At 36.1% G+C, this 144179-nt stretch overlaps 1 protein-coding gene and 1 pseudogene across 1 annotated transcript; both read left to right on the top strand.

Annotated features, from left to right (window-relative positions):
• The first annotated feature begins 37916 nt into the window (after window positions 1-37916).
• On the top strand, window positions 37917-55168 carry LOC137404804 (caspase-1-like). Its single transcript, XM_068091035.1, has 4 exons — window positions 37917-38133; window positions 38801-38965; window positions 45760-45872; window positions 55016-55168. Exons 1-4 carry the CDS (start codon window positions 37917-37919, stop codon window positions 55166-55168), a joined length of 648 nt encoding a protein of 215 aa, XP_067947136.1.
• An 8020-nt stretch (window positions 55169-63188) lies between these two features.
• On the top strand, window positions 63189-114749 carry LOC137404803 (fumarate hydratase class I, aerobic-like; annotated as a pseudogene).
• Window positions 114750-144179: the final 29430 nt, after the last annotated feature.

Genomic DNA, 144179 nt, shown 5'->3' with positions numbered 1-144179 from the left:
TTGAATTAACTTGGTTAACTGAGTAAAAGTTAGTAAGGGAATTTAAATTTTCTGTTCGGTTTGAATTGTCAGAAATGCTTTAATTGTTCATAAAGTATATGACTAATATTATTATAAAATTTGGATTCCATTATTATTGTTATATTCATGCTACCATTATTAATATAGGCTTTACAGATCACTTGAAGCGATTAGCCCACATGATTATATTTGTAGTATTTGCGTTGTTTTGTAATGCTGTTTCATCAACAGAAAACATAATTTTTACAATCTAATTATATAATAATAAATTGCAGATTTAAATTAGGCCTCAGTTTGTTATTGTTTGTGTTGGCATTTATTTTTTCCTCTGTAATTTTAGCAATCATCCCATCCATGCAAGTATACAAACCATGTCGCTAATATTCACAGGAGTTTTCCAGGACACGACAAGTTCATCCAGTGCTCTCATGAACCAATTGATCCGTAAGTGATGAAAAAATATATTATTTATACCCAATGTTGGCATGAAAGCTGTATGTTGAATCTAATAATTTATTCAGAAATATCAAAGCACAGGGAGATGTGTAATATATTTTATACATCACTTAGAATGCCTTTGGTTTGTGATATAAGAATATGTAGGCATTTGTTGCATAATAGTAAACAGAAATTGTACAAATGGTTAAATATTCTGCAGCTGGTTGACATTTGAATAAACAAAAACTTTACAGATTTATAATATCTTGAAAAATAACAACGAATAATTTGATGTTCACAGAGAAATGGAAAGAAAGGTGAAATGGTTAATTCCAGGAAGTGCAGGCTACAAAGTCCTTTGTGATGCGTTAGGACAAGCGAGACTGCTAAACACATTGCGTCTGTTGAACCATAGTCAACACACGGGTGCTTTAGAAAACCTCCACAGCCTCATATTAAGTTATGCACCAAAGCAAATAGACTTTGATCCCCCAGGATATTTTACAAGAATTAAACTAGCAGTGATAGATCACAACATGAATGGGGAAAGAGAAGTTCTGACTGGTAAGCTGTATCTGCAATAAAATTATACATGAATTATACTACTCTTCAGCAAGGATACAACTTTTACAGCTTGTACAACATTAAAGATAAATTTATGCAGAGATTGTAATAACACAATTGATAACTTGCTTTAAATTTTAATTGTTATAAAATTATTATGTGATTAGTTTTATGTGAGATATTTTTTGATAAAATTAATATACCAGGCTATTCAAATTATAAATATTGTGCAGTTTTTTGTATAACACGATTTAGATATATGTAACATAACCTGTTAAATGTGGTGTTTTTATGTCATGCCGCAAGTCAAATTATTGAAATATAATTATTTCTCAAACCATACATTATTCATTTATTCACTGTACAAGTCATGAAAATCAGCTAAGTAGCGTTGCTGTCAGATTCAGTTAAAAGATTTATAAAAACCATATTTTGCTCTACTGAACTTACATTAATTTCTTTCATCCATAATAAAAAGCTCCACTTCATCTGCGTCATTCTGATCTTCATCTTCCGATTCCAAATTTTTGAAGCTTACATAACTCCCATTTGGATCAGGCCACATTGTGCCTATGTAGGCAACAACGCATGAAGGAATAACTTTAAGGTTTCTTCTTCCAAGGTACCCGTAGACGAAATCTATATAGTTTCTATCAGCACGGTGTCTGTAGTTTAAATTAATCATGTTAGTAAACAAGAGCATCCCCTCTGAAGCCAAGATAAGATACCTTTGATGCTTGAACCATGAGAGTTGTATGGCAACTTTCCCCAATATCTAATGTATTAGTAAATTAGACTGCAGGATGCAGCTATTTATACTGGGAATATACTGATCATCCTGAAAGTTTGTATTAGCCAAATTTTCTGTGTAGCAACATACTTTTGCGCTACATGCGCTCATCGAATAGTTCACCACTGATATATTTATATCTTTGCCCATCTTCAACTTCGTCATCAATTGAGTAGCTTCTATAAGGAGTGGTTGTATTAGCTGTGAGTCTTTTAGCCATTGTATTGTGAACGTAATAGAACAACGACAGAAATAAATTTAAGTTGAAATATTTTAGCCATACACGTATGTGTATTAGCAACTACGATCAAAGACGTGTTCTAAATGTGCACTTGTTTCCGGATTGTACCAATTGCGGGAGATGTGCATTGTCCCTCACATTAGATCACGATTCAAGTCAAACGCTATGTGTCTCGTGATTGGATGGTTGATTAAGAGTCAGTGTTCCCAGTGGTGGTTCCGTTTCACACTCATTTTCGCAATAGCGTTATCTAGCCTATTTTTGCAAAATTTGCAATTGAAAAAGACTGTACTCAGTTATATGTGAATGCACAGGCATTTTTTGTTTTTAAAATATTATTCTGAGTATTTATCTGTTGTGAAAATAATTTTTATTTTGCTAAACGCAGTAAATTACACAAAACAAATAGGGCAAAAGTTGGCCTTCATCAGTAAATTGTGTTTATTTTCCCTTTAAGCAGTGCGCATCTCACGAGAAAAACGTGCTCATTTTACCAGTCTATGGCATTGTTTAATTGCCCAAGGTTTCTAATATTTTTTCGTTTTTAATATCTTGCAAAAATATTTAATTATAAGAATAATTATTTGGTTTTAAAAAAATTAATATAAGATTTAATTATAAGAATAATTATTCGAATTTATTCGAAGGTTTCTGTAATAAACGTAGACCGTTTGAGGCGTAGACCGAATTACAGGTACGAAATTATGGTACACAGTTTATCAGCCTATGTTTTTTTTGTCCAATTACCGAAGGATTCATTAAATTATTTAAAACGTTAGGCAAAATTCTTTACATCTTATGTACAAGCTAGGGCCGAACTACAATGCCCCATTATGACAGGAACATTTTTTTATTTTGCTCCAGTTTGCAGAAAACCTCCAGACGCGTCAACGCTTATACAGTCAAACATGGATAACTCGCCCACGGATAGCTCGAACACATGGTTAATTCGAACGGTTTCTTTGGTCCGTTCCCACGTAATGATAAATTGCTATAGATAACTCGAACTCAACACTGTTAATTCGAACTGTTTTTTTGCCCAACGGCTACCGAAACGGTTGTTATCGCTTTAGAAAATCACTTTATTCAAAGCCATAGAACTAAACCTCATCTTTTCGTAATTCATAATCGTCGTTATTACCACCATCGGCAAAATATTTCTGTCAACGACTTTTCTAAAGGTTTGGTGAAATTTGATTTATACTGCGATACGATGAGTAGCACGGGCTAGCCGGGTCACGCGCGCAAGGATTTTCGCCACGCACATACAAAACAAAAACAGCATGTTGTTTTGTATGTGCGTGGCGAAAATCCTTGAGTGCGTGACCCGGCTAGCCCGTGACGAATAGTTTTCCGACGTTGATTCCGTGTTCAATCAACGTCGGAATGTTGAATGTTTAAAACGTCCTAAAAATTGTGGTAATTAAACGTATACGTTGTCTTAGCTAAAAAAAACTATTCATCGTTTGAACTAAACACAGAATACGTGTGTACATTCAATAAGTATCCATTCAAAAAGCCTGAGTGATATACAATGTACCGTAAAACCTCGTAAAACTTTTAATTGAACTGCCTCGGAGTGTTGCTCTTAACGAATCCCAGGTAAAGTAAAGTTATCTTTGCATAAACTTCAAGGAAAATCGACAAAAGTGATCGTGGGTAAAACGCTCAAAAGAAAAATATGTCTTTTCTTTTGAGCATTTCAACAACGATCAAGTTTTGCCAATGTCAATCTGAAAAACGTCCTGGCAATAACATCATCTCAAACAACAAACCAATCTCAAGTGATAGAAAAATCTCTATACTTTTTGATAAAAACGTTTTAAACTTTACATTAGAAGCATTTAATTTGAAACAAGCCATTTGTGCTTTTGATTTATATTATAGTTTGTATATGTACATGTATCTACTAATAAATAAGTAAATACATGGACTTGGGACAGTGCTCTGATAACTTGAACGCTCTGATAATTCGAACACTTTTGCTCGGTCCCGTGAAGTTCGAGTTATCCATGTTTGACTGTACTTGCTTTCTGTTAAAGATCGTTATCAAAACCCTTCTACATTCAACACAACCAACTTTCAAACTGTGTATATTACACAGCAGCTTGCCATTTTACTTTGTTAGCCTACAGCTTTAATTAATATTTATTTTATTGTTGTAAAACACAGGTTTGAGATAATAGTAGATTAGATGTGATTTTTTACAACCTCTTGTTTTGCATAATTGACTTTTAGAACTTAGTTTCAAGACAACTTGACAACTACCATGGACATACAACTTCCCGACGCAGTGGCCGTCCACGCGTCTTTCAATTATTACAGCTCAATAGGAGGATAAATTGAAGGTCCTCACAGCGACCATCAACATCAAATGCTAATGTTCAACAACACGCTATTCAAATTAATAACAACAACTCATCTGATTCAGAGAATTCTTTGATAGATGTTGTAGGCGATGTAAATGACATGGACTTGGCAGCCCCTTTGTTTCCAGATTATGATCATGATTTTAGGGACATCATTGACCATGAAAATATTGCACAAATCAATATTGCTCCTCCCAATGCTGTCCCCTTCATCACATTCCTCATTTTCAATCTTTAGATGGTCCTGATTTTCAAGAACTGCGTAACAACTTTCTAGGCAGACTTGACAACAACATATCACAGCTCACATGTACTGGATGTAATGAGAAACATTTCATTACATATAATGCTCAAATACAACTATGTCATTCATGCCAACAAGTTAGACCTGACACTGTTAATAAATTCAGTGCAGCCAACGATATGGACCCAGGTCCGTCTGTTGAATTTTTATCTTCTCTTACACTTATAGAACAGTTACTCATTGCTCAGGTTAATCCTACAATGTCAATATTCCGTTTTCCGCCGTGGTGGCCAGTTTGGGTTCAGAGGTCATGTCAGAAAATGTCATGTCAGACAGAGGACATGTTCAGAGGTCATGTCAGGTCGTGGACTGTATGACAGGGGAATTTCTAGTCAGTAGAAGTGTCCACAAAATAGTACTAATAATGACTTGGATACATTAATAACAATTAACTCTTTGGTATGCTGCCACAAAGTCTGACTTGCTGTGACTGATTACACTGCTGACGCTAAGGGTCATCGTATAAATAATTATGATCAAAGGTTATTGGCTGATTTCTCATGAGAGAACTCTATGAAAAGGATGTCTATGCTTTATCTTCAAACTATAAAATCTCTCAGAAACATTTAGTAATTATCAACCATTGGTACAGAACAATAGAGATGAGGGTTGTGTTTTATTTTATTTTAGTCAAGAGCTTACTGCTGTTGGTTTGTCAAAAAAATGTTTGTAATTAATAAAAGAGGTTTATTATATTCTCACAACTTATTTTATAGGCTACAGAGTTTCCTACAGACTGTCTACACAGGAGTCTGATGGCTGGCTCATTGGATCACTGCAAGATAAAACAGTAGATGAGGTATTTGATGACTTTATTGGTGAAGACTTTATTACACACTTTAGATGCAGAGGAAATATTCCTCCACTGAATATACTTTGTCCTATGGTGAAGGAGCTGTGTTTACAGAACATTCCAGAGAACTGCCAGTTGGAAAGGTAAAACTCTACAGAGTTACCTTCACTTATACTACCAGAGTAGTGATTCTCCTTCCAACTGTAATAAACTATGTGAATAAATAACATACCATACCTTAGTATAGGAATATCCTGCTATATAATCAGTCTGTAGTTCATACCAAGTTATAACCCTTACATTTCCTTCATCCACTCTTAATGTTATCATATATCTAACTGAATTGGTCCAGTAACTTGTATAATGCAACGGAATATACTTTAGTGAAACTTTTGTGATTTCACTAAAGTACACTTGTGAAAACCTTAGCATTTCCTTCATCCACCAGAAATGTTATAATATTAGTAATTGATAAGTTACAGCAACATGTACTTTAGTGAAACACTTGTGACAAAAAGGTAATAAAGTACCTTGTATGCTGTATTATGTAATCTATCAAAACCATTATGGTAAATCATCAAGTATTCTATGTGTATCTACAGTAGTGGTACAAATTATTCGTACTTGTTCCTTTTACTACTTGACTATATCTACATACTTATGCATGTATGTACTACTGTTTATCCTGTCGAGGTAGGCATCACTTCATCTAAGTCAATCACAGATAGTTTGATATCTTACATTTTTGAATAGTTTGAATACTTACACATATTCTGATACATGATAGTATATTACTCAGTAATAAATCAACACAAAGTATCATCAAACAACTTTTACTATCAGTGAGTGGCTTCAACTGAAGAGTTCTTATCTTTAATAACTTCATCAACACATGAACAATAATAAATCATAGATTGTTTCCTTATCAGTACATGTGATAGTTTGGTTTATTTTAATAATTCATACAGATTATTATGTTAACTGAACATTCAGTTTAGCTGCCCATCTGTTCTGTAGCTCTTCATTTAATAGTAGAACAAATTCATTTTATGTACTGAGATACTTTATCATAGCCTGTGAACTTATACTATTATACCTTTAATTTATCACATGTATACATTACAGTCTGTCCTCTCTGACTCAACTGGAGGTGCTATGGCTGAGAGACGACAACTTCAAAGAAGGCCTCCCTGAGATCTTTTGCGCTCTTAATACTCTCACCGCGATATACTTGGAGGGCTGCCAACTTCAGGACCTCCCTGAATCGTGAGTATAACTCAGTCTCTCTGTAGGAAGTTTCTGAGCAAAAGAAGTATATTCACTACCATTGCATTTCAGGATCTTTTTTTCTTTTGCTACCACATGCAAAGATTTATTTAAATTTTTAAAATTACATTAGTATTTTATGTTATGTATTAATTTTTTTTCAGTAGAGATTCTGTACTCTACAGATTTTAATTAATTTACGCAGTAGTTGTGTATTAGGTGTCATATATTTAACTAAATTGTTTCATTACAAATTTAATACTATAAAAATATTGATGGATTAATCAATACATTACATATATAATAATAAATCATGGAATAGTAATCATGGTAGTGGATAATAATGGAACAAAATCATTTTCATGTCTACAAACTTTGGTTGTGATGCATTAGAACTGCACTGAGTCATTGCAGTACATTTTAGTGCATTACATCTCTCTAATGCACAGTAGACATTTACTGCAACTGCACTCCAACTGGAAATTACCCACTACGGTCTACTGCACATTTATTTCCATGATGTATTACCTGAAACCCAGCATTTCATGCATACTGTGAATATGCATTCTTCAAAACTTTAAACTGCATACATACTGCAACTATGCATTAGTATGAAGTTGATACTGTGGATAACCTGACACTGCTGGATTTCCATGTGTCTGTTCAGCATTGTCACTGTTACTACACATTGCACACAATCGATGGTGTTTGAAATTTGGAAACGAAACCAGCTTCAGTGTAAACAGCTTCAGCTTTGATTGTCTCCAGTCTGTCAACCAATCTGATCACTCATGTGTGGTCTCAGCAGATTGAGTCTGTTCCTACTATTAGCTGTCAAAGGAATCCACTGCAACCTTGTCTGTGTGAGAAATTCTGGCTGCTGAGATCAGCCTAAGTATGCTAAGTTCATGTGAGAAACTAATTCCAAACACACATGTACATATAACCAAGGCATAGACATCGGTCTATATCACATAAAAATCTCTACCGTAAGTCCTTATGCCGCGCGGCTTGTCGAAAGTCTAATGTTGTCGAAATGTTGGGCTAAAGGCCAAACATTTAAAACTTGTGTAGGGCTTCTCGATAAATGTGGTCTCTGCTATAACCATAGAATCGCGTTCATTATACACTTTTATGTCCGGGGGTTTTGGCGACCTACTCGTTTATTTTCAAGGTCATGTTTATGGAATACTTTAGGCTGAAGAAGAATTTATCGCTCTAAGTCAAGATGACTTCGTGACACACGAGTGAGAGACAAGTGGTTGGGAGCGTGTTAATACCTGCTGACATCGAAGCAGAAACTATGAACCAAACTGGGTGCAAAACTCACCACATAAAACAAATTGCAGCAAGCCACAGGCGTTCAGTTATTTCACATCGTTAGCAACAGCAAGAATGAACTCATTAACTTGATACAACCATGTCCACTAGTGCTAAACGTTCACGAAAAACCTACAGTGTAGCCTATCAGCCCTCGAACAGCTCAATAAAAATCTAGCTGAGACATGGCAAGTAAGTTATTGATGCAAGGGTTCAGGAATTTTAATTCGAGCTTGGAAGTAAAAGAAAATTCTTTTCACGCCTACTGATGTAGCCTGTTTACTTATTCAAGAGGACGGGGGTATAGCGAAACCCGTCTCGACACTCTCACTCACAAAGGGGTCAAGGATGACAAAACCTCAGTCCTTAGCCGTGGGCGGTGGGCATATGCGGCTTGTTGGTAAGGGTGGCTAGATACCACAGGCGGCTTGTTGGAGGATTATTTTTTCCTACGTGAGTCATCCATTTGCGAGCACAAGCCTTGCGAGCACGGCTTGTGCATGAGGACTTACGGTATACATAGTCATGGGATGTCTATCTGATATAAATATGTCACATATACATGTGTCAGATTGTCTAATAGATCTATAGTGTAGTGTAAAGTTATTAATGGACCTAGCACTGTGAAATGCACACTAGCAACACTGCAACTACATCCAGCACTGCTTACTGTGCAGTAGGTAATACCTCCATTACACCAATACTGCGTATTAGATAATAATTGTAATCACCGTGATTATCATGCTCTTAATTTCTGTTATTTCATTGTGTAAACACATTTATTGTGATCATAAAATATGATTTGAAAATTGAAAAATTAAACTATTCTAAATTTATAAAAACTTGTAATATAAAATTTAAGGTATTTTTTATTTCAGATCTGCAAATAAAGTTGATTGATCGGGCTTGTGTCTGGCTTCAATACTTGCTGGCCTGGGTCGGGTTGGGCTGGATTTTTCTTAGATCTGATCTAACCTCCATGTGGATTATTTATACTCTAATAAACTCAAAAGCTAATTTTACAATATGTCATATCTAAATTATCACTCACAGGTTTTATGAAGTTTCTGTTTTAAAAATTCAAATGTTACCATCTGTTCAGCAGTTTTTGTAGATGAATTTTAAAGATACAATCACCTAATGTGATGTGGCAATTTTACTTCATTGTAGCCACACATTCATTCCTCATAGCTTTTGGTCTCTGTACATCCATGTTCACTGTCTTGTGGTAGAGACCACCCAACACATTATGTGCTACTAATAATCATCCTAAAATAGGATCATAAACATTAGAAGGCTGAGACTACAAACTGTTCAATTCTTCTTAATATGCAGATTTAGTTGTAAAAAGGTTGATATCAGTGAGTAAAATCACAATTAAGGTTTTACTTGTTATAAATATATTTAAAGGCTGCAAATTATCTATCTAGTAATATCTGACTTAATTCCAACAGCTGCACCTTGAACCATGCTAAGTATGCAGCTGTTACATGCTTTATAGCCTTGTCACTACTACAGTAGGTAACAAGTTGAGTATGTTTTGAGTCAGATGAGTCACTATTACTATAACTTATGACATTTTAGTCACACCTACATATGAGCTTAAAAATTGACTTGCAACAAAATTCACATCACAGTTATTTGGTATCAAAAGATTCACCATGTCTTACTCTGTCGTACTCTTAAAAGCTCAAAAACAAAAAGCCGCCGTAGATTTGAATCTATTTATTTCTCTGACGTAGCCATGAAATTTGGTTATTGTTTGGTCACGTGATGTTCTCGCGTGAGTTGCAAGGCCAATAAAAAGCTCAATATAAACTTATCGTAGCACTGGTTTATGACAAACACTTTGGGGTTTTACAGAAGACCCCGTATCAAATATAGATGCTCGCTATTTTACAGTTTTGTTTCGGCCTGGTCTAAGCGGCAAGTCGTAATCTGATCATGTGACCCAATACTTCGCAGATAATTTTTGCAGCACTTTTGGATTATCACAGGTGACCATCAGGCTCGTCATGATTATCAGACGATGATATGTACTCCTTCGAGGTAAAGCTAAAAAATTAACTGAATTTTTACGGTAAGTTATAAGATATCACTGTTAAAAGTGACAGTATTACAATGACGATAAAACAGACGCGTAAGAACAATAGACATAGTTTTATTGAACGTGTGAAGTATATTTGTGAAAATATTTCGACGAATAAGGTTATACCCCCTACATGAAAGTGTAAACCGAAACCATCTCTCACAACAACGTCACATTTGAGCCGTTTTGGAAAGAGAATCCAAACTACGGCGGTCTCGTGTGGCTGCAATTAACTGTTCATTTTTTAGCTTTTAAGAGCTTGTAATCACATTCCCACATATTTGGCACCTACAACACAACAGAGTAAGACATGGTGAATCTTTTAATATCAAATAACTGTAATGTGAATTTTGTTGCAAGTCGACCTTTAAAATGACACCACCCTTTTTTTATTTCCCATTTCAATAGCAAATTCTATTAAATGTATTAAACAAATCATTATACAGTAAAATCCCAACATAAGATCAGCTCTACATACAATTATTTGCACTCCCAACATAAAATATGAGCAACTTTTTGTGACAAGTTACGAAGTAGCTATAATATCCAAAATCCAACATTCAACTTTTACTAAAACATGACAGTCTGTTAAATCAAATGGGTCCAAACTATAAATAAATCATCCAAACAATGAAAATATATAAATCAGGTTGGTTTATAATGTTTAGAATATGTTAGAGTATATTGTACCCTTTATTTGTATTACTCATCACTAAACCTATGCATTGCTGATTCTAGACTCAATTCACATGGATTTTAGACAATGTAACAATAAAAATCTCTTTATTGGTTATTACTCAACATTTTCACTGGTAAATATTCAGTCATAATTTTTATACAGTGTTAGATGAGATTCACCAGCATCCTATTTTACTAGATATTAAATTATTAGAGGTAGAATATACACAGTTAAAATAACATAAAAATAAAATAACCAAATAATAAAAAGAGAAAATTCTTACAGATAAGAATGCAAATCTATTACATTTTTGCTGCTTCTTTTCTGTATCATGTATTATTTTAACATTCACACATCATATTCAGGATATAAGAGGAATAAATACTGATCAAATATGTATTTCCATACTAATTTTTCAGGAAGTTACCCTCCAGCTAATCTCTTCTATCCTCCCATATAATAACTGTTCACCGTACTTTATATATTTAACTGTTTAGTTTTATTATATTTACAGTTGGAAAACAATAAAATAGATTAATTAATCAATATATTACATATACAATAATAAGTCATAGGATGATTCCTTATCAGTACATGTGATAGTTTGGTTTATTTTAGTAATTCTTACAGACTATTATGATAACTGAAGTTACAATTTAGGTGCCCATCTGCTCTGTAGTTCTTCATTTAATAGCAGAACAAATTCATTTTATGTACTGAGATACTTTATCATAGCCTGTGAACCTATACTATTATACCTTTAATTTATCACATGTATATATTACAGTCTATCCTCTCTGACTCAACTGAAGGTGCTAGTGCTGAGTGACAACAACTTCAAAGGAGGCCTCCCTGAGGTCGTTGGAGCTCTTACTTCTCTCACTAAGCTAGACTTGACCAGCTGCCAATTTCAGGACCTCCCTGAATCGTGAGTATAACTCAGTCTCTCTGTAGGAAGTTTTTGAGCAAAAGGAGTATATGCATTTCCTTTCCATTTCAGGATATTTTTCGCTCTTGCTACCACATGCAAATATTTATTTAAATTTTTAAAGTTACATAACATTATGTAACTTTTTTTTCAGAAGACTTGCTCTAAAAATTAAAACTAATATATGCAGTATTGTGTATCAGGTGTCATATATTTAACTAAAAATTTTGTTTAGAGTTTAAAAATACAAAAAAGATGTTGATCAAATAATCAATACATGAACAATAGTGAATCATGGAATAATAATCATAGCAGTAAACAATCAGAAAAAAAATCATCTTCATGTCTACAAACTATGGTTGTCATTAGAGTTGCCCCGATTTTAATATCGGAATCGGTATCGGCGCCGATGTGGGTGTTAAGTATCTGAATCGGTATCGGTCGACCTTTTCTCAAAAATTCGGAAACTTCAGATACTTTTCACATATAAATTATTTAGCAGAAAACTGTATTTTAGCCTGATACTTTAATAAAAAGAAATCATCAGCTACAAGTTCCTTATACTTTTACTTAATGAATTCCGGGCCTGTCACACATTCTATTTCATGTCTATAGCCTAATTAACATCCACACAGCTGAGCAATCTTTTGGCTTTAGTCAGGACGTAATCACAAAGTGCGGTATTTCCCAATTACAGCGATATGATTTATTGCAGCCAATCACGAACAATAGAACCATAATGAGAAACAAGAATGCGGTGTGATGTTTCTATTTACTAGCATTGCGAAAGTAACTTGAGCAGTCGATGCATAAAGTTATCTATCTCGCTCTTGATCCTGACGATATGATGTATAGTTTTTATCGCATAAAATAACCTCAGTGGCTTGTCTGTGTTTAGCCTGTCCTCCATTATGTGTGGCAAGCGAATCCTTCTTCAGTACGACTAGCTACATCGATAGTGATAGAAGAAAAAGACGTCTGAGATAATTGAATCACTAATGGTAATTAAAAGACGCATTTTTTTGCTCTAGACTTGTGCAGGCGCAGCACTTCGTTCAGCAGTAGAAGGGAGACTTCATTATCACAGAGAAAGCTGTACCACTAACAGTGATTACCATTATTAATAACATATTTCAAGAAACATTGACTGTTTTGTTATTAGATGCACGGTATGTCAATATATGAATATATAAACATGCATATCTTTTTTCATAAATACAAACAATTAAATACATCGATAATTATATTTTATTTGCATTATATTTATATTTGCATAATAAAATTACCAATAATCTATGCAACACAAAAGAATCTGAATCGGATTATTTTTCAATAAGAATCGGTATATCGAATCGGTATCTGAATCGGCTGGTGAAATTAGAATCGGGGCATCTCTAGTTGTGATGCATTGGAACTGCACTGCGTCATTGTAGTACATTTTAGTGCATTACATCTCTCTAATTCACAGTAGATATTTACTGCAACTGTACTCCAACTGGCAATTACCCACTACGGTCTACTGCACATTTATTTCCATGATGTATTACCTGAAACCCAGCATTTCATGCATACTGTGAATATGCATTCTTCAAAACTTTAAACTGCATACATACTGCAACTATACATTAGTATGAAGTTGATACTATGGATAACCTGACACTGCTGGATTTCCATGTGTCTGTTCAGCATTGTCACTGTTACTACACATTGCACACAATCAATGGTGTTTGAAAGTTGGAAACGAAACCAGCTTCAGCGTAAACAGCTTCAGCTTTGATTGTCTCCAGTCTGTCAATCAATCTGATCACTCATGTGTGGTCTCAGCAGATTGAGTCTGTTCCTACTATTAGCTGTCAAAGAAATCCACCGCAACCTGGTCTGTGTGAGAAATTCTGGCTGCTGAGATCAGCATAAGTATGCTAAGTTCATGTGAGAAACTAATTCCAAACACACATGTACATACATGTATAACCAAGGCACAGACATCGGTCTATATCGCATGGACATTTCCATACATAGACATGGGGATGTATATGTGATATAGGTATGTCACATATACACATGTCAGATTGTCTAATAGATCTATAGTGTAGTGTAAAAGTTATTCATGGACCCAGCGCTGTGAAATGCGCACTAGCAACACTGTAACTACATCCAACACTGCTTATTGTGCAGTAGGTACCTCCATTACACCATTGTACTGTGTATTAGATAATAATTGTAATGACCGTGATTATTATGCTGTGAATTCTGTTATTTCATTGTGTAAACACATTTACTGTGATCATAAAAATATGTAGATTATTTTTATTTAAAAAACTTGCGACATAAAATTTCAGGTTTTTGTGAGTTCAGACCTGCAAATAAAGATTAATGATTGGGCTAAGTCTGGCTTCAATACTTGCTGGCCTGGGTCGGGTTGGGCTGGATTTTTCTTAGATCTGATGTAACCTTCGTGTGGAGCATTTATACTTTAATAAACTCAAAAGCTAATCTTACTATATGTCATATCTAAGTTATCACTTAACAGGGTTTATGAAGTTTCCATTTTAAACGTTTCATTATTGATATTACTAGTTGTTCAAATTTGACTTTTATTTAAAAGTTGATCTGCTCTAGCTGAGTGGCAGCACTTGATTGGCTTTCATTCATCGCGTTCAATACTCCTGATTGGCTTAAGGAATCCTGTGTTGACCACTTAGTAACTAGTAGAAGAGATCAAAGGAAAAACATAGCTGGTTTCTAACTTAGTACAGTAAAACCTTGACATACCAAGTTGATCATTTTCAATATTTTTGGTATGTCGAAATTCAAATGTTATCATCTGCTCAGCAGTTTTTGAAGATGAAATTTAAAGACACAATCACTTAATGTGATGTGCCAATTTTACTTCATTGTAGCCACACATTCATTCCTCATAGCTTTTGATCTCTGTACATCCATGTTCACTGTCTTGTGGTAGAGACCACCCAACACATTATGTACTACTAATAATCATCCTAAAATATGATCATAAACATTAGAAGGCTGAGACTACAAACTGTTCAAATCTTCTTAATATGCAGATTTATTTGTAAAAAGGTTGATATCAGTGAGTAAAATCACAACTAAGGTTTTACTTGTTATAAATATACAGTCAAACATGGATAACTCGTCCACGGATAGCTCGAACACATGGTTAATTCGAACATTTCCTTTGGTCCGTTCCCACGTAATGATAAATTGCTATAGATAACTCGAACTCAACACTGTTAATTCGAACTGTTTTTTTGCCCAACAGCTACCGAAACGGTTGTTTTCGCTTTAGAAAATCACTTTATTCAAAGCCATAGAGGTAAACTTCATCTTTTCGTAATTCATAAGCGTCGTTATTACCACCATCGGCAAAATATTTTTGTCAACGACTTTTCTAAAAGTTTGGTGAAATTTGATTTATACTGCGATACGATGAATAGCACGGGCTAGCCGGGTCACGGGCGCAAGAATTTTCGCCACGCACATACAAAACAAAAATCGCATGTTGTTCTGTATGTGCGTGGCGAAAATCCTTGAGTGCGTGACTCGGCTAGCCCGTGATGAATAGTTTTCCGACGTTGATTCCGTGTTGAATCAACGTCGGAATGTTGAATGTTTAAAACGTCTTAAAAAATGCTGTAATTAAACGTATACGTTGTCTGAGCTACAAAAAACTATTCATCGTTTGACCTAAACACAGAATACGTGTGTACATTCAATAAGTATCTATTAAAAAAGCGTGAGTGATATAGAAAGTACCATAAAACCTCGTAAAACTTCTAATTGAACTGCCTCGGAGTGTTGCTCTTAACGAATCCCAGGTAAAGTAAGGTAATCTGCATAAACTTCAAGAAAAAACGGCAAAATTGATCGTGGGCAAAACCCTAAAAGAAAAAAATGTCTTTTCTTTTGAGCATTTCAACAACGATCAAGTTTTGCCAATGTCAATCTGAAAAACGTCCTGGCAATAACATCACCTCAAACAACAAACCAATCTCAAGTGATAGAAAAATCTCTATACTTTTTCATGAAAACGTTTTACACTTTACATTAGAAGCATTTAATTTGAAACAAGCCATTTGTGCTTTTGATTTATATTATAGTTTGTATATGTACATGTATCTACTAATAAATAAGTGAATATATGGACTTGTAACAGTGCTCTGATAACCTGAATGCTCTGATAATTCGAACACTTTTGCTCGGTCCCTTGAAGTTCGAGTTATCCATGTTTGACTGTATTTGTCATTGCAGTCAGGGCTGTATTCCCTGGTTGCAAGTTGGGGCGGCAAATGATAGGCGACTAGTTATGAACACCTGGGGGTTTGGAGGGGGCGGTGTAAACATCCAACAGGTTTTTCTTATGTAGGGCCTCAACCAGGCTTCTCATGTAAAGTTTTAAAATCTTTTATCGGAAAGTATAAAATTTTTTCTATTATTTGAGATTTGTTTGTTTTAGATGATGTGACTGCCAGGACGTTTTAAGATTAAAATAGGCACAACCTGACCGAAGTTAACCCTTTGGCTGGGGAAATAACAAAATGTCGTTTATCGGTTGCGTCGGTAAACGACATTTATGTCGCTTTCGGTAGACGTTTATAAAACAGTCGCCTAGTAACATTAAACAAAGGATATGAACGCTAGTAAGTTTTAAATATCATCAACAAGATATTAGTCGATGAATTACGATATGAAACGATTATCTGAGAGGCGTTGCTTTGTGGTAAAAGCTAAAGAAATCGCTCCTTCTTGAATAAGAATAAAAATTGGAAAAACCAGTCAACATCGACTCAACGTTCAAAACGGTAAAATAAAAATTTATTTGATCCTGCGATCGTTAGTGATTTTTTGTCTGATCAGAATAAAAATAATTCAGATGATAGAAGTGATGTAAACTTTTTGGACTTTGCATATACATTGTACTTGGAATATACAGAGAAAAACGATCGTTATGGCAGCTCGCACGGCTTTGTTGATGATATTTAGAACGGCTTTTATTATCTTCCAAAGATAATAGAAGGATCTTTTATTCTTATTCAAGGAGGAGCGATTTATTTAGCTTTTAGCACAAAGCAACGCCTCTCAGATAATCGTTTCATATTGTAAATCATCGACTGATATCTTGTTGATGATATTTAAAATTTACTAGCGTTCATATCCTTTGTTTAACGTTACTAGGCGACAGCTTTATAAACGTCTATCGAAAGCGACATAAATGTCGTTTCCCCACGCAACCGATAAATGACATTTTTGTCATTTCCCCAGCCAAAGGGTTATCTGCGGTCAAGTTGTTCCTATTTTGATCCGAAAATGTCCTGGCAGTCACATCATCTAAAACAATCAAATCTCAAATAATAGAAAAAATTTTATACTTTCCGATAAAAATTTTTAAAACTTTGCTGGAAAGGCCTTGTTGAGGGCCTACACGAGAGAAACCTGTTAGAGCGTTGGACTCTGCCGAAAGAATTGCTTCTAAGTATTTCATACAGGCACAATTGTACATGGTTGTAGTTTTTTGGTAGTAGTAGATATGTAAATGAATTTTTGTGTACAAAAGATTTTGTTCATAGAAATAAATTTAAGTTTGAGCTATGCATGTTCATAAAATACCGATTTTATTGAATTTTAAAAAATAAATTGCATGACATTCGGGTGGTTTTGCGGGGCTTTAACCCAGCCAAAGAGTTAAAACTCTCAGAAAAAATACATCTTTTTCTTTTGAGCGTTTTAACAAAGATAAATTTTGCCGATTTTATTTTAAGTTCATCCGGAGCTTTCCACGCTTTCGATGGCCATTGCCAAGCGGATGTTTGGTAAAACTGGACCTTTTGCAAACCTTTATAAAAGTCGTTAACAAGAATATTTTGCCTCTGATGATGATAATAATGATGCCTAAGAACTACTAAAAGTTGATGTTTGTCTCTATGGCTTGGAATAAAGTGATATTCTATAGCTTTAAAAACCGTGTCCATGGCTGTTGGGCAAATAACTGTTCGAGTTAATGACATCGAGGTCGAGTTATCTGAAGCAATTTATAATTGCGTGGGAAGGGACCAAACAAATTCATTCGAGTTAACCAAGTGTTTGAGATGAAACGTTACATTTTATCCGAGGGCGAGTTATCCGAGTTGGACTGTACTTACCGTAAAAAATTCCCAAAAAGTTGGGGCGGCTCAGGCGGCCAGCCGCCCCAGAGAAAACGGGCCTGTTGATAGTCCAAGAAACAAATGGCAGTAAGCGATCAAATTGCATTATCAACCTTGCCCAAACCATTCTACCTGCGGTTCACAATTACAAACTAGTCGCAAATAGAAATTTTTTTTATCGGTGAACTGAACCTGAGGAATCTAATTATGTTTGTTCCACTGTATTTATTTTCACATCACTATATTTTCGCACTCATCAGAGCTGCAAAATTAAGTTGCTGCGAAATTTTACTCTGTGAGCTACTCACGAAACTGAATACTAGCGAAATTTAAGTGTCCTAGGGTACATGTAGGAAGGCAGTGACAGTGAGTTGACCAGCACCTAGTAAACTGATAAAGCCATCGCAAGCACATTATCAAAAAAATTGCATTCTAAAGGTGACTGGGGTGACAGCTTCAAAACTTAACCAACTAATAGGTTAAAGTGATTAAATACTTACCTGAAGTAGGTAAGTTATCAAAGTACTTCAATGAGGCCAATTTAACACATTTTAAATTCATTTCGGCGGAATTTCCTCCAATAAGAAAAGCTAAATAGTAAGGTGGACAAGCAGCCGTCCCGATAGTCTACAATAGTGACTTGAACAGTTAAGCTAAACAACATCATCCTATTGCAACTCAGGCTATGTCGGCGTAAACACTAACATTCGAAAAACAACAACTTTGAATGAAAAAGTTCAAGTTCATGTGTTTGACTGTACTTAGACGCCGACAATTCTTAGAAAAGTTGGGGCGGCTCAGCTGGCCAGCCGCGCCAGGGAAAATGGGCCTGATCGCAGTACTTTTTTTTGTTTTCCAACTTTATAGCAAATTCTATAAAATCTATAAAAGAAATCAGTGTACAGTCAAATACCAACTTGAGATCATCTCTACATACAATTATTTGCACTCACGACATAAAATATGTGCAAATCATTGTGACAAGTTATGAAGTAGCTATAATATCCAAAATACAACATTCAACTTTTACTAAAACATGACAGTCTGTTAAATCAAATGGGTCCAAACTATAAATAAATCATCCAAACAATAAAAATATATAAATCAGGTTGGTTTATAATGTTTAGAATATGTTAGAGTATATTGTACCCTTTATTTGTATTACTCACTATCACTAAACCTATGCATTGCTGATTCTAGACTCAATTCACATGGATTTTGGGCAACAAAACAATAAATATCTCTTTATTGGTTAATACTCAACATTTTCACTGTTAAATATTCGGTCATAATTTCTATACAGTGTTAGATGAGGTTTATCAGCTATGGCTTTCAGAAGCGTTTTATTTTACTAAATATTAAATTGTTAGCGGTAGAATATACACAGTTGAAATAACATAAAACCTAAAATAAAATAACCAAACAATAAAAAGAGAAAATTCTTACAGATAAAAATGCAAATTTATTACATTTTTGCTGCTTCTTTTTTGTATCATGTATTATCTTAACATTCACACATCATATTCAGGATATAAGAGGAATAAATACTGATCAAATATGTATTTCCATACTAATTTCTCAGGAAGTGACCCTCCAGCTAATCTCTTCTATCCTCCCATATAATAACTGTTCACCGTACTTTATATATTTAACTGTTTAGTTTTAGTATATTTACATTTGGAAAACAATAAAATAGATTAATTGATCAATATATTACATGTACAGTGATAAATCATAGATTGGTTCCTTATCAGTAAATGTGATAGTTTGGTTTATTTTAATAATTCATACAGATTATTATGATAACTGAACATTCAATTTAGGTGCCCATCTGCTCTGTAGTTCTTCATTTAATAGTAGAACAAATTCATTTTATGTACTGAGATACTTTATCGTAGCCTGTGAACCTATACTATTATACCTTTAATTTATCAATTGTATATATTACAGTCTATCCTCTCTGACTCAACTGAAGGAGCTATCACTGAATGACAACAACTTCAAAGGAGGCCTCCCTAAGGTCGTTGGTGCTATTGCATCACTCACTGAGCTACACTTGAACAGCTGCCAATTTCAGGACCTCCCTGAATCGTGAGTATAACTCAGTCTCTCTGTAGGAAGTTTCTGAGCAAAAGGAGTATATTCACTTCCATTCCATTTCAGGATATTTTTCGCTCTTGCTATCCCATGCAATAATTTTTTTAAATTGTTAAAATAACGTGAGTTCTCTGAAGGTTTTGATTGATTTACCCATAGATATATATATACCTATATATACCTATATATATATATATATATATATATATATATATATATATATATATATATATATATATCTATGGATTTACCCATTATTAGTGTATTGAGTTAAAAGTCATTTTCATGTCCACAAACTATGGTTGTGATGCATTAGAACTGCACTGCGTCATTGCAGTACATTTTAGTGCATTACATCCCTGTGAATATGCCTTCTTCAAAACTTTAAACTGCATACATACTGCAACTATGCATTAGTATGAAGTTGATACTGTGGATAACCTGACACTGCTGGATTTCCATGTGTCTGTTCAGCATTGTCACTGTTACTACACATTGCACACAATCGATGGTGTTTGAAAGTTGGAAACGAAACCAGCTTCAGCGTAAACAGCTTCAGCTTTGATTGTCTCCAGTCTGTCAACCAATCTGATCACTCATGTGTGGTCTCAGCAGATTGAGTCTGTTCCTACTATTAGCTGTCAAAGGAATCCACTGTAACCTGGTCTGTGTGAGAAATTCTGGCTGCTGAGATCAGCCTAAGTAAGCTAAGTTCATGTGAGAAACTAATTCCAAACACACATGTACATATAACCAAGGTACAGACATCGGTCTATATCACATGGACATCTTCATACATAGACATGAGATATCTATGTGACATAGATATGTCACATATACATTTGTATGTCAGATTGTCTAATAGATCTACACTGTAGTGCTAAAGCTATTAATGGATCCGGCACTGTGAAATGCGCACTAGCAACACTGCAACTACATCCAACACTGCTTATTGTGCCGTAGGTAATACCTCCATTACACCAATACTGTGTATTAGATAATAATAGTAATGGCCGTGATTATTATGCTGGGAATTCTATTATTTCATTGTGTAAATGCATTTATTGTGATCATAAAATATGATTTGAAAATTGAAAAATTAAATTATTCTAAATTTATAAAAACTTGTAATATAAAATTTAAGGTATTTTTTATCTGCAAATAAAGTTGATTGATCGGGCTTGAGTCTGGCTTCAATACTTGCTGGCCTGGGTCGGGTTGGGCTGGATTTCTCTTATAATATTTTAATATCAAAGAATCATTTTCAAAATCGCTGGTATGTTGAAACCATCAAATGTTATCATTTTATCATCTGTTCAGCAGTTTCTGAAGATGAAATTTAAAGATACAATCACCTAATATGTCCCAATTTTACTTCATTGTAACCACACATTCATTCCTCATAGCTTTTGATCTCTGTACATCCATGTTCACTGTCTTGTGGTAGAGACCACCCAACATATTATGTACTACTAATAATCATCCTAAAATATGATCATAAACATTAGAAGGCTGAGACTACAAACTGTTCAAATCTTCTTAATATGCAGATTTAGTTGTAAAAAGGTTGATATCAGTGAGTAAAATCATAAGTAAGGTTTTATTTGTCTCACGACTAAACGAGCTGAGCGAATGTTTAAGAGTTTTATGATAAAAACGTGCACACAACTCACAAAAATTATTCATCAACAACGTCGCAAACCCTTGTACCGAAATCTCATCAACAAATTTAACCATTTTTGTGTAGAGTCGTTTAAGTATAACAACGATACAAAACACATAAAAACATATTTAAATATGCTACCAAGTCTTTGAAAATTGTCGACATATTCCTAAACCTTACCCATCTGATCGGGTTATACACAAATAGACAGATTAATTTGGCCGAAAATCGTTATTAAAACTTGCCATGCCTTGCTTTTATCAAAATTAAGACAGGCAAACGAACCGCCGAGTGACAGAGATTAGAACCATTAAGTCGTGCGCATTTCACGAAAGAATAACGTGCACATTTCACAAGTCCATAGCATTGGTGAATTGCCGAAGGTTTCTGTAATTAAAGATGTGGTTGCGTCAAAAAATTTGATTTAATGAAATTAAGACCCATAAAAGGCTAAAACATCAGCTACAATTTGATGCCATTTTTGTCTTTGTAGACCAACCCTGTCCAGAGATATATGCGTTTGAATGAGGCCCTCTTTTAAAAAGCTCACGTTCCAGCGGGTGCTTCTTTCGTGACGTCACAAGCAATAATATCTGAAAAGAAACCATGAGCGATAAATATGAGGTCGCTTCCTTAGCCAATCATGAGCGCGAAATTTTTATATAGGCCGTAATAAATGTTATCACTCGTAAAACGCGTTGTCTGTGATCTCAAATTTAGGGATTTTACTCTATTATTAACTAGCATGGACATCGCTATTTACTAAATTAATTAACAGTTACTTTAATGAATTACTCGATCGACACTTTTTATTGGCAAACAACATACATGTAATTGTAAAAATTGCTGTAAAGTTACTGCGAAGGTGACTCCGAGTTTTCTTGGCATCTGGTAGTTCTACGGAGGAAGATCGGAGAATGGAGGTAAATTTATCTTTTACTTTGAGCCTCCTATAGAGTTTCCTGTTGAGTTTACATTCAGATTATATTTCCCTGTTTGAGGCTAAAATATAATTTCCTGCATGTGCGAGATACGTATGTACAGTGAGTTCTTGATAGCTTCTCTTTAACCCATAGCATCTAGCTATACAATGGCTTAGATTGATGAATATGCTAAAGGTAATACTTTGAGTACTTATTAATACTTAGTACTTATTAATACATGTACTAATTAATAAAATTATAACTTTTTGCTATCACTAATCATCGTTTAATAATTTTTTATCGTTTTACTTGGCTATATTTGCTTCAAATTTTCTGCGGCAGTTTTATCTAGTAAATTAAATTTATGATTTACTTTAGATGTTCGCTAGTAGAAAGTGAAGAAAATTGATTGATCAATGCAAATCTTTAACTTCAAGAACCAAAGCTTCGAATCGTTGGCTTGGCGTACTTATGTTTTTGTTAAACGTTTATTCGTTTTTAAAATTACACTCGCAATCTATTTAACTCCCAATTTGGAAGCCTTCAATAGATACGCTTAAGAATCACATATCTATGAACGACATATATTTATTTCATTTGTTTTACTGATTACAGAATGTTTATGTCGTCCCACCAGCCGAAGCAGCTTTGTCATAGTGGAAACTGCCATAAAGGGGAAAGAGAGACTTGAATGTGTGCTGCATAAACCATGATGTTTTGTTTGAGTTTGCTGCAGTAGATGAATTTGTCTTTTTGTATCAGCTAAAACTACGTGAGTGGCCATGACTTGTTGAACATTTTTAATAAAAGCTTTATGCCGAGATGAAAATCTTTTTGCTTGTAAAATTTATATAATAAAATTATATTGTTGAAGATAATGCAAAACATGATTTGCAGAATATTGTAGTGAATTGGATACAGTATATGTATGTCCGCAGAACTGGAGAATGTGAGTTCAAATCCAGTTTGCAGCAGACTTATCCTTAAAACTCTATCTCTATGTATATTCTTTTCAAAGACGCGGCTTGCTTATTTTACTTCGGTAGTATTAGGTAAGAATACTACTAGTAAGAAACTAGTCGTAAAAAACTAGTAGTCGGTGTAGGCAATGATATACAGCCCCGCCCCAAGGATAGGCGACGGACATAATGTGGGCGGGACTTGTGGGAGGCTGTATATTGTTAGTATGGGTAGCGGCGGAACTGTGCTGATACAAAGACCTTGTAATACATAGTTAGCTTGACAGAATTGCCGTAGACCGTTAGAATTGGTAGTCGGTACTCAAATGTTTACACAGTATTTGGAGAAAGTGAGTAAGACAAATTTTCACTTTTCGTTATTTGAGGCCTTTGAAACATTCATAATAATGTATCTGTAGCGGGGTTTAAAATTTTATTCTAACCAACATGAGCAAATACAAAATAAAATATTTGCCAGTAGAGCCGCGTAGGACTAGACTTTTATCGCAAATAGCTGATGTGAATACGAGATATATTGACAGATAAATCACGCGTGACATCATTTTGGGCAAGTCTGGGCATGTTTTTTTGGCCTGAGCGTTTTTACCGCGATCAGATTTTTTCGATTTTAATCTTCAAATATCTTGACAATGAGATCGCCTAACACGACAAACAACATATCAACTGATAGAGAAAAAAAATGCTTTTTTTAAAAATCAACTCAAGTTTGACGCAGCCACATATTTTACGTAGAAGTACTGAAATCGTATTTTTTTCCCGATTTCAAAGTAACTGACATCTTAGACACTTTTGAGTACTTTGGTATTCTAACTGATGTCCAAAGCAGTGAAAGTAAAGGAAATGACGATGATATTTTTTTCTAACGATTTTAATGAGATTATTACAATATTTAATTATAAGTTTGGATGACTATTGAAATGTTATAGTCACATTAATAACATCGATTATGGGAAATATGTTACTGTTATTATTTTTTCTAAATAGTTTTGTTAAATAGATTTTCTAAAAATCTATATAAATATAACAACTTCTTGATATTGGTTACTATGACGTTTTGAAATGTAAACAAAATTGTGCATTGGTTTTCTATTATTACCGTATTACTATATTAATAATATTGGTTATTCTAATAATATCAGTGCATTTTACTTCTCATATTGCGTTTCTCCTATTGCAGGGGAGAGATATAAACATATAATCCTTCCCTTTCATTATTGCTGTTTGTTGTATATAATAACCCCCACACCCAGTACATTACAGCTACCATTGCAGTTATCCTATTGCACTGCAGTGCCATTTGACTGCTAATATTGCATTTCTCAACCATCAGCACCTTTTCTTTTTTCCAATATCACTTTGGTCGTTTGCTGTATGACATTGGAATTTCTAGTTATAAATATATTTGTCAAGGCACTAATTTTTTTATATCCCAATTTTATAGCAAATTATATAAAATCTATAAAAGAAATCATTATACAGTCAAGTACCAACTTAAGATCAGCTCTACATGCAATTATTTTCACTCGCAACATGAAATGTGAGCAAATTTTTGTCACAAGTTATGAAGTAGCTATAATATCCAAAATACAGCATTCAACTGTTACTAAAACGTGACAGTCTGTTAAATCAAATGGTGTCCAAAAAATAAACAAATCATCCAAACAATGAAAATATATAAAAAAGGTTGGTTTATATATAATGTTTAGAATATGTTAGAGTATATTGTACCCTTTATTTGTATTACTCATCACTAAACCTATGCATTGCTGATTCTAGACTCAATTCACATGGATTTTGGACAATGTAACAATAAATATCTCTTTATTGGTTGTTACTCAACATTTTCACTGGTAAATATTCAGTCATAGTTTTTATACAATGCTAAATGAGATTCACTAGCTATGCCTTTCAGAAGCATTTTATTTTACTAAATATCAAATTATTAGAGGTAGAATATACTGTAAAGGATTTTGGTCAGCCTTTACTCAGACACGATCTCGCTTGTGATAAATGTTGTATAAATGTAAGAAAATGAGTGCGGTTTTTTTCGCTTTATTACGAAGGAAATTCCATTAGCCGTGGAGCTTGCGACTACTGCTCTGCTCTACCATCGAGAGCGCTCTCTATATATACATTCACTTTACTCGTTCCTGCCGATGGAACCGAGTGGGAAATCATGTAAAAGTAAGAATAATACATTGCTAACACCATTGCTAACAATAGAATTGCTAACACGTTGGCATAGTTATAATAAACAGAATTATTAGCGATAGGCTAAAAGAAGCAAACACAACATGCAAGATATAGAGGAGTAGTTATAAGAATAATGCTTCTTTTCTGTAGCATTAATCATTAATATATTATCTTAACATTCACACACCAGATTCAGGATATAAGAGGAATAAATACTGATCAAATATGTATTTCCATACTAATTTCTCAGGAAGTGACCCTCTAGCTAATCTCTTCTATCCTCCCATATAATAACTGTTCACCGTACTTTATATATTTAACTGTTTATTTTTAGTATATTTACATTTGGAAAACAATAAAATAGATTAATTAATCAATATATTACCTGTAAAATAATAAATCATAGATAGATTTCTTATCAGTGCATGGGATAGTTTGATTTATTTTAATAATTCATACAGATTATTATGATAACTGAACATTCAATTTAGCTGCCCATCTGCTCTGTAGTTCTTCATTTAATAGTAGAACAAATTCATTTTATGTACTGAGATACTTTATCATAGCCTGTGATCCTATACTATTATACATTTAATTTATCATATATATATATATCACAGTTTATCCTCTCTGACTCAACTGAAGGAGCTATGGCTGAGTTACAACAACTTCAAAGAAGGCCTCCCTGAGGCTGTTGGAGCTCTCACTACCCTCACTGTGCTATACTTGAACAGCTGCCAACTTGAGGACCTCCCTGAATCGTGAGTATAACTCAGTCTCTCTGTAGGAAGTTTCTGAGCAAAAGGAGTATATTAATTTCCATTCCATTTCAGTATATTTTTCGCTCTTGTTACCACATGCAAATATTTGTTGTAAATTTTTAAATTTGCATTAATACTTCATGTTATGTAATAATTTTTTGTCAGTAGAGTTTCTATAGTCTAAAGACTTTAATTAATTTACGCAGTAGTTGTGTATCAGCTGTCATATTGTTAACTAAGAGTTTTATTTCAAATTTAAAAATACAAAAATATTGATGAAATAATCAATACATTACATGTACAATAATAAATCATGGAATAATAATCATGGTAGTGGATAATAATGAAACAAAATCATTTTTCTGTCCACAAACTATGGTTGTGATGCATTAGAGCTGCACCGCGTCATTGCAGTACATTTTAGTGCATTACATCTCTCTAATACACAGTAGACATTTACTGCAACTGCACTCCAACTGGCAATTGCCCACTTCGGTCTACTGCACATTTATTTCCATGATGTATTACCTGAAACCCAGCATTTCATGCATACTGTGAATATGCATTCTTCAAAACTTTAAACTGCATACATACTGTAACTATGCATTAGTATGAAGTTGATACTGTGGATAACCTGACACTGCTGGATTTCCATGTGTCTGTTCAGCATTGTCACTGTTACTACACATTGCACACAATCAATGGTGTTTGAAAGTTGGAAACGAAACCAGCTTCAGTGTAAACAGCTTCAGCTTTGATTGTCTCCAGTCTGTCAACCATCCTGATCACTCATGTGTGGTCTCAGCAGATTAAGTCTGTTCCTACTATTAGCTGTCAAAGGAATCCGCTGCAACCTGGTCTGTGTGTGAAATTCTGGCTGCTGAGATCAGCCTAAGTATGCTAAGTTCATGTGAGAAACTAATTCCAAACACATATGTACATATAACCAAGGCACAGACATCGGTCTATATCACTTGGACATCTCTATACATAGACATGGGGATGTATATACGATATGGATATGTCACATACACATACGTCAGAATGTCTTATATATCTACAGTGTAGTGCAAAAGCTATTAATGGATCCGGCACTGTGAAACGTGCACTAGCAACACTGTAACTACATCCAACACTGCTTATTGTGCAGTAGGTACCTCCATTACACCATTGTACTGTGTATTAGATAATAATTGTAATGACCGTGATTATTATGCTGTGAATTCTGTTATTTCATTGTGTAAACACATTTATTGTGATCATAAAAATGTAGATATGTAAAATATATGTACAACTATGTAGATTATTTTAATTTAAAAAACTTGCGACATAAAATTTCAGGTTTTTTGAGTTCAGACCTGCAAATAAAGTTGGATGATTGGGCTTGTGTCTGGCTTCAATACTTGTTGGCCTGGGTCGAGTTGGGCTGGATTTTTCTTAGATCTGATCCTCCATGTGGAGTATTTATACTCGAATAAACTCAAAAGCTAATCTTACAATATGTCATATCTAAATTATCACTTACAGGTTTTATGAAGTTTGCTGTTTTAAAAATTCAAATGTTACCATCTGTTCAGCAGTTTTTGAAGATGAAATTTAAAGATACAATCACCTAATATGTTGTGCCAATTTTACTTCATTGTAGCCACACATTCATTCCTCATAGCTTTTGATCTCTGTACATCCATGTTCACTGTCTTGTGGTAGAAACCACCCAACATATTATGTACTACTAATAATCATCCTAAAATATGATCATAAACATTAGAAGGCTGAGACTACAAACTGTTCAAATCTTCTTAATATGCAGATTTAGTTGTAAAAAGGTTGATATCAGTGAGTAAAATCACAACTAAGGTTTTACTTGTTATAAATATATTTGTCATGGCAATACTTCTATTTCATTTCCCAATTTTATAGCAAAAGGTTGATATCAGTGAGTAAAATCATCTTACGTATAGCTGTACATTCCTTCAGTAAGCCAACTTACACAATCATCATCGTCTCGTCAACGTCACCTACAGTGATAAATGGTCGTCTCGTCTGTCGCTTTTCAAACATCCTTGTCATCGGGTCGTCAAAATCGTCACAAAACATGGGAGGTTAAAAGTTAAAATGTTGAGTAACAACCAATAAAGAGATATTTATTGTTACATTGTCTAAAATCCATGTGAATTGAGTCTAGAATCAGCAATGCATAGGTTTAGTGATGAGTAATACAAATAAAGGGTACAATATACTCTAACATATTCTAAACATTATAAACCAACCTGATTTATATATTTTTATTGTTTGGATGATTTATTTATATTTTGGACACCATTTGATTTTACAGACTGTCATGTTTTAGTAAAAGTTGAATGTGGTATTTTGGATATTATAGCTACTTCGTAACTTGTGACAAAAATTTGCTTTTCACACTTTATGTTAGGAGTGCAAATAATTGTATGTAGAGCTGATTTTAAGTTGGGATTTGACTGTATAATGATTTCTTTTATAGATTTTATATAATTTGCTATAAAATTGGGATATAAAAAAATTAGTGCCATGACAAATATATTTATAACTAGAAATTCCACTGTCATACAGCCCACGACCAAAGTGATATTGGAAAAAAGAAAGGGTACTGATGGTTGAGAAATGCAATACTATTAACAGTCAAATAGGATAACTGCAATGCAATAGGATAACTGCAATGGTAGCTTTAATGTACTGGTTGTGGGTGTTATTATATACAACAAACAGCAATAATGAAAGGAAAAGATTATATGTTTATATCTCTCCCCTTCAATAGGCGAAATGCAATATGAGAAGTAAAATGCACTGATATTATTAGAATAACCAATATTATTAATATAGTAATACAGTAACAATAGAAAACCAATGCACAATTTTGTTTACATTTCAAAATGTCATAGCAACCAATATCAAGAAGTTGTTATATTTATGTAGATTTTTAGAAAATCTATTTAACAAAACTATTTAGAAAAAATAATAACAGTAACATATTGCCCATCATACACCTCAAAGTATAACTATATTCACTAAGATACTGTTTAGCAAAAGGTGAAAAATAATTAATGAGAGTTAGTGACACTATTGTACAGGGTTGGCTAGGTTTAAACCAGCCGGAAAAAAAAGTTTTTTATGGTTTTTTCATTATTTTTTGTGAAAACATAAAATTTTAAGCTCCTAGTGGTTCCTGTGTGGTAGAAATGCAATTATATGTAATTATAAGCTGTGGAAGTTCATTTTGGACACAATAGTAATTTGATGGCAGAGCTCAAGTTGAAACTACATGAAATCCTAGCACAACAATGAATTAGTGAATTTCATTTTTAATTGGTTTTATCAAGTGATATGATGATCCCTTTACTGATGAAATATAAAAAGCATGTGAAATATACTAATCCCATCATCGTCTCTATTAATGACTGAATACTTTCTCAAGTCTGGCCAGTGAGAAAGGATTACTTATAATTAGAAATTGAAACAATAAAATCCTTTTGGGAAAAAGCTTCAAGTTTGTAAATTAATATTTCATTTATTGGGCACAAGCCAAAGTAGTTGGATTGTTAGAATTCAGTTTATCAAGTTTTTTGTGTTTTGAAAAGTTAAAGTTGTGCCTCATACTTCCAACATGCATCGCAAACAGGATCCCGTCTGGCAGCTTTTCACTCGAACTGCAAAAGGCAAAGGTTTTTAGGCCAAACGTAATCGGTGTGCTGTCGTAACGCGAGGTCACACAGATAGTCTTAAAGCTCACATAGCAAAATGTCAAACTGAAAACACCAATTTAGACAGTGATGCTAATATTCAGATGATAGAAGTTGAGTCATCTGCCACTGCTCCAAACACTAGTTATGCATCTGCATTATGCTCTGCTCTACACTACCACATGACTAATCACTTGGATTGAAGTTCCTACTTATACATAGAGCTGTATGTAAAATATTCACTTTATGTGATAAGATTTCTGCTCTGTATCTCATCGATCATGTTTGATTTAAGACTCATTCTGAAAGTTTCATATGTTTTCTCTCTATTTTTCCCATAACAACTCCCACAGTACCATCTTTAACAGATGATTCCACATATGTATGTTCAATACTCAATCATGCAGCTATAGTAAGTGATGTTAATTAGACTTAAAATTGCAAAAACCTTGGTAAAACTGTAAAAACCATAAAAACCGGTTTAAACCATAAAAACCAGTTTAAACCATAAAAACCGGTTTAAACAAAAGAAAATGGTTTTTTTCGTTTTTTTTAAACCGTGGTTTTTTCCAACAATAGTGCAATCTAAGCAGTTGCATCGTGTGTACTTTGTTGAATTGTACTGATACTTTTATTGTGTGTCATTATACATGTTTTGGACTATACTAATTGCAGAAGCCGCTAGGATCGTGCTCGCTAGCACGATCCTAGCAGCACAGAATAATTCCGTGTGTTTCGTTCATTTCGTGATTTCAGTCAGAACCAACGAACGAACTTGTTATGTGTGGCCGTACCTTCACTAACTTATTATTTGTCCATAAATCAACACGATCAAACAAAACTTGACTAGTTTTGGTTTGAAGCATCTGGCCCAGCATTTATAGACTGACAGGTAATTTAAGTAAACAGCAATGAAATGCCACGACACACTGACAGAAAATCCGTTTCCAAGTCTGTGACTGACAGTGATTATTAAAGACAATCTCGGTCTATTTTCAGTTGAAGATGTGTAGCCCTAAAAACCTAAAACGCCTGTCACTCTTCGCGGAGTGACCAGCAACATTCCCAAACATCACTAATAAATTTGTGAAGGTCGCTGGTTGAACCATGCTTTTTATTAGCAGAAGTTCAAGCTGAGCAAGTTTCAGGTTTTCAACGCAACCCAGTGCTACCAGAATGGATATTTGTATTAAAGTAACGTATGTGAAGAAAGAGGTTGTTTTGGTTACCAACTTGAAAAAGGTGGCGACAGTGATTTTAAAAGTGACGACAGTGATTTTGAAAGTGACTATTCTGATGACAACTTTGTGTGGTAGGACCCCCACCGGTAAATATTCAGTGAAAATATTAAACAATGTTAGATGAGATTCACCGGCTATGGCTTTCAGAAGCATTTTATTTTACTAAATATCAAATTGTTAGAGGTAGAATATACTCACAGTTGAAATAACATAAAACTAACAATAAAATAACCAAACAATAAAAAAAGAAAATTCTTACAGACAAGAATGCAAATCTATTACATTTTTGCAGCTTCCTTTCTGTATCATGTATTATCTTAACATTCACACATCACATTCAGGATATAAGAGGAATAAATACTGATCAAATATGTATTTCCATACTAATTTCTCAGGAAGTGACCCTCCAGCTAATCTCTTCTATCCTCCCATATAATAACTGTTCACCGTACTTTATATATTTAACTGTTTAGTTTTAGTATATTTACATTTGGAAAACAATAAAATAGATTATATAATCAATTTATTACACATTCAATAATAAATCATAGCTTGATTCCTTATCAGTACATGTGATAGTTTGGTTTATTTTAATAATTCATATAGATTCTTATGATAACTGAACATTCAATTTAGCTGCCCATCTGTTCTGTAGTTCTTCATTTAATAGTAGAACAGGTTCATTTTATATACTGAGATACTTTACCATAGCCTGTGAACCTGTACTATTATACCTTTAATTTATCACATGTATATATTACAGTCTGTCCTCTCTGACTCAACTGAAGGTGCTAGTGCTGAGTAACAGCAACTTCAAAAAAGGCCTCCCGGAGGCTTTTGGCGCTCTTACTTCCCTCACTGACCTATACTTGAACAGCTGCCAACTTGAGGACCTCCCTGAATCGTGAGTATAACTCAGTCTCTCTGTAGGAAGTTTCTGAGCAAAAGAAGTATATTCACTACCATTGCATTTCAGGATATTTATTGCTTTTGTTACCACATGCAAAAAAAAATTTAAATTTTGAAATTAGCCTACATGAATATTTTATGTTATGTAATAATTTTTTGTCAGTGGAGTTTCTATACTCCAAAGGTTTTAATTTATTTACGCGGTAGTTGTGTATCAGGTGCCGTATAATTAACTAAGTGTTTCATTACAAATTTAACGATACAAAAGTATTGATGAAATAATCAATACATTACATATACAATAATAAATCATGGAATAATAATCATGGTAGTGGATAATAATGAAACAAAATCATTTTTCTGTCCACAAACTATGGTTGTGATGCATTAGAACTTTACTGCGTCATTGCAGTACATTTTAGTTCATTACATCTCTCTAATGCACAGTAGACATTTACTGTAACTGCACTCCAACTGGCAATTACCCACTACGTTCTACTGCACATTTATTTCCATGATGTATTACCTGAAATCCAGCATTTCATGCATACTGTGAATATGCATTCTTCAAAACTTTAAACTGCATACATACTGCAACTATGCATTAGTATGAAGTTGATACTGTGGATAACCTGACACTGCTGGATTTCCATGTGTCTGTTCAGCATTGTCACTGTTACTACACATTGCACACAATCGATGGTGTTTGAAAGTTGGAAACGAAACCAGCTTCAGTGTAAACAGCTTCAGCTTTGATTGTCTCCAGTCCGTCAACCAATCTGATCACTCATGTGTGGTCTCAGCAGATTGAGTCTGTTCCTACTATTAGCTGTCAAAGGAGTCCACTGCAACCTGATCTGTGTGAGAAATTCTGGCTGCTGAGATCAGCCTAAGTATGCTAAGTTCATGTGAGAAACTAATTCCAAACACACATGTACATATAACCAAGGCATAGACATCGGTCTATATCACATGGACATTTCTATACATAGACATGGGGGGTCTATATGATATAAATATGTCACATATACATGTGTCAGATTATGTTATAGATTTATAGTGTAAAAAATGTTATTAATGGATCCAGCACTGTGAAATGCACACTAGCAACACTGCAACTGCATCCAGCACTGCTTATTGTGCCGTAGGTAATACCTCCATTACACCAAGACTGTGTATTGGAAAATAATAGTAATGGCCGGGATTATTATGCTGTGAATTCTGTTATTTCATTGTGTAAATGCATTTATTGTGATCATAAAAATATGTAGATTATTTTAACTTAAAAAACTTGCGATATAAAATTTCAGGTTTTTCTACGTAGGCCTATGTCAGATTGTCTAATAGATCTACAGTGTAGTGCTAAAGCTATTGGTGGGTCCAGCACTGTGAAATGCACACTAATAATTAGACTATTATGCTGTGAATTCTGTTATTTCATTGTGTAAACACATTTATTCTGATCATAAAAATATGTAGATTATTTGAATTTTAAAAAAATGTTTCTCATGAAATGTCAGGTTTTTTCTATTTCAGACTTGCAAATTAAGTTAAATAATCGGGCTCAAGTCTGGCTTCAATACTTGCTGGCCTGGGTTGGGTTGGATTTTTCTTAGATCTGATCTAACTTCCATGTGGAGTATTTATACTCTAATAAACTCAAAAGCTAATCTTAAAATATGTCATATCTAAGTTATCACTTACAGGTTTTATGAAGTTTCTGTTTGAATGTTCCTTTATCAATATTACTAGTTCTTCAAATTTTTATACAATGCTAAATGAGATTCACCATCTATAGCTTTCAGAAGCATTTCATTTTACTAAATATCAAACAATTTACTGCTCCAAACTAATTAATGTTTATCTTGCAGTTTTATTTATTCAACATAATTTATAAATACATACTTGTTTATTAATCATGTTGAATGATAATTTACCCTCAGGGTAATTGATTATCACACCAATGACTCTATTAAATACATGTTTTGTGAGTTATCTGTGAAAATTGACAATAACTGGGAAGGAAATTATCTAGCCCTAAATTCTTGTTTTTTCATAACTGCTACAGAAACACCTGTTATGATTAAAGAAAGGTTTATATCTACTGTCTAGTCTCTTTGACATGTTCAGCAGGTGTGATAAGGTTAATTATTAGTACTGCATTGTTAGAGGTAGAATATAGACTCAGTTAAAATAAGATGGAATATTATGGTTGTGATGCTAGTTTGTGTTACTGTTAAGATTTCCTAGTAAAGAAATATAATTATAAATAACATTAAAATAAGACTAATATGCTTCAGTTGTTCTGTAGGCTGAGCAAGTTGAGTCAGTTGGAGGATCTTGACATCAGCTATAACTATGAACTTACAAAGATAGACAAAAAAGTTATGTCTCTCAACAAACTTCAAAAGCTGAACTGTCGAGGCTGTTCAAAACTAATATCTCCTCCATACGCTGTATGTCAGGATGGAATTCACGCGATTCGGGAATATTTCAAAGCACTTAGCCAGGGAAGAGAAATAGAAGTCTGTAATGCACCAGTCGCCATCGTTGGCAATTCCCTTGCTGGAAAAACTAGTATCGTTAAAAGTCTCCGGCAAGGGAGACGGGTTTTGACAAAGCGATCTGAGTCAGACGTGTCCCTCAAAGATGAAGCGACAAAAGGCTTTGAAGTTCACGATTTGAAGCTACCAGATTCTACTGCCAACCTTATCGATCACGGAGGCCAAGATGTTTACCATATTGCTTACCAATATGCGCTAAAAGAAAATAACATTTCATTGTTTGTTGTGAGTTTCAAGCAATTTCTGGAAATTTCACGCGAAAAGGGTTCACAAATGGCTGCGAAAAAAACGTGCTGGGACTGGATGTCTCATTTGTATTTGTCTTGTCCCCTTCTTGGCCCGCCTTTGCTCGTGTTCACTCATGCTGATGCTGTCGCAAGTCAGCATGTAGAAGTCTGCAAAGACAACTTCTTGGAGGAGATTGAGCGACTGCGGGGAAATATGCTAACTGAGGAACGTGAATTTCATGGCACAAGGCAGAGAGAGTTTCAGAAGGTCGTACATTTGTCTAATACCAAAGCACCAGTATTCCATCCTGAAGAAATTTTTATATTCAGTGATGACCAAGCAGAAAAATCAAACATCGGTAACCTCAAGCTGGCTTTAGGTAAGAGATGTAAAACATTCAAAACAATGATTCCTGAAGCGTGGAATAAAATTACACGGTTTGTGATGGATCAAACTGATAAGTCAGTCATAAATCTTTCACTTATTGAGGAGAAGTACTCCGTCAAGGAATCTCACACAGTGCTACGATATATGCATAACACTGGTAGCATACTCTGGTATAACCAAATAGCATCCCTCAAACCATTTGTCTTTCACCAGATTCGTCATATCAGCGAAACAATATCTCTTTTGTTTCATCATCGACCGGAAGAGCAGTGGAAAGAGCGGCTGGCTTCCTTTACATCATTTCTGTATCAAGGTCGGCAGATAAACAAACCTAAATACGAGGAAATGGTTGAGGACTTTGAACATGATGGTATACTAGACTCAGCTCTTCTGTACTATCTGTTGACAAAGGAGTCAGGCAAGTTTCCCTTCGAAGTGGCTGTAGAACTGCTGAAGAGCTTCAAGGTGTTGCATGGGCCAGTGCATAAGCGTTCAAAAGAATACTATCTTATTCCTTTTGCCTCTCAGTCTAGCATGGATGTCTCTTGGGAGACGGATGGAGATCTTCAGCTTCGACTTGAAATAGAGTTTGGAGGCTTGCCTTTACCCATCTATGCATTTCATCTAGCGATAGTCAAATTCTTGAATGTGGAAACCAGTCTTCATTCAACTATGAAGGTTCGAAACAACGGCTCGACGATTTACCACGGAGAGAGTTCAACCCATTTTATCCATTTCTTCGCAGAGCAAAGAGTTACTGTTCAAGTTTCAACATCAGCACAACTGCTTGCCTCCTCTTGGAAGCGTCTCATAAAAACCACTCAGCTTATCCTGGAATACATCACATCAACCTGGAAAGCCTGTCGACCGTCAGTTAAAGTTGTCTGCCCACACTGCCTGTATTTACGGGATCCTCACCCTGGCACCTTTGTGGATCCAGATTGGCTCTGTCCCGTGTTTTCAACAGTAGCTGATCATCCTATGAAATGCCAATTAAAAGTTGATGCAGAAGGTTTATCTGGATTTCAGCCTACATTCTGCAGCAAGCGGGAGGCTGAAGGCAAGGCAAGTGGGAGACCCACCATTCCCTCTCCACTGGTTTACCCATGTGAGTGAATTTCAATTTGGTTTTAATGGTTGCTATGGGAAGAACTTGTGTTCGTGCTAATCTTTCTGTTTGTTGCAGGTTACAGCCTTTCAGATGATGAAACACAGAAAGTGACGGAGTACCTGTCCAAAGTTATCTCTCAACGACATGCCATTTCTAGTTGTAAGTGCTCCATGTAACTTGCAAATAACATAATTATAACTACAAATTTTACTAGTTCGGTTAAAGAAGAAGCACTCATATACTTTGATAATGTTTTTGGAATTCTTTAATAGATTAGCTGAAAATACTCAAGGTCTGATTGTTCTTGAGTTACAATGTAGTAGTTTCCATGTATGCATTTAGTTAAATCTACTATCATAGATAATATCAACTGTTCTTACAAAGACAGGTCCTCTCTTTCTACTCTTTCTCATCAAACTGTCATATATGTTACCAAGTTATCAACATTACAGCACATGTAAGGCCCCAAGCTGCATCATCCAAACAAGATGTGAGAGGGAAGGGAGTACAACTCCAGTCTCAACTCACAACTGAAGGTGATGACAGTGAGCTGTCTGATAGCTTGGACTACTTGGACGAACATAAAGCTAAGTTGGCTATCATTCCCTTGAAAGTGAAACCGTGTAGTAAAGCCTGGGCTGAGAAGCTCTTTAATTCGTCATCTGTAAGTTTCTTTTCATGATACGAAACTTTATCATTCATGGCACCTCCAAACGGTCATTAAAGTTGGTACTCTTGTCAACTTCCAATACTGTTTTGTTTAGGTCTATGGGATGACAAATCCTGTGAGAGGGCGTTGTTTGGTCATCAACAATATCCACTCCGCTGCACCTGGGAGAACTGGGTCACAAATGGATCAGCAAAGTATAGATGGGCTCTTTAAAAGCCTGTCTTTTGTAACCAAAATCCATGAGGATCTTCCTGCTCAGGTTAATAGAGAATTTTGTTATTAGGCTTTCTCTATTATGTATTATGTTGTTTTTATGGCAACAGAAGTTTTAACAGTGCAGTTTTGGTAAATTGAATGATTAAGTTTTTGTTATCAACTCTGCCTGGTTTCATAGCTTTTAGCAGTTAGTAAATGTAAGACCACTTGTTTTATCTTCATAAGCACCCTTAGAATGAACAACTGAGTAGATGATACAGAGTGAAGGTCAACTTCATATAATATATACAGGAGATGCTGAGAGTTATACGTGAGGAGACAGAGGTTGCAGATCACAAAGACTACGGCATGTTTGTACTCGTAGTCATAACACATGGGAATGAGACACACCTCAATGGTACAGACCAGCAAGCAATTCCTCGTACTTCAGTATACAATCTGCTGTCTCCTCAGTGTTTTCCTCACATGGCAGGAAAACCCAAGCTACTTATTTTTCAAGCTTGCTCTGGAGGTAGGTTGACAATTCTCTATTGACACTTTGATTTATGCAGCTAAAGACTATTACTGTCAGTTGATAAATTTTACCTGCTGACTTTAACAACTACCATCAGATTTCACTGACGTTTGGTTATGGTTCCCTTTTACCTCAATGTCTTGCAGTAGTAGTAAATTAATCATATAATTTATATCTTTGTATTAAGTAAATATACTGAAAGGTTCAACACATGTCGGTAATCCCTGCCATATAGTAGGTGTAGAGATATTATGTGTTTTATAGCTGTAAGAGTATGAGATTTGTGGGTAATTTAACTATTGATTTTAGATTGGTAGGGAGTAGAAAATCTCATCATCTTGCTATGAAAATGCTGACTTGCTTTTCAGGTAAAATCTTACGATAAAAATGGCCATATTATGGGAGAAGTTTTAATCAATTGATCTGCTTTCACTGATTGAATGTGTCTATAGATGTTGATAAACTCCATGGCAACTCGTTATATGTATAGTGAGAGTAGACAACTCTACAGAAATGAACCAACCTCACACAAGCCTCTGAGGATCTCTAGTATCAATTCTAAAGTTTTGATCGCTACTTAAGACAATTAAATTACTTACTGTTACCTTCTCCACAACACAGAGTAATTATACAGCTGTTGATAACATATGAATATCTATTACAGGCGGCTGGGATCGACCATTTGGGCATATCCCTCATTCTTCTAGATCTCCAGACCCTACTCCGACTGTTGCCCTCCCTTCCACATCTAGCCCTCAGCCTACAAATACTAACTCAGCTGATTTCTTGGCGGGGGATGACTTTTTCATCATGAATGCGAGTTTTCCTGGTAAATCATCTACTTATGCGTATATTAAAGGGTCTTTGGTAGGAGATCGTCTTACCTATAAATTGGATTGTAACACAGAGAATGTGATATGTACTATAATAGACTCTTTCAACCTCTGTGTACATACACATAGTGAGTTTCAGCTTGTAATAACTGTGGGTAATATATTTCATGTCATGCAAAGGTTCGCTTAGCTTTAAATTGATCACTAAAGTTATAGTTTTTGTACTTTTAATGTTTGGTAGTGGGGCTCATCTTTAATATGAACTCTCTCCATTTTCACTGGTAACAGATCCTGGTAACTGGTATCCTGATATCTGGTAACTTCTGTGTAATCTCTGCCGCTCCTCATTTTCCACGGCTCAGAGTTGTTAAACAATAATGAGATGAGTCTATTCACAAAACCTTCTATATGTATGTGTAGTGTCATGTGCTGTCTTCTCAAAATCAACAGAAGTATGTCATGTTTGTAGTGTGCTATTTCACAAAACCTTCTATATATCCATTTAGTGTCATATATATATATATATATATATATATATATATATATATATATATATATATATATACATACAGTCAAACATGGATAACTCGCCCACGGATAGCTCGAACACATGGTTAATTCGAACGGTTTCTTTGGTCCGTTCCCTCGTAATGATAAATTGCTATATATAACTCGAACTCAACACTGTTAATTCTGTTTTTTTGCCCAACGGCTACCGAAACGGTTGTTATCGCTTTAGAAAATCACTTTATTCAAAGCCATAGAGCTAAACCTCATCTTTTCGTAATTCATAATCGTCGTTATTACCACCATCGGCAAAATATTTTTGTCAACGACTTTTCTAAAGGTTTGATGAAATTTGATTTATACTGCTATACGATGAATAGCACGGGCTAGCCGGGTCACACGTGCAAGGATTTTCGCCACGCACATACAAAACAAAAATCGCATGTTGTTTTTGTTTTGTACGTGCGTGGTGAAAATCCTTGAGTGCGTGGCGTAACCCAGCTAGCCCGTGATGAACAGTTTTCCGACGTTGATTTCATGTTGAATCAACGTTGAAATATTGAATGTTTAAAACGTCTTAAAAATTGTTGTAATTAAACGTATACGTTGTCTTAGCTACAAAACACTATTCATCGTTTGACCTAAACACAGAATATGTGTGTACATTCAATAAGTATCTATTAAAAAAGCGTGAGTGATATAGAATGTACGTAAAACCTCGTAAAACTTCTAATTGAACTGCCTCGGAGTGTTGCTCTTAACGAATCCCAGGTAAAGTAAGGTAATCTTTGCATAAACTTCACGAAAAAACGGCAAAATTGATCGTGGGTAAACCCCCAAAAGAAAAAAATGTATTTTCTTTTGAGCATTTCAACAACGATCAAGTTTTGCCAATGTCAATCTAAAAAACGTCCTGGCAATAACATCACCTCAAACAATGAACCAATCTCAAGTGATAGAAAAATCTCTATACTTTTTGATAAAAACGTTTTAAACTTCACATTAGAAGCATTAAATTCGAAACAAGCCATTTGTGCTTTTGATTAATATTATAGTTTGTATATGTACATGTATCTACTAATAAATAAGTAAATACATGGACTTGTGGCAGTGCTCTGATAACTTGAACGCTCTGATAATTCGAACACTTTTGCTCGGTCCCGTGAAGTTCGAGTTATCCATGTTTGACTGTATGTATATATACATATGTATATATATGTAAAAAAATTGTTTCCTCACCCCGGATACTCCGTATAGGTGGTAAATTCTGCTCTAACTCGGGTTTCCTACCAGAGACCTGGGAGTTTGAGCACTCGCCTCAAGATCTTAGCTGTTCCCAATAGCGCACTTTTCTGCAACTCACCTGAGTTGATTGTTGTTGGTATTTGGGCAAGCCACATTTTATGTGCCGGTGTTATTGCGCCCAGTGCCCCAATGACTACTGGGATTACAGTTGTTCTTACATTCCAGCAGTTTTCAATCTTTTCTCCAAGTGGGAGATATTTCTCTACCTTTTCTTTTTCTTTGCTGGCTATATTGTAGTCATTGGGTACTGCTATATCTATTATAGTAGCTCTCTTGTTCTCCTTGTCTACCACCACTATATCTGGTTGGTTTGCTAGGACATGCTTGTCAGTTCGGATGTAGAAGTCCCAGAAGATCTTAGCGCAGTCATTTTCATTGACCTTACCAGGAGCTTCCCACCAGTGTTGTGGTTTATTAAGGACATACTCATCACATAGACTTCTATACACAATACCTGCGACATGATTATGCCGCTCAGTGTATGCGTTTCCTGCTAGCTGCTTGCATCCACTGATGATGTGTTGGATGGTCTCAGGTGCATCTTTGCACAGTCTGCATCTAGGATCGTCTCTAGTGTGATAGATTTTTGTTTGGAGTTGCCTTGTTGGGAGCACTTGCTCCTAGGCTGTCATGATTAGCGACTCTGTATTGGCCATTAGTTTTCCTTTGTTCAATCACATATATGTCTGGTGAAGATCGCCAACCTTAGATATTTGTTGGTGGTAAGCACCATGAAGAGGTTTCGTGTGCCAGTCAATTTCCTCATCATCAGGGTGTAGGTCCGTTGTAAGAGCAGCCGATTGAAATTCAGCTAGCAACTTATCTGAAATGGCCATGGAGGCCGCATATGCTTTGATGTTTTGCTCCTCCTCTTTCACTGTCTGCTGTACACTTTTGAGCCCCCTACCACCATCTTTCCTATCAAGATACAATCTAGTAGTATCAGATTTTGGGTGAAGTGCTCCATGCATGGTCAGCAGTTTACGAGTTGCTATATCTATTTCTTTGATGGCTTCCTCAGTCCACTTTATTATGCCTGCTAGATATCTTATTACTGGCAGTGCGTAGGTATTTATTGCCATGACTTGGTTCTTGGCATTGAGCTGGCTCCGTAAGACCCGCCGAAGGCGTTTCTTGTATTCGGTAATGGCTTTGTGACGTACCTCGGCTTCGTGGTTGATGTTGCTTTGCATAATCCCCAAGTACTTGTACCCTTCTTCTATATCTTTGATGGTACCATTTGGCATTCTTAGGCCATCTGTGAGCATAGAATGGCCTTTCTTAAGAATTAGCCTTCCACATTTCTCAATACCGAAGGTCATTCCGATGTCCTTGCTGTATACCTGAGTGAGGTGTATTAGCGAATCAATGTCCCTTTCTTTGTTAGCGTACAGCTTGATGTCATCCATGTAGAAGAGGTGGTTAATCTTGGTGCCACTCTTAAACTGGTACCCATATTGGGTCTCCTCCAGCATATTGCTTAGAGGGTATATATATGTGTATATATATATATATATATATATATACATATACAGTGAAACATGGATAACTCGCCCTCGGATATAGCGAACACATGGTTAACTCAAATGGATTTGCTTGGTCCGTTCCCACGCAATGATAAATGGCTCTATATAACTCGAACTCAACACTGTTATAACGAACTGTTTTTTGTCCAACGGCTACCGAAACGGTTGCTATCGCTTTAGAAAATCACTTTATTCCAAGCCATAGAAGTAAACCTCAACTTTTCATAATTCATAAGCGCCGTTATTACCTCCATCGGCAAAATATTTTTGTCAACGACTTTTCTAAAAGTTTGGTGAAATTTGATTTATCCTGCTATACGATGAATAGCACGGGTTAGCCGGGTAACGCGCGCAAGGATTTTTGCCATGCACATACAAAACAAAAGCAGCATGTTGTTTTGTATTTGTGTGGCGAAAATCTTTGAGTGCGTGACCCGGCTAGCCCGTGATGAATAGTTGTCCGACGTTGATTCCGTGTTGAATCAACGTCGGAATGTTGAATGTTTAAAACGTCTTAAAAATTGTTGTAAGTAATTAAACGTATACGTTGTCTTAGCTAAAAAACTATTCATCGTTTGACATAAACACAGAATACGTGTGTACATTCAATAAGTATCCATTCAAAGAGCGTGAGTGGTATACAATGTACCGTAAAACCTCGTAAAACTTTTAATTGAACTGCCTCGGAGTGTTGCTCTTAACGAATCCCAGGTAAAGTAAGGTAATCTTTGCATAAACTTCAAGAAAAATCGGCAAAATTGATCGCGGGTAAAACGCTCAAAAGAAAAAGATGTATTTTCTTTTGAGCATTTCAGCAACGATCAAGTTATGCCAATGTCAATCTAAAAAACGTCCTGGCAATAACATCACCTCAAACAACAAACCAATCTCAAGTGATAGAAAAATCTCTATACTTTTTGATAAAAACATTTTAAACTTTACATTAGAAGCATTAAATTTGAAACAAGTCATTTGTGCTTTTGATTTATATTATAGTTTGTATATGTACATGTATCTACTAATAAATAAGTAAATACATGGACTTGTAACAGTACTCTGATAACTTGAACGCTCTGATAATTCGAACACTTTTGGTCGGTCCCTTGAAATTTGAGTTATCCGAGTTTCACTGTATATATATATATGTATATATATATGTATATATATATGTACATAAAAATAAAAAAAATTGTTTCCTTACCCCGGATACCACGTATAGGTGGTAAATTCTGCTCTAACTCGGGTCTCCTACCAGAGACCTGGGAGTTTGGGCACTCGCCTCAAGATCTTAGCTGTTTCCAATAGCGCACTTTTCTGCAACTCACCTGAGTTGATTGTTGTTTGTATTTGGGCAAGCCAAATTTTATGCGCCGGTGTTATTGCGCCCAGTGCCCCAATGACTACTGGGATTACAGTTGTTCTTACATTCCAGCATTTTTCAATCTCTTCTCCAAGAGGGAGATATTTCTCTACTTTTTTTTTCTTTGCTGGCTATATTGTAGTCATTGGGTACTGCTATATCAATTATAGTAGCTCTCTTGTTCTCCTTGTCTACCACCACTATATCTGGTTGGTTTGCTAGGACATGCTTGTCAGTTCGGATGTAGAAGTCCCAAAGGATCTTAGCGCGGTCATTTTCATTGACCTTACCAGGAGCTTCCCACCAGTGTTGTGGTTTATTAAGGCCATACTCATCACATAGACTTCTATACACAACACCTGCGACATGATTATGCCGCTCAGTGTATGCGGCATAAATATATATATGTATATATATATATATATGTATATATATATGTATATATATATATACATACATATATATATATTTATGCCGCATACACTGAGCGGCATAATCATGTCGCAGGTGTTGTGTATAGAAGTCTATGTGATGAGTATGGCCTTAATAAACCACAACACTGGTGGGAAGCTCCTGGTAAGGTCAATGAAAATGACCGCGCTAAGATCTTCTGGGACTTCTACATCCGAACTGACAAGCATGTCCTAGCAAACCAACCAGATATAGTGGTGGTAGACAAGGAGAACAAGAGGGCTACTATAATAGATATAGCTACTATAATAGATATATACATATATGAAGTTTATTAAAAACTACAGGTTAAAATCATTACTACTATTAGTTTCATGCAATCGTGTTGCAATCTTCAGGTAGAATGACTAAAATGTATAATGTGCAAGCTATAAAATAACTTAATAAAGCTGAGGGCTTAATACTATTGTGTGATATATATATTATAGTATACAGCAAATTATTTAGTCAAATTATGTTATTGAGCTAATTAGGTGTTTTCTGGCATGCCGGCATGTGGATATCAGCTCACTTCTAGTGTTAAGGCTGGCTAACTTCGGTTCGAATATGATGAAGTACTTTTCCCATAGACATAACTGGCAAGATTTTGTTGATGTGTTGTAAGACCGCGCTCTTTTGATGATCTTCCAGGTTATATTATAGCGGATGTTCTTGTCTTTCAAGTCCCATATGTATTTACTCAATTCTGTTTGTAGCCTTTTAGTAGGATATTTAAAGGATGTTTTGTGGTTGGCTAGTCTTGTTTTAAAAGTTGTTTCGGTGAGGCCTACATACGTTTGTGTCTCTTGCCCATCGCGTTCTTCAGACTCTACGGTTGCCTGATATACTATGCAGTCCGAAAGGCATTCTCCATTTAGAGGGCAATTTTCCCGATTTTTGCAGTTGCATTTTCTGTCGATGTTGGTTGGTTGCGATAGTGCTTGTTTATTGTGCCCGCTAATTATGTGGTTGATGTTTGAAGTACAGCTATAACTTAGTTATACGGAGTTTTTGTTGAAGATTATATATATGTATATATATATATATATATACATATATATATGTATATGTATATATATATATATATGTATAGATATATATATATGTATATATATATATATATATATATATATATACATCAAGTGGAGAGTATTGAAAAAAGCGAGTAGTGACAATAAGACTAGTAAACGCTGTAATTTGTGTATTTGGGAGAAATACTTCATTCTATACAAACCTGAGCTTGCAAGCTTAAACTCAAGAAGTTTGTGTCAAAGTGTAGACATTCAAATAAGCACTTAATTTGCAATGCTGTGACATGAACCAATTAAATTGTTGTATTACCGTATATGTAGCTGGCCTTTATCGTTAAGCTGCTCGATGTGTTTTTACGTACAGTCATATGAGCTTCAGATCATTTTAATTTTACCTGATGAATGGTAACAATCATGAAACTTTAAGTTGTAAAATGTTTTAAAAGTTTTCAGTTCTTAATATAGTTTGTCTTAGTAGTGTCATGTGTTGTTTTCTTGAATTCAATATAGAGTAAGTCATGTTTGTAGTGTGCAATGGTATTTCTAGTTTGGTAAGTAGTTGCTAGTGAAATTATGGTGAAATGGGGCTACCGCTGTGTTGGTATTTACAGGTTATGTCACCTCATTACATGTTACTCACGGTTCCTTCTTTATAAAAGCCATTGTGGAAGCTTTCTACAAACACAGCTGTCATCGGGATGTGAAGAGGCTGTTTGAGGAGCAGGTACTACCTTATAATAGCTATAATAGTGTCAATAAATCTCGTTCATTTTTCACCTCTGACTAAACATCATAGTAAATAGTGTTATACTTTGAGGTGTTTATCTCAGCTTTCTAGACACCACAGATTTGTAAAGTAGGTTTTATTATTTGATAAACCGTAAGAAAACTCTGTTTATTTTGTACGTCAGGAAGTGATTAATTCTAGTTTAGACTTCCTATTTATTGTGACACATCCCTTTATTACCTATCTAATAATATAAAATCATGTGTTTGTATTTTTGTCAGTTCATTGCTCGTATGTCCAGTCAAAAGTGATTGGTTATAATGTAAATGCTAGCACGCTCGTGAAAAATGACTCTCACAGGACTGCATGCAGTCCCGTGAGAAATCATATATATATATATACTAGCTGCATTACCCGCCTACAGTAACAGATTCACGGGCAGCATAAGGTTTATTGAGAGTTGGCTTTCATACTGTAAAACAACTCCAAATATGCAGTTACATCTCCCTCTCTCCATCTCTCCCTCTTCCCCTCTCTCCGTCTCTCCCCTCTCTCTCTCCCTCTCTCTCTCCTCTCTCCCCTCTCTCTCCCTCCCTCTTCCCCCTCTCCCCCTCTCTCTCCCTCTTTCTCTCCCTCTTTCTCTCCCCCCTGTCCTCCTCGCTCTCCCTCTCTCTCCCCCTCTCTCTCTCTCCCCCCTCTCTCTCCCCCCCCCCCTCTCTCCTCCTCGCTCTCTCCCTCTCTCTCCCCTTCTCTCCCTCTCTCTCCCCCCTCTCTTTCTCCCTCCTCCCCCCCCCCCTCTCTCTCCCTCTCTCTCTCCTTCTCTCTCTCCCTTAGTTCAACGCAACACATGCGGATAGACAACATTTTTGGTTTTTCTGTCGGGCGTATGAAGAAACAGTTTTCGGTGTGTGCATACTTTTGAGCAGGCGACGTATAGCTGGTCATGGCTGATGCAGGGTGACAGTACGTCGATAGCAGCTGCTCTCTTTCTTTTCACAATAGCGTATCGCAACCCTCGGAGTACTCGTGAAAGTTCTGTAATAGTAAGTTACAGTAGGCCTACTCGTAGCTGGAAAAAAATTAGTAACTCGGCTGCTGAAGGAAATGAACATGACCCACTATCACGAACAGCGGCAAATCCAATGTTATTAAGTAGTGGAGATGTGGCAATTCATATACAATACAACATCGTATAAGAAACACTTACCTTTTTGATGTGGAAATTCAGTAGGTGAGAAATGCGTTTTTCCAGTGGCTCCAAGAAACAAACGTTTACGTGACCTTCTCGGTACACGTTGGCAGTAAATATTAATTGCATGTAAATAACTACTCATTAATTTATTTTATTTAATAAATAGTACATTTGTATAGCTGTATAGACACCTTTGTATAGGCCGCAGAACTCAGGAAGGCGCTTTTTAACACGGCAGAAAATTTGCTGTTTAAAAAGCGTGCTAACCGGGATTTCGGTTAATGCGCCCGAGCGGTGAAAGAAAAACAACAGAATCGCCACACCTTTATATAAGCCGCTTGGCTCAAATCGTCAGATAAAAGTAGCTGCTTATAGTCCATATTACGAAATTACGATATTTAGTATTCATATTAGTTCGGTTGGCTTCGTTTGACCGAATGGAAAAAGAAAGACCGCTCTATAATTTATTTACTGTTACTACACATATTAATTCAGTTCGCTTTGTACGACCGAAATTCGTACGACGATAAAAGGAAAGACCGCTCTATAAGGCGGACACTCAATCAAACAGACAGACAACGATTGCCGTTTATATAGTAGATAGAGAACAGCGTTTTTCTAGTGGTTGCAAGAAACAAATGTTCACATGACCTTCCCGGTACACGTTGGCAGTAAATATTAATTAGATGTAATTTACTACTCATTAATTTATTTAAAGAATAGTAAATTTTATTCAATTCACTACTAATATTTACTACTAATTTAATTCTACTACTTACTCATATTAATTAAGTTTGCTTCGTACGATCGAATCGAAAAAAAAGACCGCCATATAATTTATTTATACTGCTCATATTTGGGAGTTATCGGTGACTCAATATATCGAGAAGACAACTCATACTATTAGCATATCAGTATTTATCGTCCATCCCTACGATGAATAGCAGGTTACGTATTATAATAGAGGCGTGTACTAACCGGAGATTCCCGTTAATGCGCCCTAGCGGTGAAAAAAACCACAGAATAGACACGCCCTTATATAAAAGTAGCGGCTAATAGTCCGAAAAGTACGATACTCTATAAAGCGGACAGACAGATACACAGATAGACAACGATTGCCGTTTATATAGTAGATATATATATATATATATATATATATACATGTATATATATATATATATATACATGTATATATATATATTTCTAGTTATATGCACAATTATTCCCAGCCTTAGTTTCCAAGTAAATACAACTGCCAGATCTCTATCTCTCCTCAAGATGGTCAAGCTAGTAATAAACACACCGAGTGTTTGAAACACCTCAATCTATATATATATATATATATATATATTTCCAGGTGTTGGTGTGTAGGTGCGTCCAGCTATAGCCCACGCTGATTGATTTACCAATGTGGCCTAGCGTTACGATGCCACTGTTAAGAAATATTTTTCGTAAGGTTCGATTACTAAATCTGCGGTCAACGTCAGTTCTTCTCACGCGGACAATTATATCGTCTCCGAGGGAAAGCCTCAACACTACCTTTTTGTTTAGTCAGACAAAGACAGTACGATATTTCATTGTTACATTTGTACTGGTATCGAGAGGTACCAGTACCGTCTTATTGAAAGTTTTGATGGATATTTTGATGGATGGGTTTTATTTTTTATTTTATTTGACCTGCACAAAACTTTTCCTCATGATATGAAGTTTAAAAGTCTTTTGACAAAGTTCGAAAACCCTTACAGTTGTTTTTATTTTCTCTCTGAATATATTTCAATTACACAAAACACTTTTTTCGTGAAATGTAGTTTGAAAGTTGGCAAATGTTGCTATATGTTAAATACAAATCAATTTTCTGTCCAAAGACTTTTTTAAAACCCGGGCAACGCCGGTAGGTACAGCTAGTGCATTTATATTTCACCATAAATATCTATAGATACAAGAAGTAACATGTTATAAGCAAGTGACAAGCATGCAGAGAGTGCGCCAACTGTTGCTGATCTTGACAGGCTCATTTGATATGATTCTTGTCACGATCACCTCCGGCTTATCGCTTTCTGCCACCTTCGTTTGTCATTTATCTTGTACCAAAACCTGTATAGGATTTTGGCTCTTGTATCTAAACCTAATTATGGTCAGTTCAGCTGAGCTGAGTATCGCCGAGGTAGCTGCGCTGACTCCTCTGTCCATAACTGGGACAGCCCTGGCCGTGTCAACTTAAAGATGTGGCTGCGTCAAATTTAAGTTGATCTAAAAAAAAGCAATTTTTTTCTCTATCAGTTGATATGTTGTTTGTTGTGTTACGCGATCGCATTGCCAAGATATTTGAAGATTAAAACCGAAAAAGTCTGATCACCGTAAAAACGCTCAGGCCACAAAACCGTGCCCAGACTTGCCCAAAATGATGTCACGCGTTAGGCAACCTGTCTCTATTTCTCGTATTCACTTCGGCTATTTGCGATAAAAGTCTAGTCTTACGCGGCTCTATTGGCATATATCTTATTTTGTATTTGCTCATGTTGGCTACAATAAAATTTTAAATCTTACTACAGATGCATTATTATGAATGTTTCAAAGGCCTCAAATAACGAAAATTGAAAATTTGTTCTACTCACTTTCTCCAAATGTTGTGTAAACATTTGGGTACCGACTACCAATTCTACCGGTCTACGGTAATTTTGTCAAGTCAACTATGTATAACGCGGTCTTTGTATCAGCACAGTTCTGCAGCTACCCATACTAACGATATACAGCCTCCCATAAGCCTCGCCCACATTATGTCTGTCGCCTGTCCTTAGGGCGGGGCTGTATATCATTGCCTACACGGTCTACGTACTAGTTTCTTACTAGTAGTATTCTTACCGAATACTACCGAAGTGAAATAAGCAAGCCACGTCTTTGAAAAGAATATAGATAGGGAATAGAGTTTTAAGGATGAGAAGTCTGCTGCAAACTGGATTTGAACTCACATTCTCCAGTTCTGCGGACACCCATATACCATATCCAATTCACTACAATATTCTGCAAATCATGTTTTGCATTATCTTCAACAATATTATTTTATTATATAAATTTTACAAGCAAAAATATTTTCATCTCGGCATAAAGCTTTTATCAAAAATATTCATCAAGTCGTGGCCACTCAGATAGTATTAGCTGATACAATAAGACAAATTCATCTACTGCAACAAACTCAAACAAAACATCATGGCTTATGCAGCACACATTCAAGTCTCTCTTTCCCCTTTATGGCAGTTTCCACACTGACAAAGCTTCTTCGGCTGGTGGGACGACATAAACATTCTGTAATCAGTAAAACAAACCCAATAAATATATGTCATTCATAGATATGTCATTCTAAAGCGTATCTATTGACAGCTTCCAAATTGGGAGTTAAATAGATTACGAGTGTAATTTTAAAAACGAATAAACATTTAATAAAGGCACAAGCACGCCAAGCCAACGATTCAAAGCTTTAGTTCTGGAAATTAAAGATTTGCAATGACCAATCGATTTTACTCACTTCCTACGAGTGAAAATAATTTGTAATCATGACTCTAATTTACCAAAGAAAATTCGAAAAAAATATTATAGCTAGGTAAAACGGCAGATAAGCTATGAAACGATGATTGGAGATAGCATAGAATTATCATTTTATTAATTAGTATATGTATTTATGACTATAAAAATATTACATTTACTTAAGTATAGAAGACTAAGTTAATTTATCTCCATTCTATCTTCCTCTGCAGCAAAACGCTGCTGACGCCTGTCAGCTTTGACCATAGGCTGTCTACTCCAATCTTTTACTAAAAGTTGCTCAGATAACTCTGAGTCGCAGTCGCTCGAACTTGAAGCCATTTTAAAACTATGTATAACTTAGTAATTGTTGAAACGCGTTGAATCAGTAACGATTAGAATTCTCTAACGATGAGAATCTTCGAGATCACAGACAACGCGTTTTACGAGTGATAACATTTATTACGGCCTATATAAAAATTTCGCGTTCATGATTGGCTAACGAAGCGACCTCATATTTATCGCTCGTGGTTTCGTTTCAGATATCTTGCTTGTGACGTCACAAAAGAGGCACCCGCTGGAATGTGAGCTTTTTAAAAGAGGGCCTCATTCAAACGCATATATCTCTGGACAGGGTTGGTCTACAAAGACAAAAATGGCATCAAATTGTAGCTGATGTTTTAGCCTTTTATGGGTTTTAATTTCATTAAATTGAATTTTTTGACGCAACCACATCTTTAATGCAGTTAGCTGAGCTGGCTGTTACGCAATTGCTTGGCTCATAATATATGCCACTGCTTCATAGACCTTCCAGCCAGAATGCTCAGCGTTAGGGCTCGTCTGGCTGCCACTACATCCAGGACTACCGCTAAAAGAGTATATACCTCTCGAATCATACAGTCTATCACTACCTTTAGGGTACTTTGCCCGTCTGTTTTCCTTTGAAACCTTCACTATCCCCTTCTTAATCTCACTTCTCAAGTCACCATCTATACTCTCCACTCTCAACAACCTGTCTTAATTATTCACCCAATCTATAGTCCTCAAGACCTCATTCAACATTATCTCATATCGAGTCAGCATTCTTCATCTAGTCTCCACTCACTTCTCTATCTTTCAACCCGTTGATTGCTACTATTAGAGCAAACCTTACTCTATCAGTATTATTAGCTACCTCATCATATCTGCTCAAACTCTCAACTTGTCTTAAGTACTCTCTATCACTTTCATCAACTGCATGTCTAGTCACCAGGTACTTATGCCCTTTTACAAACATGCTCTCCTGTCTACCATAATACTCCCACAACTTAAGCAGGGCTTCTACCCGGTACACTGAAGTATCCTTCACCTTGTAGATAGCTAAGAAGGTCAGAGCAAAAAGCATAGAGGTTAACAAAAGAGATCCGAGATTAAGCAGACAGCAGCCCACCCTGATGTGTTTACCAACTGATGGGAAAAAGCTCTACCTATTTCCTGGCTACACTCCTCCACTACCTGAAAGACGATAAAACACTTTTCTGATTGGCTATCTTATCACAAGCTTCTGCACAGGAACTATTGTACATATATAGTAAATAGCAGACAACTATCAACATACAGTTTACAAATTAAACTAGCTGCATTACCCGCCTACAAAAACAGATTCACGTGCAGCATAAGGTTTATTGAGAGTTGTCTTTCATACTGTAAAACAACTCCAAATATGCAGTGTAATGAAATTGCTGCCCTGATGTATTATTAGGTAAATTGTCTACTGAAATTGTTGCCCTGAATATACACATATACATGTCAATATGCACATATACATGTCAAATGTTTGTGACATTTATTGTGACACCCTTATTACCTATCTAATAATATTAATTCACAAGTTTGTCTTTTTGTCATTGGAATGTCCAGTTAAAATTATTTAACATATGCGTGCTATCTAGTACACTCGCAGTTCCATGCACCGTGAGAGATCATATATCCAATTATATGTACAATTACTCCAAGCATCAATTTTAAATTCCTGCCTTATTTTATTCCTAACCTTATTTGTAGTGTGGTTGGTTTGATTCTATGCACACAAATGCACGAGTTCTACTCCTGCTAGTTGCAATATTTTTTCTAATAAATCTCAAATTTTATCATTTGTGATTTGGTCTATAGTTTGTTTGTTTTATTTCATCAAAAGAATATGAAAACAAAAAAAGAAATAATGATGAGGCCCAAACTGTGCAGTAGCATTGCTGAAGATACTATAGTGATTAGTATCTGTCAATGGTAAATCCGTATGGCAGAAGATTTGATCTCAGAACCCCCCGTTCACTCGGCTACTACCTAAATAATTAGGCTATGTAAGATGCATTGGCCTCATATGGCGATATGAGTTGTTATCTGGGTTAAAATACGCAAATCTGTGTTTCGAAATGTCACTAAAGCTTGCTCTCACAGCTCTTTTTAGTAAGTTAGCTTAATAACCTACGCAAATTAGCCATTGGCAATGTGCCAGGCTAATGGCAAGAGGTAGGCCACTTACCATTAGCCTTACCTGTCACTGTTTAAAAGCTGTTTTTTAATACCCGTGCAACGCCGGGAATTTTACCTAGTTTTTTTCATAATGCTGGCTTCTGATGGATGAACACAGCTTTTATTATACTAAAGATTTAGACTAGCTTAAGTTACTAAAATTCATTAAATAAAGAAACTTAACCAATAGCAACTACATTACCTTCCACTGTATATTATCTATTATAAATCTTGTATGAATGCGCAGCATAAGATGTAAGAAATATGTTTCCACAATCTGTTTTATTTATTCCTAGAGCATTCAAATATTTGAATTGTGCATTGGCCAGACACACACAGAAATAAACAAACATTTTCATTTGAAAGTTAGAATGGCAAGTGTTGTATATGTTCAATAAAAATAAATTTTTTGCGCAAAAACTTTTTATCACCTGAGCAACGCCGGATATTCATCTAATCTTTCCTATAATAAGAGCCGTGTCTGTCTATCTGAGGCCATGTTGAGAATGTTAGGAAAAAAGACTACACGGAGTGGGAATTGAACCCGGGCTATTGGATTCCCTAACGATTTGACCCCAACCAAATTTGGATTTCAATCACTTTTGCACATATAAGAATCAGTGTGCACATAGTTATTACACATGAGAATCTGAAGCATGGGACTGCCTGTTTATTAGTTTGCTGTAATAGCGATATATATTAATTTAATATAATAAATTTAACTTAATGTGTGAGCAACCCTTGAAGATCAAGTATAATGTCTGTTTAGTTCGCTGCAAGCAGAGGCTGCGTGTGTTTTTAAGAGCAACGATGTACTTACAATGGGTTTGTGGTCTTGACTGAGTCCAGTGACAAGGGAACCTAGAGCATTCAAATATTTGAATTAGGCATTGGAGAAATACACAGATCTAAACAAACACTTTCTTTTAAAAGTTAGAATAGTAATTATTGAATATGTTAAATAAAAGCAAATTCTTTGGGCAAAAACTTTCTTATTACTCGGGCGATGTCGAGCATTTATCAGGTATTAGCTATAACGATTTCTCCCTACTACTATCTCGACTACCATACCTCTCATAGCTGCTGTCACGACTACCTACTAGCCCACTACTGCTATTTCCCCTGTCGTATCCCGCTTCTTTGCTTTTATCCCTACAATTATGGGGTACATAGAATCTTTTTCTACAAGGAAAACCCTTAATGATGGGACAACTCCCCCTCTCAAGAGCACTACACTCGCAATTGTAGCATACTCCACTATTTTCTCTACTACCTGCTTCATGTCTAGAGACATACCTCTCCTTGCTATGGTTTTTATACTTCCTTCTGTCCCTCTCCTTACTATACTCTCAACTCCTTGCCCTCCATATCTACTAACATCACGATCATCACTGCCATCTCAATAATACTTTCTACTATTTCTAGGGTTACCTCTAGAGGAGTATATGCTTGATAAATCGCACCGTCTATCACTACCTCTAAGTTACTATCTCGACTGCTTTTATTGGACACCCTCGATATCCTCTTCTTAATCTCACTTCTCAAGACACCACTTCTACTCTCCACTCTCAACAACCTGTCCAAGCTATTCACCATCTCTCTAGTCCTCAAGACCTCATTCAACGTATCTCGTGTCGAATCAGCATTCTTCATCTAGTCTCCACTCACTTCTCTATCTCTCAACCCGTTGACTGCTACTATTAGAGCAAACCTTACTCTATCAGCATTATTACCTACCTCATCATATCTGCTCAAACTCTCAACTCGTCATAAGAGCTCTTTATCACTTCCACCAACTGCATGTCTAGTCATCAGGAACTCATGCCTCTTCACAAGCCTGTTCTCCTGTCTACCATAATACTCCTGCAACTGAAGCAGGGCTTTTACCCGGTACACTAAATTATCCTTCACCTTGTAGATCGTTAAGAAGGTGAGAGCAAAAAGCATAGAGGTTAACAACAGATATTCAAGAGTGAGCAGACAGCAGCCCACCTTGATGTGTTCACCAACTGATGGTAAAAAGCTCTACCTGTTTCCTGGCTACACTCCTCCACCACCTGAAAGACAATAAAACACTTTTCTGATTGCCTATCTTATCACAAACTTTTGCACAGGAATTGTAAGTAGTAGACAACTTTTAGCAGACCCTGCTATGATGTATACAGTACGCGCTCCTACAACGTAAATAATACGTTCCAAGAACATTTACATTATAGGGATTTTAATGTTATAAGAACAGTGAATTGCGTGTATATTGCCTAATCTTTCCCAAGATCATCCAACTTTACTCCTTTGGGCATACAAAAAGAAGAAACTTGACTTGACTGTTTGATTTGTGGGCTGTACCATAAGTGCAGCATTATTACTTTACACAAACATCTTTTCCCTTTTTATGATCAATCTCACTGGTTTTTGCAGACCATAATTGCCGTAATTTTGCAATAAATTGATGGGGAGCACACATCTTCGCCGTTCATTCGCAACGATTTGCATATTTATCTAAACAGCAATGTGTACTTTCAAAGTAAAACTAATAACAAACATTTTATACATCTACAAAAAAGCAAAACAACAAAATATTTTACAAAAAAGCAGTACGTACATACTACCTGCTCGCCATTTATCAGTATCCAGAGGTCAAGGTTAGGATAAAAGAGAACTTTCAATAATATTCCAACTCGTGACATTTAGATTGGTGGGCCGACGCTGTAACACCTGCACCAATTGATCCCTTTTGTATTTATGAGCAATGGGCAGCTACCCTAATCTATGTATTTTCATAGTCTACTCCCATCAATATCTATAGGATAATAATGTATTTGCAATAAAATCTTTCAAGGCCCAAAGAATTTTGGCTATTTATTGATCACACTGATATATTAGACCTAATCTTGTGCTGCAAATGTTCTCAAAGGCTGGGTATATCTCCTCCAACAACAACTTACTAGTACAACTAATCACTTGGTATAATCCATCCATTGCTTCATGGGATACTTTCTAATCCTTAGCCTGAGTTTCATAAATGTGTATTTGTCAATTGATGTCAGTTAGGTTGAAACAACCCAGGACAAAGTAGCACAGGCTGTTTACATACGAATTTGTTATTGACATAACCATGTACAGGTTATTCACTACTTGTATGCAACCAAACATATTTCGCAGGCTGTTTAAATCACATTAAAAAGGACAACATTTCAACAGTGTGTTCTTTCTTTAGTCATATACAAAAGGGTTGTTATGTATAATATATACAAGAGTTACAATATATTTTCACAAGATTTGTAATATTCATTAGTTCAGATTATTAACAAGCATTGAATTTGAGTTTTTTGATTTCGGACGACAATCTATCAATTTGATTGGTGCTGTACTACTACCTGTATTGTTTGAGCGTTCAAGATTTTGCCTTGATTGCTGCCAGTTAAAATTTTGCATCGGTGAACACCAGAATCTGAATATCATAGACTTTGTTAAAAGAAATCTTTCAACATGTTTCATATTCATTGCCAATGCTATACTGTACCAAAATTGTATATATACATTTTATAATGGCCAGGAGATAACTATAAAATAAATTTTTAGTTTTCAAGGAGTTATCACACCTTAAATTTAATCTTTCGTGATTTCGTTATACTCGTTCCCATTGAACTGAAACCCCTGGAATGGCAAAGGTCATTCGCGAGTACGGAAATCCGGCCGGCGCCATGTTGAGTTAGCGTTTTGAGTAAATTTCAATGTGAGAAAGCAATCTAGTTTCAGATTTAATAGCTAAGTCAGATCACGAATACACCGCTAAATCAAACGAACAGACTACTGAGATTACTACTAATAATTAATGTAAGAGACAGAAGGGTGTAGGTGCACAGTGCTATTGCTATTCCATGAAATGCAAAACCTCAGGAATGGACTTTTGTGAAAGAAGGTGCAGAGGTGCAATTCCACTGTTGCCACCTATGTAAAAGAATTTGCTGGCCTTTACTAGGCACGATCTAGACTATTTCATAAAGAAATAAATTGTGTGCGGTTCCATTCAATTTTTTATTAGAGAAGGAAAATCCACTAGCCGAGGAGCGTATGGCCATTTGCTCTGCTCAACTAAGTGAGCGCGCTCCTTATATATTACTAGCTGCATTACCCGTCTACGGGAATTGATTCACGTACAGCAAGAGGCTTATTGAGAGTTGTCTTTCATACTGTAACACGACTCCAAATATGCAGTTTACTGAAATTGTTTCCCTGATCAGACTGCATACACATAATTATGCCGTCATACATGTCAATAATGTTGGAGAGAACAATGAAAATTTGCAATGTGTTTGACAGCTAGTCTACAATGCATCAGTCTCAAATCACTCAAATCGGAGTTGTCTTATCTTATTTTATTTATGCTTAAAACACTAATAAGGCTTTTTTTACACTTTTTAGGTTAATTTCAACACTTTTTAGGTTATTTAAGGTATATTTTCAATCAGGAGCGTGTATAAAAGTGAATGAGATGGTGTGCTTTTTTGTAATATACCCTGCTCTCTTTTTTCTCACCGTCGCCTATCGCAACTCTTGGAGTACCCGTGCAAGTTCTGTAGTACTCGTAGCTGGAAAAAAGTAAGAGTGACTCAGCTGTGGAAGGAAATGAACATGTTTACTATCACGAACAGTGGCAAATCCAACGTTTTAAGTAGTGGATGTGTAGCAATTCATAGACAATATAACATTGAATAAGAAGTACTTACCTTTTTGATGTAGAAATTTAGTAGGCAAGAACAGCGGTTTTTTAACAGTTGCGTGTTCCAGCAGGGAGGTTTGGGTTTCTTTTTTCAAACTGCTCAACTCTGCTCTGGCTTGTCGGGGAGATAATCCAAATCGGGCTCGAATCGCTTAAAAGATGGCTGCCACCCCGACTGCCCTTCCGCAAGACTCTGTCTCTCTCTCTCTTCAAAGCCTTTCTGAGGTGCAGCGTGCTGGCCTCCTCGGCCCACCTATTTGCAGCTGCGATTTCACTAAATCTGGTAATGAAGTATTCTGGGTCTCCGGTGCCATTATACTTGGGCGTTTTGAACTGGGAGGTCGGTTGTGGGTTTCGACTTAATGTGACAAGTCGCCCAATGGTGTCAGCTAGACGGTGCGTGTCGCGGTCTACACTTCTTGCCTTCCTTTGAGACATGACTTGAGCTTTTCTCCAAGTGAGGGGGACCGTTATAGACGATCGTAGCCTGACTTGGGAGTGCTTAAGCCTTTTTTGGCAGTATCGAGCACCTTACAGAGTGGGGGGTGGTTGGCATAGTGCCAGTCATCAACCCTTCCCTGAAGTGCTAGATAACCTGCTTATTCTAAAACACTAAGTTTCTCTACGAATGGGGGGGGGTAGCCGTACAGCTATCTTGGCTAGATTCGGAACCCCCGGTGTTTGCCGTACTACTCTGGTTTTCCTTTACTGAGGCTGCCTTTGCAAGCAGGGCCGGAGTTTGATTTCCAAATTTCTAGATGGTGCTTACCGGGTTCGGCGCAATTCCACTGTTGCCACAGTGTAAAGAATTTTGCCGGCCTCTACTTGGCGCGATCTAGACTATTTCATAAAGAAATAAATTGTGTGGTTTCATTCAATTTTTTATTCGAGAAGGAAAATCCACTAGCCAAGGAGCGTACAGCCATTTGTTCTGCACAACTAAGTGAGAGCGCTACTTTATATATAACAATATCACTTGTTCTGGCTAACGGTAAAAATACCGGCTAACAAGTTGAATAAATAGGATCGCTAGTGCGTTGGTATGACAACCATTTAAGTGACGATAAGTGATAGCATAGCGAGTAAAACAGCGATATAATAAGAAGGACAACACATACAATAAAATAAGACAACAATATTAGTGACAATAAGTGATAGCATAATGAGTAAAACAATGATCTAATAAAAAGAATAACACAGCATGCAAGATATAACATATAAAAATGTCTACACGAATTACAATGTCATGGCTCGGCGTCCACCACGCTTTCAAAGGAAAAGGCATGACATTTCACAAGTGAGTCACTTCTACTACTAGTTCTATTACTATTGCTAAAGTCTATGACTACTACTAGTTGTGCTACTACTAGTTAGTACTGCCGCTAGTTAGTTTTACTACACTAGTCACTGGGTGAGTGAGAGCCAATCAGTGTCACTACTGAGTGTACGAGTTTGACTGTACGTTGTCGATGATTAGATAAATTTATAAGCTAGTAAGTGAACTTTGTCTTTCTTCAGAAAAAAAGTTTTTTTATTATTTGAAATTTTTATTACATTAATTTTTAGGAACTACAGAGTACAAACCATCGTGATATTTCTAAATAAATATTTGAAAAAAATGTTTGCAGTGCCTATAATATTATTTATTGTTGTACCTGGATATAGCTAGCAGTAAGGAGATAAGAGTAATAACACTATTGTTATTACTACTGTTGCTAACTACTACAGTTTCATTTTAGATTTCTTTTAGATTTAATTTTTATATTTCCAAACAAAGTAACTGAGAACTCTTTTTATTTACAATGGTAACGCGACTGCAGAAGAGTGAATAAGCCTGGCCCTTGGGCACTTATCTGTTACGAACATTTCAATGATCCATGTTTTGACAGAACAGGTCAAAATATTCGACTGAAACCAGATGCTGTGCCATCACTGTTTGCACTGCCCAGTCATTTAAAGGTTTATTTTTCAATGATTGAATTCAAAATAATATTTTAAGCACAGTGCTGCTAGGTTGTTCAACTTAAAGTAGGTATATCTAAAAAAATTCAGAAACCTCAAACAGCATGCAAAACAGCTACAGCTGCCTCAGTTATTGCTTATGAATATGTCTGCAGCTTAGCAGAAGATGTTGATGTGAATTTCTCTAGTAATACATCTGTGGCAATGGTTAGTACTTCTTTGCCGTATTTCTGTAATTTGTTTGTTGTCATTTCTATTGAAATAATATCATGGTTGCAATCCATTTTTGATCCATGCTTGATTAAGAAATTTCCATTAAGCTTTATGCCTAAGATGTGTGTGAATGACTTCCGGTGAAAATTGCCACATTTTTATTTTACATAGCAATATGGTAACAGTTTGACCTATTTTATTTTTGCTTATTTTATTAGCTGTATTGTTGTATCTTAATGGTACTATGTTTATGTGAATAAGACGTTCATTTTTGTTGATTTTATGTAATTGTTATAATTGATGCTTTTGTTTAGGTGGTTGGAATAATAATCCTACTCAGTTTAAGGCTATCTTTCGCAAACTTATCAGCAAATGTGGTGCAAAATCAGATACTGGTAAGACAGGTAATGTTACTGCTCAAAACGAGATTCTCATCATACAGGGTACTCCAGAAGTTGATCAGTTGGTGGAGCTCACAATGATTTCAGATGTCAAATTTATGTTATAGGTAACAGTGTAGTCTATATAGATGGCTACATTGTGCAAAAGCTAACTAAAGTGCTGTCACGTGACATTGGCCATCAGTCGCTGGTTACCACTAAGTCAAGTATCCAGTACCGACATCTATATACTCTACTTGAGCTACAAAACAATGGAGGATTGGTGCGTTCATTAGGCGGTGTCATCAGAATCCTGCTAGTTATAAATCGATACTTTCGTATTAAGGCAAAGCCAGATCCACTCCATTGTGTGGTGTATGTTATCAGTAGTGTAGGATCTAGTGATGTGCTATGCCTTGGGAAACACCTTACGGACACAGCGGATGGCATATCCAACACTGCTTTGTTGATGACAACCTTATTCAGATGTTTTATGATCTCTGACAGCATCCTTATGCTAACACCGTAAATTCAAACTGCAAGGTGCATCTTTGCGGCATAAAATACTAAAGCAGTACTTTTTAAAGGCCAGTAACAATGTAATCACTGTAATATTCATCTGCAGCTGTGGTTGTGCTGCTATTTCTTATCTGATTTAGTTCTAGGAAACTCTGATGCACCTTGGCTCAATATCCAGTGGTATACAAATCTCCTTTTACACAGTTTCTGTAACGTGTATGTATAAGTTTAATCTGATTACACTAATTTCTGCATTTCCTTGTTTGCATTATTTTGATTATTCTTTATTACAACTGTTTTTAATTCTTGTTTAGTTGTTGCAGTAGTTTATTCCATCTTTTACAGATACTGTATTATACATTTCATACATTCATGAGCTATTATCATTTTAATCTTGAAAACAGTTTCTGTTTTGGCAGCATATGTGTTGTTTTTATCGAAATACTTCACATGCTAAGTTTCTCCATTATAGTTTATGCATAAGTAATATAATTTTTAAAATAATGGAACAGTTGTTATTTGCCTGGATATATCATTTGCTGGGTTTATGCGTCTGTTATATAACAGTTTGTATGAATAATATGGTGAACGAAAATCTATTTTACATCCACTTATCATATCCCACTCCATATGTTATAAATCGGTTTTCTTTTATCAGGGACCTTTAAACGTTGTGTAGGAGGCGTTTTCATTAACACCCAGCTAGAAAATAACTATTCAACGTGTACGTTTCTTCTGTCAGTTTTCACTGTTTGTTTACAAACGGAACGAGTACACGATTAGCTTTCCAATATGGCGCATGCATTACGTATCGCTATCAATGTAAAAGTCACGTGATTGTAATTTCATGGCTATTTCATTGATATTTCAACGCTCGTTCTATTGTATATAACCCAATATCCTAAAGTTTTGTCAGTTATGTTTGTTACCGTCGCTACATCGTTGTTACAAACCAATGATATCCAATACTGTGTCTGGGACGAGTATTTTAGAGCATTGGCTAAAGTAGCTACTCAATTATATTGTTTCAACTCCGAACTCTGACAACGGCAAAATCTTTTCGTTGGTGCCCCTTTATATGGCTAGTTTTATTTATCCAGCACTCCGTACCCCACTATGCAGTGTTGAAGCGACAGTACATAAATGTTTGCATATCACTTTATTGCAAAAACAATTATGCCTTTGAGTTTTGGCAGTTCTTATTGCAAATATATTTTCACATTGGCAAACAATGATTGTTTATGTGTGCTGTACGTCTTACCGCAATTAATACCCTTCAAGGTTTTGCGTTTGGATAATTTGTTCGTTTTTTTTTTAAAATTTTTACTGAAACTCTATGTACTTCATTTTAGATTCAGCATTTTGAATGTTGGTTATTCCTCTATTAGTTTCAATATCCGTTGCAGAATATGCAGTCACTTTCAAAAGGTTTCCTTCGCGCCGGAAATAAGCTGCCACTATGTCTGCTTAGACGGTCAACTGGAACACTTAAGCCATTTTATTACCAGGATATGTTTGAAAACACAGAGCCTCTAAACCCACCTTACAAAAAGCTAACTTGTAGGTTTGCGCACTGTATTCAAAGTTTTATTGTCAGGAATTATTTAAACAGTATTTAAAATTTGTTGCAAACTTATGTTTCAAACACAGTAAGCCTAATTATTTTCAATGTGTGTATGCTGTGCTTAAATTGATGATATTTGTGTTGGGAAACAGTCCCAACATCGACAAGTCCGAACCTAGACAAGTCCCAATCTCGACAGAGGTTGGTCCGAATCTCGACAAAGGTTGGTCCGAACATCGACAAAGGTTGATGCAGTTTTACGATAATTTAATCTTCAACAAATAATAAATGTCTTTTTGCAGTTCTATCCTCACTTCAAAAAATAAAAAATCAAAGCTACTCACTGAAGTTTAGATTTCCAATAAAACATTTTGCTAGCATAACAGTCAACCATATTTATGATTGTTACTTGTTTTAGCATTCGTTCTATATTTTGGTTGGGCAAAATATTGTTAGGCCTACATAAGCTGGGGAGTGCTGCATCAAATGGATCACAAGATATTTTTTGCACAAATAAATATTTTACATATAAATCGCTCATTTACTATGAAAATAGTAGATGGTAAAATAGTAAAACTGCTGTCGAGATTGGGCCAACCGTTGTCGATATACAAACTCGTCGAGTTTCAAACCAGTCGAGGTTCGGACTATAAACCACTTTATAGGTTTCCTTCGCGCCGGAAATAAGCTGCCACTATGTCTGCTTAGACGGTCAACTGGAACACTTAAACCATTTTATTACCAGGATATGTTTGAAAACACAGAGCCTCTAAACCCACCTTACAAAAAGCTAACTTGTAGGTTTGCGCACTGTATTCAAAGTTTTATTGTCAGGAATTATTTAAACAGTATTTAAAATCTGTTGCAAACTTATGTTTCAAACACAGTAAGCCTAATTATTTTCAATGTGTATATGCTGTGCTTAAATGGATGATATTTGTGTGTTAAAGTAAGTTGCTGGAGCTACGTGCAGATGGGTTGTATGCAAAGCTATGCTGCTGTTCCTTGTTTAAAGGAAATCATTTCAATTTTTGTTTGCTACCAATATGCTAGGTATTATAGTTGCCTGGTACAACGCATGTGTCTTTTAGTACATTTTCAATGTATAATGGAACATACAGACAAGGCTTAACATCTGGTTGTATAAATAAAGGAAAATAAATATTCAAATGTGTCAAAATGGTAAATACAAATATTATATATGACTATAGTTTATTGCATAGGTCTGATCAGGAATGCAACAGGAAAATCATCCGATTTTCTTTTTTTAGCTGACTTTGTGTCTACAAGCACCTTTCAAAGCAAAAATATGTTGGTGGTTGATCCTCAAGCACTGACACTGCTCTGTGAACAGGCTATGGTTGACATATCTCACCTCCTCAGGCCAGCTCATCTTCAGGTATTACTTAAAAACCATGTGTGCAAGCAATTGATTCTTACTAACATGATTGCCATGGTTGCATAGTGAAGAAACCAAACACTAAGAGCACTATTTGGTAGGTTCCCTCATTTTTATTCGTGATTTCCTGTTCCGTATTTATTAGTATTTATTATACTTATTTTTTATATTCCGTCTTTCAGATTTTGACTATCTGATTTATTGTCTGGTTTATTTAGAAACCAAAAAGACCTTCTGGTTTTGTGAAATTTTGTGAAATTATTGTTATTTTTACACCTAAGTGATATTTTATTTGCAGTCCCTCTCTAATATTCTCAAAGACCCAGAAGCATCCCCTAATGACAAATATGTAGCTTTAGAGTTTTTGAAGAATGCTAACATTGCGGCTGGTATGGTACTACCTGGCTGTCAGGATACTGGAACAGCCATAATTATGGGTATGCTGTAGCAACTTCAGATGTTGCAATTAGATTTAACATGGCTGCATTCAAAATAGATCTGTACTTTTTGTTCTAAAGCTATCTTGAATACATTAAGCCTGGTTCCTATATACGTCGCAAAGCACCGGCGACAGCACCACAGGCTATTAGCGGTGAAATGGTAACCTAAGCGCCGGATACCGCCGCTAGTTGCCGGCGGCATCGCAATAGTTTCGCGCTGCTCAAATTTCACAAAAGACCGCAGGCAAAACCTTCCCGACATGCACTGTATGGGTGAAGGTCACCATTATAGAAACGGCGTGGTTAGCGAGCATTTTATTTGATTACGCGATTATGTTTAGCGATACAGCTTATATGTGAACATATGCCGCCGAGCCTAACGCCGCAAACGTTTTGCCAGGTTTTGCCAAACGTTTTTGCAAGTTATCGCCGGAGTATCGCAATCGATATGGGAACCAGGCTTTACATGTACATCATGCACACATCATGTATACATCATGCGTATGTCAGAGACAAATACACATATTTGTAAACAACAAGCTTAAAACCGTATTTTAAATAAAATGGTTTTATTTGCATGTTATATAGCATAGATTTCAGTTACACACAATCAATAAAGATTTGAGAAAGTATTATTTTTTATCTAGTTGAAGTTGTCTTCCCGGCAGTGCGTTGCTCACCGATTGTATTCGGAATAATTTCATAGATGCCATTCAGTTGTATAGCAATTTTCTACTGAAATTTCTAAAGCTTGCTTTAACTATCATTTACAGCAGTGAAGACCTGAATTTCATAACCTTGATATGGTTGAGTTTCTACGATCACCTCTGATATAACGAGGGTGTTCTCAAGTTCCCTACGCTGTTTTGTGCGTATTTTTAGAGCTTCAAGTCTGTTACTACCTCATACAAAACTTCATCTCAAAGTTTGTTGTCTGTCATTCCGTGTTTATCCAGCTCTAACAACTAAAATCTAGAAATGATAAATTCACTTCATATTGGTTTAGAACTCATGAAGATTGCAGCTGCAAGTTCATTAAAATTCACACCTAACCACAAGGCTAAGACGCTTTTATCATTCCTCTCATGTTCATCATATACTATGTACCCTTTTCACGATTGCACACACTAAATGTGCACTTTTAATTATTTATTAATATTACCTTTTGCATTTGTTATTTTTATGGAAGCTAAATTTTTGCTACATTAACTATTTTTTAATTTGTAATTTTTAAATGTGTCGTTTCAATTGGGCCGCTACACTCCTATTTCCGGTTTTTCCTTGGCTTGATTGCTAAATCTGTAAAGGCTGAATATTTTTCACATGGATAATAGTACTATCTTGAGTAGGTATAACTTCTACATTCTCTCTGCAGTTAGAGTTGAGTGATAAATGGCGTTAACATGTAATAAAAATAAATTATCGGTCTGAAGACTTTTTTATTACCTGAACAATGCCGGCCATTCACCTAGTTGACTAATAAATTGAGCTTTTGGCAGATCTGGTAATGACTTTTCTATAGTGTTGTCTGACTTGTCTCATTTGTGGTGTCTTTGTATATTCAGTTACTCATATTTACTGCTTTTGGCAAGTCTGTTAATGACTTTTCTATACTGTTGTCCGACTTGTCTCATTTGTGGTGTCTTTGCATATTCAGTTACTCATACTTACTGCTTATGGCATGTCTGTTAATTACTTATCTATAGTGTTGTCTGACTTGTCTCATTTGTGGTGTCTTTGCATATTCAGTTACTCATATTTACTGCTTTTGGCAAGTCTGTTAATGACTTCTCTATAGTGTTACTTGACTTGTCTCATTTGTGGTGTCTTTGTATATTCAGTTACTCATATTTACTGCTTTTGGCAGATCTGGTAATGACTTTTCTATACTGTTGTCTGACTTGTCTCATTTGTGGTGTCTTTGCATATTCAGTTACTCATATTTACTGCTTTTGGCAAGTCTGTTAATGACTTATCTATAGTGTTGCTTGACTTGTCTCATTTGTGGTGTGTTTGCATATTCAGTTACTCATACTTATTGCTTTTGGCAAGTCTGTTTATTACTTATCTATATTGTTACTTGACTTGTCTCATTTGCGGTGTCTTTGTATATTCAGTTACTCATATTTACTGCTTTTGGCAAGTCTGTTAATGACTTATCTATAGTGTTACTTGACTTGTCTCATTTGTGGTGTCTTTGTATATTCAGTTACTCATATTTACTGCTTTTGGCAAGTCTGTTAATGACTTATCTATAGTGTTGCTTGACTTGTCTCATTTGTGGTGTGTTTGCATATTCAGTTACTCATACTTATTGCTTTTGGCAAGTCTGTTTATTACTTATCTATATTGTTACTTGACTTGTCTCATTTGTGGTGTCTTTGTATATTCAGTTACTCATATTTACTGCTTTTGGCAGATCTGGTAATGACTTTTCTATACTGTTGTCTGACTTGTCTCATTTGTGGTGTCTTTGCATATTCAGTTACTCATATTTACTGCTTTTGGCAAGTCTGTTAATGACTTATCTATAGTGTTGCTTGACTTGTCTCATTTGTGGTGTGTTTGCATATTCAGTTACTCATACTTATTGCTTTTGGCAAGTCTGTTTATTACTTATCTATATTGTTACTTGACTTGTCTCATTTGTGGTGTCATTGCATATTCAGTTACTCATATTTACTGCTTTTGGTAAGTCTGTTTATGACTTATCTATAGTGTTACTTGACTTGTCTCATTTGGGGTGTCTTTGCATATTCATTTACTCATACTTACTGCTTTTAGCAAGTCTGTTAAATACTTATCAAGGTTTAACAAGGGTGCATTCAAAATAGATCTGTACTTTTTGTTCTAAAGATATCTTGAATACATTATGTGCACATCATGCGTACAGAATGTGTACATCAGAATACAATTTCTCAGGAAAGAAAGGTCAGCAAGTGTGGACAGGTGGAGATGATGCGGAGGCCTTGTCATGAGGAGTGTACAACACGTATACGAGTAGGAATCTGCGATATTCACAGGTAAACTATTAGTTGCTGAATTATCATCATGGAAACGTGGGCTTTTAATATAATCCTACCTTAGTTATAGCAATAATGGTTCAACATTAGGGCAGTCGAGTTTTGTTGTGATTTTCATATGTACCAGATTAGAATCGTTTTAGAACGATTCAAAATAAGATCATTCAAATCAAAACACAGTTTAGAACATATTGTGTTAGAACAAGTCAACAAATTTAATTTTTTGTGCAAATATGACGAGATTATGATGTAAAAACTATTGCTTTAGATTTTTGCAATATCCACTGCGCTTAGCACATTTTTCGTGTCTACATGCAACACCCAATTTTGCAAATGTCCGTAATTGGCTCTGTAATTTTGTTTTTTTAAATATATTTCAAACAACAAGGATAAGCCAGCGAATACACACCACTTGGTGACAACTCTGGAGTTTTTTGGCTATAAAATGAATATACAGTGAAACTCGGATAACTCAAACTTCAAGGGACCGAGCAAAAGTGTTCGAATTATTAGAGCGTTCAAGTTATCAGAGCACTATCACAAATCCATGTATTTACTTATTTATTAGTAGATACATGTACATATACAAACTATAATATAAATCAAAAGCACAAATGGCTTGTTTCAAATTAAATGCTTCTAATGTAAAGCTTAAAACGTTTTTATCAAAAATTATAGAGATTTTTCTGTCACTTGAGATTAGTTTGTTGTTTGAGGTGATGTTATTGCCAGGACGTTTTTTAGATTGACATTGGCAAAACTTGATCGTTGCTGATATTTTGAGCGTTTTACCCACGATCAATTTTGCCGATTTTTCTTGAAGTTTATGCAAAGATCACCTTACTTTACCTGGGATTCGTTAAGAGCAACACTCCGAGGCAGTTCAATTAAAAGTTTTACGAGGTTTTACGGCACATTGTATATCACTCACGCTTTTTGAATGGATACTTATTTTATGTACAGACGTATTCTGTGTTTAGGTCAAACGATGAATAGTTTTTTTAGCTATGACAACGTATACGTTTAATTACAACAATTTTTAAGACGTTTTAAACATTCAACATTCCCACGTTGATTCAACACGGAATCAACGTCGGAAAGCTATTCATCACGGGCTAGCCGGGTCACGCACTCAAGGATTTTCGCCACGCAAATACAAAGCAAAAACAACATGCTGCTTCTGTTTTGTATGTGCGTGGCGAAAATCCTTGTGCGCGTGACCCGGCTAGCCCGTGCTATTCATCGTATAGCAGGATAAATCAAATTTCACCAAACATTTAGAAAAGTCGTTGACAAAAATGTTTTGCCGATGGAGGTAATAACGACGCTTATGAATTACGAAAAGTTGAGGTTTACCTCTATGGCTTGGAATAAAGTGATTTTCTAAAGCGATAGCAACCGTTTCGGTAGCCGTTGGGCAAAAAACAGTTCGTTATAACAGTGTTGAGTTAGAGTTATATAGAGCCATTTATCATTGCGTGGGAACGGACCAAGCAAATCCAGTCGAGTTAAACATGTGTTCGCTATATCCGAGGGCGTGTTATCCATGTTTCACTGTATTTCACAAAGTACTGAAAGTTATTTTGTAACCTTTATAGAAAGTTAAGAGTAAATCATATTTTGCTGCGTATTTCAGGTGGCTCCCCTTGACATGTACAAGGAAGCAAACACTGGCACAAATCTTCCTGCTCAGATAGAGATATACTCTACCAAGGGAGACGAGTACCACTTCCTGTTCATAGCCAAAGGTGGTGGTTCGGCTAACAAGAGTTTTCTCTACCAGGCAACCAAGGCTCTGCTGAATGAAAAGAAACTCATGGAGTTTGTACATGAGAAAATACAGGTTTGGAATATGTGTGTGTTCCTTACCGCTGTCAACTGTAGGTGGCAGGTTATAAGTGTGACAAGCGTCAGGCCTAAATAAAGCTTGCAGGAAACAGCATTTACTGTTACACCTTTTTTGCGCCTTTTTGAAAGTCATTTTGTTTTTAAAAATAGCTATGGAGTTGAGTTTTTCAATTGGGTTTATTGTTTTTTGGATGTTAGTCTTTGTTCCGATATAGCCTGAGTTCCAATAGGATCATATTGTTGAGCTTAACTGTTCAAGTCACTATTGTAGACTATCGGGACGGCTGCTTGTCCACCCTACCACTTAGCCTTTGTTATTGGAGGGACTTCCGCCGAAATGAATTTAAAATGTGTTAAATTGGCCTCAACGAAGTACTTTGATAACTTACCTACTTCAGGTAAGTATTTTTAAATTCTTCGGCTTTAAAGATATGATTGCGTCAAATTTTAGTTGATTTTAACAGAGAGCATCAATTTTTTCTATCAGTTGAGATGTCGTTTGTTGTTTTAGGCAGTTTCATTGTCAAAATATTTGAAGATTGAAATTGACAAAAATTGATCGCGGTTAAAACGCTCAGAAAAAAAGATGCGCCCAGATATGCCCAAAATGATGTACATGTATATAGTGAAACAGTCCATCTTTATTTCTTGTATTCACATTGGCTATTGCAATAAAAGTCTACTTCTACGCGGCTCCATTGTCATATATTTTATTTTGTAATTGCTCATGATTGCCAGAATAAAATGTTAAATCTAGCTACAGATACATTATTATAAATGTTTCAAACGCTCCAAATAAAGATAATTAAACTTCTGTCAATATAGTTTTCTCTAAATACTGTGTAAACATTTGAGTATTGACTACGATTCTGCCAGTCTACGGTAATTAGGTCGTCGAGCTAACTTGTTTTATCGCGGCCTTTGTATCAGCTAAGTTCTCAGTTGCTATCCACACCGGAAACTAGTTACTAAATAAAATAAGCAAACGCCATCTTTAAAAAGAATATGTTTGAATATTTGGCGAAACCAATTGCATCCCTAAAAAATTCGGGTATAATCAACATTATCTAGTCATTATTAGTATCAATTTGTAGAAAGGAATCTACTGGTCACATTTGATTAGTTGATTTAAGTACAAAACAAATGGTTTTATGAATAAACCGATATAGTGAATTCAAAACCACGTCAATTTCTTTGAAATCAATTAAACCACCAATTCTGACAAAGGGTCAATAAAGCCATTCTTGCGCTTGGTTGGCGGATTATGGACTTAGCTGTTGTCACTTAGTAGTGTGGGACATAAAATCTTTTGAGCTCTCAATATTTGTTCCGTTGGAATTGAGTAGAGCTATGCAAAAGTACCTGTCATAACAGCTCTGATTACACTTCATAAGTCTATCTGTCAGGTGGAATTCAGACAAGATTTCAGCGCAGGTGGCAACGGGGCTTTGATGGGTTCAATATGTTCTGCAAATTATATTTTGCGTGTTCTTTAACATATCTTGCATATCTTGAAACCAGTTGAAACATTTTCACACTTTTTTCAATGATATCATCAATTGATATCATTGAAACAATCTTACACAATAGCTACTCTGTCAATAGCTAGATTTTTATATGAATTAAAGATGGCCCACGAATGACTCCAATAAAATATATTCTAGCATACACCAGATACACTTGGTGTATGCTAAAGCCAATATTCAAGCATTTGATACTACCATTCCACAAGTGAGTTTCCTTTAGTAGCTTACCATGAGCTGCCTGTGATTATGTTCCTCTCTCTCATCTGCAGGCAATGAACATGGCCGAGCATTCAGGGACATGCAACTCGAGCAGAAGATACAAGACATGAGTCAACAGATTGGAATCGGCGCTCAGTTCGGTGGAAAATACTTTGTGCACGATGTGAGAGTAGTGAGACTGCCGCGCCACGGAGCTTCCTGTCCAGTTGGTATGCGAGTGTCTTGTTCGGCAGACAGGCAGGTAAGATTGTAAAAGATACAAGTCACCATAACTCCCAGTTTGCAGGATTGGCATCAGCTCACAGTCTAAACCTCATTTCATCGAGTCTTCACTTGATGGTAAAGTTACGTTCTGAAGAACCCGTCGTTAAAGGCTAGTTTACACTATGTTGGTAATCGCAGACACCTTTATGACACAAATATTTTTCACCGACTTCTCACTAGTCCAGTTTTATCCAGACTAGTACCCTGACAGTACAATGTGTTGTGAGAAATTGTCAGGTGCGTCAAGAAAGCACACGGAATAGGTTTATGTGAAAAAACTCAAACATGATGGAAGGTGAATGGTTGATGCAGTTGGTAGTGTGCCTGATAGATAAGCTGAATATTGTGGGTTCAAATCCTTTTAGGTGCTATTTTTTCCTAACCTGTATCCATGGATTTGGATGGCTCTTATATCATCTCTATCTATATTTCTCAAAGTTGGTCGTGTGTGCATGTGTCATTGTCCAGCTATAGCTATAGTTATTGAAATATTGGAAATAAAATTCCACATTCTGATGGATTTGAACTCACCCGCTTCACCACTGAGCTATACAAGGCGTATTGATCAAAGACAATATGACATTATATACCGTATACCGTACGCACACTCTAAATGACGTACTATTTGATTTGAAAATATGAATTCTATCAACTCTATAAAGCCCGATGCTTTTTTGTGTTTTCTTGAACTTCTAATTTCGATTTTTCGTAGGGTTCAATTGTTGTATTGTGGTCAAGGCCAATTCTTTTCATGTGGACAATTGTGTTACCTCCGTAGGAAGAGCCTCGACATTGTCTCTCCGTTCGGTCAGACAAAGACAGTACGATATCTCATTTTTACATTTGTACCAGTATTGAGAGGTACCGGTGTCGTCGTAATCCAAGTTTTGATGTATAGCTTCCGGTTGAACAGTAACCTTGGCAACCGAAAGGTTATTGTTATTATTAATTCAACATATTCAGGATTTTGATTTTGTTTTCTCAGTTCATATTAATTGTATCATTGCGGAATCATTTTTTATTGTAATCGTAGCAAGAAAGACTTAATTTAGCTATTGCTAATTATTTCACATTTACATTTGAACCCTTTTATAGCTGTCTTATTTTTTTATTTTTCATTTAATCTGCTCAAAACATTTTCGACTTGCATGAAACCGTTTTCTCATGATTTGAAGTTTGAAAGTTACAGTGGTTTGACAAAGTTTGAAAACCTCTACAGTTGTTTTTATTTTCTCTCTTAATTTATTTCAACTGCACGAAACACTTCTCATGATATGTAGTTTGAAAGTTAGAATGGCAAATGTTCTGATATGTTAAATACAAATAAATGGTGTTATATGTTAAATACAAAAAGAATTTTGTCCAAAAATATTTATTGCCCATGCGGGTAGTACAGCTAGTCAATATATAATACCTGGTATTTAGAAAAATGAAATTGTTTTAACCTACCATCACAATTTTGAAGGTCATGCGGATGTCACGTGCTTTTAATAAACAACCCATAGTCTCAACATTCGTGATGCCTTTTAATAAAATCTTTGTATAAGAATGTTCACACATTAATGTTAAATGCAAATTATTTATTCCTTTAGATTAGACTTACTAGGTTAATAGTTGTGTTTCAGAATTTGTTCCTGTGTATTTGGTGTTTTCACAACTATTTACTGTATATTGAGAGTCTCTAATATCTAATCCCGGCTCATGAAAAGAGAGTCAATGGAATATGTCGGAAAAAAGTGACACGTAGGTTTTTAGTGTGGAAAACCTGCCAGGGAGTGACAAGACTATACTTAGATGTATATTATTGGTAGGCTTTGGGAAAGATCACATCTGAGGGTGTATTTCTTGAACAGCTTGAAACAGACGTTCAAAAATATATGCCTGATGTTACCTCACAGTCCCTCAGCTCTGATGTTGTGAAGGTAATGATGTCCTATATCTATCTACTGTGTAAACGGCAATCTGTGTGTGGGTGTATTTGTCCAATTATAGAGCGGTCTTTCCTTTTTTCGTCATACGAATTTCGGTCGTACGAAGCGAACTGAATTAATATGAGTAGCAAATACCGTACTTTCGGACTATTAACCGCTACTTTTTATGATGATTTGAGTCATGCGGCTTATATAAGGGTGCGGCTATTCTGTGGTCTTTCTTTCACCACTAGGGCGCATTAACCGAAATCTCCAGTTAGTGCGCCTCTAGCGGTAAAAGAAAAAATGAAACAATGCCTTACGGTACTGTTCCCTTAGGCAATAGGTTAAAAAGCGTAGGTTAATACAGTGCCGTTAGGCCCTGTTCCGTTTTAAACAGCAAAGTTGATGCCATGTTAAAAAGCGTCGTCCGGAGTTCTACGGCTTATACAAAGGTGCCTATACAGCTATACAAATGTACTACTCATTAAATAAATTAATGAGTAGTAATTTACATGTTTAATTCATATTTACTGCCAACGAGAAAGGTCACCGTGAACGTTTGTTTTTCCGGCCACCTATACAATTTTTTTTGCGTTTCACCTACCAATTTTCTACTTCAAAAAGGTAAGTACTTCTCATTCAATGTTGTAATGGCTATGAATTGCCATACCTACACTACTTAAAAGTTTTGGATTTTCCACTGTTCGTGATAGTAAACCTGTTAATTTTATTCAGCAACTGATTTACTAATTTTTTTCAGCTATGAGTACTGTAACTTACTAGTACAGAACTTGCACGGGTACTCCGAGCGTTGCGCTAGGCGATGATGAGAAGAAAGAGAGCAGCTGGTATCGACTTACTGTTACCCTGCTTTAGCCATGACCAGCTGTACGTCGCCTGCTCAAAAGTAGGCACAAGCCGAAAACTGTTTGTTCATACACCCGACAGAAAAACAAAAGATTTCGTCTATCCGCAAGTGTTGCGTCGAACTAACATTGCGTTATTGTTATGTCATGCTTGCATTGATTTAACATTATGATATTGTTATGTCATGCTATGTTCCTCATGTTCTGCTACACCTACATATTATCCACATGCAGCATTTTCTAACATATTTTTCAGTAAATATTTCCTTATTGTATCTCATAAAAAGGCTATCATGTCGGAGTTATGTTTTGTTATTGTAAGGTGCTAATGCTGTATCTGCCTTGACATCGTACTGTCTGTGCTGTTATCCCACGAACAAACGAGCGGAAGCGAAGTATGAGAGTTTTTATAATAAATTCATGTGCACACAACTTACGAAAATTATTCATCAACAATGAGACGAACCCTTGTCTCGAAATTTCATTAACAAATTTAACCATCGTTTTGTAGATTAGTTAAAGTATAATAACGATACAAAACACATATAAGCCTATTTAAATATATTACTAAGTTTTTGTAAATTATCGAAATTCTCTTAAAACTTACCCATCTGCTCGGATTATACACAAATAGACAGATTTATTAGGACGAAAATCGTCACAAAACGCTTGAAAAGCTTGGTTTAATAAAAGTTAAGACCGGAAATTGAAACGCCGGGCGACAGAGAATAGAACAATTAAGTCGTGCCCATTTCGCGAAAAAATAACGTGCACATTTCACCAGTGTATGGCATCGTCGGCGGTTTCTGTAATTAACGTAGGAGTACTGAAATCGTTTCATTTTTGCCGATTTCAAACTGACATTTTAGACACTTGAGTACTTTGGTATTCTAACTGATGTCCAACGCAGTGTAAGTAAATGAAATGACGATATTTTTTCTAACAATTCTTATGAGATTATTACGATATTTAATAATAAGTTTGGATGACTACAGAACAATGACTACGTAGTACAGACTTTCTAAAAATCTATATAAATATCACAACTTCTTGATATTGCTAACTATGACTAATGTAAACAAAATTGTGCATTGGTTTTATATTATTACTATATTAATAATATCGATTATTCTAATAATATCAGTGCATTTTACTTCTAATATTGACCAATATTGCATTTCTCCTATTGCAGGGGGAAAGATATAAACATATAATCTTTTCCTTTCATTATTGCTGTTTGTTGTATATAATAACACCCACACCCAGTACATTACAGCTACCATTGCAGTTATCCTATTGCACTGCAGTGCCATTTGACTGCTAATATTGCATTTCTCAATCATCAGTACCCTTTCATTTTTTCCAATATCACTTTGGTCGTGGGCTGTATGACAGTGGAATTTCTAGTACATATAAATTTTATCGATACAACCGCATTACTGTTTTTATATACGATGTCAAAGCACAGGTTATAGACGAAGAACTGGTGAGCCATGATTAGTGTTTTAAGCCTGTAGGTAGAAGTCTCCATTCAATAAATACTGGCGAAAGCAAACTATTTTGTAGAATTTTTTAAAACATGCAAAATTTTTCAATACTGCAAGTTTGAAGAATTCCAGTTTGCCTAGCAATATCAATTTCATTATCAGTTATCTGTACACAAGTAGGACAACTCCGTGATGTGGCGTCACTCAGGGAGTTTTTTCGCCCCGAGCGCAGCGAGAGTCTCCAGGCGCGGCGCTCCAGATGAATGTGTTGGCAAGTGCGAGGCGATTTATTGCGAAGCGATTGAGTGCTAGGCGATTGATTGCGAGTGAGAGGCGATGGATTGCGAGGCAAGTGCAAGGCGATTGATTGCAAAGCGATAGAGTGCGAGGCGATTGATTGCGAGGCGATTGATAGCAAGGCGAGTGCGAGGCGATTGATTACGAGGCGATTGCAAGGCAAGTGCGAGGCTATTAATTGCTAGGCGATTGATTGTGAGGCGAGTACAAGGCGATTGATTGCGACGCAAGTGCGAGCCGATTGATTGCAAGGCAAATGATTGCGAGGCGATTAATTGCGAGGCGAGTGTAAAGCCTGGTTTCCATATACGCCGCAAAGCACCGGCGACAGCATCGCAGGCTATTGCGATAAAATGGGAGCCTACACGCCGCGGATCGCAGTGCACCGCCGGTGGATGACGGCGGTCAACGCAAGAGTTTGCGCATGTTCAAATTTCGCAAACGGCTGCAGGCAAAACCTTCCCGAAATGCACTGTACGGGTAAAGGTCACCATTATAGGAACGGCATGGCGAGCGAACATTTTATTTGATTACGCAATTATGTTTACGATACTATTAACGATATGGCTTTTATGTGAACATTAAACTGCGCCGAGCACCCACCGCAAGTGTTTTGCTGCGCGATATTACCGTCGGTGCTTTGCTACGTATATGGGAACCAGGCTTAAGAGCGCGATTGTCAACTGCGAGGCGGGTAAAGACTGGTCGGCCAAGTCAGGGACTCGGCGACAAAGGTGCGCCATCGTCAACTGCAAAGTAACTGTCAACTGAACTCAGGGCCTATCTATTGGTATGCAGGCAGGCAGTCTATCCACTAAGCCACACATGCTTCTTGCGTGCTTCTTGCGATGCATTGGATTAATTATGCAGATAATCATTAAGATTTAAGATACACATACCACTGTGGTGTGGCGCATAACGTCACAAAATCTGGCTTCACGGTCTGGCCAGCTCATGGCTCTTATTATAGTAAGTTTAGCTATATACTAGCTTAAGTTAGTCAAATTTGCCAATTTACTAAATTTGTCATTGGTAACTTAGTGAACTTAGCCAATGGTAACTACATAACCTGCCACTGTTTATAAGCTGGTTTTATTACTCGTGCAGTGCTGGACATTCAGCCAGGATATGTAGAAAACCGTGTCATACACTCAATGCAACAACTACAGATCGTCTTTTATTAGAATATTTTTTGTCTGCAGATCAACCTAAACAAGCCCATGTCTGAGATACTCTCCGATCTGAGCAAACATCCTGTCAAGACCAGGTTGAGTTTAACAGGAACTTTAGTAGTAGCCCGAGATATTGCTCATGCCAAGCTTAAGGAGAGGTTAGACAATGGAGAGGGCATGCCTGATTATATGCTGAAGTACCCAGTCTATTATGCAGGACCTGCTAAGACACCAGAGGTAGTTAATCTAGCCTAGTTTACAGGAAACATATAAATACAACTGTAGACTGGGTTGGTAAAGATATCAGAAGTTTGGTTAGACTGAAATCACTCTCTGGAAACTCTGGCGGTAGTCTATTAAGTTATGTTTGAATAATTTGTCTTTGTTTGTCTGTCTGTTTGTCCTCTGTAGAAATTTGCATGTGGTTTACTTTGATACTCCCCCAGGTTTTAGACACAGGTATTTTTTAATTAAAAAATAAAAAAAATCAGTCCATATGAGGTTTGAACACATGACACTCAGTCTATTGGACTGATGCTTCAACCAACTGAGCTACTCAGCTACCTTCCAAAAACCTCAAAATAATTGTGTCATTGCCCATTTAGATAAATTACTCATTTTAGATTCTTCAACATCTAGAAGTTTCTTGAAGGTTATATCAAGGGAAGATCTTACATTGCCACTCCCATTTATAGCTTTTCGTTGAACAAGACAACGTTGCTTCATAGTATATCCAGAGATTAGTAATCTTATTCACCGAGAGTAATAATTATTGTAGAATATGATAGGATTGATGAATAAAGTTGAAAATTAACCAAATGCGAATTTCATCTCATAGGGTGACTCTCGCAACACTGAGTATTTCTACTAGTTATATTAAAAATGATTTTTCACAATAGTGTCTGCCAGGTAGGCTTATAGTCACAGAGTCTATATACTGTAAACAGTTAGCCTTAGGGAACTTTTTAAAGCGATATATAAACTATATAAAGCTGAATATTATTCACCATATAATATTGCTTGTTGGAGATTTTGCAACTACTAATGTCTTAGTTTCTTGTTTTAAATTGTTGACATATTATGTGTAATGTATGTTTTTGCTAGAGTTTTTTAGAGTTGTTCTCTTAAATCTCCAGAGTAGGACGATTACAAATGTAAGTTTCTTTGATTTTTGAAACTAATTAATGATATCTGCCGTCATGGAAACTATGAGGCTATTTTGTATTGCTGCTGATCATTGCAGGGTTATGCCAGTGGCTCATTTGGACCAACAACAGCTGGACGAATGGACTCCTATGTTGAAGCATTCCAGGCTGTTGGTGGCAGCATGGTCATGCTTGCTAAAGGAAACAGAAGCAAGGCTGTAAGTATGACAACTCCTGACATGTACTTATATGGTGAATATATACCGTAGAACCTTTATATGAACATCACCTCTATTTGATCACCGCTATGAAAGAAGGGTTGAATAATAGAGTGCCACCCTCTATTTGAACGCCACCTCCATTTGAGTAGTAGTTTGACTATGTTTGATTTTTATGAACCCAGAGTACCAAGTGATCAGTAGAAAAGTGTCCACAAAATCATATTAATAATGAATTGTTTACATTAACAACAATCATTGTCTCTCAATTCTCTTATTGTCCACTCCAAATCTTTGCAATTGTTTCGTTAAAACTCTGAAAGCAGCACCATAGAAATAATGAATAACGATCTCAGGCTAATAATATTTCCTTGCTTAAAGCGGCCTTTTAATTCGAAGAACATGCATATAAAAACGGTTTGCAAGTTTTGGGTCAAAGGTTACGCTTAGTGTGCAAACCTTTACACATTGTATTTGTGCTAAACACAGGGCGTAAAAGTTTTGCTCTCCCAAAAAAATTGTTTGGGCACTAATATCCACTAGTTCAGCAGTGCAGAAAAAAAGTTGAGGCCAGAAGACCTTGTGAAAAGTATTGGACAACTAGAAGATGTTTGTTCCATCGAAAGCAACAATCAGAATGGAACTATCCGAGTAAACGATGGAAATATTTTTGTTTTAAAAACGGTAATTTGTGTTTCTGCATGTAATATAAGTATGGTTCCTTTATGTCACTTGTTCATGAATATATATTTATAGCATTTCATAGATTATCGTTATATAACTTATAAATTTGCAAATTTATAGCATATGATTTGATAGGATCATTGCGGTAATCTGATCATGCAATGGATCGATACTCATAGCTACACTTATATTGCACTTAGTTCCAGTTAGTTAGTTTCAGCTGCAAACTATAGCAAACATATCTGTGAGTGCAATCATCTTTTATTCAACTATGTTAAATATAGATATAAAATAAAAATATATCTTCAAATTTAGAATGAAATACAAATTGAAAATGCCAACAAATTGCAAAGAAAGACATAGGCTATAATATCATCGCAGGTCAATTGCAAGCGATAGATATCAACTGGTTCAAAAAGTTTAATTTAGGTTTCTGCGTGTACTATAATGATTGGCTGTTTATGTCACTTGTTTTTGAATATATAGCATTTGGTAGATTATCTATATGTATATAACTTATAAGCTTGCGGGTCTATAGCGTGTTATTTGATTGCATCCTTGCGGTTACGTACACTTGGCTACAATGGATCGATGCTCCTAACTCATTTTCTATTGCAACTAAAAAGCCTGAACGGATGCAAACTGTAGCAAACATATCACTGAATGTGATGAGCTTTAATGCAACACTGTTTAATATACAGTAGCTATGAAGGATTATAAGGTGGCGTCTGTATGATCAACACAATTGGTGTCTACCATAGTTTGTAACACAAATGGTTATGTGTAGGATAGCATCTGTTAGTGCTGTAGGACCATTTTTTTAACCCTGTTAATCCCAGATGTGTTTAACCTTGTTAATCCCAGATGTGTTTAACCTTATTAATCCCAGATGTGTTTAATCATGTTAATCCTAGATGTGTTTAACCTTGTTAATCCCAGATGTGTTTAGCTCTGTTAATCTCAGATGTGTTTGACCTTGTTAATCCCAGATGTGTTTAACCATGTTAATCTCAGATGTGTTTAACCTTGTTAATCCCAGATGGGTTTAACTCTGTTAATCTATGAGGTTCATTTAGTATCTGACTCTAAGTACAGGTGGGCCCAGCAGTGAACTTGGATTATGCTAATCCGTGTGCCATGAGCTTTTTGACATGTATTCTCAAATTCTCTATACCGTTTTGTGCGTGGGGAATTTGTGCACATCTTTAGAGCTTCTGGCAAGTCCGTTAATAGCTCATATAAAAATTCAACTTATTTTATATATAAATTTCTCAAAGTTGGTTTGTCTGTGTGATTTCGTTCATTCGTTTTGTAATTTTTAAATGTGTCGTTTCAATTGTGGCGGCACACTACTATTTCCAGTTTTTTTGAAGGCTTGACTGCTAAATCTGTGAAAACTAAATATTTTTCACATTGATAATTGCATTACCTCGAGTAGGAATAACTTCTACATTCTCTCTGCAGTTAGAGTTGAGGGATATTTGAGGTTTGGTAAATTTGAGGTTTTTGCTGATGAGTAGATTATGATGTAATGTAATGTTATTGCTTTAGCTTTTTGCAATATACACTGCGCTTTCTACACTTTTCATGTCTCAATTCAAAAACCAATTTTGCAAATGTTCATAATTGGCTCCGTAATTTTGTTTTTGCTAATATTTTTCAAACAACAAGGATAAACCAGCGAATATTGTCAAACACTAAATCTTTTTGGCCAAAATACCTTTATTACACAAGCGACTATGTCGTATTTTTACGACTATTTCTATTGAGAGTCTTTAATATCTAATCCCGGCTCATGAAAAGAGAGTCGATGGAATATATGTCAGAAAAAAAGTGAAACGTAGGTTTTTAGTGTGGAAAACCTGTCAGGGAGTGGCAAGACTATATTTAGATGTATATTATTGGTAGGCTTTGAAAAAGATCACATCTGAGGGTATATTTCTTGAAAAGCTTGAAACAGACATTTAAAATATATGGCTGATGTTACCTCACAGTCCCTCAGCTCTGATGTTGTGAAGGTAAGGATGTCTTTTATCTATTTACTTAGACTTCTCATTAAACATATTGAGAATGCGCAGTTGTTAAGATATCATTGGATTTTGTTCGGTTTGAAATAACTTCCTGTTGATCAATGAAAATGGAATTCATAAAACGATGTTAAACAGAAGACCAAATTTAGTTGATACCAACAGATTTGGCTCAGCAGCTTTCCACAGCACTGACGCTTGCACAACATTTGTTATCTCCTCTTGCATGACCATGCTAATTGTAAGGTCCTGCACGCTTGAGTATTTCTATAAACACAATAATAAGATTTAAAATCAGATTTGAAGATCGTGTTTGTTTTTGAAAAATTGTCCCATAAAATGACATTTGAGTAAAAGATCATATTTCAATTGAATAATCATTGATTGATCAGAGTAATCTGCAGCTAAAATAATCAGTCTAGCTGCAGATTACTCTTTGCAATTTGAGCATTTCTGCATGCGTGGTATCTATATATAGATATCCATCATGTGTCTAGTTATAGCAATAAAATCCACTTTTCACTGGATTTGAACTCTTAACCTATTGGTCTTCAGGCAGACAGTCTATCCACTAAACCACACAAGCTTGTTGTGATACAATGGATTACTCATGGAGATACTCATCATATCCTTTAAGATGCACATAACGCTGTGGTGTGACACATAAGGTCACAAAATCTGGCTTCACTGTCTGTACAGCTCATTGAACTTATTATAGTAAGTATAGCTATATACTAGCTTAAGTTAGTCAAATTAGCCAAGTTTGTCATTGGTGACTTAGTGAACTTAGCCAATGGCAACTACATTCCCTGCCACTGTTCATAAGCTGGTTTTATTACTCGTGCAATGCTGGACATTCATCCAGGATATTTATAAAACCGTGTCATACACTCAATGCAACAACTACAGGGCATTTTTGATTAAAATATTTTTTATCTCTAGATCAACCTAAACAAGCCCATGTCTAAGATACTAAGCCCATGTCTGAGACCTGCTAAGACACCAGAGGTAGTTAATCTAGCCTAGTTTACAGGAAACATATAAATACATCTGTAGACTGGGTTGGTAAAGATATTAGAAGTTTGGTTAGACTGAAATCACTCCGTGGAAACTCTTCTAGTAGTCTATTAAGTTATTTATGATTACTTTGTCTTTGTTTGTTTGTCTGTTTGTCCTCTGTAGAAATCTGCATGTGGTTTACTCTGATACTCCTTCAGGTTTTAGACATAAAAAGTTGTTTTAAAGAAAATAACGCTGAACGCGATTTCGCAAAAAAGTTTGGCTTAGTTGAGTTTCAGCTGACCTATGACCCTCATCTTATTAGATTGACACTTCAATCCAAATTGGATCTAATCAGCCACCTGCCAAAACCACAGAATAATTGCGCCAAGATAAATATAATAGATGGATTTCCCTTAGATAAATTACCTATCTGACATTTTTCAACATATTTCTTTTTTGAAGTTTATATAATGAGACGATCTCACTTTGCTACTCCTATTTATAGTTTTTTATTGAATAATACAAAATTGCTTAATAATGTATCCAGAGATTAGTGTTATATTCAGTGAAAGTGATAATTATTATAGAATATGATGAGATTGATGAATAAAGTTGAAAAGTAGCCACATGTGAATTTCCTTTCATAGAAGTAATCCTGGAAACATGAGGTATTTTTGCTAGTTGTTTCAAAAAAGCGTTTTTACCATAAAGTTTTCCAGGTATGCTTATGATCGCAGAGTATATAATACCCTACAGGATGAATTTATTCGCGGAGTTATATTTCGCAAAAATTGTCTTTTCAGGCATATTCGCGGATGAATTTATTCGCGGCTGAAAACTGCCGCTCTCTAGGAAAAGTTAACTCTATTGCGGTTAGTAATAGTTATTACTACGCATGCGCACACCGCGTGTTCCGGTTTATATTTAGCTTACAACTGCGAGGCGATCATGCTATTCTACGGTAAACAATTTTTGCTGCATCCAGAGGTTTTCACGAGTATTCATCGCTTTGGAGGCCTTTTTATAAGCCAACAACTTGTGGTAAGTAATGCGTTTTTTACATTTACTAAATTAGTTGAATTTTACTTTGGTTCTTTGATAAAACGCAATACTATTTTTTCCATCCCTACTGCTTCATTATTTGTTTTAGTGTGAGAGAGAGATTTTTCATCATACACCGAAGAACAATGATTGCAAGGGGGGTAGATGTCATTCTTAGCAGATCACCAATCATTCAGGGAGTTCTGGAAATTGAGGTTGAAGTGACCGCAGCTACTTACGAGAAGAATATATCTGTTTTTAAAAAAGGAACAAAAACGCCTTTACAAGCACAAATCTTTGGCCAACCGGCAGAACTTTGCAATAGTAAGCCACGAGGAGAGTTCTGATGATAACTTCCTTACTAGCCATGTAGTAGCGAGAGAATCGCCTTCAACACTTACCCAAGACAGTGACAGCGACAGATCTGCTATTAGTAAAATAACTAGTCAGAGAGCACCATTACACGCTAGTCTTCACTTATCAAGAGTACCAGTTTAATTTTATTGCTAGACAACCGCCATATGGACTAAACTGTTTATATTTACTCCATCGTTTGCATAATTTTATTTGTATTTGAAATATTTTATTTGTACACTCAAGTTTGTAATAAATTATAATATATCTATACATGAAATAAAATATATAATTTAATCATGTTTGCTGCAGCGATATCAAGGAGTTGTTGTCGATGAAGGGGTCTAGGTTGACTGGTTGCCTCTCTGCCAATATTCCTGCCTTGATGGATATTACTACTTGTCTCTAGTTTTCGTAATCAGAGTAGGTTGTTTCATTCTCAATCTGCAGTAAACACAAAAAAGAAAAAATATTAACGAGTGTTGAGAAAGTACAAAAACAATAGCTGAAGTATTTGATGAAAGCGATCAGTTTTTAAACAAAAGAATTAACTAACTTTGCCTAACTTAATTAACTAACTAGCCCTTTGCTTTTTTGATATATATTAATGATTTACCATCTTGTCTTCAATCACAGTGTCGTCTTTTTGCCGATGATGCAATACTGTATAACACGAGTGACAAATTAACGCTTTTAAAACAAGACCTTTCTGCATTAGAGGCTTGAGCTTCTGAGTGGCAAATGAAATTTAATGTTGACAAGTGCACATTCTTACAAATTGGTTTAAACATTAATAGCCACCCTGGATATACTTTCTGTGCACAAAATCTAAATAAAGTGTCTTCTTTTCCTTATCTCGGATTACAACTACAAGCAGATCTAAAAATGGAATGAACTCATAGACAAAATAACAACTAAGTCTACACAGAAGTTGGTATAATGATCAGAAGGGTGCTAAAATCTGCAGATACCCCTACAAAAAAGATTGCCTATTTTTCTTTAGTAAGGCCAACACTAGAATATGCCTTACAAATCTGGGATCCCTATCAAAATAAACATGTCAAACAACTTGAAAAGTTGCAAAATAAAGCACTACGATTTATTTTTAACATTAAGGGCCAGATAAGTTTTACAAAATTACGAGAAGATACAAGAGTTGAGTCCTTACAGGAGAGAAGAAGAGAGGGTGGGCAAAAACTGTTTTTAAGATGTGCTGCCGAGGGCATAGAACCACCATTCAAATGCGAAAACATAGGGTACAATACCCGCCAAAAATCAAACACCTTTACTCCATATATAATAACTAATGTATTCTATCAGTCCTTTTGGCCCCATACACTAAGAGAGTTAAGATCCTGATAAGATGAATCCTTAGGACAGAATAAAATAAATGTACTAGAAAAAATAAAATAAATTTTCCTTTTTCTTTGTTTTATGTAAAAATATATGTACATGTATATGTATAAATAAATAGAAAAACACAATAAAATTTAAAAAAAAATCTTGTTTTGAAACCACTTATTGGTGTAAACACACCGTGTTCCCACACCCCTAACTCCCACTCCCACGCCCCGTTCTTACGCACCTGCTGTGCAGTCTAAGTGGGAAAATATAATAATAATCACTAATGCAGTTGATTATGGAAAAACGTATCTGCACTGCAAATCAAATACATACCATAATGTCCAGATCAGAATCATGATCGTCCTCGACTTCGGTATTAGAGATTGATGGAGTTGAATCTAATGTAGAAAGACTAGGAGAGCTTTTTTCCTATGCTGAAGCCATGCCGAATAACTTGTAAAAACCTTGAATAATTTTGTAAAGTTTGACGCAATGGCAATAAAGCTCGAAGCCTGGCGATGATTTTAAAGAAGTTTTGGAACTCGGCTACGTTTAGTACTTCTGCCTCGCGGCTATTTTCGCGATGACGCCATTCTGCATATCTTGTGACAACCTCGAATAATTTTGTAAATAAATGTGATGCATTGCCAATGGTGTTAGCTCAAAGCTCAGGCAATGATTTTAAAAATGTTTTGGAACTCAATTACGTTTAGTATTTACATTTAAAACTAGGCTAGTGACTAGTTTTCAATTTGATGCAGTAGTTATTCTCTTTTGTGATTAAAAATAGAACTAATTATTCAATGAATTTAATAATTTGCGGGATTGACTGTTCGCGAAATCGCGAATTTTTATAACTAACGAATGTTTTCATCCTGTAGGGTATGCTGTAAACATTTAGCCTTAGGGAACTTTTTAAAGCTATATATAAACTATATAAAGCTGAATATTATTTACCATATATTATTGCTTGATGAAGATTTTACAGCTGCTAATATGTCTTAGTTTCTTGTTTTAAACTGTTGACATATTATGTGTACCGTGTAGCCTTGCTACATGTACCACATTCTCATTTGCTGATTAGTTAGAGTTGTTCACTCATGTTTCCAGAGTAGGACGATTACAAATGTGTGTAGCTTTTATTGTTTTTGAACTGATTAATGCTGAAATCTTTGCCTCTATGGAAATTATTAGTGTTGGGCCGGTATATAGTTTAGTGCCGGATAGGATATCCTTGCACTTTTTTATCGGTTTTTCCGGTGTCCGTATCCTCGGTATTTACCATCTTCGGTATCCTTTACCAACTAAGATTGTTCGGTATTGTGGGTATTGTAGTTCGGTATATGGTTGTGTTGTGTTTTCAGAATGTATGAGAAAAAAGTTGTGATTGCCAATGTGCGCTGAGAGACTCTTTTTGATTAGCGTGCTCGTCAAAGAGGCGTTTATGCAATTAATCATAACATCAATTGACGCGCGATTGTAATCTCATTCCGTTACAGGGCGATTGTGCGCAAGATGTCAAATGAGTTTTTTCATAAGCAGCTCATTCGTCGCATCACGTCGCTGGTAATGCTGTAGCCTGTCAAAAACAGAAATCTATCCGAATAACCATTTACCGATAGGCTTTTACGGATAAATACCGATCATATCAAACCGGCCGCGGATAACTAGCTGTCACCGAAAATGATTGGTTTTCGTGGATACCGGGAATCCCTCTGTGTCAGTACGAGCAAATAACTCCTTACTGGCCCAACACTAGAAACTATGAGGCTATTTTGTATTGCTGCTGACCTTTGCAGGGTTACGCTTGTGGCTCATTCAGGCCAACAACAGCTGGGTTAATGAACACATATGTTGAAGAATTCCAGGCTGCCGGCAGCGCAAGTTCATGCTTGCCAACGGAACTGGAATGAAGGCTGTAAGTATGACACTTCCCGACAGGTGCTTGTGAATATATACGTACAAGGATTACAAGAGGCTAGTATATGTCTGACAATAAGATGTATGTAAGACAACACTCATCAGTAGGCCATGAATATGACAACTACTAACATAGGATTATTTATATGACAAATGATGACAAAAGGATGACAACTCATGAATGTCTCACTTTCTAATATCTTGTCTCACAGGCTAATATACTGTCTCACAGGCTAATATCTTATCTCAAAGGCTAATACCTGGTCTCACAGTTTAATGTCTTGTCTCACAGGCTACTGTCTTTGTTCACAGGCTAATATCTTGTCTCATATGTTAATGTCTTATATCACACGCTAATATCTTGTCTCCCAGGCTAATATTTTGTATCATAGGCTTGTATCTTGTCTTACAGGTAACGAAAGCGTGTAAGACACATGGAGGATTCTATTTAGGGTCAATAGGAGGCACTGCAGCAGTCTTGGCTCAGAACAGTATTAAGAAGGTAGAGGTGCTGAAGTATCCAGAACTCAGTAAGTTTTTATATACAAGCAGTTCTCTATGTGTTTGTATGTAACACCATCCTTCCTATTTGCTTAGTTCATTGTAGTACAGACTCTCCCCAGTTTACAGATGATATGCGTTTCAGACGGTAATTTAGTAAACGAATTTGTTCATAAGTTGTCTTGCACTATAACTTGTGCAGTGAGCCTGGGCTAAAGGATTATCATTATTTTTCCGAAAAATTTTTTAAATAGAAAATTTTAAAAGTTTTGTTTTGCTAATTAAAACAATTATTTAGACACTAATATCGACTTGTTCAGCAGTATAGAAAAAGAATTGAAGTCAGCAGACACTTTGAAAGGTTTTGAACAGCAAGAAAATAAATTCGTTCCAAAGAAAGCAATCAGAATGCAACCTGTCGAGCAACTGATGCAAAGATTTTTGTTCAAAAAGTGTAATTTGAGCCTCTGCATGTATTATTTATTATATAGCATTCGGTAAATATTAAAAAACTTATAAGCTTGCAGGTTTATAGCATATTATTTGATGGCATAATTGCTGTTATATAGACTCAGCTTACTATAGATCCTCTCTTATAACTCCTCTTCTATTACACATAAAAAGCCAGTTGGGATGCAAACTGTAGCAAACATATCACTGAGTGCGATGAGATTTAATGCAACCCTGTTAAATATAGTTATAAAGAGTTATAGGTTAGTGTCTGTATGAACAACACCATTCGTATCTACCGTAGTGCGTAATATAAATGTTTGTATGTAGGTTAGCATCTGTAGGTCTTGACCGGACAGCTTTTTCATACTCTGTTATTCCCTGTTTGTTCAAACCTGTTAGTCTCAGATGAGCTTAACAATGTTTGTCCCAGATGTGTTTAACCCTGTTAACCCATCTGGTTCATTTAGTATCTGACTCCAAGTACAGATGTGCCCTGCTGTGGAACTAGATTATGCTAGTCCTTGTGTCATAAGCTTTTTGACATGTAAAGACAGGTTATTGGTCTCCCAGTGTATAAGCAGAAAACAAGATGAGCTTAGAAACATTATATCAACTGACATGTTTACATGCTGTCCATCCATCAGAAGATGTCATGTTATAGAGCAGGCATAACAGCAGCGTTATAAAAGTACTTCAGTATTTCAGTCAGCATGAGGACAGTTAATATAACTTTATACAGCCTCATCACATTTGGTGATTCATAAAATATATTGACCTACACTATTATTATAGATAATGGAATTGTTCATGCAGATGGAGCTTAACTTTAAATTGACAAAAACATTAAATTCATAGTTTGATTAAATTTCATTCTCACAAAATTTATAGAAGCCTTTTCTGTTTACTAATTTTTCCGTTATGGCTTCTTATTTTGGAATAAGTGTCCAACTCTGTTATGTTAAAAGTAGGCATATTTTGATTTATTATTATCTTTATGTGTTGCCATTGTCATAAAATTAATAATTATAATATCAAAATTTTTTAACTTGTGGTAATTTTGATTTCGAAATTACTTCACTTTCTATAGTTTATACCAATAAATTGAAGTTATTTTTTTAGTAAAATGGAAAACATTACAAATCATTTCTAAGTATATTAGTTTGTTATAGTTACAAGACTGCCAAAGACATGTTTATATGCTTGTTCGATGGGAGTTGTCTTGTCTTAATTTAGCGTTGAAAAAAAGGGAAAGGTTCTTCCAAAATCCATGTAGAGTTTATATCAGGTCAACTCATTCAGTTGAATAATAGCTGTAGAAAGTTATTAAAGTCGATACTTTTTACTATGAATACAGGTGTATCTAAAAAAGTGGATGCTATCACATTTACTTTAAAGTACCTGGATGTGTGCGACTGTTTCCTGCAGCTTCATACATACCAGCTGCTTAAGCAGGATGTAGGATTTTATACTTTTTTTTGAAAACTGGATTATTTTTTATAATTTATAAATTAATGCTTTTTATTATTTTTTTGTCTTCATTTTCGATAGACGGATGAACGGATGCACATTATAAATTTTTTGTTACAAAATGTCATTATTATTATTCTTTATCATTCTCTTGTCTTGTTTTTGGACAGACAGAAAGACAGACACACACGGCTCTTATTATATTAAGGGTTGTCTAATTACTTATAGTTATTCTTTATTATTGTCTTGTCTTTAGACAGACAGAATGACAGATACACACGGCTCTTATTATAGTAAAGATTGTCTAGTAATAGTATGTAGAGAGCAGATCTACACACGTTTGCACTTAAAGTGAGATTTTGGGTACATTTTAGCCCGAGAACCTCGGAGAATGGTGTTGTCTGATGGAAAGTTTGGGGGGGGGGTAGGTGTGTGAGTGTTGGGAGCTAAGGTTATGAAGTTTGAGAGGAATTGTGGGAAGGATGCGGTGCTGGTCGAGAGGAATTGTGGGAAGGATGACGTGAAGAGGGCGATGGTTTCGGGTTTCGATGCGATGGGTTTGGGGTTCGGGTGTCGACGAGTTGAGCGATCGATCGTCGAATGGTTGGGGTTGGGTTGGCGACCGGTGGGTGAACGGTGTTATGTCGTTTCGGTTGAATGAACGCTGATGTTGGACGAGTTCGGGCGTGTCTATTCGTGGAATCGGTTAAGTCTCCCTTCGTTATAAAACTCTTTAAAGATGAGTAATAAGAAAGGGGAAAGTCGAATGATTTATTCATTATGAAAAATTTCTTTTGAGAAGACATGAAGAGTCTTTATAGAAAACTAGATGATATAATTCAAATTTCTCCAATACTATTTATTAGTTTTGGATTTTTTTCGGTTAACGGTGAATTTTTACGAAATATAATTCAATTAGAACATAACCCCTCGGATTGTACTTATGGTATAGCTAGTTATGAAATTATTCAAAGGTTGGGAATTACTGAACGACTTGTTCAATGGGCTAATCCATCTTCACGGTTAGCGAGATGTTGTGTAGGCAACTCAGCTCGTTCAAGGTTTTGTGGAAGGAGAGCATTGCCTATTAAGTTTGTTTGTCATCATCCACAATTCGAAGAAAATAATGGTAGATTTACAGCACCAATTAATACTTCCACTACTCGATCCACCATCAGAACTACACACACATCCAGAATTCCTACCACCACAACTACACTCGCTAGTACAATTCCTACTACCACCACAACTACACTCGCTACCATCATTCTAGCAAGTGGAATCACAACTCTTCCATCATCTGAAAATCTTAAGGAAAATATAACTAATATCCCATTTGTACCAATAGCCTCAAGATTATATAATCCGAATAATGAAGAAAGAGAATATGGAAATGAAAGTTTTTCTGTAGAAAGATCCACCATCAGAACTACATGTACACACATTTCCACAATTCCTACCAACATTGCAACTACGGACGTTACCACTATTCCAGTGAGCAGAATGACAACTCAGACATCATCTGAAAATCTTAAGGAAAATATAACTGATATCTTATTCATACCAAGAGCCTTAAGATTATATAATCCAAGTAATAAAGAAAGAGAGTATGGAAATGAAAGTTTTTCTGTAGACAAATTACAGGATGTCGAAATTTTTTATCATAATCACATGCTGCTGCTAAAGTTGTAATCTAATTTTCATGTTTTCCTAAATTTTTATTCCACAATGAAAATGATATGTGAATATTGTATTGATTTTATTTTAATAATAGTATCTTAAAATATACAATAAAATATAAATTCTCCATCTTTGGAGATGAAGATTTTATTTCTAAAGGTTCTATTGATTTGCATATATATTCATTCAAAAAAAATTCTTTCTTATAAATACTAATTGTCAGTTTTCTGTGGAGATGAAGAGCTTGTCACTTCAGAATATTGTAATTCTTTCTTATCGAGATAGAAGTATGTGTTGCTTGACTCGCTTTTCTCATCAACTTCTTTTTGTTTTGCATCATCACTGTTTAAATATATAAAACATTGAGGATTGAGAAAGGATGAAATAAATGGATAACTATATATCTTTGGTTTTAAAATTCTCAAAATCTACTTACCAAAATATACATTGAGCTAAGCCATCGTATACGTCTTGTCCACATGTACAGGAAGGTAATCCATCTATAGGATAATCCAATGGTAAATCCAATTGCAACTCCGTTTCACTATTTTGAGAGTTTGTTTCTTTCGAGTTGTTTTTTTCATCAGTTTCCTTACCATCTTCTTGATACCTGTTTAATTTTTTGAAAATCCATTGAAAATTGAGAAAAGATGATGTATATAAAATGAATAATTATATATTCATATAAAACTTTAGAATTTAAAATTTCAAAATGTACTTACCAATGTACACATTGTGCTAATCCATCATATACATGTCCACATGTACAGGAAAGTAGTCCGTGTGTACAATATTCCCATGGTGTAGCCCAAATTTGAAGACAACTATCTGTACATTTCCATTCTGACATTTTACCCTTCTCAGAATTCTGTTAGCTTATGAAGAGTGTTATGATAATATTTATTCGTTCTCGATTGCTTTATATAGTTGAACGTCTGTAAAACGCTTGAGTGAGTTTAATGAAAATTTATAAATAGATTACAAAACATTCCTCTATGCTTACAATTTCGCGAAAATGAATTTCGCGAAATTACACATATATATTATATAGTCAACTTTCGCGAAATTGAATTTCGCGAAAGTGAATTTCGCGAAATTAGATTTCGCGAAATTTCACATCATATATATTATATAGTCAACTTTCGCGAAATTAAATTTCGCGAAATTAAATTTCGCGAAATTGGATTTCGCGAAATTTCACATTATATATATTATATAGTCAACTTTCGCGAAATTGAATTTTGCGAAAGTGAATTTCGCGAAAATGGATTTAGCGAAATTTTACATCATATATGTTATATAGTCAACTTTCGCGAAATTGAATTTCGCAAAATTGGATTTCGCGAAATTTCACATTATATATTATATAGTCAACTTTCGCGAAATTCAATTTCGCGAAAATCTGTTTACTATTTTCACCTCATTAATTCCTTTGGACACACCCATCATTCTTCAATTCATTATATAAGCGTTGCATGAACTGATGGAATATTCTGCCTCCTTAACCATCTCTTGATGCCTACTTATATACAGACTTGAGAATTTGGGTCGATTGAGCGTTGATACCATAAGGCTTGTATGCTTCAGCTAGAATTCTGTTAGCCGGCTACTCGCGATTAAGTTCGTTGAGTGTCGCTGTGTTCAGGCTGTTGTGTGGACAAGCGCCTTGGCATTTGACCTGATTGTTTTCCTAGGTTTACCTATGGAATTCTCCTGTTTGGTTTGGCTTAACCATTCCATAACAGTCTCTCGACCAGTAAATAGATGAAGATGATGAACTAGTAAAGGGGCATACATGGATTAATATGTGGATTATTTTGAGGATAGCTCCAACTCAGCGTGAGTATATCAATATATAAAACTTATATCAAAAAAGTAAATAATATTCGGATGTATTTGTTACCAAGTTTATTTCGATATAAAGTATATATGTATATTCAATTGTAAAATATAGAAAAAAATTTATGTCAGTTCTTCTAGTAATTTAACAATTTGGGAAGTTCCTTGAATATGTACATTGTCAACACATTCATTTTCTTCGTTATTAAGACTTTTACTAATTTTTCCATTCCAATCATATCTATCTAGTATAATTTTTCGAACTACATGATCTCGTGTATCTGTTTCAGAAATTTTTAGTATATCTGTTAGAAAATCTTCTATTGAACATCCTCTGCTCCAAAATATTGCAAAGAGAAGACAGTAATCTCCACATGTTGTTGAAAGAAATCCTTGGAGTAGAACATCATTCCATTTAATTAACTTTATTCCAGAAAGTTTTAAGATTTGAGCGACATCTGGATATGTTGAAGGATCTCGTCCTGTTGAATCGAAATAATTAATTTCGGATTTTGTTCGAATAACTCCTATCCAGTGTTCTCCTGGTTGATAAGAATAGTGTGTGTTAAAAATATATATTCCTTCATTCGATAAAAATTGTTCTTTAAATTCATTTCTTGCACAGACAGCAAAAAAATGATTATTAGTCATGTGATCTTGGGAAAGAACATCAAAAATATTTGCTGTATTCATCCTTAGAATATGCTTCCACCACTGAGTCGAACGCTAAAGTCAGAAGCGATTTCCATCATTCCATCTTTTTGTATATATGTATTAAGATAGACATTTTCTGGTGTTGCAGCCCGAAAACCGATATCGATTGTTAGTGAAACATGTCTCATTAAATGAAAACCTTCGGATGAGAGATCTCCTGTCAAATCGAAAGCGTATATTGCAAGTCCAGTTTCATATTCAGTCAGTCCAATTCCACTTCCTTCAGAAGAAAGATCTTTTCCCATTGAATTTAGAAGTTGTACATATGGTCGAGTATACATTCTATTTTCAAAATTTGGAGTATATCGTTTTCCAAAAGGTAGTCCATCAATTTGTAGTTCTACATGACTCATATCGTAATGACCAAATTTGAAAGGATTACGATTGTATGATCCATTTTCTCCATCGTGTGATGAAAGTGAAACAAGTATTAAATTTGGTCTAAGTGTGTTATCAGCAATTTTAATTTGAGTATGGGTTAATCCAGTATTCACATTATAAGATCTGGTGTATACCCGAGAAAGAGGATACTTTGCATTAACACCATTAAGTAGTTTTTCGTTATGTAAAAGCTGAATTGTTTGGTTGATTTTTAATTTTCGAAGATGAAGTACACATTTCGTCAACTTTACTTTTCCCCCTCCTCCAGGAGCAGCTCCTGCTGCCATCAAACAATAACTTGGTTTACTTCGGTCTAGTTCTAATTTACAATTCAATCCTGGAATGAGATATCTTTCCTGTTGAAAAATGCTAAGATGGAGTCGTCCAAAAAACTCAAATGTGTTTGATCCTCTAATAAGATTCTTTCTTGCTGTAGTCGCAGTATTATCGAAATCCGCACCGTCTTTTGCAAGATTATCATCTTGAAACCATCCTTCTGCTTTTAATTGGTATTGTTTTGCTTCTCTGCTATTATTGAGAAGGGTTTCTATGAACGATCTCATAGGATAATCACTTGAATGTTCAACAACGGATCCATTAATTTTGAATGTTGCTGTTTTGATTAGCGAATGAAAAAACGCATCCCCTGGTACAACATTTACGTTAGCAACAGCATTGTCTAAATTGGAACCATCGTCCTTGACTACTTTTCCTTCGATTTGCAAATATGAATTACTTAAATCGATATAGTGATCTACATCTCCAGGTATTTCAATTTCAATTGGTCCATATTCACTGAGTCGTGACGGACCTAATTCATTATAATATCCGTGCTCCACCGAACTATGTGTGCCCGGAACATCAAATATACTCAAACTTTCGTTTATCGTAAAAGGAGAACCCGATATTTTTAAACCTGTTGAACCAATCTCTCCAGAACTCATCTTTCACTATTGATGTATGTCAATGAAATGAACTAAAAAATATTGAGATAATAATATATAAAACATTTCAAATTTAAAAAAGTATTTGGAGTGGCTTTTCTCCGTCGCTTTGCAGGTTTGCTACGGTTATTTAATTTTCTTTTCCCAGGTTTTCTAACTCTTGGAATTACTACTTCATCTGTTTCTTCTTCTTCTTCTTCTTCTTTTGGTCTCTCTACCATGTTATTAAGATAATTGGATGCAGCATCCAACCCTTTTTTCCCTAATGAGATAGCCGTTTTTTTTGCTAGAGGCGCAACAGCTTTTGCTAATTTTTTAAATATTCCTGATAGTCGTCCATTTCCCATCACTCTTTTTCCTTTATATGGTGTCAATCCGCCATTTCCTGTTTGATTAGACGTGTAATATTGAATGTAAAAGTTTTTTGAGTCTTCTGGAGTATATGGAATTAATATGGAATTCATTGTTTCTTTCTGAAATGAACCGTTAGTATAACCTTCCCTCCATCAAATGGTACTTTTTCTCCATCATCACTTGTTATAAGGGTCTCTATCACATCAGTAGAAATTTTATCTACTTCAACGTAATGCGCTTGACTGAATTCTGTATAAACTCGAGAGAACTTCTTTCCACTTACTGGGACAACTCGTAACAATCGTACATTTGCATCTCCAACGAGTCTGTTACTTACAATTGATGAATATACGTATAATGATGTAAATCCATAGTTGATATCCGGAGATGTGATGTTTCCGTGTTTTCCCACATTATAAGTTATCTTCGGATCTAATCCTAAGATATTTGCGAAATCTTGTGAAAACGAAACCTGAACACTCGAATCTCTTACATACAACATAGATTTGTTGTATATTTTGTCGTATTCGAATTCTATAGTTGGATGGAAATTGAAGGATTTTAGAACATCATGAGCTCGTTGAATTACTTCATCTATATCTTCGTATCTTCCATTTCCAATTTTTATGTCGAAACGACGAAATCTCCCATTAAGTTCCGCTTTTGTGATGCTTATTATCCCTTCTACTACATTTGGCCAATTATTTAAAAATGATGTATCTTTTAGAGCAACTTCCCATTGTCCTTCTGTAAAATCTACATATCTGGCTAGTCTAACTGTAAAGTTTGAATTAGTATTTTTAGGAAAGTCACTAAAACTAGCATCAGAAGGAAGAGTTACGAACTCCGACATTTTCAAATCTTTCAATGAAGTTCAATTCCTTATCATCCTCTTTTATTTAACAAAATCTCTTTCATTGACCCAGCTATTGAATGAATCAGGATATCCCATCCATTTAACGAGTATTTCCTTTGTTCTTCCTCGTTTCCGAGATTTAAGAATTTTCTCGATTCGAAAAAATGCGGGTTTTTTTACTTTCTGTAGTTCATCTTCATAAAAAGTTCCATCAACCGGTTCATTTGCCAAATCACGTAATTTATAGATAATCGGTCTTTCAAAATCAAGTACTTCTGTAATTTGAAAAACTTCAACCGTCCAATTTATTGTGAAACCTCTTTCGAAAGCTGTTCTAGCTTTACTAATACGAACGTAATCATCAATATTGAATTTGGGAGTACTGTCAGAACTATATTCTCCATTTTCATAAATCCTATTCCAGATTCTTTCTTGATTTTCATAATTTACATCATTCGGTTTTATTCCTAATGTTGTGTGAATAGTATTGTTATATGCTTTTACCATTTGTGGTAAAACATCAATATATCTACGTTCATCCGAATATGTCATGAATCTATACATCTTCATCCGTAATGTTTTGTTGAATCGTTCTATGATGGAAGCTTTAATTGTCTCATTCTCAGATGTAAACCATTTTACTTTATTTTCTTTCAAAACTTTTTTGACATCTCGATTATTAAACTCTTTTCCTTTGTCTGTTTGAAAAACTCTATAATTAGTTCCATCCAATGCTTTTTTTAAGGCTTTTGCTACCAATATACCTGATTTGTTAACAAGAGGCTTTACCCATGCTTTTCTTGAAAAAACATCAATCATTGTAAGTAAAAATGTAATTCCATCATTTTCAGCTCGATGAGATCTAACATCCATTAAATCAGCCTGTAATTGTTCACCAACTCCTGCAACAATTGTAGGTCTTCTTCTAAATTTCGTTTTTATTTGTTTGTGTAACGTATAAGCATCTTCACCACTTAACCAATCTCTAACTTCTTGTTCGCTTTCTTTTCTCCGAAGTGCTTCAATCAGTTTTCGTGCTCCACCTAATGAAGATGGTAGATCCGGGGTATAATAGAATTCATTTAGTAAGTCGTCCATTTTCCTCTTGTTCCTACATAAGGTTTTCGTGAAGACGATCTATTCGAATTGGATTTTGATTTATTTGATAAATTCGAGTTCGACTCCTTGATAATTTTTTCAAATAGGTTATATTGTTTCTCAAATGAACTTGGAGAAAAGGGAGAAGATACAATTGAACTATCTTTAACACGAATCTTTCTTTCAAGAAGATTTCGTAAGTTCTCAGGTTTAATCTCTCCTGTAGATCCTGTTATTTTCCCGGTTAAAGAATCATAATTTCCAGACTTTTCCAATTTTTCCAGAAGTTTTTTCGCTTTAGTTTGATCTTGTTTCGAACCGAAGTCTTCAACTATTGAAAAAATGGAATAAGATCTAGAAGAATTTGATGATGGTTCTTCTTCGTTTAACTTCGGTGGAAATAATGTGTCTTCTTTTTTTGGCGAATCTTTTAAAACTGTAGAGTCTTGAGACGAATTATCTTCGGGTAATTCAGGTGTATCTTTCTTTAGAGTTTCTTTTGAATTTTGTGGAGCTGAAGGTGTTTGTGACATCATTGAAATCGGTTTTTGAATAGTCGGAGACTGTTGAATTGGATAACTCCGAATTGAATTCATTTCATCTAAAAAAATTTGAAGTTCAGCTGCATACAAATTAACTTTGTTATAGTCTGAAATAGTGTTATCGTTATTAATTTGACGCATCCTATCTCTGGTCTCCTTAACCTTACTTACTCTTGGATTTTCTAATGGATTAAAACGAAGTGACGAACTATAGCCATCATTGATAATTTTTGAATCCTGTTGACTTTTAAATTGGTTCCTTTTGTACTCGTCTTCAGAAACCAAAAAAAATTTTGTTGTGTACTTAGGAAAGCTCATCTTCCTGCTGAATGATTAATACAAGTTGAGGGATGGCTTTATGATCCGTTTCAATAATCCTCTTCCGTTTTGCAAAATCTTTCGTGTATATTTAAGCGGTTTGTATCCATCGATAATATTCATCAACTCCTTTTTATGTTGACTCAGAGAATGGTATTGATTTTTCGTTAAAGGTACATTCCCATATATAATATTTTTAACAATTTCAAGTAATGTTCTAATTACTTCTTCTTTCATATGAGGTAAAGCAGAACTTGCAAGTTCATCTGTAAGACTGTTCAGTATTTGCAGAATTACTCTGTTTTTTTTTCATTCTCTTAGAAAGTGGAGAATTATCCATGATAACTTAATTATCTTCTTTTTCGTGGTTTAAACAATCCTCCGAGCAATGGTTCAACTAATCCTGGGAGTATAGCACCCGCGATCGGACCTTGTAAAGCCGATAAAAACCCTCCTTTTTGCAAAAGTTGTTTCTTTTCCAAATTCGATGTTCTAGGACTAATCAGTCGAGCGATGTTCGTACTTTGTCGACTCAAAGCTTTATACTGAGCATCAATTAGTCGTTCTTTTCTTTTAATGAGTAATTTCACACAATCAATAATTGCTAAAATTAAATCCGTTTTAGCATTTTTAATAATTGATTGTTGAGAAGAAATAGAATCTCCAACTAGAGATAATAAAGTTAGTAAATTTCGTTGAATTCTTTTTGTTTCAGCCATATCTATGTGATAATTTTAGTGATGTTATAGTAATCACTCAGAGGAAGATACAGAAGTAGTATGGTGATTATTTAAAGAGAACTTGGAATATATACTTGTTTTATTTAATTATGGAATACCAATCAAAATCGTTTGCCTAATTAGGCTTATAAATAATCATAGGCGTAGAGTCAACAGGAGGGAAATTTCCCATAATTCTCATTGTATCATCGGTTTCTTGTCGGAGGTCCAGTCTCATGAAGGAATATGGTGAAGATGTTGCATCTCGGTAGGATTCCTGAAAATATTTAACTTGTCCAGGAAAAACTTGTTTTCCTAAAAATGTGATTGATGTAGAATCCCTGGGGTTTTTTCCTATAAAAAAATAGTGACTATTCAACGAAATTGTTCTAAGTTTACCAAAGAATAAGTTTTGTGTAATAGTAAAAATACTAATATTTAGATGGTGACTTTCTCGAGTATACAAATTGTTAGCCATCTTGATATTTGATGATAATTCCTCCATTAGATCATCAATGATCATCCATCTATTTTCTCCATCTTTGGGAAAAGTACTCGGATCTTTCAATCCTTCATGAAATTCCACTCCTTTCATATCCTCAAAAGCTTCCTGCCATATTCCATAGCAATATATAATTTCGATTGGAGAAGGGGTAGATATTAATTGAGATTGTTCAATCAACCGTTTAACGAGTTGAGTTTTTCCTGATCCTGTTGGTCCTGTTATCATAGATGTGAAAGGAGAATGTAACCTCACATCAATTGATTGTAGTCCGTCTTTCTCCATGTTTTGATAATTACTAACATTGAAGTTTTCATTTCAACTAATTATAATGATGAGGAGATGTTTCAAAAATCACACTTTCATTATTCATAAGATTTTGAAAAAATACTTCTACATAGTTCACAGTAGTATTCATCTTTTCTCCTGTAATCCGAATAAAAAAATATTCAATCAAAGATGAAGCTACAGTTATTGCAAGTAATATTAAAACCACTCCAAAAAATTGAAGCAAACTTTGTTGAAGCGGTTTTGATGTAGATTTAGTGATGTTATCAAAATGTTTATGTAATAATACAGCCTCTTCAACTAATCCATCTGTATTATCTTTTTCTTCTTCGCAAGATTTGTAAACTTTAGAATTATCCTTATGAATAGTTTCCATAATTTTATATATTTTTATATTCCTTCTAGTTGAACGAAATTTTTCATAATGAATAAATCATTCGACTTTCCCTTTTCTTATTACTCATCTTTAAAGAGTTTTATAACGAAGGGAGACTTAACCGATTCCACGAATAGACACGCCCGAACTCGTCCAACATCAGCGTTCATTCAACCGAAACGACATAACACCGTTCACCCACCGGTCGCCAACCCCAACCATTCGACGATCGATCGCTCAACTCGTCGACACCCGAACCCCAAACCCATCGCATCGAAACCCGAAACCATCGCCCTCTTCACGTCATCCTTCCCACAATTCCTCTCGACCAGCACCGCATCCTTCCCACAATTCCTCTCAAACTTCATAACCTTAGCTCCCAACACTCACACGCCTACCCCTCCAAACTTTCCATCAGACAACACCATTCTCCGAGGTTCTCGGGCTAAAATGTACCCAAAATCTCACTTTAAGTGCAAACGTGTGTAGATCTGCTCTCTACATACTACTTCTAGTTACTTATAGTTATTATTTATCATTCTCTTGTCTTTAGACAGACAGAAGGACAGATACACATGGCTTTTATAGTAGTAGATTGTTTAGTTACTTATAGTTATTATTTATCATTGTCTTGTCTTTAGACAGACAGAAGGACAGTCTCTCACATTACTCTTATTATAGTAAGGGTTGTGGCAGCAAGCAATACTAGTATTTTGTAATTGGCTTTCAAGGAAGAAACTAAATACAAATTATCAATCTTTGTCATCAAGTCCTGCCTTGGTGTAATTAAATAATTTTGCAGAGTATTTCTTTTGAATCTTTTGCCAAAAAATGCTAGTTTTTCATTATTTTCAAAAATGATGCACCTAGTTGAACATTTGTAGGACCTCCTTAAACTGTTTATTAAACTTTAGAGTTATCTCATCCTGCACTGAAGGAACACAATCCTCAGGTTTTACAATATTAGTGAAGGAAGAACAGCAGATTGAAAGTAGAATGTATCAAGTGGAGACAATAAGACCTGATACGAACAGGTTTGATTATGAGATTATATCTACTGATGAGTAATTACTTATTAGCTAAGTAATTTCATTACTTTATTACCTGAGCGCAAGTTTGATGAGAATTTATTAGCAAATAATATGTAAACTTTGTTTGACTGACATCGCTTCATAATTTCTATCATGTACCTCAACTGGTATTCAAGTAGCACAAATTAACAGAAAGAGTTTTTACATTCCTAATATGTACAGAAGAACCAGCAAATCATACAATTTTTAAGTATAAATATTCAGGAGTTGTCTGTTCAACATCTGTTGTGTTGCCAGACGACACATTGGTTGGATCAAAAAATTTTTTTAAATTAGCTGTTTGTTAGTAATAGTTTCTCTTATCTTTAATTGTGTACATTTACTGAGGGGGTTTTGAGCAGAATATTTAGCAGAAAGCAAGCAAAACATTTCATGTGGTTTTGTAACCAGAAAAACTCAGAGGCTCAGCAAACAAGTGATGATTCTTCCTTCCAATTTGGAAATGAATTGCCGCAGCAATAGGATGCTGCAATTGAGTTTCAATCAATTTTTAGTTCGGTATAGCGATATTTAATTAGTACACCTGGTGCCACTAAGCAGTATATTGGATGTCACCATTATAGGCCGACTGTCACTAGTATATACAGGGTGTCAATATTACATGCTGGGTGTCATTTACGCGCCCCTTGAGAAAGGTTTCTCAGTTATTAATTGACCAGCTTTTGTAATTTTTAATCTGTATTTGAATAGATCATCTTCAATGTGAAGTTGCACTGTTTTCACTGATAACAAATATCTCTGTAAAGTTGCCAAAGCTCCTCATTTTCATGGCTTAGAGTTACCAAATGAGACACATTTCAGAAACCTTTTTATATTGTGTTATGATTTGTCTTCCCTTGCTAGAATATCTCATAGTGACCAATAAGAGCTGTTTATTTTGGAAATATTATATAATGTAATAATGAGTATGTCACGTTTGGAGTATACTATAGCATTTGTAGTTCTGTAAGTAACAGCTTGTGAGTAAATGGAGCTACTGCTGTGTTGGTATTTACAGGTTATGTCTCTGAAAGATATGATGCTCATGGTTCCTTTTTTATAAGAGCTCTTGTGGAAGCTTTCTACAAACACAGGTGTCATCGGGATGTAAAGAGGCTGTTTGAGGAGCAGGTACTACCTAATAATAGCTATAATAGTGTCAATAACTCTCTTTATTCATTTTTCACTTCTGACTAAACAGTATCTTAGTGAATACTGTTATACTTTGAGGTGTTTCTCTCAGCTTCTTAGACACCACAGATTTGTTAAGTAGGTTTTATTATTTGATAAACCGTAAGAAAACTCTGTTAATTTCATGACTCGGGAAATAAAATTGTATAGTGACATTTATCCGGTACACTGAAGTATCCTTCACCTTGTAGATAACAAAGAAGGTGAGAGCAAAAAGCATAGAGGTTAACAACAGATATCCAAGAATAAGCAGACAGCAGCCTACCTTGATGTGTTTACCAACTGATGGTTAAAAGCTCTACCTATATCCTGGCTACACGCCTCCACTACCTGAAAAACAATAGAACACTTTTCTGTTTGGTTATTTCATCACAAGCTCTTGCACAGGAGTTATTGTGTATAGAAGACAACTTCCAATTTATTTATATCAATGTGTTCTCATTTGTTTATAACGATATTGTGACTTGTCTATTTTAATATTATAATCAAATGGCTGGTATCAACTATTCAATAAAGTTTCACTTGAATCTGCATCACTCTAGTAATTTGTCAATATAGTATGTTATTTTTGTCTAAGATGTTGTACAGATAGCTTCAGTTCAAAATGCCACAAAACTGCAATTCTATAAATTTTGCCAATCACACACGATTACTACTACACGGTTTTATGATAAAAAGTTGGCTCATAATCTACCATCTGTATTACTTGAGTAGTCAAGATTTTAGTAAGCAACTGTTGAATACATAGCAGAATACTTACGTTTGTGCCAGTCAAGATTTTGTTTTAGGAAATTAGGACATTTTAGAGAAATTTTAGAAATTTGAGAGATGCTAAAAATAGTGTTTAGAACTCAGGTAGTTAACCACCTACATGGCTTCTCATTTAGACCTGGTATACTTGTATGTCATGTTTTATTAGAACCATGACTGAGATAATCAGAAATAGAGGATGTAATTATTGAGGAGTTGTCACACCTGTCACGTTATTAAAAGAATCACTAAATTTACTTTTAGTGATTCCGTTTGACGCTTTTCATTTACAGTAACCCAAAATCCTAAAACTTTCCAAAGTTTGTTGCAAAACCCGCTTTTGTAAATAAAACTAAGCTAGAGTAAGGTCGATATTTCCAGTGCGTTTTTTTCTGTTGCGTGCGGCGGTTAGTTTAGTATGAGATTAAAACCGCATTTCTTAATTAAGGTATGGACTACTCTACTAATGCAGTGCTGATCGTCTGATTTTTGCTTGTCATACAATTTACCGCTTTTAGAAAATATTTCAGACTCATATAACGTTGTACTAATGCAATGATGTTTGGTATCTAGCCTATTTTTATAAGGTTTTTGACTATTGATAATAAAACAGTGTGTGTACTCATTTGCTTATGAGTGGTGTTCGAGTTTTTGATGGATTTGTTTTCTACCGAGCTCATACGTGTGAGAATTGTCCAGCGAATTGAGCCTGTTGGTTAGCAATTTTATCGTTTGGCATGGTTACGAAAAGGCTGACCTAACTTATCTCCAACTGGTCATGGATCTCTAAATAAATATACATTGGAAAGTTGAGAAGTTGTTCTACAAGTTGATTATAATTGCTCGAAATTAACCCATGAAAATCCTTTGGGCTGCACTGCAAAAATTTGGAGCTTTCAATTTTTATTTCGTTATTTTAAATGTGAATGCATATTTTTGATTCTATTCCAATAGTTATTTATAAGTATTTGAAACATGACACGATTTATTTCAATTCTCATCGAAAAATTAACAATTCAATTCTCAATTCGTTTGCATCATATGCCCTGTAAGAACTGATTCGATTCTCAATTAAGTGCAAAAGCATCAATTCAATTCTTTAACTATCATCACTTCAATGACTCCCTTCAATTCAATTCTCCCAAATAAACAAAATCAAATTTCTATCAATTCTTACAAAAATTCACTTCTTGCAATATATCGCAATAACATTAAACCACAATTGCTAATTTAGCTACACATTTAGCTCAGGCTATTGACTGCTTGTGCAGCAAATATCAACTATTTCATCAGGGATTTCATTGCTTTTTTGAGCGGAATTAAATCATGCCTTCCATTTTGTGCTGGCATACACTTGGTATTTTTGTGGCTAAAGCAGAGTTCGGCTAGCACAATAGTTCTGCACAAGAGTCAATGCATGTGTAAAAAGGAATGTTTAATGTTTTTTGTAGTTTAGTGAAACTGCAAAAAAATTGCTATTTTTCAAGCAGTTTGACTAAAATGCAGACACACATTATTTATTATAAAAATGTAGTAGCCAAAAATATCATTGGTCCAGTGTTAAAGGTTGATTTGCAACAAAATTTTTTCCTGTCTGTTCAATACCTTCCACAGTGTCTTCTGACCCCAACACATTTTCTGTACAGCTGAACTAATCGATACAGCGGTCAAACAATTTTTTTAGCTGAGCTAAACTTTAACACATTGTCATTAATAATACAAATTTTTTGCATGAATAAAATGAAACTTTTAACCATGTGACCAGCTTGTTCATGTCTGCAAAGCACAAGTTTTATCCTTCAAATATTAATACAAATTTTGTCGTACAAATCAAAGCTTAGTTGCTATAATACAAAATTAGAAAATTTTTTTTGAGGCTATACCTGATTTTAAAAATATCGATGAAATACTGAATCTAGACGGGTTTAGACATGGGATTAGTACGATGGGACAAGTCCCTTAGTACGATGTAACCGGTTTCTAAAGAAAAGGGTTAAAGATGTAGTTGCGTCAAATTTAAGTTGATCTTAAAAGAAAGTATTTTTTTTTCTCTATCAGTTGATATGTTGTTTGTTGTGTTACGCGATCACATTGCCAAGATATTTGAAGATTAAAACCGAAAAAATCTGATCGCCGTAAAAACGCTCAGGCCACCCAAACGTGCCCAGACTTGCCCAAAATGATGTCACGCGTTTGGCAACCAGTCTCTATCTCTCGTATTCACATCGGGTATTTGCGATAAAAGTCTAGTCTTACGTGGCTCTATTGGCATATATCTTATTTTGTATTTGCTCATGTTGGCTAGAATAAAATTTTAAATCCTGCTGCAGATGCATTATTATGAATGTTTCAAAGGCCTCAAATAACGAAAATTGAAAATTTGTTCTACTCACTTTCTCCAAATGTTGTGTATTTGGATTTATATTTGTATTATAGCAAACTAAGTTGCTATAATACAAATTTACAAACAAATCATTGGATTTAAACAATATCGATTGAATACTGAATCTAGACGAGTTTAGACATGGGATTAGTACGATGGGACAAGTCCCTTACTAGGATGTAACCGGTTTCTAAAGAAAAAGGTTAAACAGTTTCTGTGGTAAATGTTATATATCTATATTTAATAATCACTACCAGCAGTACTATCTATATATATTTCTCAAAGTATTCCTGTCTTCTTCTGTATGTATACATGTGGATATGTTGGTACTCATTCCGGCGATAGATCTTAAAATCTTGGAATAAAGATAAAAAAGCCGTTTGCCTGATAGACGCGCTATCCACTGGACCACAGAAATCGAATTGCTACCTTGCCAATATAAATCAGTACATGAGAGCAAATACCCAACTGATTTGTGTACAATGCGGGTTATAGCATAACGTCACGAGAAGCTGTTCGTTTACATTATTAAACTGGCTGATAGCGCGAAACTCTCACTACTTCTCGTTGTTTATAAGACAAAACACTTTTCTCATGATATGTAGTTTGAAAGTTAGAATGGCAAATGTTGTTATATGTTAAATACAAATCAATTTTCTGTCCAAAGATTTCTATTACCCGGGCTACGTCGGGTAGCACAGGTAGTACCCAGCATTGCCCGGGTAGCGCAGCTAGTATATAAATAAATCTCAGCGTCTGTCCGTCTGTACAATCATAGTGGAAAGTTTTAGAAACGAAAAATGGGCTTTGTACTGCGCCTTCAGTTTTAGAGGCAGTGTGCTTACCCAATCGACTAGGTATCAAACTGAGCATAGCAATTAATAATAATGAAGATATTCATTACGTTGGTTAAAATATATGATGTGTTGGTAAAATATATATGATGTTGCATCACATGTAACGATTACCGGCTGGCCTCACGGCTCAATGCCCGCGTTGCACGGGTAATAAAAAAAATCTTGTAAACAATTGCAGGTAATGTAGTGTAAAAGTAATATAGTTGGTAAGGTAATGCAGATAAGTTAATGTATATAAACTGTTCTTTATTACCCGTGCAAATTCGAGGAATTCAGCTGGTGCATATACATGTATATACTTATGCAGGTAGTAATGATCATAGTTGTCAATCAACTCAAAAATTACCTGGTAGAACAAATGACTAGTATTTATATATAGCCATGTCTTGTCAATTAGTTAACTTTAACAATTAGGTAATAATTTATATTTATAAATGTATAATTTTATGTATATAGCTATTTATTTTTGTATTAGTTAACTGGCAGTAGAGCTCTGAGAGAATGTCGACCATGTCGCACATTAGCTTACCAATTGTGAAAGTTAGAGAATTGCTAACACATATGCAAACTATGCTATGCAACCGTATGATATTCTATGAACAATTGCTAGACAAATAAAATACTTCCTATAGTATACTAAGCACACTCTGAGTGCATTTTTATACAATCATAAAATATAGTGTGCTATACTAGGACTTTCTTGATGTTCATGTTAGCTATGATGTTTCTTCACAGTATAAACTTATACTATACCTTTGTACAGTATACTGTTTATATGTAATATACAAATCATGTCTTCCCTGATTTGACCAGGTCACCAATGCAGAGCAGTCAAATTTACAATTGTGTTTACTACTAACATGGTGAATGCTTCTATCCTAAGATTTACTAGATAATCTAGTAATTATCTATTATGACTTTATCCTAAACATTGCGATTCACACAATGTCATGCTTGCCCCAAAAATAAAATATCGTTGCAACTTAGCGTGGTCTTTTGGTGTTTTCTGTTAAACTTTGTTTCATTACCCAACAATGAAAAACAGCAGTCATCGATGATTTGGTACCTGTAAAAGGAATCACACAGAACTCTCTTTAAAAGAAGTTGATGGTAGAAATATAATTGTTTAGCTTTTCAAGAGCTATTAACGAAGCAAGCATCACTAGTATTTATAAATAGCCTTTAAAGATGTGGTTGCGTCAAAAAAAATCGATTTAATGAAATAAAGACCCATAAAAGGCTAAAACATCAGCTACAATTTGATGCCATTTATGTATTTGTAGACCAACCCTGTCCAGAGATATATGCGTTTGAATGAGGCCCTCTTTTAAAAAGCTCACGTTCCAGCGGGTGCTTCTTTCGTGACGTCACTAGTGATACATCTGAAAAGTAACCAGATAATCATTATATCATTTACGATACACATAACGTTGTAGTGTGGCGCATAACGTCACACAATCTAGCTTCACGGTCTGCACAGCTCATATCATGGCTCTTATTATAGTAAGTTTAGCTATATAGTCAAATTAGCCACGTTTGTCATTGGTAAATTAGTGAACCTAGCCAATGGCAACTACATTCCCTGCCACTGTTTATAAGCTGGTTTTATTACTCGTGCAATGCTGGACATTCATCCAGGATATGTAGAAAACCGTGTCATAGACTCAATGCAACAACTGCAGGTCATCTCTGATTAGAATATTTTTTGTCTCTAGATCAACCTAAGCAAGCCCATGTCTGAGATACTCTCTGATCTGAGCAAACATCCTGTCAAGACCAGGTTGAGTTTAACAGGAACTTTAGTGGTAGCCCGAGATATTGCTCATGCCAAGCTTAAGGAGAGGTTAGACAATGGAGAGGGCATGCCTGATTATATGCTGAAGTACCCAGTCTATTATGCAGGACCTGCTAAGACACCAGAGGTAGTTAATCTAGCCTAGTTTACAGGAAACATATAAATACAACTGTAGACTGGGTTGGTAAAGATATCAGAAGTTTGGTTAGACTGAAATCACTCTCTGGAACCTCTTCTGGTAGTCTATTAAGTTATGTATGAATAATTTGTATTTGTTTGTCTGTCTGTTTGTCCTCTGTAGAAATCTGCATGTGGTTTACTCTGATACTCCTCCAGGTTTTAGACAAAAAAAGTTGTTTTAAAGAAAATAACGCTGAACGCGATTTCGCAAAAAAGTTTGGCTTAGTTGAGTTTCAGCTGACCTCTGACCCTCATCTTATTAGATTGACGCTTCAATCCAAATTGGATCTAATCAGCTACCTGCCAAAACCCCAGAATAATTGTGCCAAGATAAATATAATAGATAGATTTCCCTTAAATAAATTACCTATTTGAGATTCTCCAACATATTTCTTTTTTGAAGTTTATATAAGGAGACGATCTCAGTTTGCTACTCCCATTTATAGTTTTTTATTGAATAAGACAAAATTGCTTAATAATATATCCAGAGATTAGTGTTATATTATTTGATTGTAATAATAATTGTAGAATATGACGAGATTGATGAATAAAGTTGAAAAGTAACCAAAGGTAAATTTCCTTTCATAGAAGTAATCCTGGAAACATGAGGTATTTTTGCTAGTCGTATCAAAAAAGCGTTTTCACCATAAAGTTCCCCGGGTAAGCTTATGGTCACAGAGTATATAATATGCTGTAAACATTTAGCCTTAGGGAACTTTGTAAAGCTATATATAAACTATATAAAGCTGAATATTATTTACCATATATTATTGCTTTATGCAGATTTTACAGCTGCTAATATGCCTTAGTTTCTTGTTTTAAACTGTTGACATATTATGTGTACTGTGTAACCCTGCTACATGTACCGCAATCTCTTTTGCAGTTAGAGTTGTTCACTCATGTTTCCAGAGTAGGACAACTACAAATGTGTGTGTAGGTTTCATTGTTTTTGAACTGATTAATGCTGAAATTATTGCCACTATGGAAACTATTAGTGTTGGGCTGGTATATAGTTTAGTGCCGGATAGGATATCCTTGCACTTTTTTATCGATTTTCCTGGTGTCGGTATCCTCGGTATTTACCATCTTCGGTATCCTTTGCCAACTCAGAAAGTTCGGTATTGTGGATATTGTAGTTCGGTATATGGTTGTGTTGTGTTTTCAGAATGTCTGAGAAAAAAATTGTGATTGCCAATGTGCGCTGAGAGACTCTTTTTGATTGTCATGTTCGTCAAAGAGGTGTTTTTGCAATTAATCATAACATCAATTGACGCACGATTGTAATCTCATTCCGTTACATGGCGATTGTGTGCGAGACGTCAATTGAGCTCTTTCATAAGCAGCTCATTCGTCGCATCACGTCGCTGGGAATGCTGTAGCCTGTCAAATACAAAAATCTATCCGGATAACCATTTACCGATAGGCTTTTACGGATAAATACCGATCATATCAAACCGGCCGCGGATAACTAGCTGTCAACGAAAATGATTGGTTTTCTCGGATACCGGGAATCCATTGGTGTCGTTAAGAGCAAATAACTCCTTACTGGCTCAACACTAGAAACTATGAAACTATTTTGTATTGCTGCTGACCTTTGCAGGATTATGCCTGTGGCTCATTCGAGTCAACAGCTGGGCGAATGGACTCATATGTTGCAAAATTTCAGGCTGCCGGCAGCAGCACATTCATGCTTGCCAAAGGAACTGGAATGAAGGCTGTAAGTATGACAGTTCCTGACAGGTGCTTGTGAATATATAAGTACAAGAGTTACAAGAAGCTAGTATCTGTCTGACAATAAGATGTATTCAGACAACACTCATCAGTAGGTCATGAATATGACAACTACTAACATAGGATTATTTAGATGACAAATGATGACAAAAGGATGACAACTCATGAATGTATCACATTCTAATACACTGCCTCACAGGCTTATATCTTGTCTCACAGGCTAATATCTTATCTCCAATGTTAATACCTGGTCTCACAGGCTAATGCCTTGTCTCACGGTTTAATGTCTTGTCTCACAGGCTACTGTTTTTGTTCACAGACTAAAATCTTGTCTCAAACGCTAATATCTTGGTTCGCAAGGTAATATTTTGTCTAACAAAATAATATACTGTCTCACCGGCTAATATCTTGTCTCACATGCTAATATCTTGTCTCACAGGCTAATATCTTATCTCACAGGCTAATATCTTGTCTCACACGCTAATATCTTGGTTCACAAGCTAATATTTTGTCTCACAGAATAATCTGTCTCATAGGCTAGCGACTTGTCTCACAGGCTAATATCTTGTCTCACAGGCTAATATCTTGTCTCGCAGTCTAATATCTTATCTCACAGGCTTATATATTGTCTCACAAGCTAATGCTTTGTCTCACAGGCTAATGCCTTGTCTCACAGGCTACTGTCTTTGTTCACATGCTAATATCTTGTCTCACATGTTAAAATCTTATATCACACGGTAATTTCTTGTCTCACACGCTAATATCTTGGTTCACAAGCTAATATTTTGTCTCACAGAATAATCTGTCTCATAGGCTAGCGACTTGTCTCACAGGCTAATATCTTGTCTCACAGGCTAATATCTTGTCTCGCAGTCTAATATCTTATCTCACAGGCTTATATATTGTCTCACAAGCTAATGCTTTGTCTCACAGGCTAATGCCTTGTCTCACAGGCTACTGTCTTTGTTCACATGCTAATATCTTGTCTCACATGTTAAAATCTTATATCACACGGTAATTTCTTGTCTCCCAGGCTAATATTTTGTATGATAGGCTTTTATCTTGTTTCACAGGTAAAGTAGGCCTGTAAGACACATGGAGGATTCTATTTAGGGTCAATAGGAGACCCTGCAGCAGTCTTGGCTCAGAACAACATTAAGGTGGAGGTGCTGGAATATCCAGAACTCGGTAGGTTTTTATATACAAGCAGTTCTCTATGTGTTTGTATGTAACACCATCCTTCCTATTGTCTTAGTTCATTGTAGTACAGATGCTCCCCAATTTACAGATGAGATGCGTTTCAGACAGTAGTTTGGTAAACGAATTTGTTCGTAAGTTGTCTTGCACTATAACTTGTGCAGTGAGTCTGGGCTAAATGATTATCATTATTTTTGCAAACGGTTTTTCAAATAGAAGATTGTAAAAGTTTTGCTCCGCAAAAACAATTATTTAGACACTAATATTGACTTGTTTGGCAGTGCAGAAAAGGAATTGAAGTCAGCAGACACTTTGAAAGGTTTTGAACAGCGAGAAAATAAAATCGTTCCAAAGAAAGCAATCAGAATGCAACCTGCCGAGCAAACGATGCAAAGATTTTTGTTCAAAAAGTATAATTTGAGTTTTTGCATGTATTATATTTATGGGTTGTTTATGTCACTTGTTTTTGAATATCTATTTGTAGCATTCGGTAAATATTAAAAAACTTATAAGCTTGCAGGTTTATAGCATATTATTTGATAGCATAATTGCTGTTATATAGACTCAGCTTACGATAGATCCTCTCTTATAACTTCTCTTCTATTGCACATAAAAAGTCAGTTGGGATGCAAACTGTAGCAAACATATCACTGAGTGTGATGAGCTTCCATGTAACACTGTTAAATATAGTTATAAAGATTTATAGGTTAGTGTCTGTAGGAACAACACCATTCGTATCTACCGTAGTGCGTAATATAAATGTTTGTATGCAGGTTAGCATCTGTAGGTCTTGACCGGACAGCTTTTTTTAACTCTGTTATTCCCTGTTGTGTTCAACACTGTTAGTCTCAGACGAGTTTAACAATGTTTGTCCCAGATGTGTTTAACCCTGTTAACCCATCTGGTTCATTTAGTATCTGACTCTAAGTGCAGGTGTGCCCAGCAGTGCAATTGGATCATGCTAATCCTTGTGTCATAAGTTTTTTGACATGTAAAGACAGGTTATTGGTCTCACAGTGTATAAGCAGAAAACAAGATGAGCTTAGAAACATTATATCCATTGACATGTTTACGTGCTGTCTATCCATCAGAAGATGTCATGTTATAGAGCAGCCATAACATCAGCATTATGAAAGTACTTCAGTATTTCAGTCAGCATGAGGACAGCTTATGTAACTTTATACAGTCTAATCACATTTGGTGATTCATAAAATATATTGACCCACACTATTATTATATGTAATGGAATTGTTCAGGCATATAGAGCTCAATTTTACATTGAAAAAACTTGAAATTCACAATTAAATTAAATTTTATTCGTAAAAGTTTATAAAGACCTTTTTTGTTTACTAACCTGTTCATTATGGCTTCTTATTTTGGAATAAATGTTCAACTCTGTTATGTAAAAAGTAGGCATATTTTCATCTCTTATTATTTTCATCTGGTGCCAACGTCATAATATTAATAATTATATTATTAATACTTTTTCAGCTTTTGATAATTTAAACTTTTAAATTTGTTATTATGTTATTTATACCAATAAAAGGGAATTGTTTTAATTCTTTTACTTAAATGGAGAACATGACAAATCATTTTAAAGTATGTTGGTTTACTATAGGTACAGGGCTGCTAAAGACAAGTTGATATCTTCGTTTAATGGGAGTTGTCTTATCTCGGTTTATTACTGCAAGAAAAAGAAAAATTATTCCAAAATCCATGTATAGTTTATATCAAGTCAACTCATTTAGTGGAATGATAGCTGTTTAAACTGGTTAAAGTCGGTACTTTTTGCTATGAATGCAAGTGTATCTAAATACTTTGGAAATTATCATATTTACTTTAAAGTACCTGGATGTGTGCGGCTGTTTCTGCAGCTTCATACATACCAGCTGCTCAAGCAGGAAGTAGGACTTTATAATCTTTTTTGAAGTCTGATTTTTTTTCAATTTATAGTTATTCTTTATAATTCTCTTGACTTGGATTTAGACAGACAGAAAGACAGACATACACCGCTCTTATTATAGTAAAGATTGTGGCAGCAAGCAATACTAGTATTTTGTAATTGGCTTTCAAGGAAGAAACTAAATACAAATCATCAATCTCTATCATCAAGTACTGCCTTGGTGTAATTAAATAATTTAGCAGAGCATTTTTTCTGAATGTTTTGCCGAAAATGCTTTTCAAAAAATGAAAAAGTTTTTCATTATTTTCAAAAATGATGCACAAAGTTGAACATTTGCAGGAGCTCCTCAGCCGGTCCATTCTACTTTAGAGTTATCTCATCCTACACTGAAGGAACACAATCCTCAGGTTTTCCAATGCTATTGAGTGAAAAACAGTAGAGTGAAAGAGTAGAATCCATCAAGTGGAGACAATAAGACTTGATACGAACAGGTTTGATTATGAGATTATATCTACTGATGAGTAAATACTTATTAGCTAATCAAATTCATTACTTTATTACCCGTGCGCAAGTTTGATGAGAATTTAATAGCAAATAATATGTAAACTTTGTTTGACTGACATCAGTTCCCAATTTCTATCATGTACCTCAACTGGTATTCAAGTAGCACAAATTAACAAAGATAATTTTTACATTCCTAATATGTACAGAAGAACCAGCAAATCATAAAATTTTCAAGTATAAATATTCAGGAGTTGTCTGTTCAACATCTGTTGTATTGCCAGACAACACATTGGTTGGATCCAAAGATTTTTTTAAATTAGCTGTTTGTTGGTAATAGTTTCTCTTATTTTTAATTGTGTACATTTACTCAGGATGTATTGAGCAGAATATTTAGCAAAAAGCAAGCACAAAACTTCAACTGGTTTTGTAACCAGAAAAACCCAGAGGCTCAGCAATGAAGTGATGATTTTTCCTTCCAATTTGGAAATGAGTTGCCACAGCATTGAGTTTGAGCAATTGAGTTTCAATCAATTTTTAGTTTGGTATAGTGATATTTAATTAGTACACTTGGTGTCACTAAGCAGTATATTGGATGTCACCATTATAGGCCGACTGTCACTAGTATATACCGGGTGTCAATATTACATGCTGGGTGTCATGTATGCGCCCCTTGAAAAAGGTTTCTCAGTTTTTAATTGACCAGCTGTTGTAATTTTTAATCTGTATTTGAATAGATCATCTTCAATGTGAAGTTGCATTGTTTCCACTGATAACAAATATCTCTGTAAAATTGCCAAAGCTCCTCATTTTCATGGCTTAGAGTTACCAAATGAGACAAACATTTCAGAAACCTTTTTATATTGTGTTATGATTTGTCTTCCCTTGCTAGAATATCTCATAGTGACCAATAAGAGCTGTTTATTCTGCAAATATTATATAATGTAATAATGAGTATGTCATGTTTGGAGTATACTATGGCATTTCTAGTTCTGTAAGTAACAGCTTGTGAGTAAATGGAGCTACTGTTGTGTTGGTATTTACAGGTTATGTCTCTGAAAGATATGATGCTCATGGTTCCTTCTTTATAAGAGCCCTTCTTGAAGCTTTCTACAAACACAGCTGTCATCGGGATGTAAAGAGGCTGTTTGAGGAGCAGGTACTACCTAATAATAGCTATAATAGTGTCAATAACTCTCTTTATTCATTTTTCACTTCTGACTAAACATTATCTTAGTAAATATTATTATACTTTGAGGTGTTTCTCTCAGCTTCTTCGACACCGCAGATTTGTTAAGTAGGTTTTATTATTTGATAAACCGTAAGAAAACTCTGTTAAATTCATGACTCAGGAAGTAAAATTGTATAGTGACATTTATCCGGTACACTGAAGTATCCTTCACCTTGTAGATAACAAAGAAGGTGAGAGCAAAAAGCATAGAGATTAACAACAGATATCCAAGAATAAGCAGACAGCAGCCCACCTTGTTGTGTTTACCAACTGATGGTTAAAAGCTCTACCTATATCCTGGCTACACGCCTCCACTACCTGAAAAACAATAGAACACTTTTCTGATTGACTATCTTATCACAAGCTCTTGCACAGGAGTTATTGTGTATAGAAGGCAACTTCCAATTTATTTATATCAATGTGTTCTCATTTGTTTATAACGATATTGTGACTTGTCTATTTTAATATTATAATCAAATGGCTGGCATCAACTATTCAATAAAGTTTCACTTGAATCCGCATCACTCTAGTAATTTGTCAATATAATATGTTATTTTTGTCTAAGATGTTGTACAGATAGCTTCAGTTCAAAATGCCACAAAACTGAAATTCAATAAATTTTGCCAATCACACACGATTACTACCACACGGATTTATGATAAAAAGTTGGCTCATAATCTACCATCTGTATTACTTGAGTAGTCAAGATTTTAGTAAGCAACTGTTGAATACATAGCAGAATACTTACGTTTGTGCCAATCAAGATTTTGTTTTAGGAAATTAGGACATTTTAGAGAAATTTTAGAAATTTGAGAGATGCTAAAAATAGTGTTTAGAACTCAGGTAGTTAACCACCGACATGGCTTCTCATTTAGACCTGGTATACTTGTATGTCATGTTTTATTAGAACCATGACTGAGATAATCAGAAATAGAGGATGTAATTATTGAGGAGTTGTCACACCTGTCACGTTATCAAAAGAGTCACTAAATTACTTTTAGTGATTCCGTTTGACGCTTTTCATTTACAGTAACCCAAAATCCTAAAACTTTCCAAAGTTTGTTGCAAAACCCGCTTTTTTAAATAAAACTAAGCTAGAGTAAGGTCGATATTTCCAGTGTGTTTTTTTTCTGTCGCGTGCGGCGGTTAGTTTAGTATGATATTAAAACCGCATTTCTGAATTAAGGTATGGACTACTCTACTAATGCAGTGCTGATCATCTGATTTTTGCTTGTCATACAATTTACCGCTTTTAGAAGATATTTCAGGCTCATATAAAGTTGTACTAATGCAATGATGTTTGGTATCTAGCCTATTTTTATAAGGTTTTTGACTATTGATAATAAAACAGTGTGTGTACTCATTTGCTTATGAGTGGTGTTGAGTTTTTGATGGATTTGTTTTCTACCAAACTCATACGTGTGAGAATTGTCCAGCGAATTGAGCCTGTTGGTTAGCAATTTTATCGTTTGGCATGGTTACGAAAAGGCTGACCTAACTTATCTCCAACTGGTCATGGATCTCTAAATAAATATACATTGGAAAGTTGAAAAATTGTTCTACAAGTTGATTATAATTGTTCGAAATTAACCCATGCAAATCCTTTGGGCTGCACTGCAAAAATTTGGAGCTTTCAATTTTTATTTCGTTATTTTAAATGTGAATGCATATTTTTGATTTTATTCCAATTGTTATTTTTAAGTATTTGAAACATGACACGACTTATTTCAATTCTCATCGAAAAATTAACACTTCAATTCTCAATTCGTTTGCATCATATGCCCTGTAAGAACTGATTCGATTCTCAATTAAGTGCAAAAGCATCAATTCAATTCTTTAACTATCATCACTTCAATGACTCCCTTCAATTCAATTCTCCCAAATAAACAAAATCAAATTTCTATCAATTCTTACAAAAATTCACTTCTTGCAATATATCGCAATAACATTAAACCACAATTGCTAATTTAGCTACACATTTAGCTCAGGCTATTGACTGCTTGTGCAGCAAATATTAACTATTTCATCAGGGATTTCATTGCATTTTTGAGCGGAATTAAATCATGCCTTCCATTTTGTGCTGGCATACACTTGGTATTTTTGTGGCTAAAGCAGAGTTCGGGTAGCACAATAGTTCTGCACAAGAGTCAATGCATGTGTAAAAAGGAATGTTTAATGTTTTTTGTAGTTTAGTGAAACTGCAAAAAAATTGCTATTTTTCAAGCAGTTTGACTAAAATGCAGACACACATTATTTATTATAAACATGTAGTAGCCAAAAATATCATTGGTCCAGTGTTAAAGGTAGACTTGCAACAAAAAATTTTTCCTGTCTGTTCAATACCTTCCACAGTGTCTTCTGACCCCAACTCCTTTTCTGTACAGCTGAACTAGTCAATAAAGCGGTCAAACAATTTTTTGCTGAGCTAAACTTTAACCCGTTGTCATTTAAAATACAATTTTTTTGCGTTAATTAAATGAAACTTCTAACCATGTGACCAGCTTGTTCATGTGCGGAAAGCACAAATTATATCTTTCAAATATTAATACAAATTCTGTCATACAAATCAAAACTAAGTTACTTTAATTCAAATTTACAAACAAATCATTGGATTTAAACAATATCGATTGAATACTGAATCAAGACGGGTTTAGACATGGGATTAGTACGATGGGACAAGTCCCTTACTACGATGTAACCGGTTTCTAAAGAAAAGGGTTAAACAGTTTCTGTGGTAAATGTTATATAAATTTATATATAGCCATGTCTTGTTAATTAGTTAACTTTAATCATTAGTTAACAATTTATATTTGTATATAGCTATATATTGTGTTGGATCCTGCGACCAACACGTAGAGGCGACCTGGGTCGGCTTACTCTACCGGTCTGCATTCACTCTCCACAGGGGCCGTGTAAGTGTTGCCCGTTGACCAACACGCGGAGGCGACTAGGTCGGCTTACACCACCGGTCTACTACAACCACCTTACACGGGGAATCGCTCCCTGAGTGATATTATGCTCGTTCGACAAGGTCGACCTGAGGTCGACCGGGGTCGACAGCGTTTCTATACTCTACTCCCAAAGCACAGTCCGTAGACTGAGGCTTGGAGTAAATAAGTGCTCAGTGTGATTCTGTTATTGAGCAAGGTAGCAGAAGAGTGTGGGTCCAAATGCAAAGCATGTATTGAACAACGTAAATGAGCCGAGGCTCTGCCTTAAATACAGCTGAATATGCAAATAAGGTAGCAAAGGCCAGCCTCCTTTAGGGGCGTGGTTACATAAATGAAAAAGAGAATACAACTCCAAATGATATAAAGAAAAAAGGAGATGGCAACATACGTTTCCATCACACACGCCGCCCCTATAGACGACCATCGGCTATATAAAACAAACCAAAAAGAAAAGAAAAAAATAAAATAATATGAGAGAACACCAACTAACTAAAACGTACCAAGAAAAATAGGGATAAACAATGTCTTTCGGTCGCATCTTCTATGGGGTCGATATTCGGTTCGCCAGGTCTTCTAGACGACGGGCCGTCCTCTGACCTTGACCTCTGGTGGCTTCTCCCGATTGGACGGCGCTAGTGTCGTAATCAGCCAAATACGCGGGAGGCCTTCTGATTCGTTGGGGCCGTGATGCATTCCCAGCCCCGGTATCACTAGCCTGAGCTCCCGTATTTTCCGTGGCCCTTTCCTCCTCGGGTATCAACTCGCCGCCAGGGTCGGGGTCAATCATCGAGGTAGGATTGTGTTCCCCTGGGGGAACCAAGGGATCTCCCCTGGGAAATCGAAGTGCTTCTGACCTTCCTGGCGACTGAGGTAGTCGCAACTCCGTTAGTTGGCTAGGCAGGGGCAACTCTGGAATAACTACTTCTGGGTTATCGTTTCCTCGTGCGACTTGCCTTCTGGGTCGGCCCCTCATGTTGGGACGGCGAGCAGGCTCGACCTCAACCGGGGCTCGTCCTTGTTGCACCGGACTGGGGCGACAGAGTCGTAACCTTCCCTCTGCTTGGATAGATCGCTGTCCATACTTCTCTATCTCGTAAGTGTGGTTTTCGTGACTTCTTAACACGCGATAGGGCCCCAAGTACTTGGCCGCTAGCTTCGGGTTTTCCCCTCTTCTCCGCCGCTTGCTTAGCAACCACACGAGGTCACCCTCATTGAATAACGGAGGCTCTCTCGCGTCAGTTGACACAATTTCTTTTTGCCTATCTCGGAGGAGAGTATGGGCTTGTATCAATCGGTCGTGGACAGTCTGCACATACTCATGTATGCTTGCGAATGATTCTAGTCTATTCCCATACAGCAACTGGTCAGGAAGACGTAGTTCCCGACCCAACATCAAATAGTTGGGTGTTTCTTTAGTGGCGGAGTGTGGTAACCCTCGCAGCGTCCGCATGATTTGTGGCAGTAGTTGGTCCCAATCTTCCTGTCCTCTGCCCAGCAAGAGAGCTCGTAGGGAGTCACCCAACACACGATTGTTTCTCTCAACCACCCCATTCCCTTCGGGGTGGTACGGGGTGGTCCGAGATTTATCGACTCCCCACAAGTCGCATAGCTCCTGGAATAATGAGGACTCGAATTGGCTCCCCTGGTCGGTATGGATAATCTCGGGTAGCCCGAAGTAACTAAATATCCTCTCGTCTAGGATCTGGGCTACCGTTGGGGCTGTAGCGTCGGGGATGGCTAAAGCATCTGACCACCTAGTGAAGTGATCAGTGAGCACCAACACCCAACTATTTCCTCGAGGGGTCGGAGGCAGGGGTCCCACCAAGTCTACGGCTAGGCGTTGCCACGGCCTCCCGGCGTACAGCCGTTGTCTATTCCCGGAGGTCCGCCCCTTTCCTGTTTTGGCCCTCTGGCAAACTTCGCAAGAGAGGACTGCTCTCCGGATATCTCCGGCCATACCCGGCCAATACCAGTCCAATTGGACGCGTTTCAAGGTCTTCTCCACACCGCAGTGTGTTTGCTCGTGGGCTTTCCACAGGATTTCCTGTCTCAATGTTTTCGGGCATACCACCACCACCTTTTCTCGCCCATTATGGGTGAGATGGAGGGTCAACACGCCCGACTCGTCGAGCTGGAGCTGGTGAAACATCCGGGCCAATCGCTGCAGCTCGGGGCTGCCCACTCGTAGCACGGCCTCTTCCACTCCTCTCCGGTTCCTGACGGCCTGGTAAATGACCCCTAGGTCGGTAGCGGCTCTCTGTTGTAGTGCCCGTACTTCATCCAGCGGGGTTTGTACCACCGCCAGTTGTTCTGGAACCTTTTGGACTACACTTTCACCAGTTCCATCAAAAATGTTGGTTTCGCCAGTTACCTTGACGGCTTGTAACTGAGGACCCTGAGGCCTTCTGGGAGGGTGGTCCAACACTCTGGGTGTTCCTGCCCCGCCCGGCAGCCGTACTGGGACTGGACTGGTTGGCGTGGGAGTCGGGAGGCCGTGCCCTAAAACAGGTCTGTTGCCAGGTAGTCGAGGCCATTCATCCTCATCCAACTGGCGGGGGTTGGGACTGGATGTTCCGGTGCCTCTTGGCGGCTGTACCGGAACTTGGTCCACTGGCATAGCAGTTTCCCAATTCGTTCCTGGGGTTACTAGAGAGTCGCATACTTGCGACCTCGTTGGCCCTTGATCCCGCCTCTCAATAGCAGCACACTGCCGGCAGTCGACGCACTGTCGTCGACTCAATCCATCGGCGTTCCCATGTTTATCGCCTTTTCGATGGATAATTCGGTACTTGTGCTCGGCCAGACTCTCCAGCCACCGGGCCACCTGGCAAGAGGGTTCCTTCCTCCTGTGCAACCAAACCAAGGAGGCATGGTCGGTTCGGATGGTAAACTCTCTGCCATATAGGTAGGGCCGGAAATGCCGGACAGCCTGTACCACTGCCAGTAGTTCCCTTCTGGTTACGCAGTAATTGCGTTCGGCGGAGGAGAGGGTCTTGCTATAGTAGGCTATGGGTCGCTCCGTGCCCTGCTGGACCTGGGATAACACAGCCCCAGTCCCTACGTTACTAGCATCGGTATCTAGCACGTAGGGCAAGGAGGGGTCGGGATATGCCAGTACTGGAGCGTGTGTCAGCGACCATTTGAGCCTAAGAAAAGCTTCCTGTTCCTCTTTTCCCCATTTCCAGGGGACCCCTTCGCTGGTCAACAAGGTGAGAGGTTTGGCGATCGAGGCATAGTCCGGCACGTATCTGTGATAGTACCCAGTGGTACCCAAGTATGACCTTAGCTGCGTCACGTCTTGGGGTGCTGCCCATCCACTTATGGCCTGAATCTTCTCAGGGTCGGTAGCCACCCCCGTGTCGCTGACTATGTGGCCCAGGTACTTGACTTGGGTCTGGAACAAGCTGCATTTGGAGGGCTTTAACTTCAGCCCGGCCTGCCTCAATCGCTCCAACACCTCGGCAAGCCTAGTGACATGACTGGAGAAGTCGGCTGACATGACGATGATGTCATCGAGGTACAGCAGCAGGGTTTTCCAGTGTAGCCCTTGGAGGACACGTTCCATCAGCCGCTGGAAGGTAGCTGGGGCGGAGGTCAGTCCAAAGGGAAGCACCTTCCACCTCCACAACCCACTGCGTGTGGCGAACGCCGACCGCTCCTGGGCCTCGGCGGAGAGGGGTACCTGCCAGTATCCGCTCATCATGTCCAAGGTACTGAAGAACCTACTGCCAGACAAGGCGTCCAAGCTCTCATCAATCCGGGGGAGGGGGTAGGCGTCCTGGCGAGTGACACTATTAAGTTTCCTATAGTCTACACACAATCGCCACGCCCCGTCCTTCTTCCTCACCAAGACCACCGGAGAGCTCCAGGCCCCGTGAGCGGGCTCAATCATGCCTTGCTTTTCCAGGGCCGAAACCTGTCGTTCGATTTCGGCTTCCTTCTCGTGTCCTACACGGTACGGGTGTTGACGGATGGGTTGTGCCTCTGGGAGGAGGGGGATCTCGTGTTGTACCAGGGTGGTACGTCCCATGTCTTCACTCCCTTGGCTGAATACATCCGCATAACGGGTCAAAAGGTCTTCCATTCTTCGGTGCTCGGTAGGGGACGAGCAATGTGGTGCCGCCTGTCGGAGCAGGTCCAGCATGTGGGGAGGTACGTTGGAGACAGGAGGGGGAGTTTCTTTGGAAACCTCGGCTTCTCCCTTCGCTGTCCAGGGGGCCCCTATTTCGTCCGGCCCGACCCCAGTGTATTGCCCCACGACCGTTCCTGCCGTCACGCTGACGGGATGGTCGGTGGGGTTCATACAACGGATGGCCACTCTCCCCTTCTCACCGGGTTGGTGTAGGCTGGCGGCCACCATATATCCGTTCTTCGTTCCCTCAATTAACCCGACTGGCTGATAGGAGGAGGACGTGAGACGTCCGGCAACCAGGACCTCGGTTCGAGGGGGAAGCGTCGTGGCTCGCATTATCTGCACGCTGCTTGTCAGAGGTCGACCCTCTCGGTCAGTGCAAGTCAACTTCTGTCCATTTAACACCAACGTGGGTTGCTGAAAGTTCATCTCGCAGTGGTGGTCGACCAGGAAAGGCATGCCCAGGATGGCATCCTCCTTCAGGGCACACACCACGAGAGACACAGTAACCTGGACACTCCTGACTCTGACCGGGAGAGTGATGAGTCCGTGGAACTGCAGCCGGGTACCATCTGCCATTTGTCCATAGTCCTCCCGGACCTCCAATTTGCTTTTGACATCTTTAGGTAACCGCTCAAAGACATGTCGTCCCAACAAATTAGAGGTACATCCGGTGTCCACGAGGAATTGGACGGGCTGACCTCCGATGCGACCTGGCAAGAAATAGCTGCTATTATGCGGCTTCCATGACTCGTCTCCGTGGGTCCGTCTGGCTTTGCTAGTCCTCTGGGGGCCCTTCTTGGAAGGCCGAGACGGCTTTGGCCAGACGTATGTTTCGTCCTTGGCTTCTGAGAGTGGGAGACCTGCACACTCAGGTAAGGGTTGATACTGGTTATGCAAGGGGACCGGTGGCGAGCAGGGGGGGAGCCTGCGTCGCCTAGTCCGTCGTGGCTGTTGCCACTGTCCTTGCAAGGGTATATTTGATCCACAGTCAGTACTTCCCCCTACTGCTGTGGATGGTAACCGTTTCCCGGCCTCGTGACTTCAGGCTGTTGTCCTTGGGAGGCTTGGGGGCACCGGCGTTGGGTGTGCCCTGCCTGGCCGCAACCCCAACAATTTGGTCCCCTTTCGTCCACTCCCCGTTGTCCCAACAGCTTTCCTTCCCTCAGTCCATCTGCTAACCCCTTTATAGCCATCAGGACGTCGTTCAAGGTGGCTGATGGGGGGTCCGAATGGACGGGGGTGACCGTAGCGGGGATAACTTCTTCCTCCTCCACCGTCATTATTAGGGGTCGGGCACCAGGTCGAGGAAGAATGGGCTGGATTTGCAGGAACTCGTTCCCCGCCTGCACTGCTTCCTCCAAGCTCTGTGCCTTCATTGCTAACAAGTGGCGTTGGAGGGGCGTATTTCCCAGTGTCAGAGAAAACGCATCCATGGCCATACTGGACTGGTAGGATTCTGTAAGGTCAGCGTATGCTATTTTCACCAGACGTTCCATCTCTGTGGCATGTTCTTGGAGGCTCGTCTTGGGTTCCCTTTTTAGGTGGAGTCTACTCCTCGCCTCTCTCGGGGAGAGCCCGTACTTCATGCGTAAAGCCGAGAAGATGGAGGCAGGTGAGTCCCCTCGACTGCAACCTCTGGCTCCCTCCTTCAGGGTCTCCCGCAGGTGGAGGAGCGTGGCCTTCTCACTCCACTCATTTGCTTCCGCAACCTCTTCGAACTGGGAGATGAATAGCTCCACATCCTCACTCCCATCGAACTTCGGAGGCTTGAAGCTGGCTCCCCCTCTGGGTATCTGTAAGGCTCTAGTGATAGCCTCTGTCAGTTGACCAATCTGGTCGACCTGCTGTAACTCTGCCTCAGCCAGATCTCTGGTAGCATTCCGTCGGCTGTTTGGCATGGTTACTAGATTCGTCTTATAATTCCTAATTACCGCAGTCTTATCCCACTGCTGCCACCAGTGTGTTGGATCCTGCGACCAACACGTAGAGGCGACCTGGGTCGGCTTACTCTACCGGTCTGCATTCACTCTCCACAGGGGCCGTGTAAGTGTTGCCCGTTGACCAACACGCGGAGGCGACTAGGTCGGCTTACACCACCGGTCTACTACAACCACCTTACACGGGGAATCGCTCCCTGAGTGATATTATGCTCGTTCGACAAGGTCGACCTGAGGTCGACCGGGGTCGACAGCGTTTCTATACTCTACTCCCAAAGCACAGTCCGTAGACTGAGGCTTGGAGTAAATAAGTGCTCAGTGTGATTCTGTTATTGAGCAAGGTAACAGAAGAGTGTGGGTCCAAATGCAAAGCATGTATTGAACAACGTAAATGAGCCGAGGCTCTGCCTTAAATACAGCTGAATATGCAAATAAGGTAGCAAAGGCCAGCCTCCTTTAGGGGCGTGGTTACATAAATGAAAAATAGAATACAACTCCAAATGATATAAAGAAAAAAGGAGATGGCAACATACGTTTCCATCACAATATTTTAATTTTATATTTTTAATTAGTTAACTGGTAGTAAAGCTCAGAGAATGTCGACCATGTAGCACATTAGCTTACCAATTGTGAAAGTTAGAGAATTGCTAACACGTATGAAAACTATGCTATGCAACCGTATGGTACTCTATGAACAATTGCTAGACAAACAAAATACTTCATATAATATACTAAGCACACTCTGAGTGCATTTCTATACAATCATAAACTATAGTGTGCTACACTAGGACTTTCTTGATGTTTATGTTAGCTATGATGTTTCCTCACAGTATAACCTTCTACTATACCCTTGTACAGTATACTGTTTATATGTAATATACAAATCATGTCATCCCTGTTTGTGGTGTATACTCACCTGTTTTCACCTATTAGGGTGGAGCATTAAGTTTTTGAGTAGCTCTTAATATTTGGTCTGCTGGAATTGAGTCGAGCTACGCAAAAGTGCCTGTCCATGCAGCTCTGATTGCACTTCATAAATCCATCTATCAGAAAAGATTTCAACACAGGTGTCAACGGGGCTATGATATATTCAATGTTCCGCAAATCATTTTCTGCATTATCTTCAACAATATTATTTTATTATATAATTTTTACAAGCAAAAGAATTTTCATTTTGGCACAAAGCTTTTATTAAAAATATTCATCAAGTTGTGGCCACTCACATAGTTTCAGCTCATACAATAAGACAAATTCATCTACTGCAGCAAACTCAAACAAAACATCATGGTTTATGCAGCAAACATTCAAGTCTCTCTTTCCCATTTATGGCAGTTTCTACACTGACAAAGCTGCTTCGGCTGGTGGAACCACATAAACATCCTGTAATCAGTAAAACAAATGCAATAAATATATGTGATTCATAGATACTGTATGTCATTCTAACGCATGTCTACTGAAAGCTTTCAAATTGGGAGTTAGATAGTTTGCGAATGTAATTTTAAAGATGAATAAATGTTTAACAAAAACATAAGTACGCCAAGCCAACGATTCGAAGCTTTGGTTCTGGAAGTTAAAGATTTGCATTGATCAATCGATTTTCTTCACTTTCTACTAGTGAACATCTAAAGTAAATCATAAATTTAATTTACTAGATAAAACTGTCGCAGAAAATTTGAAGCAAATATAGCCAGGTAAAACCATAAAAAATTATTAAACGATGATTAGTGATAGCAAAAAGTTATAATTTTATTAATTAGTACATGTATTAATAAGTACTAAAAGTATTACTTTTAGTATATTCATGAATCTAAGCAATTGTATTGCTAGATGCTATGGATTAAAAAGAAGCTGCCAAGAACTCACTGTACCTACGTATGTCGCACGCGCAGGAAATTACATTATAACCTCAAACAGGGAAATATAATCTGAATGTAAACTCTACAGTATATCTATAGGAGACTCAAAGTAAAAGATAAATTTACCTCCATTCTCCTATCTTCCTCCGTAGCACTTTAACCACCTGATGTCCAGAAAACTCGGAGTCACCTCCGCAGTAACTTTACGGCAATTTGTACAATTCTGTTGTACGTCAATAAAACGTGTCGATCGAGTAATTCATTAAAGGAATGATGTTAATTAATTTAGTAAATATCGATGTCCATGCGATTTAATAATGGAGTAAAATCCATAAATTTGAGATCACAGACCGTTTTACGAGTGATAACATTTATTACGACCTATATAAAAATTTCGTGCTGATGATTGGCTATTGAAGCGACCTTATATTTATCGCTTGTGGACTCTTTTCAGATGTATCACTAGTTACGTTACGAATCAAGTACCTGCTGGAATGTGAGCTTTTTAAAAGATGGCCTCATTCAAACGCATTTATATCTGCACAGGTCTGACAAAGACAAAAATGACATCAAATTGTAGCTGATGTTTTAGCCTTTTATTGGTCATAATTTCATTAAATCGACCTTTTTGACGCAACCACATCTTTAAACGTTGTTTCATCACCCAACAAAGTAAAACAGCAGTCATCAATGATTTGGTACCTATAAAAGGAATCACACAGAGCTGTCTTTAGAAGAAGTTGATGGTAGAAATATAATTGTTTAGTTTTTCAAGAGCTATTAAAGAAGCAAGAATTACTAGTATTTATTACTAGCCTTTAAGGAATAAACTAACTACAAATCATTAATATTTGTCGTTAAGTACTGCTGTGGGGTAAATGAATAATGCCACTCTAGATTACTTTAGATTAGATTTTGGTGCTAGTTTCTCCTCAATTGTAAAATTAACATTCTCTGTTTTACTTATTAAGATCTCCATCAGGCTGTTCATTTAAATGTAGATTTATCTCATCCTTCACTAAAGGAAGTTAAATGCAGTGGGAAGGAACCTGCAGTTTTAATAATATTAAAAAGGAAGAGAATAACAGAGTGTAAGTAGAATCCATCAAGTAGACATCATACTTAGACTGATATCCAAGCCGCACAAAGTGGTCTGATATTCAAGTAAGACAAAATAACAGAGATAATTATAACATTCCTAATGCGTGCAGAGGAACTAGCAAATCTTTAGTATAACAAAAATTGTCTGTCTGTCCGCAGTTGAGAATGAAAAAAGATTGCAACATGCGGGTTCAAACTCACTATGCTCTGCCTAGCACGCTATCACATGCGCTAAGCGTCGAGTTTCCTGGATTTTATAATAGTTGTGCACAGACTTATTCTCTGTGATTTACTGGCATACTTAACAATATCTCACGACACCACTACCAATGTACAATGGCAATGAATAATGCCATTTGAGTCACACACAAATTTGGATATGAATATTTAGAAGTTTTCTGTTGAAAATGATTGCGAAATTTATTTACTCCAGAAGCTGCTGAGTAATGTAATCTCAGTACCCTTTCTTTTGGGAAACAAGTTGCCATAACAACGGGATGCTGCAATTGATTTGGGCTGCGTACTTTACTTGTGATAAGGATGATATTTGATTGGTACACTAGTACACCGAGTGTCACTAATACACAGGGCATCACTAGTACACTGAGTGTCATTAGCACACTGAGTGTCACTAGTAAACTGAGTGTCACTAGTACACTGAGTGTCACTAGTAAACTGAGTGTCACTAGTGCACTGAGTGTCACTAGTGCACTGAGTGTCACTAGTAAACTGAGTGTTAGGCCTACTAGTACACTAAGTGTCACTAGTACACTGGGTGTCAATAGTACACTGAGTGTCACTAGTACATTTGGTGTCACTAGTATACCAGTTGTTACTAGTACACTGGGTGTTACTAGTACACTGGTTGTCACTAGTACATAGGATGTTACTAATACACTGGGTGTTACTAGTACACTGGGTAGAGTTGTAAAATAGTTGCTAATCATATTGTATCTAATAATTATTACACTGGGTTGAATAGCTGCTGGTTTTCTTATTCATATACCTAGCACATACAGATGGGCTTCAGCTTTTTACCTTTGTTGCATGTGGTTGCTACGCCAATCATCTGACTTTTACTTGTTTTTATTCAAGACCTGAAATTGTATTCTGTGTGACAGAAGATGATTGTGAAGTGGGTGATGAGTTTCCTGATCTACGTGTAGATCACAAGGTTAGTTGATTGTAATGTTAGCTGTTTTCTGTTCAACTTATGATATGAGTATTCCCATTGAACATCACCACCATGAGTTGTCCGCTCTCTGTTGAGCGCTAATCTTAATGTCTGTTGCAATAGTTTCATCATTCACTAAGGTCAAGTGTACAGCAGTTTATAAACAGCCTTTGAGAAATGATGAACGAATTATAGTTAATTAAGAGCAATAACATTCCATTGATAGTCTAAAGCTCTTTCATATTTATCTAGTTGTCATTAGATGTCTCTCATGTCCCAGAACCCATTAAAAAGCTTGAATTCGCTAAGGTAGATCTGGCAGAGCAGCACCCTCCATACCCAGTCTCCATACCAGAGACTTACTGATGCAGCACTTAGAGTAAGGAAGTCTAATGTAGCTGACACACTAGACAGGAAAACTCAACTGATCACCACGTAAGTTGTGTATAGTATAGGTATATATTGTACTGTGTTTAGTTCCTGCTATAGTCTTTTCATGATGTTCACTTGTTAACATTTGTACTAGTTGTTATTGCGATGTGTTTTTCCAGTGCTATAGCAAATTTTTATGTTTAACTAGTTCAACCCTATGATATACTGCTATGATATAATATGAGTCCTCTGCTGTACAACTATATGGTATACTAAGAACACTGTGTTATACAATCATAAGATATGTTATGATATAATTTGAGTATTGTGCTGTACAACCATATGATATACTAAGAACACTGTGTTATACAATCATAAGATATGCTATGATATAATTTGAGTACTGTGCTATACAACCCTATGATATACTAAGAACACTGTGTTATACAATCATATGCTAAGCTATGATATAATTTGAGTACTGTGCTGTACAACCATATGATATATTACGAACACTGTGTTATACAATCATAAGATATGCTATGATATAATTTCAGTACTGTGCTGTACAACCATATGATATACTAAGAACACTGTGTTATACAATCATAAGATATGCTATGATATACTTTGAGTACTGTGCTACACAACCATATGATATACTAAGAACACTGTGTTATACAACCATAAGATATGCTGTGATATAATTTGAACTAAAAGGCTATTAAACACACTCAACAACTGAACTTCACTAAATTACACAGCCAAGGAGACAATGATGAGAACTAAAAGGGGCAGCAGTCCTATCTACTTGCTATTTTCAGTTCAGATAGTTGCTACAGCAATTCTTATCTCCTCTCATATCATACCAAGCCTCTTATAAATAACGAGGGAGACAATCAGGCGCCTTAGTCTAGGATTCAAGTATGGTGATAAGTAATGTCAACAAACTAGCAAGGCACTACTTAGTTACTGCTCACAAACACCATTAGTTTGGTTAGAGGGTGGGAACTTTGTAGCCTTCCTTAGAATATCCAGCATACTGAAGAGAGTTAGGCTGTAACATGGTACCTCTCACACTACTAAGATTAGAGGTCATGACCCAAGGCTTAGACCATGTCTCAATACAAAATGATTAGATTCTGAGAGGTGGGTGTATTCTCAACAATTTTGCTTATACTTATATTTTGCCTTGGTACTGGCAAACCGCCAACCACCTCCTCCCAACACCCAGTGACGCGGCTTTTTGATTCTCTGCAGAGGTAGGCCGTGACAGGAATGGGCCATCTGACAACCATTTGCTTAGCTTTAATGGTAACCATAAACTCTCCATGTACCGTATAACCCTCATTTGAACTCCTCCTTTAATTGAACATCCCCTCTATTTGACCATCACTATGGGAGAAGGGTTGAAAAATAGAGCGTCACCCTTTAGTTAAATGTCACATCTATTTGAAGGCCAGTTTTTATTCGACCGTCGCTATTTGACATTCTTAATTGTTACGAACTCATAATAGCAAGGGATCAGTAGAATAGTGTCCATAAAACTACTAATAGTGAGTTGATTATCTCAATAAAAGTTAATTCGTTCATCATTTCTGTTCGAAGCGAAGTCTGTTTTCCAACTCCATATCTTCAGGTTTTTTCGTTACAAAATTTGAAAGCAACACCATAGGAGTGATTAGTAACAGTACCAAGCTAATAGTAGTTCCTTTTTCAACGCAGTCTTGATGTATTGATGTATATGAAAAAGTTCTTACAATTTTGGTGGGAAATGTGCTACTACATATTTTGAGGCTAATATTTTTAGGTTATTTTGATTACACGCGGTTTCTCTTTAATCGCGCTAGAAGTTTTTATTCAAAATGGCCTCGCGTGTTTTGTTCTTCTAAAACTAGTTAGGACGCCAATGTTCTAGCATGGCTCAGTGCATAGCTCAGCTGTGCAGAAGACAGATTAAGTTGAGAAGACAGTGTGGAAGGTAGTAAACAGCCGGAAGAATATGAAACGGTTTTAAACAGAAGCAACTATCGTAAAGCAACTGGCCAAGCAAATAATGCTAATATTTTTGTTTTATTAGAGATAATTTTGTTTTGAAATGTTAATTTTAGTTGCCGCATATATTATAATTATGGTTTGTTTATTTCACATTTTTTGGATATATATTTGTAACATTTGATAGATCATTATTATTGTAAAACTTGTAATTTTGCCGATTTATAGCATATTATTTGATAGAACGATTGCGATAATCTCCACTCAGCTCACAATGGATCGACTCTCTAAACTGTAACAAACATATCGATAAGTGCAATGAGCTCTTATTAAACCTTATTAAAAATAATTATAAAATGTAAATTACGCCTTCAAATTTAAGATGAAATAAAAAACTTTAAAGTTTTAAGAAATTGCAACTTACTCTATAAGATCATCATAGGTTAATTGCAAGCAATAAATATCAATGGATAGAAACATGTATCACCTTCCTTGTGCATATTTATTTAAAGATCTACGCTAAGTTGGAGGTATGCTAGCAAATGTCTTGCATCCGAAAGGGTTAATGTTGTATCGCCTGAAAGAGAGTACAAATTATAGGTGACATTCGATTATCTTCTCAACATTCGGTCGAGGTGTGTGGAAAATACAGCGCCACCCTTTATTCGAATGCCACCCCTAATACAGCGCCACCCTTTATTCGAATGCCACCCCTAATAAAGTGCTTCTTTAAAGCACATAAATTACATAATTTTTTTACTATATATTTCAATACATCAGAGTCTTGGCTTTCGAATGAGCCTATATTCAATACGCAAAGAATAATATAACTATGGAAAACAGGGTGTCAAAAGTATGTCCTGCAAAAAAAACACTTGGTTCAGGTTCTCAAAATGTTATGTCACAAAAATTATTTAGCCTTAGGTAGTCGATCCCTTTCGCTGCCATTGAGGCTGTGCTTTTCTGTGACAATCAGTGCTGTTAAACCCAGAGAGCGCTAATAATAAACTAGGATTCTAGATAATCAACAATGCCCGGGATCGTGCTAACGCCCGACCAATACAAACACATGTTCTGGGTTAATTAATTATGCTTCAATAAATGTACTGTCGTTGATAAAGGTAATAAAATCACATCGATTAAATTGTGACCTGCGGTCGCGTGGCCCTAGGACTATATGTTAATCGCACTTTCGTGAGATCACGCAATGCTTGAAACTAATTAGTCTCAGTCGCGACCCTCAACATCACAATAAAATGAGAGGGCTAGTGCATAATATCATCGGGAAAACATAGTATGGTGCTTGGAATCTGAGTTATCTATCATAGAAATAATCTGTGCATGGAGAACTAATGACACTAATTCCTTTGTCATCTTCATTGGTTCTCTGGAGTTGTCCTATCTTCGCCTGACACTAGCATCATTATCGTAGTTGATAAATATAAGCGGTAAGCAATAAAATAGGCGGTAAGAGCACACAACAACGCACATGAAAATTGGGACGTCATAATTTCCGAGCCTATGCCAGTAAACATTTCTGCGGTGAAGCTCTGGGGAAATCCTATAAACACCAACCAATGTCTGCCTCACCATGGCAAACAATAACTCATTCGAAAGCCAAGACTCTGATGTATTGAAATGTACTATAAAAATTATGTAATTTATGTGCTTTAAAGGTTGACTTGCAACAAAATTCACATTATAGGTATTTGGTATCAAAAAATTCACCATGTCTTACTCTGCTGTGTTGTAGACCTGTGCAACGTATGTGGAAATGTGATGACAAGCTCTTAAAAGCTCAAAAACGAAAAGGCGCCGTAGATTGGAATCAGTTTTTTCTCTGGCGTAGTCGATACATTTGGTTATTGTTTTGTCACATGATGTTCTCACGTAAACTGAAAGGCCAATAAACGGCTCAATATAAAACTTCTCGTAGCACTAGTTCATGACAAACAGTTCGGGTTTTACCGAAGACCCCGTATCAAATATAGATGCTCGCTAATTTACAGTTTTTTTTCGGCTTGGTCTAATTGGCAAGTCGTAATCTAATCATGTAACCCATACTTAACGATTAATTTCTGCAGCATCTTTCGATTATCACAGGTGACCAACAGGCTCGCCATGTTTATCAGACAATGACATGCACTCATTCGAGCTAAGGTTAAAAAATTAAACAAATTTTCACAGTAGGTTATAAGATATCAGTGCTAAAAGTGACAGCATTACAATGATGATGAAATAGACGCGTAAGAACAATAGACATGGTTTTACTGCATGCGTGAAGTATGTTTGTGAAAATATTTCGACGAATGAGGTTGCGTGAAACTGTAAACAGAAGCCATCTTGTACAACTATGTACCGTTTGTGTGGCTTTGGAAAGAGATTCCAAACTACGGCAGTTTTGTGTGGCTGCGATTAACTGTTCGTTTTTAGCTTTTGAAAGCTTGTAATCACATTTCCACATATTTTGCACCTACAACACAACAGAGTAAGACATAGTGAATCTTTTGATACTAAATAACTGTAATGTGAATTTTGTTGCAAGTCAACCTTTAAGGAAAAGATTGAAAAATAGAGTGCCATGGTATTCAAATCCAAGTTTTACAGTAACTAAAAGGCTATTAAACACTGTGTTATACAACCATAAGATGTGCTGTGATATAATTTGAACTAAAAGGATATTAAACACAATCAACAACTGAACTTCACTAAAACCCTTGGGTAAGAGACAAGGGTGAGAAGTAAAAGGGGCAGCAGTTCTATCTACTTGCTATTTTCAGTTCAGATAGTTGCTACAGCAGCTCTTATCTCCTCTCATATCATACCAAAGCCTCATATAAATAGCCAGGGAGACAATCAGGCACCTTAGTCTAAGATCCAAGTATAGTGATAAGTAATGTCAACAAACTAGCAAGGCACTGCTTAGTTACTGCTCACAAACACCCTTTAGTTTGGTTAGAGGTTGTGAACTTTGTAGCCTTCATTAGAATATCCAGCATACTGAGTGGAGTTAGGCTGTAGCATGGGTACCTCTCAAACTGGTACGATTAGAGAGCACGGCCCATGGATTAGACCTTATCTCAATACAAAATGATTAGATTCTGACAGGTGGGTGTATTCTCAACAACTATGCTCACATGTACATTACATCTTTTCTAATAGAGATAACATTGACATTTATTACCTGCTGGAGTAGGTCTTTGAGCCTTAGCATATGAGACTCGATGGACAGATATACCATGAAGCGTCACCATGCTTAGCTGTTCCGTTAGATTAGATTCTGACAGGCGGTGTATTCCCATGGATACACCTATATTTTGCCACGAAATTGGCAAATGCCAACCACATCTACATTTACTAAGGGTGGTTTTGATTTTTCGTGGTGTGGTAGAATATCATAGAATTATTTACCCCGAGTTGTGCACTAATAACCATTTGTTTAGCTCAGCTCATATCTATAAACTCTTTGTCTTCTTTCTATGTGCTGCTTTCACTGAAGTGCTATCAACATGGTAATTATTCTATTGACCTGCAAGTGAATCCAATCAATATTTTCCCATAAATCAATTTAGTTTGTTATACAGTCATACCTCGAGTGCCTTAACCAACTGGAGATACGAGCTGACTTTCTAGCAAGTTTCTTCCTTGATATACAAGTAATCTTTGAGATATGAGTGTACAAGCTGGTTCTCAATGGCCATCATACTTTATGGCCATTACACTATATGGCCATTACACTATATGGCCATTACACTATATGGCCATTACACTATATGGCCATTACACTATATGGCCATTACACTATATGGCCATTACACTTTATGGCCATTACACTATATGGCCCTTACACTATATGGCCACTACACTATATGGCCATTACACTTTATTGCCATTACACTCTATGGCCATTACACTTTATGGCCATTACACTATATGGCCATTGCACTATATGGCCATTACACTATATGACCATTACACTATATGGCCATTACACTATATGGCCATTACACTATATGGCCATTACACTATATGGCCATTACACTATATGGCCATTACACTATATGGCCATTACACTATATGGCCATTACACTATATGGCCGTTACACTATATGGCCGTTACACTATATGGCCGTTACACTATATGGCCAAGTAGGCAAGAAGCCGCTTTTGAAAACAGCATCGATCGGTTTTTCTCTTCAAACCAGTTTGAAAAACTTTTTAATAATAGGGTGGCTAAAAGTTATAGTGTACCAGAGGCAAAAGAGCATAACCAGAAACAGATACTAAAAATATGACGAGAAATTACATTAAGTTTAGTAAAAAATTGAAACTTAGCCTCAAGTGTGTGTTTAGTAAGCTAAATTCATTAGGTTTAGTTCAGTGAAGTTGAACTCAAAGTTTTATTACATATGGTCACAAAAGTTCAGTGTATTGAAGTGTTGCTCTCATGTCTTTCTCAGACTGCCGTTATCTACAAAGTCTGTCTTGAATGTTAAAACTCCATTCTGTAGTATACACAGTGATGTTACATTTTATTGAAAAACTAAATAGGTATATGTTACTGGGATAGTATAGGTGCTGATTTATAATAATTAACAACAAGTTGTCCACCGTAATATCCTCTTTATAGATAGATTTTCATATTGTATCGGATTAATTTGTACTTAGTTATTATATATAGGAAATAGTGGTTTGAGACATGAATAATTTGACATACAAGCCAAGTCCTAGAACATATTAAGTTCATATGTAGAGGTATGACTGTATATACAAGAGCTCAGTTATTGTAGCCAAAAAACATCAAAGCATTCATCATAAGTTCTGGCAACAGCTACATATCCACATGGCTATTGTTAACATACCTTACCTTACTCTGTTATTATCCACAGTTCACCCTCGAGATACGATGTTAATTCGTTCCAGGGTTGGCATCGTATGGTGAAAAAAATCGTATATCGGGGTATAAAGACCATTGTAATTAAACAATGCAAACACCTCCTAGTAAAAATCGTCAATTTTGTTTATAAAATGTGTACATATTGACAATTAGCAACAAAATAGTATGTTAACTTTAGTAATTATAGTTACCTACAGTAACTGTATTGTATTTAGTGTATTTTAATGGTTATGATCTGCAATAAAACGCAAAATTATAATGTGTGTACCACATGTAGTACGTACGGTAAGGAGTTTTTGCCTTCAAAAAGTACGCATAACATAAACTTTGAATTCACTTCAAGTAAGTTTAGCTTGCTAAGCCTACACTTAAAACTAAGTTTTAGTATGTATTTTGAACTATTTTAATGAATTTCAACTTTTTATCACAAAATTTTATCCTTCAGCAGTTCCTCTTCACTTTCACTATAAACTTTAGCCTATCTGGTTAAAACCTTTTTCAACCTAAATCAATAAGGCCGAGCGATGCAGTTATAGAAAGCGGCCTTTCGCACACTTGACCATTTAATGGCTACCGAAAAGAAAAATAAAATTATACTTTCTATACTGGACGTTCATACATTTGGAGTAACGTGGCTTTAGCTGGTACATGTAGCGGGTAAAGCAGAGAGGAGGCAAAAACGTATCAATGCTAATTATAGTGCTGTACACTTGAAAATAAATTTAAAACGTAATGAATTGGAAGTTTTTAGCAGGCTACAAAAAGTTGTCCATTCCTGTCCAATTTTTCTACTTTTTCTACGAAAAAATTGATGGTGCAATGCAGAAAATTGCTAGCTAGTGCTTGTCAAAGGATCCAGAGACAGTGGTACAGTAGTTTGTCTTGTATGAAATGTGCACAAGAATCAATGTAACCATACATACAAAGTTTGTACGTATTTATACCCTATGGGGGGACAGGGCTTTAGCAAGTTTCAGAAAGTAATGTGGATGCGTCAACTATCTTGAGTAGTTAGTTTTATGAGTTACATACATACATACGATGAATTGTATTCACGTAGAAGATAACAAGCCTATATGCAAAGACATGGTTAAACAAGAAAATATAACATAAAATCAAAAGGAAACAAATAAAATGAATAAAATATGAAAAACATGCCACACAAGAGATAAATAATATATATTATACATGCATTGTTTTAATGTACAATCCACATCAGTAAATTAAACACTTGAAATATTTCTGCGAATGTGGGATTTTCAGTATCTTCTACATCTTCGCCTTTACTAAATGGTTACTCCTTTTGAATGCTGATCGCGTGCATGACCTAGCTCATTCAAATCTTCAGTCGGAAGCTCTTTCTTGTGCTTGCTTTAATTGAGTTCTTGTTTTAATAGTAATTGCAAATGCTGATTGGTTGCGATCATAGTCCTTGACAATGTTAATGATACGGGTCCCTTCTTCTTACTTACGACATCCAACTTTGTTGACATAGAAATCATTTTTTCTTCATTTTGTAATGTTTGTATCGGTCTCAGATTCCATAGATAACGAATGAAATGTAGATATTGTAGTTATATACGTATGCTGACTTAAAAGTTTATAGAAAAAGCTATAAAAACGCTACAAATGAATATTTGCTCTCGCTTGTGTATTTTACACGAAATTTTCCACGCCGACATGAGAGAAGTCGATCATCGTGTCTCTTCTAAACGTTCTAAGAATGTTTTCGGCAAACTATATTTCGGTGTCTTTTTTATTTCGACGTGTGCACGATGAGCACACCGACGGCCAAATTTTAACTCGGTCGAAACTTTTCTCGAATTCGTATGGTGAAATAAAATTCGTATGGCGAGGTGAAGATATCACAATGTTTGACTTCGTAAGGTAAAAAAATCGTATATCAGGGTAATCGTATCTCGAGGGTGCACTGTATCCTAATTAGGGCAGATACTATTGTACTTATTTTAAAATTGTTAGTGATGTGTGATTAGAATATGAATGTGTACATAATCTTGTAGACTTATGGGTTATTGAACTGTTATAGTAAATATTCATAGTAATTCACTCAATGATTAATTTCCTATGTGTCAGCTAGTGCATGTTGGATTGTTATTATCAAACACATGTTATGACATTTCTTCACAGAATCTCTTGACAATGCAGTTATTGTCGCTGCTTCCAGTTATGATTAATTTGTAATACATTTAATATTTTATTGGATCCTAGCAATAACTTCTACACATTCCAATATCAATATCAGTGCTTCAGTCTACTCAGAACTGCTAAATGAGGCTCTAACTTACATCATGAACTGTTGCTCATAGACACCATCCACTACAAGTTATACCCACACAATGACCTCTCACAGGTCAAGACACTGCTAGTTTTCAGTACTGTCATAGCTGTATAGACATACAGTAATAACCATAGTTTAACATTAGAGTCATATTATACATGTAGTTCTCTGTCTTTACATAGTTGACCATCAGGAGTGAGCTAAATTTCCAATGTGAATAATAAGGGTCTATTTCAATTTCCAAAATATTTTTGGTCATACAAGACAGCAAGCTGGCATGAGGTTACTTTGCCATTGAAGATGAAGATTTCTGTGTTCAAATATGATGGACTTCACTACACTACCAAGTCCTGCATAGCTTTGGTGTCATTTCTGGATCATGACGACTAGTTGCTATTTTTAGCATTAGCTGAGACTGTCATCACGTGATCAGCTTCAGTCTTGATTGCCTGGGAAGCCCTAAGCTCATTCCACATGCAGCTAGCGTCTGTGCAAGTAGTATTCATCTGCAGCCTAGTCAGCTCTTTCCTTATTCTTTATAGTAGAGAACTACACAACAAAACATCATCTTTTCATCATAAACTGAGTTGATGAATAGTAATAACAGCCTCGTAAGTAGCTCTACTTAGTATAACCTTGTGACTCATCTGGAGGTTTTATTTGTCTGTCACTTTAAAACTTCTTTGTTGCTGGATAATTGTAAGTTTCAAAGGTGAGCTCATTCCCAGGGCTAATATTTTAATGCTGCCTACCTAATGCTTTATGTGAGCAAATACGGTAATTAAAATTGAAATCAGATTTTTTCCATATTATAGTATAGTGGAAAATGGAAGTTTTAGTGTGTGCCATTTTTATATTATTTAAATAAGGTTCATAAAAAGAATTAAACACTAAGTAGCAATAAATTTACTGACTTGTGAACTATTTCAATAATGATAGACTATGAGTAGTAATAGTATACAGGGGCTCATGATAGACTTAACTTCATCAACAATACGTATAAGTCTTCAGATAACCTAGCTAATGTAGATTATGCAGTGAGTTTTATAATAATTTGTCTGTGGTACTGTGAGACTGCTTGTACTCAAACATGTCAATGGATTACAATAGATTTCACAAGGGAACTATTACAGATAGAGACAGTGTTGTCTATCCTGTAATCATTTGTGAGTGTTATAATTCTAGTAAACCTGACAAGTTACTAACAACTCACTCCATATTTAGATGATAATATACAGATTTTCAATTAGACTCTTACAGAGGGTATCTCTATCAGAAACAATACCAAACAATAAAGTGAAATGAAGTATAAATCTGTGCTGTCAGCAGCAATTATATTAAAAATTAAGTTAGAGTTATCATATTAATATGATTATATGTTCATTTTTAGGCGTGCTGAACATAGAGCAATATTGAAACTACAGAAAGACTGAAAAATTACCCACACGCTTTATAAGGTGAGGTTGACCGAGGTAGTACAGTAGACGCTCCATAGGTTACAGTTAACATAACAAATTTATGTGAAACTTTTGCTTCCTACAACGTAAAAAATTCCATATAACCGAAAGTGTCAAGTTGAGCGAGTTTTCAAAATCGATTTGAATGTTAGTTTATTTCGTCGCACTAGCGAAAGAAAAGACGCCATGTGTTTATTGTTATATCTATTATGTATATAATTTTCACGACATTCTAGTTCGTCGTTATATCTATTATATAACTTTCATATAATAAATATATATTTTATATATTTTGTTTATATTATTATATATAATTATATATATAATTATTATATAAAATTATGTTATTTATATATATATTTTTTGTATATATATAAATAAATATATAACTTTCACGACATTTTAGTTCGTCATAATGGACCGTTAAATGTGTCGACAAAAAGGTGGATAGGATAGTTGCGCAATTGTGCGTGAATAAAAAGGCGATCGATTGGTGCAGGTGTTACAGCGTCGGTCCACCAGTCTTAATGTCACGAGTTGGAGTATCATCGAAATTTATCTTTATCTTACCCTGGACCCCTGGATAGTGATAAACGGATGGTGATAGACGGCGAACAGTTAGAACTGCTTCGTATAGTAAAAAAAAAATTCTGAACATTTTGGATCACGGTAGACGTACAAAATATTTGTTATTAGCTTCACTTCGCAGAATAGACTGCCGTTTGGAAAAATAAGCAACTCGTTGTAAATGAACGTCGAAGTTGTGCAGTCCCTATCTACTTGTTGTGAATATACCGCAACCATGGTCTATAAAACCAGTGATGTTGATCGTAAAAAGGAGAAAAGTTGTTGATGCAAACAAATAATTTTGCAATTACGGCACAGCCTACAAATTAAAAGAGTTGAGTAAAATTTTTCCTCTTGGTATGGCCAAAGGGGTGAGTTTGGAAAGATCTTGGAACGGATTAGGCAATTTACATGTATTTTACTGTTCTTATAACGTAAATGTTCCTGGAACGGATTATTTACGTTGTATGAGCGTCTACTGTACCTGGTAAATACTTGTGTGAGGTTTTTCCCATCACATATATTATAATGATTAACCCTCTAGCGCATGTAATGTTACGTTTAAAATAGCCAGGATGCTGAATATTTTGGACAAGTGTCAAATTAACAATACATAGCGCTGACTCTGTCAATTACAATATATGACTATTATTAGCTAGTCTGAGAGCCTTTTCTGATCCACAAACAACTATCAACTGAATGTACTACTTACCTAAAGTTATAAAGCTTCTTTCCGGTAAATTCTAGAACCATCTTAAGTAGTTCATGGATCATGTTAACCTGTTGACCTGTTATTAAATGGTGAAAAGTAGGCTATACAAGGAATAACAAGCATTCAAAATACTGAATCCCACATGAGAGAAAATTGTTTCCATCATTAGAGTTGTATTTTCTCTCAGAGAATAAATACGATTGTACACATGTGCAGCAAGCCAGTGGTTATAAAACCGATTTATAAAAATCTACTGTCTAATAGTAACAACCAAGTTGGTAGACCCTCCGGAGGTACCAACTTGAAAGTTGTGGTTTTATGTGGTATTTATGATGTGTTAAATCTGATTCTAAATATCGTGGTATATGTTATAGCTAGCTGCAGTCATTCTGGAGTGATGCCAAAACACAAGTTGAAGAAGCTTAAAAGCAGCCCCAGTAAAAAGGCCAAGTCTTCAGAACCCTCTGGTAAGATAAGGTGTTATATGAGAGAGTATGGTCAGCACTGAATATGCTGACTGTCATTGTATATTTTAATGAAGTATCTTATTATTCCTTAATAAAATAATATTGTATAGTTTAATACAAATTATGTTAGTATATTCTTGATTGGTTGATGGTCTATAAGTAGATCAGTTAATATTTATAAATCAGTCCTTTCACCATTTTCATTTACCAAATGCACTTATTAAAACAATGTCACTTTATCTTGCTAAAGCTCATAGCATTAGCTCCTGTTCTCAAGATAGTTGCAATTTTCTATGATATGGATGTAGGAAATGGGATTGTATAGTAGATCAAAGGACAAGGAAAACTCATCATGTTTTTCTGTGTTTGGAAGTACTTTGAAACACCATTTCACTACTGAGTGTTTCTTGTCATGCAAACTCACACATTTGTCATTTTTACACCACAATGAACAGCATCTGCTGTTCCGATGAAATATTTTCAACTTGCTTGAAGACAGACCCATGTTAGTACTAAGTGTTCAGAGTCTGTGTTGTCTCTGTTTCTGAAGCAGCATGTGCAAAGGTTCTGCTATTACATCTTTCTGGGTTTTCTATAAACTTTTTGAAACTATATTAGGAATAAACAGCGGTATTCGTTGTCTCTTAAAATACAACTCAAATTCTTAACAAAACTAAAAAATAAATAGATTGTCTGTAAATAAAAATATGTTTTTATTGTTTTGCGTTGGCAAATGATGTTACATGTTTTTGTTCTAGAAAGGGAACTTCACTCTAAAATATCTAATGCAAACATATCTTAGCATTACTATCATCTGCTAGTAGCATCAGGTGTGCTATAAAAGTTCGCTTCACAGCGAATATTTCACTTGTGTCTCCTACTTGTTTGTCAGAAGAGTCTGGTCCATCTAGCAGTCAGGATGAATGGCCACCATCTTCTAGTGCCAGAGCTCTTTCAGACTCATCATACAGAGTACAGTTAGAGGACTCTCCGCTGTCTCCCTCAAACACAACAAACTACAGTACAGATGGTATGTTTATCTCTATATTTATCATTTAATAATCTTCCTTACTATTGTTATAGTTGTTCTTCTACAATACTCTCCCTTATTAACTTGTTAACTTCCATCATAAACTAATGGTAACAGATACAGTTATACTAATCACCATAACATTCAGGGACTACAGTCGACCCCTGCTAAAACAGTATCTGTTAGTCTGGACATTGGATAAGGTGAACAAGTTTATATATGAGTTGCAATCAAACTGCAGATATATTTAAACAATTGATCGGTTTATAATGATTTTAATTAAAAAGATTAGAGAATTATTGAAGGTAAGCAAAACTTGTGTGTCAGCTGTTTATATAAGTGACTCACGAAAATGAAATACATATCATATCGTTATATATAATTTGTGAAATATAATCTTGTATGATTTATAAATATATTAAAAAACACAACGTGAGTTTGAAGTAGTAACTGATTTTCCATTCATGAGAGCAACACAGTTGTAATTGCTGCAACTAATTGATCGTTACAGCAGTTATCTACCATTTGTTGTTTTCTTAAAAATTTCAAAAACTGAAATTTTGCGGAAAGTTCTGTTTACTCAAAATATAACAGACTCACATGCTAGTTTTGTGCGATTTAAAAGAAGATTTCTGTGTTTAGATTATAATTCAGTTTTCACCATGTTTTCACCAGGCCACATCACATCGTAACATTCCCTTCCATTGATATTGAAGTTGAAGGTATAGTAAGAGTTTAGGTAGAGAAGAAGGTGGAATATCTCGTAGAGACATGGTCAATTATCAGGGGTTATTTCAAGCTGATTTAACCTCCGGAAATGTATAAAGTATATAAAACCTGTTGTGCGTGTCAGTAATTTACTAGTAGTCAGTCTACTGGTTGCATGGTGCTAGCATGATGAAAATTGTATCTCACTTTGTACATTTATGAGTGCCAGCTTTGACCTGTAAGAGGTAGACAAAATGACCTCTAATAGCCTTGTTTACATGAGTCTCTGCAGTATCAGCCAGCCATTTAACCCTATATGGCTTCACTGATTGACTGAACCATGCTCACCATAGTCAAATATGTGGCAGAGACTTGAAAATGGAGACAGACATACTAATTGTGAAAATACATAATTTTAGAATATACACGCACCATGACCTCTCCATTAGAGAATGAAGATGTCATGGTGCCTGTATATTCTAAAGTTATGTATTTTCACAATTAGTATGTTTGTCTCCAATTTCAAGTTCAGACAAGTTTTGAGTTGTAGCTACCGTAAAACCTCTATTTAATCACCACTTTTAAGAAAAATGTTGAAAATGGAACCGCCACTCTTTAATTAACCCTTTCGCAGGCAAGTTTTTTTGGGCCATAGCACTAAAAGAAAGTCGTTGCACTCTCGGAAAACATTCAGAAAGCAGAAACAAAAGCAGAAACAAGCTACAAACAAAATTACCAATTTTATTTAAAGACGTTTTTATTTTTGATTTTTTGTTCGTTTAATATAGGAAAAATGATTGATTTTCTTACTCAAAACTGCTTTTTTGTAGTTTCTAATAAAGACCAATGTAGTGTAGTTTATTAGTAGTAACAAAATTTAACAGAAACAGGCATTAAGCCAACCAAAAATCGATTTGATAAAAACGTTCATGTGGCGACAAAATAGTCGCTCTGCCCATTGTCGTCAGTATCACGAAATGACAATAATGTCGCTCTGCCTGCAAAAGGGTTAAATGCCACCTCTATTTGACTGTCGCTTTGACATTCTTTAATTTTAACAAATCCATAATAGAAAGTTATCAGTAGAAGTGTCCACAAAATAGCACTAATAATGACTTGGATACATTAATAACAATTAACTCTTTGGTATGCTGCCACAAGTCTGACTTGCTGTGACTGATTACACTGCTGACGCTAAGGGTCATCATATAAATAATAGTGATCAAATGTTATTGGCTGACTTCTTATGAGAGAACTCTATGGAAAAGGTTGTCTATGTTTTATCTTCAAACTATAAAATCTCTCAGAAACATCTAGTAATTATCAACCTTTAGTACAGAACAAGAGAGATGATGGTTGTGCTTTATTTTAGTCAAGAGCTTACTGTTGTTGGTATGACAAAAATATAGTTGTAAGTAATAAAAGAGGTTTATTATATTCTCACAACTTATTTTATAGTCTACAGAGTTTCCTACAGACTGTCTACACAGGAGTCTGATGGCTCGACCATTGGATCACTGCAAGATAAAACAGTAGATGAGGTATTTGATGATGTTGGTGAAGACTCTATTACACACTTTAGATGTGAAGGAAATATTCCTCCATTGAATGTACTTTGTCCTATGGTGAAGGCGCTACAGTTAGAGAACATTCCAGAGAACTGCCAGTTGGAAAGGTAAAACTCTACAGAGTTACCTTCACTTATAAAACCAGAGTAGTGATTCTCCTTCCAACTGTAATAAACTAGGTGAATAAATAACATACCATACCTTAGTATAGGAATATCCTGCTATATAATCAGTCTGCAGTTCATACCAAGTTATAACCCTTACATTTCCTTCATCCACCGGAAATGTTATTATATATCTAACTAAATTGTTACAGTAACTTGTACAATACATATATTTAATATATATTTTGAAGATTTCTTATTTGTAATAACTTCATCAACACATGGACAATAATAAATCATGGATTGAATTCTTATCAGTACATGTGATAGTTTGGTTTATTTTAATAATTCATACAGATTATTATGATAACTGAGCATTCA

Source organism: Watersipora subatra, chromosome 9, assembly GCF_963576615.1.
Source record: "Watersipora subatra chromosome 9, tzWatSuba1.1, whole genome shotgun sequence".
Classification (NCBI taxonomy): domain Eukaryota; kingdom Metazoa; phylum Bryozoa; class Gymnolaemata; order Cheilostomatida; family Watersiporidae; genus Watersipora; species Watersipora subatra.
This window is presented reverse-complemented; position numbering and strand designations above follow the sequence as displayed.

What these genes read in the sequence shown, in the direction of transcription:
- LOC137404804 (XM_068091035.1), top strand. Translation starts at nt 37,917, where the DNA reads ATGCTGAGAGTTATACGTGAGGAGACAGAGGTTGCAGATCACAAAGAC. An exon ending in TTTTCAAGCTTGCTCTGGAG is followed by an intron (nt 38,134 to 38,800) that starts GTAGGTTGACAA and finishes TATCTATTACAG; the next exon opens with GCGGCTGGGATCGACCATTT. An exon ending in CATGAATGCGAGTTTTCCTG is followed by an intron (nt 38,966 to 45,759) that starts GTAAATCATCTA and finishes TGGTATTTACAG; the next exon opens with GTTATGTCACCTCATTACAT.